Source organism: Heterodontus francisci, chromosome 11, assembly GCF_036365525.1.
Source record: "Heterodontus francisci isolate sHetFra1 chromosome 11, sHetFra1.hap1, whole genome shotgun sequence".
In the NCBI taxonomy this organism is placed as follows: Eukaryota; Metazoa; Chordata; class Chondrichthyes; order Heterodontiformes; family Heterodontidae; genus Heterodontus; species Heterodontus francisci.
The window spans coordinates 120524271-120668449 of NC_090381.1; positions in this window are offsets into that span (position 1 = coordinate 120524271).

Here is a 144179-nt window from a genome sequence, read left to right on the forward strand (position 1 = left end):
GTGTAACACGTTGTTTGGACGGAGCCAGTGTAACACGGTGTTTGGACTAAGCCAGTGTAACTCGGTGCTCAGACTGAGCCAGTGTAACACATTACTTGGACTGAGCCAGAGTAATACTTTGTTTGGACTGAGACAGTGTACCTCATTGTTTGGACTGAGCCAATGTAACATGTTGTTTGGACTGAGCCAGTGTAACTCTTTGTTTGGACTGAGCCAGTGTAACTCATTGTTTGGACTGAGCCAGTGTTACACATTGTTTGGACTGAGCCAGTGTAACACATTGTTTGGACTGAGCCAGTGTAATTCAGTGCTCGGTTTGAGCCAGTGTAACTCATTGTTTGGACGGAGCCAATGTAACACGTTGATTGGACTGAGCCAGTGTAACTCATTGTTCGGTTTGAGCCAGTGTAACTCGGTGCTCGGAATGATCCAGTGTAACTCAATGCTCGGACTGAGCCAGTGCAACACGTTGTTTGGACGGAGCCAGTGTAACACATTGTTTGGATTGAGCCAGTGTTATTCGGTGCTCAGACTGAGCCAGTGTAACTCGGTGCTCGGACCGAGCCAGTGTAACACATTGTTTGGACTAAGCCAGTGTAACTCGGTGCTCAGACTGAGCCAGTGTGACACATTGTTTGGACAGAGCCAGTGGAACACATTACTTGGACTCAGCCAGAGTAATACATTGTTTGGACTGAGCCAGTGTACCACATTGTTTGGACTGAGCCAGTGTAACACATTGATTGGACTCAGCCAGTGTAACACATTCTTTGGACTGAGCCAATGAAACACGTTGTTTGGACTGAGCCAGTGTAACTCTTTATTTGGACTGAGCCAGTGTAACTCATTGTTTGGACTGAGCCAGTGTTACACGTTGTTTGGACGGAGCCAGTGTAACACGTTGTTTGCACTGAGCTAGTGTAATCCATTGTTTGGACTGAGCCAGTGTAACACACAGTTTGGACTGAGCCAGTGTAACACGTTGTTTGGACTCAGCCAGTGCAACACATTGTTTGGACTGAGCCAATGTAATTCAGTGCTCGGTCTGAGCCAGTGTAACTCATTGTTTGGCCGGAGCCTGTGTAACAAGTTATTTGGACTGAGCCAGAGTAACTCATTATTTGGACTGAGCCAGTGTAACTCGGTGCTCAGAATGATCCAGTGAATCTCGGTGCCTGGACTGAGCCAGTGTAACTCAGTGGCTGGAGGGAGCCAGTGTAACTCAGTGGCTGGACTGAGCCATTGTAACTCAGATCCAGGACTGAGCCAGTGTAACTTAGTGCCTGGACTGAGCCAGTGAAACTCTGTGCCTGGACTGAGCCAGTGTAACTCATTGTTTCAACTGAGCCAGCGTAACTCATTGTTTGGACGGAGCCAGTGTAACTAATTGTTTGGACTGAGCCAGTGTAACTCGGTGCTCGGAATGATCCAGTGTAACTCAATGCTCGGACTGAGCCAGTGTAACACATTGTTTGGACTAAGCCAGTGTAACCCATTGTTTGGACGGAGCCAGTGTAACACGTTGTTTGGACTGAGCCAGTGTAACAGATTGTTTTGACTGAGCCAGTGTAACACATTGTTTGCACTGAGCCAGTGTAACACATTGTTTGGACTGAGCCAGTGTAATACATTGTTTGGACTGAGCCAGTGTAACAGATTGTTTGGACTGAGCCAGTGTAACACGTTGTTTGGACTGAGCAAGTGTAAGAGATTGTTTTGACTGAGCCAGTGTAACACATTATTTGCACTGAGCCAGTGTAACACATTGTTTGGACTGAGCCAGTGTAATTCATTGTTTGGACTGAGCCAGTGAAACACATTGTTTGGACTGCGCCAGTGTAACACATAGTTTGGACTGAGCCAGTGTGACACATTGTTTGGACTCAGGCAGTGTAACACGTTGTTTGGACTGAGCCAATGTAATTCAGTGCTTGGTCTGAGCCAGTGTAACTCATTGTTTGGACTGAGCCAGTGTAACACTTTGTTTGGACTGAGCCAGTGTAACTCATTGTTTGGACTGAGCCATTGAATCTCGGTGCCTGGACTGAGCCAGTGTAACTCAGTGGCTGAAGGGAACCAGTGTAACTCAGTGGCTGGACTGAGCCAGTGTAACTCAGTGCCTGGACTGAGCCAGTGTAACTCAGATCCTGGACTGAGCCAGTGTAACTTAGTGCCTGGACTGAGCCAGTGTAACGCAGTGCCTGGACTGAGCCAGTGTAACTCAGATCCTGGACTGAACCAGTGTAACCTAGTGCCTGGACTGAGCCAGTGAAGCTCAGTGGCTGGAGGGAGCCACTGTAACTCAGTGGCTGGACTGAGCCAGTGTAACTCAGATCCTGGACTGAGCCAGTGTAACTTAGTGCCTGGACTGAGCCAGTGAAACTCAGTGCCTGGACTGAGCCAGTGTAACTCATTGTTTCGACTGAGCCAGTGTAATTCATTGCTTGGACGGAGCCAGTGTAACACGTTGTTTGGACTGATCCAGTGTAACTAATTGTTTGGACTGAGGCAGTGCAACAAGGTGCTCGGAATGATCCAGTGTAACTCAATGCTCGGACTGAGCCAGTGTAACACGTTGTTTGGACGGAGCCAGTGTAACACGGTGTTTGGACTAAGCCAGTGTAACTCGGTGCTCAGACTGAGCCAGTGTGACACTTTGTTTGGACAGAGCCAGTGTAACACATTACTTGGACTGAGCCAGAGTAATACTTTGTTTGGACTGAGACAGTGTACCTCATTGTTTGGACTGAGCCAATGTAACATGTTGTTTGGACTGAGCCAGTGTAACTCTTTGTTTGGACTGAGCCAGTGTAACTCATTGTTTGGACTGAGCCAGTGTTACACATTGTTTGGACTGAGCCAGTGTAACACATTGAATGGACTGAGCCAGAGGGGCGGCACAGTGGCGCAGTGGTTAGCCCCGCAGCCTCACAGCTCCAGCGACCCGGGTTCAATTCTGGGCACTGCCTGTGTGGAGTTTGCAAGTTCTCCCTGTGTCTGCGTGGGTTTTCTCCGGCTGCTCCGGTTTCCTCCCGCAAGCCAAAAGACTTGCAGGTTGTTTGGACTGAGCCAGTGTACCACATTGTTTGGACTGAGCCAGTGCAACACGTTGATTGGACTGAGCCAGTGTAACACATTGCTTGGACTGAGCCAATGTAACACGTTGTTTGGACTGAGCCAGTGTAACTCTTTGTTTGGACAGAGCCAGTGTAACTCATTGTTTGGACTGAGCCAGTGTTACACGTTGTTTGGACTGAGCCAGTGTAACACATTGTTTGCACTGAGCCAGTGTAACACGTTGTGTGGACTGAGCCAGTGTAACAGATTGTTTGGACTGAGCCAGTGTAACACGTTGTTTGGACTGAGCCAGTGTAACACATTGTTTGCTTTGAGCCAGTGTAAAATATTGTTTGGACTGAGCCAGTGTAATACATTGTTTGGACTGAGCCAGTGTAACACATTGTTTGGACTGAGCCAGTGTAATTCAGTGCTCGGTTTGAGCCAGTGTAACTCATTGTTTGGACGGAGCCAATGTAACACGTTGATTGGACTAAGCCAGTGTAACTCATTGTTCGGATTGAGCCAGTGTAACTCGGTGCTCGGAATGATCCAGTGTAACTCAATGCTCGGACTGAGCCAGTGCAAAACGTTGTTTGGACGGAGCCAGTGTAACACATTGTTTGGATTGAGCCAGTGTTATTCGGTGCTCAGACTGAGACAGTGTAACTCGGTGCTCGGACCGAGCCAGTGTAACACATTGTTTGGACTAAGCCAGTGTAACTCGGTGCTCAGACTGAGCCAGTGTGACACATTGTTTGGACAGAGCCAGTGTACCACATTGTTTGGACTGAGCCAGTGTAACACATTGATTGGACTCAGCCAGTGTAACACATTCTTTGGACTGAGCCAATGTAACACGTTGTTTGGACTGAGCCAGTGTAACTCTTTATTTGGACTGAGCCAGTGTAACTCATTGTTTGGACTGAGCCAGTGTTACACGTTGTTTGGACTGAGCCAGTGTAACACATTGTTTGCACTGAGCCAGTGTAACACGTTGTTTGGACTGAGCCAGTGTAACAGATTGTTTGGACTGAGCCAGTGTAACAGATTGTTTTGACTGAGCCAGTGTAACACATTGTTTGCACTTAGCCAGTGTAAAATATTGTTTGGACTGAGCCAGTGTAATACATTTTTTGGACTGAGCCAGTGTAACACGTTGTTTGGACTCAGCCAGTGTAACACATTGTTTGGACTGAGCCAGTGTAACACATTGTTTGGACTGAGCCAGTGTAATTCAGTGCTCGGTTTGAGCCAGTGTAACTCATTGTTTGGACGGAGCCAATGTAACACGTTGATTGGACTGAGCCTGTGTAACTCATTGTTTGGATTGAGCCAGTGTAACTCGGTGCTCGGAATGATCCAGTGTAACTCAATGCTCGGACTGAGCCAGTGCAACACCTTGTTTGGACGGAGCCAGTGTAACACATTGTTTGGATTGAGCCAGTGTTATTCGGTGCTCAGACTGAGCCAGTGTAACTCGGTGCTCGGACCGAGCCAGTGTAACACATTGTTTGGACTAAGCCAGTGTAACTCGGTGCTCAGACTGAGCCAGTGTGACACATTGTTTGGACAGAGCCAGTGTAACACATTACTTGGACTGAGCCAGAGTAATACATTGTTTGGACTGAGCCAGTGTACCACATTGTTTGGACTGAGCCAGTGTAACACATTGATTGGACTCAGCCAGTGTAACACATTCTTTGGACTGAGCCAATGTAACACGTTGTTTGGACTGAGTCAGTGTAACTCTTTGTTTGGACTGAGCCAAGGTAACTCATTGTTTGGACTGAGCCAGTGTTACACGTTGTTTGGACTGAGCCAGTGTAACACATTGTTTGCACTGAGCCAGTGTAACACGTTGTTTGGACTGAGCCAGTGTAACAGATTGTTTGGACTGAGCCAGTGTAACACGTTGTTTGGACTGAGCCAGTGTAACAGATTGTTTTGACTGAGCCAGTGTAACACATTGTTTGCACTGAGCCAGTGTAAAATATTGTTTGGACTGAGCCAGTGTAATACATTGTTTGGACTGAGCCAGTGTAACACATTGTTTGGACTGAGCCAGTGTAACACATTGTTTGGACTGAGCCAGTGTAACACATTGTTTGGACTGAGCCAGTGTAATTCAGTGCTCGGTTTGAGCCAGTGTAACTCATTGTTTGGACGGAGCCAATGTAACACGTTGATTGGACTGAGCCAATGTAACTCATTGTTCGGATTGAGCCAGTGTAACTCGGTGCTCGGAATAATCCAGTGTATCTCAATGCTCGGACTGAGCCAGTGCAACACGTTGTTTGGACGGAGCCAGTGTTATTCGGTGCTCAGACTGAGCCAGTGTAACTCGGTGCTCGGACCGAGCCAGTGTAACACATTGTTTGGACTAAGCCAGTGTAACACGGTGCTCAGACTGAGCCAGTGTGACATATTGTTTGGACAGAGCCAGTGTAACACATTCTTGGACTGAGCCAGAGTAATACATTGTTTGGACTGAGCCAGTGTACCACATTGTTTGGAATGAGCCAGTGTAACACATTGATTGGACTCAGCCAGTGTAACACATTGTTTGGACTGAGCCAGTGTAATTCAGTGCTCGGTCTGAGCCAGTGTAACTCATTGTTTGGACGGAGCCAATGTAACACGTTGTCTGGACTGAGCCAGTGTAACTCATTGTTTGGACTGAGCCAGTGTAATTCGGTGCTCGGAGTGATCCAGTGAATCTCAGTGCCTGGACTGAGCCAGTGTAACTCAGTGGCCGGACTGAGCCAGTGTAACTCAGTGCCTGGTCTGAGCCAGTGTAACTCAGATCCTGGACTGAGCCAGTGTAACTTAGTGCCTGGACTGAGCCAGTGAAACTCGGTGTCTGGACTGAGTCGGTGAAACTCGGTGTCTGGACTGAGCCAGTGTAACGTGGGCTCGGACGCAGCCAGTGTAACTTGGTGCCTGGACTGAGCCAGTGTAACTCAGATCCTGGACTGAGCCAGTGTAACTTAGTGCCTGGACTGAGCCAGTGAAACTCTGTGCCTGGACTGAGCCAGTGAAACCCGGTGTCTGGACTGAGTCAGTGAAACTCGGTGCCTGGACTGAGCCAGTGTAACGCGGGCTCGGACTCAGCCAGTGAAACTCTGTGCCTGAACTGAGCCAGTGAAACTCGGTGTCTGGACTGAGTCAGTATAACTTGGTGCCTGGACTGAGCCAGTGTAACTCGGTGCTCGGACTCAGCCAGTGTAACTTGGTGCCTGGACTGAGCCAGTGTAACTCGGTGCTCGGACTCAGCCAGTATAACTTGGTGCCTGGACTGAGCCAGTGTAACTCGGTGCCTGGACTAAGCCAGTGTAACTTGGTGGCTGGACTGAGCCAGTGTAACCCATTGTTTGGACTGAGCCAATGTAACACGGTGTTTAGACGGTGCCAGTGTAAGTCAGTGCTGGACCAAGCCAGTGTAACGCATTGTTTGGACGGAGCCAGTGTAACTCGGTGCCTGGAGTGAGCCAATGCAACCCATTGTTTGGACTGAGCCCGTGTAATTCATTGTTTTGACTGAGCCAGTGTAACTTGGATCCAGGATTGAGCCAGTGTAACTCAGTGGCTGGACTGAGTCAGTGTAACTTGTTGCCTGGTCTGAGCAAGTTTAACTCGCTGTATGTACTGAGCCAGTGTAACCCGGTGCCTGGACTGAGATGGTGTAACTTGGTGCTGAGGCTGAACCAGTGTAACTCGGTGCCCAGACTAAGCCAATACAACCCATTGTTTGGACTGAGCCAGTGTAACTCATTGTTTTGACTGAGACAGTGTAACTTGGATCCAGGATTGAGCCAGTGTAATGCATTGTTTGGACTAAGCCAGTGTAACTCGGTGCCCGCACTGAGCCTGTGTCTGTGCCTGGACTGAGTCAGTGTAACTCACTGTTTGGACTGAGTCAGTGAAACTTGGTGCCTGGACTGAGTCAGTTGAACACATTGTTTGGACTGAGCCAGTGTAACACATTGAATGGACTGAGCCAGAGGGGCGGCACAGTGGCGCAGTGGTTAGCCCCGCAGCCTCACAGCTCCAGCGACCCGGGTTCAATTCTGGGCACTGACTGTGTGGATTTTGCAAGTTCTCCCTGTGTCTGCGTGGGTTTTCTCCGGGTGCTCCGGTTTCCTCCCACAAGCCAAAAGACTTGCAGGTTGTTTGGACTGAGCCAGTGTACCACATTGTTTGGACTGAGCCAGTGTAACACGTTGATTGGACTGAGCCAGTGTAACACATTGTTTGGACTGAGCCAATGTAACACGTTGTTTGGACTGAGCCAGTGTAACACATTGTTTGCACTGAGCCAGTGTAAAATATTGTTTGGACTGAGCCAGTGTAACACATTGTTTGGACTGAGCCAGTGTAACACATTGTTTGGACTGAGCCAGTGTAAAATATTGTTTGGACTGAGCCAGTGTAACACATTGTTTGGACTGAGCCAGTGTAACACATTGTTTGGACTGAGCCAGTGTAATTCAGTGCTCGGTTTGAGCCAGTGTAACTCATTGTTTGGACGGAGCCAATGTAACACGTTGATTGGACTGAGCCAGTGTAACTCATTGTTCGGATTGAGCCAGTGTAACTCGGTGCTCGGAATGATCCAGTGTAACTCAATGCTCGGACTGAGCCAGTGCAACACGTTGTTTGGACGGAGCCAGTGTAACACATTGTTTGGATTGAGCCAGTGTTATTCGGTGCTCAGACTGAGCCAGTGTAACACGGTGCTCGGACCGAGCCAGTGTAACACATTGTTTGGACTAAGCCAGTGTAACTCGGTGCTCAGACTGAGCCAGTGTGACACATTGTTTGGGCAGAGCCAGTGTAACACATTACTTGGACTGAGCCAGAGTAATACATTGTTTGGACTGAGCCAGTGTACCACATTGTTTGGACTGAGCCAATGTAACACATTGATTGGACTCAGCCAGTGTAACACATTGTTTGGACTGAGCCAATGTAACACGTTGTTTGGACTGAGCCAGTGTAACTCATTGTTTGGACTGAGCCAGTGTTACACGTTGTTTGGACGGAGCCAGTGTAACACATTGTTTGCACTGAGCCAGTGTAACACGTTGTTTGGACTGAGCCAGTGTAACAGATTGTTTGGACTGAGCCAGTGTAACTCATTGTTTGGACTGAGCCAGTGTTACACGTTGTTTGGACGGAGCCAGTGTAACACATTGTTTGCACTGAGCCAGTGTAACACGTTGTTTGGACTGAGCCAGTGTAATACATTGTTTGGACTGAGCCAGTGTAACACGTTGTTTGGACTCAGCCAGTGTAACACATTGTTTGGACTGAGCCAGTGTAACACATTGTTTGGACTGAGCCAGTGTAATTCAGTGCTCGGTCTGAGCCAGTGTAACTCATTGTTTGGACGGAGCCAATGTAACACGTTGTCTGGACTGAGCCAGTGTAACTCATTGTTTGGACTGAGCCAGTGTAATTCGGTGCTCGGAGTGATCCAGTGAATCTCAGTGCCTGGACTGAGCCAGTGTAACTCAGTGGCCGGACTGAGCCAGTGTAACTCAGTGCCTGGACTGAGCCAGTGAAACTCGGTGTCTGGACTGAGTCGGTGAAACTCGGTGTCTGGACTGAGCCAGTGTAACGTGGGCTCGGACGCAGCCAGTGTAACTTGGTGCCTGGACTGAGCCAGTGTAACTCAGATCCTGGACTGAGCCAGTGTAACTTAGTGCCTGGACTGAGCCAGTGAAACTCTGTGCCTGGACTGAGCCAGTGAAACCCGGTGTCTGGACTGAGTCAGTGAAACTCGGTGCCTGGACTGAGCCAGTGTAACGCGGGCTCGGACTCAGCCAGTGAAACTCTGTGCCTGAACTGAGCCAGTGAAACTCGGTGTCTGGACTGAGTCAGTATAACTTGGTGCCTGGACTGAGCCAGTGTAACTCGGTGCTCGGACTCAGCCAGTGTAACTTGGTGCCTGGACTGAGCCAGTGTAACTCGGTGCTCGGACTCAGCCAGTATAACTTGGTGCCTGGACTGAGCCAGTGTAACCCGGTGCCTGGACTAAGCCAGTGTAACTTGGTGGCTGGACTGAGCCAGTGTAACCCATTGTTTGGACTGAGCCAATGTAACACGGTGTTTAGACGGTGCCAGTGTAAGTCAGTGCTGGACCAAGCCAGTGTAACGCATTGTTTGGACGGAGCCAGTGTAACTCGGTGCCTGGAGTGAGCCAATGCAACCCATTGTTTGGACTGAGCCCGTGTAATTCATTGTTTTGACTGAGCCAGTGTAACTTGGATCCAGGATTGAGCCAGTGTAACTCAGTGGCTGGACTGAGTCAGTGTAACTTGTTGCCTGGTCTGAGCAAGTTTAACTCGCTGTATGTACTGAGCCAGTGTAACTCGGTGCCTGGACTGAGACGGTGTAACTTGGTGCTGAGGCTGAACCAGTGTAACTCGGTGCCCAGACTAAGCCAATACAACCCATTGTTTGGACTGAGCCAGTGTAACTCATTGTTTTGACTGAGACAGTGTAACTTGGATCCAGGATTGAGCCAGTGTAATGCATTGTTTGGACTAAGCCAGTGTAACTCGGTGCCCGCACTGAGCCTGTGTCTGTGCCTGGACTGAGTCAGTGTAACTCACTGTTTGGACTGAGTCAGTGAAACTTGGTGCCTGGACTGAGTCAGTTGAACACATTGTTTGGACTGAGCCAGTGTAACACATTGAATGGACTGAGCCAGAGGGGCGGCACAGTGGCGCAGTGGTTAGCCCCGCAGCCTCACAGCTCCAGCGACCCGGGTTCAATTCTGGGCACTGACTGTGTGGATTTTGCAAGTTCTCCCTGTGTCTGCGTGGGTTTTCTCCGGGTGCTCCGGTTTCCTCCCACAAGCCAAAAGACTTGCAGGTTGATTGGACTGAGCCAGTGTAACACATTGTTTGGACTGAGCCAATGTAACACGTTGTTTGGACTGAGCCAGTGTAACACATTGTTTGCACTGAGCCAGTGTAACACGTTGTTTGGACTGAGCCAGTGTAACAGATTGTTTTGACTGAGCCAGTGTAACACATTGTTTGCACTGAGCCAGTGTAAAATATTGTTTGGACTGAGCCAGTGTAACACATTGTTTGGACTGAGCCAGTGTAACACATTGTTTGGACTGAGCCAGTGTAACACATTGTTTGGACTGAGCCAGTGTAATTCAGTGCTCGGTTTGAGCCAGTGTAACTCATTGTTTGGACGGAGCCAATGTAACACGTTGATTGGACTGAGCCAGTGTAACTCATTGTTCGGATTGAGCCAGTGTAACTCGGTGCTCGGAATGATCCAGTGTAACTCAATGCTCGGACTGAGCCAGTGCAACACGTTGTTTGGACGGAGCCAGTGTAACACATTGTTTGGATTGAGCCAGTGTTATTCGGTGCTCAGACTGAGCCAGTGTAACACGGTGCTCGGACCGAGCCAGTGTAACACATTGTTTGGACTAAGCCAGTGTAACTCGGTGCTCAGACTGAGCCAGTGTGACACATTGTTTGGACAGAGCCAGTGTAACACATTACTTGGACTGAGCCAGAGTAATACATTGTTTGGACTGAGCCAGTGTACCACATTGTTTGGACTGAGCCAATGTAACACATTGATTGGACTCAGCCAGTGTAACACATTGTTTGGACTGAGCCAATGTAACACGTTGTTTGGACTGAGCCAGTGTAACTCATTGTTTGGACTGAGCCAGTGTTACACGTTGTTTGGACGGAGCCAGTGTAACACATTGTTTGCACTGAGCCAGTGTAACACGTTGTTTGGACTGAGCCAGTGTAACAGATTGTTTGGACTGAGCCAGTATTACTCATTGTTTGGACTGAGCCAGTGTTACACGTTGTTTGGACGGAGCCAGTGTAACACATTGTTTGGACTGAGCCAGTGTAATACATTGTTTGGACTGAGCCAGTGTAACACGTTGTTTGGACTCAGCCAGTGTAACACATTGTTTGGACTGAGCCAGTGTAACACATTGTTTGGACTGAGCCAGTGTAATTCAGTGCTCGGTTTGAGCCAGTGTAACTCATTGTTTGGACGGAGCCAATGTAACACGTTGATTGGACTGATCCAGTGTAACGCATTGTTCGGATTGAGCCAGTGTAACTCGGTGCTCGGAATGATCCAGTGTATCTCAATGCTCGGACTGAGCCAGTGCAACACGTTGTTTGGACGGAGCCAGTGTAACACATTGTTTGGATTGAGCCAGTGTTATTCGGTGCTCAGACTGAGCCAGTGTAACTCGGTGCTCGGACCGAGCCAGTGTAACACATTGTTTGGACTAAGCCAGTGTAACTCGGTGCTCAGACTGAGCCAGTGTGACACATTGTTTGGACAGAGCCAGTGTAACACATTACTTGGACTGAGCCAGTGTAATACATTGTTTGGACTGAGCCAGTGTACCACATTGTTTGGACTGAGCCAGTGCAACACATTGATTGGACTCAGCCAGTGTAACACATTGTTTGGACTGAGTCAGTGTAATTCAGTGCTCGGTCTGAGCCAGTGTAACTCATTGTTTGGACAGAGCCAATGTAACACGTTGTCTGGACTGAGCCAGTGTAACTCATTGTTTGGACTGAGCCAGTAACTCGGTGCTCGGAGTGATCCAGTGAATCTCGGTGCCTGGACTGAGCCAGGGTAACTCAGTGGCCGGACTGAGCCAGTGTAACTCAGTGCCTGGTCTGAGCCAGTGTAACTCAGATCCTGGACTGAGCCAGTGAAACTCGGTGTCTGGACTGAGTCGGTGAAACTCGGTGTCTGGACTGAGCCAGTGTAACGCGGGCTCGGACGCAGCCAGTGCAACTTGGTGCCTGGACTGAGCCAGTGTAACTCGGGCTCAGACTCAGCCAGTGTAACTTGGTGCCTGGACTGAGCCAGTGTAACTCGGTGCCTGGACTAAGCCAGTGTAACACAATGTTTGGACTGCGCTATTGTAACTTGGTGACTGGACTGAGCCAGTGTAACTTGGTGGTTCGAGTGAGACAGTGAAACTCGGTGCCCGGACCGAGGCAGTGTAACGCGATGTCCAGACTGAGCCAGTGTAACTCACTGTTTGGACAGTGCCAGTGTAACTCATTGTTTGGACTGTGCCAGTGTAACTCATTGTTTGGACTGACCCAGTGTAACTCGGTGACAGGACTGAGCCAGTGTAACTCGATGTCCGGACTGAGCCAGTGTAACTCACTGTTTGGGGTGAGCCAGTGTAACTCGGTGCCTGGACTGAGCCAGTGTAACTCGGTGCTCGTACTGAGCCAGTGTAACTCACTGTTTGGACAGTGCCAGTGTAACTCATTGTTTGGACTGACCCAGTGTAACTCGGTGACAGGACTGAGCCAGTGTAACTCGATGTCCGGACTGAGCCAGTGTAACTCACTGTTTGGGGTGAGCCAGTGTAACTCGGTGCCTGGACTGAGCCAGTGTAACTCGGTGCTCGGACTGAGCCAGTGTAACACAATGTTTGGACTGCGCTATTGTAACTTGGTGACTGGACTGAGCCAGTGTAACTTGGTGGTTCGAGTGAGACAGTGAAACTCGGTGCCCGGACCGAGGCAGTGTAACGCGATGTCCAGACTGAGCCAGTGTAACTCACTGTTTGGACAGTGCCAGTGTAACTCATTGTTTGGACTGTGCCACTGTAACTCATTGTTTGGACTGACCCAGTGTAACTCGGTGACAGGACTGAGCCAGTGTAACTCGATGTCCGGACTGAGCCAGTGTAACTCACTGTTTGGGGTGAGCCAGTGTAACTCGGTGCCTGGACTGAGCCAGTGTAACTCGGTGCTCGGACTGAGCCAGTGTAATTCAGTGCCTGGACTGAGCTAGTGTAACTCATTGCTTGGACTGAGCCAGTTTAACTCAGTGTCAGGACTGAGCCAGTGTAATTCAATGTTTCGACTGAGGCAGTGCAACTCGATGCCTGGACTGAGCCAGTGTAGCTCGGTGCCTGGACTAAGCCAGTGTAACACAATGTTTGGACTGCGCTATTGTAACTTGGTTACTGGACTGAGCCAGTGTAACTTGTTGTTCCGAGTGAGACAGTGAAACTCGGTGCCCGGACCGAGGCAGTGTAACTCGATGTCCGGACTGAGCCAGTGTAACTCACTGTTTGGACTGTGCCAGTGTAACTCATTGTTTGGACTGAGCCAGTGTAACTCGGTGACAGGACTGAGCCAGTGTATCTATGTGGCGGGACTGAGCCAGTGTAACTCGGTGCCCGGACTGAGCCAGAGTAATTCGTTGTCCGACTTGCCAATGTAACTCGGTGCCTGGATTGAGCCAGTGTAACTCACTGTTTGGACGGAACCACTGTAACTCATTATATGGACTGAGCCAGTGCAACTCACTGTTTGGATTGAACCAGTGGAACTCATTATTTGCAAAGAGCCAGTGTAACTCAGTGCCTGGACTGAGCCAGTGTAACATGGTGGTTAGAGTGAGCTCAGTGCAACTCATTGTTTGGACTGTGTCATAGTCCTGTAGTATTTCTTTTCAGAACATGCAGTTTGCCTTTAAGGCCTGCAAGGGATCAGTTTTGCTTTAAGAACCAGCAAGCCTCAGGAGTTATTGGAAGATGCATTTTCGTTGCCTTAGAAACAGCCATTTGGAGACTACGATTCAAAGGGTGCATTCTCGTTACCATAGACACAGCCACTGGGGGTGAGACTCACGCGTTACATTTGTTACAATTCAATTTTGAACTGGCTTTTAGTTTGAAGACAGTTTGTTCTAAGACACAGACAAAGGACACAGCTGTGATGACAGCACCTGGAAAAAGAGCTCTCAACCATTAAAACTGAAGGAAGAGGATTTTAGTATGTTTAATTATTATCTCTCAAAATTCTAAAAGAAAGTCATGCCACAACAGAGATCTCTAGTAATTTAAACAGAAGTCAGTTTAAACTAACTGAGTGAAGTTAGTTAGTTAGAGATACAGCACTGTAACAGGCCCTTCGGCCCACCGAGTCTGTGCCAACCATCAACCACCCATTTATACCAACCCTGCACTAATTCCATATTCCCTACCACATCCTCACGTCCCTATATTTCCCTACCACCTACCTATACTAGGGGCAATTTATAATGGCCAATTTACCTATCAACCTGCAAGTCTTTGGCATGTGGGAGGAAACCAGAGCACCCGGAGGAAACCCACGCAGACACAGGGAGAACTTGCAAACTCCACACAGGCAGTACCCAGAATTGAACCCGGATCGCTGGAGCTGTGAGACTGCGGTGCTAACCACTGCGCCACTGTGCCGCCCCAAAGTTCGGCTTTGACAATTTTTTATCCCTCAAAAACTTTAGAGTCAGATTGATTCTGTTGAAAGTGTTTGCAAGTCGTTAGTTGTTGAAATTCGCTGGAGAAGGAAAGCAACATTCTGTGAGGACTTCGGGCAATGTTCTGTGAGGACTTCAAGCACATTGGACTGTAAGTTTGCAAGGATTCTAATTTTTCTATTCTACATGTTGTTTATATCTTCATAGTGTTTAAGAATTTAGTTCTTCTAATTAAAGAGTTAATTTGTTGACTTAAAGACACCTGGTTAGGTTAGCCTCATTTGAGGGGTTAACAGATGGTACGATTTGGCTGGGTCTTTCTTTAACTTGGAAAGTTTTAAATGATATGTTAAACAATCTGTGGAGTGACAGGATTGAATTAACAGTTGGTTCCACCACAATCAGAATTATATATTTTGATTGGGGGCTTTGATAGGAGCGGTCGGTCGTAACATATTTTTTGGGGGCTCATCTGCGACTTGAATAACATATTAATTGGGGGCTCACTCAAGATTTGAATCACATATTAATTGGGTTTCTGGATTTTAATCATATCTTAATTGGGGGCTCGCTCACAGTTGAATCATGTTTAATTCGGTGGCTCGTGTCTGGGATCAGAATCAGACTAATCTGGAGGGCTCACATTTGGAATCATAGTAATTACTCGTCTCTGGGATAACATATTTAAATTGGGGTCTTGCATTTGGCATCAGATTAATTGCTCTTGAGTCTGGGATCTTATCAATTGCAAACTTGATTGTTGGGATTTAAATCTGAAACCAATTACAAAGAAATTAAAAGAACCAGGTCTCCTGTATAATAAGGTACAGTCTATACCATTGTTATGGCATTAGTGGTTGTAGCAGAGTTTTTGGGAAAGCAGAATGTCTCCCTGAGTGTCCTGATAACTTTAACTAAGAACAAATTAAAAGAATTGGCTACAAAATTGGGGTTGGAATTGAAAGCAGGTGCCAAAAAAGCAGATAATTGGATTGATAGCCGAACATCTGGAATTAGTAGAAGAAGATGTGATAATACAGATGAAGGGCAATCCGAGGGACATGAAGGTAATAGGTCCAAGACTGATGCAGTGGAATTGGCTAGGATTCAGTTAGAAATTAAAAAACTGGAGCTTCAGCAGGAAAAGAAATAAGAAAACTTGAACTTCAGAGAGAGAGCGAAAAAGAAGAGAGGGAATTTAGGCTAAAAGAGATGAAACTAAGACAAAGGGGTAGTCTTAAATCCAGGGAAAATTAGGGTCAGGAAGAATCTGAATTTAGATCAGGACCGAGCGAGAAGTGGTTTAAATTTATACAGGCTCTTCCTAAGTTCAAGGAAAGGGACATAGAAGCATTTTTCATATCTTGTGAAAAAATAGGCAAACAGATGAAATTGCTGAAAGAAAGCTGGACATTGCTCATGCAAAGCAGGTTGGTAGGCAGAGCTCATGAAGTTTATGCCGTACTTTCTGAAGAGGCTTCTGCAGATTATCAGATAGCAAAAAAGGCTATTCTCACTGCATGTGAGTTAGTCCCTGAAACTCAACGTCAGAAGTTGAGGAACTTACGGAGATTGGTTGGGCAGACATATTTAGAATTTGAGAGGGTGAAGCAAATTAATTTTGACCGTTGGATACATAGAACATAGAACAGTACAGCACAGTACAGGCCCTTCAGCCCACGATGTTGTGCCAACCCTTTAACCTACTCTAAGATCAAACTAACTACCTACCCTTCATTCTACTATCATCCATGAGCCTATCCAAGAGTCGCTTAAATGTCCCTAATGTATCTGCTTCTACTACCACCGCTGGCAGTGCATTCCACGCAGCCACCACTCTCTGTGTAAAGAACCTACCTCTGACATCTCCCCTAAACCTTCCTCCAATCACCTTAAAATTATGCCCCCTGGTGATAGCCCTTTCCACCCTGGGAAAAAGTCTCTGGCTATCCACTCTATCTATGCCTCTCATCATCTTGTACCCCTCTATCAAGTCACCTCTCATCCTTCTTTGCTCCAATGAGAAAAGCTCAAGCTCCCTCAACCTTTCTTCATAAGACATGCCCTCCAGTCCAGGCAGCATCCTGGTAAATCTCCTCTGCACCCTCTCTAAAGCTACCACATCCTTCCTATAATGAGACGACCAGAACTGAACACAATATTCCAAGTGTGGTCTAACCAGGGTCTTATAGAGCTGCAGCATAACCTCGCGGCTCTTAAACTCAATCCCCCTGTTAATGAAAGCCAACACACCATACGCCTTCTTAACAACCCTATCAACTTGGGTGGCAGCTTTGAGGGATCGATGGACGTGGACCCCAAGATCCCTCTGTTCCTCCACACTACCAAGAATCCTGTCTTTAAACCTGTATTCCGCATTCAAATTCGACCTTCCAAAATGAATCACTTCACACTTTTCCAGGTTGAACTCCATCTGCCACTTCTCAGCCCAGCTCTCCCGTTGCAACCTACAACAGCCCTCCACACGATCCACAACTCCAGCAACATTTGTGTCATCGGCAAACTTACTAACCCAGCCTTCCACTTCCTCATCCAAGTCATTTATAAATATCACAAAGAGCAGAGGTCCCAGAACAGATCCCTGCGGAACACCACTGGTCACCGAGCTCCAGGCTGAATACTTTCCATCTACTACCACTCTCTGTCTTCTATGGGCCAGCCAATTCTGTATCCAGACAGCCAAATTTCCCTGTATCCCATGCCTCCTTACTTTCTGAATGAGCCTACCATGGGGAACCTTATCAAACGCCTTGTTAAAATCCAAATACACCACATCCACTGCTCTTCCTTCATCAATGTGTTTTGTCACATCCTCAAAGAATTCAATCAGGCTTGTGAGGCATGACCTGCCCCTCACAAAGCCATGCTGACGATCTCTAATCAAACTATGCTTTTCCAAATAATCATAAATCCTGTCTCTCAGAATCCTCTTCAATAATTTGCCCACCACCGACATAAGACTGACTGGTGTGTAATTCCCAGGGTTATCCCTATTCCCTTTCTTGAACAAGGGAATAACATTTGTCACCCTCCAATCATCTGGTCCTACTCCAGTGGACAGTGAGGATGCAAAGATCATCGCCAAAGGCGCGGCAATCTCTTTCCTCGCTTCCCGTAATATCCTTGGGTATATCCCGTCTGGCCCCGGGGACTTATCTATCCTCATGTCTTTCAAAATTTCCAGCACATGCTCCTTCTTAACATCAACCTGTTCGAGCATATCAGCCTGTTTCACGCTGTCCTCACAAACGACAAGGTCCCTCTCACTAGTGAATACTGAAGCAAAGTATTCATTAAGGACCTCCCCTACCTCCTCGGACTCCAGGCACAAGTTCCCTCCACTATCCCTGATCGGCCCTACCCTCACTCTGGCCATCCTCTTGTTCCTCACATAAGTGTAGAACGTCTTGGGATTTTCCTTAATCCTACCTGCCAAGACTTTTTCATGTCCCCTTCTAGCTCTCCTCAGTCCATTCTTCAGTTCCTTCCTGGCTACCTGATAACCCTCTAGAGCCCTGTCTGATCCTTGCTTCCTCAACCTTAAGTAAGCTTCCTTCTTCCTCTTGACTAGCTGTTCCACATCTCTTGTCATCCAAGGTTCCTCCACCCTACCATCCCCTCCTTGCCTCATCGGGACAAACCTATCCAGCAGTCGCAGCAAGTGCTCCCTAAACAACCTCCACATTTCTGTCGTGCATTTCCCTGAGAACATCTGTTCCCAATTTAAGCTCCCCAGTTCCTGCCTAATAGCATTGTAATTTCCCCTCCCCCAATTAAATATTTTCCCATCCCGTCTGCTCCTGTCCCTCTCCATGACTATAGTAAAGGTCAGGGAGTTGTGATCACTATCACCGAAATGCTCTCCCACCGAGAGATCTGCCACCTGGCCTGGTTCGTTGCCAAGCACCAAATCCAACATAGCCTCCCCTCTAGTCGGCCTATCTACATATTGAGTCAGGAAACCTTCCTGCCACACCTGACAAAATCTGCTCCATCCAAACTATTTGCACTAAGGAGGTTCCAATCAATATTAGGGAAGTTGAAGTCACCCATGACAACAACCCTGTTACTTCTGCACCTTTCCAAAATCTGCCTCCCAATCTGTTCCTCCGTGTCTCTGTTGCTATTGGGGGGTCTATAGATAACTCCCAACAAAGTGACTGCTCCTTTCCTGTTTCTGACTTCCACCCATAATGATTCAGTAGACAAACCCTCCTCGACGACCTCCCTTTCTGCAGCTGTGATACTATCCCCGATTAACAATGCCACTCCCCCACCTCTTTTACCTCCCTCCCTATTCCTTTTGAAACATCTAAACCCCGGAACATCCAACATCCATTCCTACCCCTGTGATATCCACGTCTCCGTAATGGCCACAACATCGTAGCTCCAAGTACTGATCCATGCTCTAAGTTCATCACCCTTATTCCTGACACTTCTTGCTTTAAAATAGACACACTTCAACCCATCATACTGGCTGCAACTTTGCCCTGTCAACTGTCTAACCTTCCTCACAGACTCTCTGCACTCTGTATCTGCCTGTTCAACAGCTACCCCATCCACTGATCTGTAGCTCCGGTTCCCATCCCCCTGCCAAACTAGTTTAAATCCTCCCGAAGAGCTCTAGCAAACCTCCTGCCCAGGAAATTGGTGCCCCTCCAGGTCAGATGCAACCCGTCCATCTTGTACAGGTCCCACCTTCCCCAGAAGGTATCCCAATGATCCACATATCTGAAGCCCTCCCTCCTACACCAGCTCTGTAGACACGTGTTCAGCTGCACTCGCTCTCTGTTTCTAGCCTCACTAGCACGTGGCACCGGTATCAATCCTGAGATTACTACTCTGCTCGTCCTGCCTTTCAGCTTCCAACCTAGCTCCCTATATTCGCTTTTCAGGTCCTCATCCCTTTTCCTAGCTATGTCATTGGTACCGATGTGTACCACAACTTCTGGCTGCTCCCCCTCCCCCTTAAGAATCCCGTAGACTCGATCTGAGACATCCCTGACCCCGGCACCCGGGAGGCAACATACCATCCGGGAGTCTCGTTCACGACCACAGAATCTCCTGTCTGTTCCTCTAACCATTGAATCTCCTATCACTATCGATCTCCTATTCTTCCCCCTTTCCTTCTGAGCCACAGAGCCAGGCTCCCCCCAACCGTATCCAAAACGGTATACTTATTATTGAGGGGAACGGCCACAGGGGATCCCTGCACTGTGCGCCTATTCCCTTTCCCTCCCCTGACGATCACCCAGCTACCTTTATCCTGTAACTTCGATGTCACTACTTCCCTATAACTGCTCTCTATCACCCCCTCAGCCTCCTGAATGAACCGAAGTTCATCCAGCTCCAGCTCCAGTTCCCTAATGTGGTCTGTGAGGAGCTGCAGTTGGGTGCACTTCTCACAGGTGAAGTCAGCAGGGACACCAGTGGTGACCCTTACCTCCCACATCCTGCAAGAGGAGCATGCAACTGCCCTAGCTTCCATCCCCTCTGCTCTAAATTAACACAGAGATTAAGTAAAAATAAAGGAAAACCTTACCTGACCAAACCCTCCACACAAGAGTCCTTTTTTTTTTGGTTAGAGGAGGAGGATGGGTGGGAGACACTACACATGTAGTGTTTCAGGTTTAGCCACTGCCCGAATTTATAAGTTCACTTACCCAGCAGTCTCCGTGTCCGCGTCCGCCAAATCGCTAGGTAAGTACTTTATAGTGAAACTTACCCTCCCGGCTGCCCCCTGGCTCGCACTCTCACTGCTACCGCTGTTCAAATGGAAGAAAGAAATACCCACCAATCACAGCTCTCCTGTGATGTCACACTTCAATTTTTGCTGGTCAAGCAGGTCAGCAGAACAGAACAGAGCACAGCGCTCTCGCTGTTGCTTCTGTTCTCTGGCTTCGGCTCCTTTTATACGGGCATTAAAGATAGAAACCACATATGAGAACCTTCGAGAATTGATCCTCTTAGAAGAGTTTAAAAACTCCATTCCTTCAGTGATGAGAACTCATATAGATAACCTGAAAGTTCTGAAAGTTAGGCAAGCAGCAGAGATTGCTGATGATTTTGAGCTTGTGAATAAGCCAATCTATTTTGTCCGTCACCCCCATAAACCCGAGAAGGATAGAAAGTGGGAGAGTGAAAGGAAGGCAAGTAGTCGGGGACAAGAAGGAACAGCTGGGACAGCCCCAGGATCACCTCCTCAGGTCAGAAAGGAAGGTGCTGAGGGTAGAAGTGAGGTTTGCAAGCCAAAGAGTTATCATTGCAACTAAACAGGTCATCTTCATTCAGAGTGCTGGAAATTGCGAGGTAAACCCCATAGGACTTGTTGGGATACGCAAAGTTAGTGCAGAGGAAAAGACTCTGACTGAGAGTATAGCAGACCAGGCTATAGCTTTAATGACAGCTGTGAAACCAGATACTCAAACTAGGAGGAGTGTAGAGGTTAAGAATAAAATACCTGAGAGTTATAATGAATTTTTGTCAAAGGGGAGAGTAACTCCGTATCCTATAAGTGAGGCAGGAATACCGATCATTATACTCAGGGATACAGGAGCAACCCAAACACTCTTGCTGAGGAAAGATATGAGGTTTCCACCAGAGAGCACCTTGAATGCTAAAGTTTTAGTAAATGGAATTGGCGGGGTGTGTATCCCCGTACCTTTCTATAAAGTATGCCTAGAGAGTGACTTAATATCTAGGATAGTAACTTTTTGGTGTTGTCCACAGTTTACCAGTAAAGGGAATTGATCTACTCCTAGGAAATGATTTGTCAGGTTCAAAAATATCAGTTTCTCCTATCGTTACAGAGGAACCAAGTGAAATTAAGCAAACGGAGCAAATGCAGAAACAAGTTCCGGGAATATTTCCTGGGTGTGTAGTTACCCAAACAATGGCTAAACAGGTTCCATTGTTGGAGGTAAAAGGGGCACCAAAAACTAGATAATCAGGCATCTGAAACCTTATTTGGGGATTTAGATAATCCAAATGAGATGTTTAACAGATCACCTATCAATGCAGCACAGCAAGCTGATCCAGAGATCTACCAAATAGCACAGACAGATCTGTCAGAATCTGAGGTGAAAGGAGTTCCGGAAGGCTATTGGATGGCAAATGGGGTTTTGAGGAGAAAATGGAGACTGCCTCATAGACCTGCCGATGAAGACTGGACAGCTGTTGAACAGATAGTTGTACCAGGGATTATTAAGGTTAGCACACGACATTCCTTTTTCAGGACATAGGGGAATTCGGAAGACCAAATCACACATAAGCAAACATTATTACTGGCCAGGTCTTACAATGGATGTGAGACAATTTTGTAGGGCATGCCACACCTGTCAAACGGTGGGAAAACCACAACCTACCATAAAACCAGGGAATAAGGTATTAATGTTGTTACCGTCACAGGGAGAATCAGTGAAAGCACAGTTCAGTGACCCATATAGAGTGATCAATAGAGTGGGTAAGGTTCATTACTTGATTGACACCCCTGATCGCCAGAAGAAGAACCGGTTGTATCACGTTAATTTGCTCAAACCATATTACCGCAGGGAGGAGGATAAGCCAGTACAGGTATGTAAGGTAATCGGGACTGTGGAGAAGGAAAAGGACAGTGAGGATGAGGCAGAATTAGGACTACTAAATTCTCAGATTGAACCTCCAACTGTCTGATTAGCGAACACATAATGGCTAGGAAAATTAGACGATATGCTTTTACACTTAGAGGTAAAACAGCGAGAAGACCTAACCAGGCTTTTCACAATGTTCAAAAGAGTTTGTAGGGATGATGCAGGATGTACAACCTGAGCCACACATGATGTAGATATAGGGGGCACCGAGCTTGCTGCCGGGGGAGGTGGTGGAAGCAGGTACAATAGCGACTTTTGAGAGGCATCTTGACAAATACGTGAATAGGATGGGAATAGAGGGATACGGTCCCCGGAAGTGCAGAAGATTTTAGTTTAGGCAGGCATCAAGATCGGCGCAAGCTTGGAGGGCCGAATGGCCTGTTCCTGTGCTGTACTGTTCTTTGTTCTTTGTTCCTTTAAAACAACAGCCTTATTGCTTGAGTCTAGACAAACAGGCCTAAGTGAAAGCAGAGATCCAGTACGTGCTGGAAAACAATTTGATTGAACCTCGTCAGAGTAGCTGGAGTTCACCAGTAGTTCCAGTACCTAAACCTGACGGGTCAACCCGATTTTGTATAGATTATAGGAAAGTTAATGCTGCAACAAAGGCAGACTCCTACCCAATTCCACGTTTAGAAGACTGCATCGACAGAGTAGGCAGCGCTAAGTTCCTTACCAAGATTGACTTGTTAAAGAGATACTGGCAAGTTCCTTTGACTCCTCAAGCCAAAGAGATATCAGCTTTTGTAACGCCTGATGGACTTTAACAGTGCCGGGTGATGCCATTCGGGCTAAAAAATGCCCCAGCAACTTTTCAAAGATTAATGAATCAGGTGGGAGCAGTGCTCCCAACTGTGTAGTATATCTTGATGATGTACTAATATATACTAACACTTGGCAAAAACACTTAAACTAATTAAAACTTTTGTTTAAAAAGTTACGAGCTGCAGACTTAGTGGCAAATTTGGGAAAAAGTGAATTTGAAAAGGCAACAGCAACTTACCTTGGACACATAGTGGGGCAAGGTCAGGTATTACCAAAAATGGCAAAGGTGCAAGTCTTAATGGAGTTCCTTATCCCTAAATCTAAAAGCTAAAGGCAATCCTAATTAATGAACCAGTGTTGGCTGCTCCAAATTTCACTAAACCCTTTAAATTAGCGATCGATGCTAGTGACTTGGGGATTGGTGCAGTCCTACTGCAAAATGACGAATCCGGCATCGAGAAGCCAATAGTGTATTTTTCTAGAAAACGAAATTGTCATCAGAAAAAACATTCCACTGTGGAAAAAGAAACATTGGGACTCTTACTAGTTCTCCAACATTTTGAGGTATATGTCCGCCAGGATTATAAGCAGATATTAATATACAATGATCATAACACATTAACATTTGTGGAAACGTTCAAGAATGAAATGCTAGAATCTTTAGATGGAGTCTGTTGTTACAGCCTTATCATCTGAAGGTTGTACACATTTTGGGGAAAACTAATGTTATCGCCGTCACTTTGTCGCGGATTTAACTATGTGGATGATGATGAGAACGATGTAAATTATTAGTAGAGTATATCTGTAAATTCAGGGAAAGAAAATGTTAGCGTTTTTAATTTGTATTTTATTTTTACCAATTGTAACGAAACGCATTTCAGGAATGGCATTTCATTGCGCTAGGGGCGGAGGTGTCATGGTCCTATAGTTTTGTTTTCAGAATATGCGGTTTGCCTTTAAGGCTTGCAAGGGATCAGTATTGCTTTAAGAACAAGCAAGCCTCAGGAGTTATAGGAAGCTGCATTTTTTTTTGCCTTAGAAACAGCCATTTGGAGACTATGATTCAAAGGGTGCATTCTCATTACCATAGACAAAGCCACTGGGAGTGAGTCTCATGCAATACATTTGTTACAATTCAGTTTTGAACTGGCTTTTATTTGAAGACAGTTTGTTCCAACACACAGACAAAGGAAACAACTGTGATGTACATTCCAACTCAATGTAGGTCCCAGTCAATGTACATCCCACTCAATGTGTACAATCTCACTCAATGTGTAATCTCAGTCAACGTGCAGTCCCATTCAATGGACAGTCCCACTCAATGTGTAGTCTCAGTCAATGTACAATCAGACTCAATGTACGTCCCCACTCAATACACAGTCTCATTCAATGTATAGTCTCACTCAATGTGTAGTCTCACTCAAGGTACAGTCCCACTCAATGTACAGTCTCACTCAATGTACAATCCAACTCAATGTATAGACCCACTCAATAAACAATGTAGGGGTAGCACAGTGGTGCAGTGGTTAGCACCGCAGCCTCACAGCTCCAGCGACCTGGGTTCAGTTCAGGGTACTGCCTGTATGGAGTTTGCAAGTTCTCCCTGTGACCGTGTGGGTTTCTGCCTGGTGCTCTGGTTTCCTCCCACAGCCAAAGGCTTACAGGTTGATAGGTAAATTGGCCATTGTAAATTGCCCCTAGTGTAAGTAGGTGGTAGGAGAATTGAGGAAAAGTGGGGATGTGGTAGGGAATATGGGATTAATGTAGGATTAGTATAAATGGGTGGTTGTTGGTCAGCACAGACTCGGTGGGCTGAAGGGCCTGTTTCAGTGGTGCATCTCTCTATGAACTTACATTCCAACTCAATGTACATTCTCACTCCATGTACCGTCACACGCAGTACACAATATCACTCAATGTACTGTTCCACTCAAAGTACAGTCCTGCACAATGTACGTCTCAGTCAATGTGCAGTCCTACTCAAAGTGTAGTTTCAGTCAATGTATAGGCTCACTCAGTACACAATATCACTCAATGTACAGTCCCACTTTATATACAATCGCTCTCAATGTACGGTCTCACTCAATGAACATTCCAACTCAATGTAGGTGCCAGTCAATGTACAGTCCCACACAATATACAATCTCACCAATGTACAGTGCCACTCAATATATAATCTCACAGTGTACAGCCTAACTCAATGTACATTCTCACTCTATGCACAGTTCCGTTCAATCAATGTACAGTCCCACTCAAAGTATAGGCTCACTCCATGTACAGTCTAACGCAATACACTGTCTCACTTCTACAAAATCTCACTCAATGTATAGTCCCATTCAATATACAATCCAACTCAATGTACAGTCACACGCAATATACAGCCCAATAGATGTATAGTCTCACTCAATGTACATTCCAACTCAATGTAGGTCCCTGTCAATGTACATCCCACTCAATGTGTAGTCTAACTCAATGTACAGTCTCACTCTATATACAATCACTCTCAATGCACACTCTCAGTCAATGTACATTGCCACTCAATATACAATCTCACACAATGTATGGTTCCACTCAATGTACACTCTCTCTCAATGCACGTCCAACTCAATATACAAGTTCACACAATGTACAGTCCCACATAATTTGCAGTGTCACTCAATGCACTGTCCTACTCAATGTACAGTCCCACTCAATGCACAGTCCCACTCAACGTACAGTCTCACTCAATGTACAGTCTCACTGAATGCACACTCCCAATCAATATACAATCACACTCAATGTGTAGTCTCAGTCAACTTGCAGTCCCATTCAATGGATAGTCTCACTCAATGTATGTCCCCACTCACTGTACAGTCTCACTGAATGTACAGTCCCACTCAATATACAATCTCACTCAATGCAGAGTCTCACTCAATGTACATTCTATCTCAACTTAGTTCCCAGTCAATGTACAATCCCACACAATGTGTAGTCTCAGTCAATGTACAGTCCCACTCAAAGTACAGGCTTACTCAATGTACTGTGTCACTCAATGTGTAAACTCACTCAAGGTGCAATCCCACTCAAAATACAGACCCACTCAAAGTATGTCCCCACTCAATATAAAGGCTCATTCAATGTACAGTCTCACTCAATGTGCAGTCTCACACAAGGTGCAATCCCACTCAATGTACAGTCCCTCACAATATACAATCTCACTCAATGTACATCCCACACAATACAGTCTCACTCAATATAGAATCTCACTCAATGTACAGGCCCACTCAATGTGTAGTCTCACTCAAGGTACAGTCCCACTTAATGTACAGTCCCACTCAATGTACAGTCTCACTCAATGTACAGTCTCACTGAATGTACACTCCCACTCAATATACAATCTCACTCAATGTACGTCCCACTCAATGTAGTCTCACTCAATGTACATTCCATCTCAACGTAGTTCCCAGTCAATGTACATCCCACTCAATGTACAATCTCACACAATGTGTAGTCTCAGTCAACGTGCAGTCCCATTCAATGTACAGTCCCACTCAATGTACGTCCCCACTCAAAGTACGGGCTTACTAAATGTATTGTCTCACTCAATGTGTAGTCTCACGCAAGAAGCAATCCCACTCAATGTATGTCCCACTCAATGTACAGACCCACTCAATGTATGTCCCCACTCAATATACAGTCTCATTCAATGTACAGTCTCACTCAATGTACAGTCTCACTCAGTACACAATCTCACTCAATGTACAGACCGACACTATATACACTCACTCTCAGTGTACAGTCTCACTCAATGTACAGTCCCATTCAATGTACTGTCCCACTCAATATACAATCCCACCACTGTACAGTGCCAATCAACGTACAGTCCTGCAGAATGTACAGTCTCACTCAATGTACACTCTCAGTCAATGTACAGTTCCACTCAATATACAATTACACACAATGTACATCCCACTCAATGAACAGTCTCAGTCAATGTACTATCCCACTCGATGCATTGTTTCATTCAATGTACAGTCCCACTCAACATACAGTCTCACTCACTGTGCAGTCTCACTTAATGTACAGTATCATTTGATGCACCGTCCCACTTAATGTACAGTCTCACTCAAAGTACAGTCCCACTCAATTTACAATCTCATTCAAAGTACAATCCCACTCAATGTACAATCCCATTCACTGTGCAGTCACACTTAATGTACAGTCTCACTTAATGCACAGTCCCACTCAATGTACAGTCTCACTCAATGTAGAGCCCCACGCAATGTACAGTCCCACTCAATGTACAGTCCCATTCACTGTGCAGTCTCACTTAATGTACAGTCCCACACAATGTGCAGTCCCACTCAATATACAATCTCACTCAATGTATAGTCCCACTCAATGTACAATCTCACTCAATGTATCTCCCCCTCAATGTACAGTCTCACTCAATGTACAGTTTCACTCAAAGTATTGTCTTACTCAATGTACAGTCCCACTCAATATACAATCTCACTCATTGTACATCCCACTCAATGTAGAGTCTCACTCAATGCGCATTCCAGCTCAATGTAGGTCCTAGACAATGTACATCCCACTCAATGTACAATCTCACACAATGTGTAGTCTCAGTCAACGTGCAGTCCCATTCAATGGACAGTCCCACTCAATGTGTAGTCTCAATCAATGTTCAGTTCCACTCAATATATGTACCCACACAATGTACAGGCTAACTCAATGTACTGTCTCACTCAATGTCTAGTCTCACTCAAGGTGCAATCTCACTCAATGTATGTCCCACTCAATGTACAGACCCACTCAATGTATGTCCCACTCAATGTACCGACCCACTCAATTTATGTCTCCATTCAATATACAGTCTCATTCAAAGTACAGTCTCACTCAATGTGTAGTCTCACTCAAGGTGCAATCCCACTCAATGTATGTCCCACTCAATGTACAGTCTCACTCAATGTACATCTCACTCAATGTACATTCTCACTCCGTGTACCGTCTCACTCAATGTACTGTCTCACTCAATGTACTGTCTCACTCAGTACACAATATCACTCAATCTACTATCTCACTCAATGTACAGTCCCATTCAATGTACTGTCCCACTCAATATACAATCTCACCACTGTACAGTCCCACTCAACAGATAGTCCCACAGAATGTACAGTCTCACTTAATGTACACTCTCAGTCAATGTACAGTTCCACTCAATGTACATTCTCACTCAATGTACAGTCCCACTCAATGTACAGTCCCACTAAAATACGTCCCACTCAATGTGCAGCCTAACTCAATGTACAGCCTCATTCAATGTGTAGTCTCACTCAATGTACAATCCCACACAATGTACGTCCCACACAATGTACACATTCAATTTGCAGTCTCACTCAATGTACAATCCCTCTCAATGTACATCCCACTCAATGTACAGTCCCACTCAATATACAGTCTCACTCAATGTACAGTCCCACTCAATGTACAGTCCCACTCAATGTACAGCCTCACTCAATGTACACACTCACTCAATGTACAGTCCCACTCAATATACAGTCCCACACAATGTGCAGTCTCACTCATTGTACAGTCCAACTCAATGGACTGTTTCACTCAATGTACAGTCCTACTCAACGTACAGTCTCACTCACTGTGCAGTCTCACTTGATGATCAGTCCCACTCAATGTGCATTCTCACTCAAAATACAGCCCCACTCAATATATAATCGCGCTCAATGTACCATCCCACTCAGTGTGCATTCCCACTCAATATACGATCTCACTCAATGTACAGCCTCACTCAATGTGTAGTCTCACTCAATGTACAGTCCCAATCAAGGTACAGTCTCACTCACTGTAAAGTCTCACTTAATATACAGTGCAACTCAATGTACAGTCTCACTCAATGTGTAGTCTCACTCAATGTACAGTCCCAATCAAGGTACAGTCTCACTCAATGTATAGACCCACTCAATATACAATCTCACTCAAAGTAGAATCCCAGTCAATGTACAGTCCCACTCAATGTACAGTCTCACTCACTGTAAAGTCTCACTTAATATACAGTGCAACTCAATGTACAGTCTCACTCAATGTGTAGTCTCACTCAATGTACAGTCCCAATCAAGGTACAGTCTCACTCAATGTATAGACCCACTCAATATACTGTCTCACTCAGTACACAATATCACTCAATCTACTATCTCACTTAATATACAGTCCCTCTCAATGTACGTCCCACACAATATACACATTCAACGTGCAGTCTCACTCGATGTACAATCCCTCTCAATGTACGTCCTACTCAATGTACAGTCCCACTCAATATACATTCTCACTCCGTGTACCATCTCACTCAATGTACTGTCTCACTCAATGTACTGTCTCACTCAGTACACAATATCACTCAATCTACTATCTCACTTAATATACAGTCCCTCTCAATGTACGTCCCACACAATATACACATTCAACGTGCAGTCTCACTCGATGTACAATCCCTCTCAATGTACGTCCTACTCAATGTACAGTCCCACTCAATATACAGTCTCACTCAATGTACAGTCCCACTCAATGTACAGTCTCACTCAATGTACACTCTCACTGAATGTACAGTCCCACTCAATATACAGTCCCACACAATGTGCAGTCTCACTCATTGTACAGTCCTACTCAATGGACTGTTTCACTCAATGTACAGTCCTACTCAACGTACAGTCTCACTCACTGTGCAGTCTCACTTACTGTACAGTCCCACTCAATATATAATCTCGCTCAATGTACCGTCCCACTCAGTGTGCATTCTCACTCAATATACAATCCCAATCAAGGTACAGTCTCACTCAATGTATAGTCCCACTCAATATACAATCTCACTCAGAGTAGAATCCCAGTCAATGTGCAGTCCCACTCAATGTACAGTCCCACTCAATGTACAGACCCACTCAATGTACAATCCCACTCAATGTACAGTCCCACTCAATGTATAGTCCCACTCAATGTACAATCCCACTCAATGTACAGACCCACTCAATGTACAGTCTCACTCACTGTAAAGTCTCATTTAATATACAGTACAACTCAATGTACAGTCTCACTCAATGTGCAGTCTCACGTAATGTACAGTCCCACTCCATGTGCAGTCTCACTCAATGTACAGTCTCACTGAATTTTTTTTTAAATTTCATTCATGGGAATGGGCATCACTGGCCAGGCCAGCAGTTATTGACCATCCCTAATTGCCCTTGAGAATTTGTTAGTGATTTGCCTTCTTGAACCGCTGCAGTCCCTGCGGGGTAGGTGCACCCACAGTGCTGTTAGGAAGGGAGTTCCAGGATTTTGATCCAGCGACAGTGAAGGAACGGTGATATAGTTCCACATCAGGATGGTGTGTGATTTGGAGGGGAACTTGCAGCTGGTGGTGTTCCCATGCAACTGCTGCCCTTGTACTTCTAGGTGGTAAAGTCACATGTTTGGAAGATGCTGTCTAAGGAGCCTTGGTGCGTTGCTGCAGTGCATCTTGTAGATGGTATACACTTCTGACACTGTGTATACTCTTTATATACGTATAAAAAGCCTTGGGATTTTCCTTAATCCTGTTTGCCAATGACTTTTCATGACCCCTTTTAGCCCTCCTGACTCCTTGCTTAAATTCCTTCCTATTGTCTTTATATTCCTCAAGGGATTCGTCTGTTCCCAGCCTTCCAGCCCTTACGAATGCTTCCTTTTTCTTTTTGACTAGGCTCACAATATCCCGCGTTATCCAAGGTTCCCAAAACTTGCCAAACTTATCCTTCTTCCTCACAGGAACATGCCGGTCCTGGATTCTAATCAGCTGATGTTTGAAAGACTCCCACATGTCAGATGTTGATTTACCCTCAAACAACCGCCCCCAATCTAAATTCTTCAGTTCCTGCCTAATATTTTGTAATTAGCCTTCCCCCAATTTAGCACCTTCACCCGAGAACTACTCTTATCCTTATCCACAAGTACCTTAAAACTTATGGAATTATGATCACTGTTCCTGAAATGCTTCCCTACTGAAACTTCGACCACCTAGCCGGGCTCATTCCCCAATACCAGGTCCAGTACGGCCCCATCCCTAGTTGGACTATCTACATATTGTTTCAAGAAGCCCTCCTGGATGCTCCTTACAAATTCTGCCCCATCGAAGCCCATAGCACTAAGTGAGTCCCAGTCAATATAGGGGAAGTTAAAATCACCCACCACTACAACCCTGTTACCTTTACATCTTTCCAAAATCTGTCTACATATCTGCTCCTCTACCTCCCGCTGGCTGTTGGGAGGCCTGTCGTAAAACCCCAACATCGTGACTGCACCCTTCCTATTCCTGAGCTCCACCCATATTGCCTCGCTTCACGACCCCTCCGAGGTGTCCTCCCGCAGTACAGCTGTGATATTCTCCTTAACAAGTAATGCAACTCCCCCACCCCTTTTACATCCCCCTCGATCCTGCCTGAAGCTTCTAAATCCTGGAACATTTAGCTGCCAATCCTGTCCTTCCCTCAACCAAGTCTCTGTAATAGCATTGTGCAATCAGCAGCAAAGATCCCCACTTCTGACCTTATGATGGAGAGAAGGTCATTGTTGAAGCAGCTGAAGATGGTTGAGCCTAGGACACTACCCTGAGGAACTCCAACAGTGATGTCCTGGAGCTCAGATGATTGACCTTTAACAACCATAAACATCTTCCTTTGTGCTAGGTATGACTCCAACCAGTGGAGAGTTTCCCCCCTGATTCCCATTGACTCCAGTTTTGCTAGGGCTCCTTGATGCCATACTCAGTCAAATGCTGCCTTGATGTCAAGGGCAGTCACTCTCACCTCAGCTCTTGAGTTCAGCTTTTTTGTCCATGTTTGAACCAAGGCTGTAATGAGGTCAGGAGCTGATTGGCCCTGGCGGAACCCAAACTGAGCGTCAGTGAGCAGATTATTGCTAAGCAGGTGCCGTTTGATAGCACTGTCAACAACATATTCCATCACTTTACTGATGGTTGAGAGGAGACTGAAGGGGTGGTAATTGGCCGGGTTGGACTTGTCCTGCTTTTTGTATACAGGACATACCTGGACAACTTTCCACATTACTGGGTAGATGCCAGTGTTGTAGCTGTACTGGAACAGCTTGGCTAGGAGCACAGCAGGTTCTGGTGTACAGGTCTTCAGTACTATTGCCGGAATATTGTCAGGGCCCATAGACTTTGCAGTAACCAGTGCCTTCAGTCATTTCTTGATATCATGCTGAGTGAATCGAATTGGCTGAAGACTGGAATGTACCTTCTCACTTAATGTACAGTCTCACTCAATGTACAGTTCCACTCAATGCACAGTCTCACTCAATGTGCAGTCACACTCCATGTAGTCTCACTCAATGTACAGTCTCACTCATTGTACACTCCCACTCAATGTATAGTCTCAGTGTACAATCCCAGTCAATGTAGTCTCACTCAATGTACTATCTGACTCAACGTACAGTCACACTCAATGTAGTCTCACTCAATGTACACTCCCACTCAATGTAGTCTCCCTCCATGTACAGATCCACTCAATGTACCGTCCCACTCAATGTAGTCTCACTCAATGTACAGTCTCACTTAATGTACAGTCTCACTCAATGTGCAGTCTCACCTAATGAGCACTAATGTTGTGGAGAACAGGTTTCTGGAGCGTGTTAGGGATGGTTTTCTAGAACAATGATGTTGAGGAACCGACTAGAGAACAGGCTAATTTAGATCTAGTAATATGTAATGAGAAAGGACTAATTAATAATCTTCTTGTAAAAGAACCTTTAGGGATAAGTGATGATGATATGATAGAATTTTACATTATGCTTCAAGGTCAGGTAGTTCTATCTGAAGCCAGGGTGTTAAATTTGAACAAAGGAAATTATGATGGTATGAGGGGCAAATTGGCTGAGGTGGATTGGGAAAATACATTAAAAGGTATGACAGTGCATAGGCAATGGCTAGTCTTCAAAGAAATATTATATAGTTTACAGCAACTATACATTCCTTCGAGGCTCAAAACCCCCAAAGGTAAAGGCAGTCAACCGTGGATAACAAAGGAAGAATAAAAGAAAAGGCCTATAAAGTTGCCAGAAATAGTAGTTGTAATCTCTGGATTATTCCCGGTGCCACGTGCTAATGAGTATAGGAATAGGAGGATAGAGCAGATGAATACGTGGCTGAGGAGATGGTGCAGGAGGGAGGGCTTTAGTTTCCTGGATCACTGGGTCTGTTTCTGGCGAAGGTGGGACCTGTACAAGTTGGACAGGTTGCACCTGAACCGGAACGGGACCAACATCCTTGCTGGGAGGTTTGCCAGTACTGTTGGGGGGGGGGGGGTTTAAACTAATTTGGCAGGAGGATGGGATACAGAGTGGAGGTACAGTAGGGGGTGATGCACAGTCAAATATAGAAGAGAAACTGAGTCAGTCTGGAAGGCCGAGCAAATATAGACCTGTTAAGGCACAAGGGAAAAATGCAAGGCTGGATTGCATCTATTTTAAAGCAAGGAGTTTTACAAGTAAGGCAGATGAATTGAGGGCGTTGATTAACACATGGGATTATAATATTATTGCTATCACAGAGACATGGTTGAGGGAAGGACAGGACTGGCAGCTCAATATTCCAGGGTATAGAATCTTCAGGCGTGACAGGGGAGGGGATAAAAGAGGTGGCATTGCACTGTTGATCAAGGAGTCAATTACTGCAGTAAGGAGGGATGATATCTTTGAAGATTCCTCAAATAAGGCCATATGGGTAGAACTTACAAACAAAAAGGGGGCAATCATTTGGCTGGGAGGCCTCCAAACAGTCAGGGAGAGATAGAGGAGCAGATATGCAGGCAAATCTCTGAAAAGTATAAAAATAATAGGGTAATAATGGTAGGGGATTTCAACTTCCCCAATATTAACTGGGATAGTCTTAGTGCAAAAGGCTTAAAGGGGGCGGAATTCTTGAAGTGTAGAGAGGAGAGCTTTTTGAGCCAGTACGTAGAAAGTTCTACAAGAGAAGGGGCAGTACTGGACCTAATCCTAGGGAATGAAGCCGGACAAGTGGTAGAAGTGTCAGTGGGGGCGCATTTCGGGGACAGTGACCATAACTGTGTAGGATTTAAGGTAGTTATGGAAAAGGACAAAGATGGACTGGAAATAAAGGTACTAAATTGGGGGAAGGCCGATTTCAATATGATAAAACAGGATCTGGCCAAAGTGGACTGGGAGCAGCTACTTGTAGGAAAGTCTACATCAGACCAGTGGAGTCATTCAGAAAGGAAACAGCGAGAGTTCAGAGCCAACATGTACCCGTTAAGGTGAAGGGTTGGACCAATAAGTCCAGGGAACCCTGGATGTCAAGGGATATAGAGGATTGGATTAGGAAAAAAAAGGAGGCTTATGGCAGATTCAGAGCGCTGAAAACAGCAGAGGCATTAGAGGAGTATAGAAAGTGTAGGGGGGCTTACAAAAGTAATTAGGACAGCGAAGAGGGGACATGAAAAAACACCGGCGGGCAAGATAAAGGAAAATCCCAAGGCTTTTTACAAGTACATTAAGGGCAAGAGGATAACCAGGGAAAGAGTTGGGCCCATTAGGGACCAAAGTGGCAATCTGTGTGTGGAGCCGGAGGACATAGGTGAGGTTTTAAATGATTACTTTTCATTTGTGTTCACCATGGAGAAGGACGATATAGGAGTAGAGATCAGGGAGGGGGATTGTGATATACTTGAACAAATCAGCATTGAAAGAGAGGAAGAATTAGCTGTTTTAATGGGCTTAAAAGTGGATAAATCCCCAGGCCCAGATGAGATGTATCCCAGGCTGTTATGTGTGGCAAGGGAGGAGATAGCAGGGGCTCTGACACAAATTTTCAAATCCTCTCTGGCCACGGGAGAAGTACCAGAGGATTGGAGGACAGCGAATGTGGTACCATTATTCAAGAAGGGTAGTAGGGATAAACCAGGTAATTACAGGCCGGTGAGTCTAACATCAGTTGCAGAGAAACTATTGGAAAAAATTCTGAGGGACAGGATTAATCGCCACTTGGAGAGGCAGGGATTAATCAGGAACGGTCAGCATGGCTTTGTCAGGGGGAGATCGTGTCGAACTAACTTGATTGAATTTTTCGAGGCGGTGACGAGATGTGTAGATGAGGGTAAAGCAGTTGATGTGGTCTACATGGACATCAGCAAGGCTTTTGATAAGGTCCCACATGGGAGATTGGTTAAGAAGGTAAGAGCCCATGGGATCCAGGGCAATTTGGCAAATTGGATCCAAAATTGGCTTCTTGGCAGGAGACGGAGGGCGATGGTCAAAAGTTGTCTTTGTGAGTGGAAGCCTGTGACCAGTGGTGTACCACAGGGATCGGTGCTGGGACCCTTGCTGTTTGTAGTGTACATTAATAATTTAGACGCAAATATAGGAGGTATGATAAGTAAGTCCGCAGATGACCCGAAAATTGGTGGTGTCGTAAATAGTGAGGAGGAAAGCCTTAGATTACAGGACGATATGGATGGGCTGGGAAGATGGGCGGAGCAGTAGCAAATGGAATTTAATCTTGAGAAGTGTGAAGGATGCATTTTGGGAGGACTAACAAGGCAAGGGAATATACAATGGATGGTAGGACCCTAGGAAGTACAGAGGGTCAGAGGGACCTTGGTGTACTTGTCCATAGATCACTGAAGGCAGCAGCACAGGTAGATAAGGTAGTTAGGAAGGCATGTGGGATACTTGCCTTTATTAACCGAGGCATAGAATATAAGAGCAGGGAGGTTATGATGGAGCTGTACAAAACATTAGTTAGGCCACACCTGGAGTACTTTGTACAGTTTTGGGCACCACACTAGAACAAAGAACAAAGAACAGTACAGCACAGGAACAGGCCATTTGGCCCTCCAAGCCTGCGCCGATCTTGATGCCTGTCTAAACTAAAACCTTCTGCACTTCCGGGGTCCGTATTCCTCTATTCCCATCCTATTCATGTATTTGTCAAGATGTCTCTTAAACGTCATTATCGTACCTGCTTCCACCACCTCCCCCGGCAGCAAGTTCCAGGCACTCACCACCCTCTGTGTAAAGAACTTGCCTCACACATCCCCTCTAAACTTTGCCCCTCTCACCTTAAACCTATGTCCCCTAGTAACTGATTCTTTCACCCTGGGAAAAAGCTTCTGACTATCCACTCTGTCCATGCTGCTCATAACTTTGTAAACCTCTATCATGTCGCCCCTCCACCTCCGTTGTTCCAGTGAAAACAATCCGAGTTTATCCAACCTCTCCTCATAGCTAATGCCCTCCAGACCAGGCAAGATACTGGTAAACCTCCTCTGTACCCTCTCCAAAGCCACCACATCCTTCTGGTAGTGTGGCGACCAGAATTGCACGCAATATTCTAAGTGTGGCCGAACTAAAGTTCTGTACAGCTGCAGCATGACTTGCCAATTTTTATACTCTATGCCCCGACCGATGAAGGCAAGCATGCCGTATGCCTTCTTGACTACCTTATCCACCTGCGTTGCCACTTTCAGTGACCTGTGGACCTGTACACCCAGATCTCTCTGCCTGTCAATACTCCTAAGGGTTCTGCCATTTACTGTATACTTCCCACCTGCATTAGACCTTCCAAAATGCATTACCTCACATTTGTCCGGATTAAACTCCATCGGCCATTTCTCCACCCAAGTCTCCAACCGATCTATATCCTGCTGTATCCTCTGACAATCCTCATCGCTGTCCGCAACTCCACCAACTTTTGTGTCGTCCGCAAACTTACCAATCAGACCAGCTACATTTTCCTCCAAATCATTTATATATACTACAAACAGCAAAGGTCCCAGCACTGATCCCTGCGGAACACCACTAGTCACATCCCTCCATTCAGAAAAGCACCCTTCCACTGCTACCCTCTGTCTTCTATGACTGAGCCAGTTCTGTATCCATCTTGCCAGCTCACCTCTGATCCCATGTGACTTCACCTTTTGTACCAGTCTGCCATGAGGGACCTTGTCAAAGGCTTTATTGAAGTCCATATAGATAACATCCACTGCCCTTCCTTCATCAATCATCTTTGTCACTTCCTCAAAAAACTCAATCAAATTATTGAGACACGACCTCCCCTTCACAAAACCATGCTGCCTCTCGCTGATAAGTTTGTTTGTTTCCAAATGGGAGTAAATCCTGTCCTGAAGAATCCTCTCTGATAATTTCCCTACCACTGACGTAAGGCTCACTGGCCTATAATTTCCTGGATTATCCTTGCTACCCTTCTTAAACAAAGGAACAACATTGGCTATTCTCCAGTCATATGGGACCTCACCTGTAGCCAATGAGGATGCAAAGATTTCTGTCAAGGCCCCAGCAATTTCTTCCCTTGCCTCCCTCAGTATTCTGGGGTAGATCCCATCAGGCCCTGGGGACTTATCTACCTTAATGCTTTGCAAGACACCCAACACCTCCTCCTTTTTGATAATGAGATGACTGAGACTATCTACACTCCCTTCCCTAGGCTCATCATCCACCAAGTCCTTTTCTTTGGTGAATACTGATGCAAAGTACTCATTTAGTACCTTGCCCATTTCCTCTGGCTCCACACATAGATTCTCTTCTCTGTCCTTGAGCGGGCCAACCCTTTCCCTAGTTACCCTCTTGCTCTTTATATATGTACAAAAAGCCTTGGGATTTTCCTTAATCCTGTTTGCCAATGACTTTTCATGACCCCTTTCAGCCCTCCTAACTCCTTGCTTAAGTTCCTTCCTGCTGTCTTTATATTCCTCAAGGGATTTGTCTGTTCCTAGCCTTCCAGCCCTTACGAATGCTTGCTTTTTCTTTTTGACTAGGCTCACAATATCCCGCGTTATCCAAGGTTCCCGAAACTTGCCAAACTTATCCTTCTTCCTCACAGGAACATGCTGGTCCTGGATTCTAATCAACTGATTTTTGAAAGACTCCCACATAGGAAGGATGTGATTGCACTGGAGAGGGTGCAGAGGAGATTCACCGGGATGTTGCCTGGGCTGGAGCATTTCAGCTATGAAGAGAGACTGGATAGGCTAGGGTTGTTTTCCTTAGAGCAGAGAAGGCTGAGGGGTGACCTGATTGATACAAAATTCTGAGGGGCATTGATAAGATAGATAGGAAAAAACTTTTTCCCTTCGCGGAGGGGTCAAAAACCAGGGGGCATAGATTTAAGGTAAGGGGCAGGAGGTTTAGAGGGGATTTGTGGAAAAACGTTTTCACCCAGAGGGTGTTGGAATCTGCAACACACTGCCTGAAGGGGTGGTAGAGGCAGGAACCCTCAAAACATTTAAGAAGTATTTAGATAAGCACTTGAAATGTCATAGCATACAAGGCTACAGGCCAAATGCTGGAAAAATGGGATTAGAATAGATAGGTGCTTGATGGCCAGCACAGACACGATGGGCCGAAGGGCATGTTTCTGTGCTGTATAACTCTATGACTCTAAACCTGAGACAAAAACAGAAAGTGCTGGAAATACTCAGCAGGTCTGGCAGCATCTGTGGAGAAAGAAGCAAAGTTAACGTTTCAGGTCTGTGACCTTTCACGCCAAATCATTATACGTTTTCAAGAAGGAGTTAGATATAGCTCTTGGGATGAAAGGGATCAAAGGATATGGGGTGAAAGCAGGAACAGGTTACTGAATTGGATGATCAGCCATGATCATAATGAATGGCAGAGCAGGCTCGAAGGGCCGAATGGCCTACTCCTGATCGTATTTTCTATGTTTCTATGTTTCATCATTTTTAAACCTGAAGATTGGAAGGATTTTAGAATACAGCAAAGGAGGACGAAGAAACTGATAAAGAAAAGGAGAATAGAATATGAATATAGGCTGGCAAAAAATATGAAAATGGACTGTAAAAGCTTCTCTCGGTATGTAAAAAGGAAACGTTTGGCTAAGACAAATGTGTGTCCTTTACAGGCAGAGTCAGGAGAATTTATAATGGGGAATAGAGAAATGGTCGAGAAACTAAATAATTACTTTGTGTTGTCTTCACTGGGGAAGATACAAGAAATCTCCTAGAATTAGAGATCCAAGGGATTAGGGAGAATGAGAAATTGAAGGAAATTAGTATTAGTAAGGAGGTTGTATTAGAGAAATTAATGGGGCTGAAGGTTGATAAGTCCCCAGGACCTGATATTCTACATCCCAGAGTGTTGAAAGAGGTCGCTATGGAGATAGTGGATGCATTGGTGATCATCTTCCAAAATTCTATAGATTCTGGAGCAATTCCTGCAGATTGGAAGGTCGCAAATGTCACCCCATTATTTAAGAAGGGAGGGACAGAGAAAACAGGGAATTACAGACCTGTTAGCCTTACATCAGTCATTGGGAAAATGCTAGAATCTATTCTAAAGGATGTGATAAATGGACACTTAGATAATAATGACCTGACTGTACTTAGTCAACATGGATTTATGAATGGGAAATCATGTTTGACGAACTTGTTGGAGTTTTTTGAGGATGTTACTAACAGAATTGTTAAAGGGAGTCAGTGGACGAGGGATACATGGATTTTCAGAAGGTTTTTGATAAAGTCCCCCGCAGGAGGTTGGTTAGCAATATTAAAGCACATGGGATAGGAGGTAATATACTGGCATGGATTAAGGACTGGTTAACAGGCAGAAAACAGAGAGTAGGAATAAACGGTTCATTCTCATGTTGGTAGGCTGTCACTAGTGGGGTACCGCAGGGATCAGTGCTTGGGCCCCAGCTGTTCCCAATTTATATCAATGATTTGGATGTGGGGACCAAATATAATATTTCCAAGTTCGCGGATGACACAAAACTAGGTGGGAATGTATGTTGTAAGGAAGATGCAAAGTGGCTTCAAGGGGATTTGGACAGACTCAGTGAGTGGGCAAGAATGTGGCAGATGGAATATAATGTGGAAAAATGTGAGGTTATCCACTTTGGTAGGAGGAATAGATGTGCAGAGTATTTCTTAAATGGTAAGAGATTAGAAAGTGTAGACGTCCAAAGGGATCTGGGTGTCCTCATCAATAAGTCACTGAAAGCTAACATGCAGGTGCAAGCAATTAAGAAGACTAATGGTATGTTAGCCTTTATCGCAAGAGGATCTGAGTACAGGAATAGTGAAGTCTTGCTTCAATTGTATAGAACCTTGGTTAGACTGCACCTGGAGTACTGTGTGCAGTTTTGGTCCCCTTACCTTAGGAAGGATATTATTGTCATAGAGGGAGTGCAACAAAGGTTCACCAGACTTGTTCCCAGGATGGTGGGACTGTCCTATGAAGAGAGATTGGGGAAACTGAGTCTGTATTTTCTAAAGTTTTGAAGAATGAGAGGTGATCTCAGTGACACCTACAAAATACTTAAAGGGTTAGACAGGGTAGATGCAGGTCAGATGTTTTCCCTGGTTGGGGAGTCTAGAACCAGGTGACACAATTTCAAAATAAGGGGGAAGCCATTTAGGACAGAGATGAGGAGAAACTTCTTTACTCAGAGGGTTGTGAATCTTTGGAATTCTCTACCCCAGAGGGCTGTGGAAGCTCAGTCATTGAGTATGTTTAAAGCAGAGATTGACAGATTTCTAAATACAAAAGGGGCTATGAGGATAGTGTGGGAAAAAAGCATTGAAGTGGATGATCAGCCATGATCGTACTGAATGGCGGAGCAGCCTCGATTGACTGAATGGCCTACTCCTGCTCCTATGTCTCACTCAGTGCGCTGTCTCACTTAATGTACAATGCCACACAATGTACCATCCCACTCAATGTACAGTCCCACTCAATGTAGTCTCCCTCCATGTACAGTCCCACTCAGTATGCAGTTCCACTCAATGTAGTATCACTCAATATACAGCCTAACTTAATGTACAGTCTGACTCAATGTACACTGTACATGAGGCCAACCTGGAATTACACTGAGGGACCATGAGTTACAGGAAGGGACTGAGTTACATTGAGCAGACTGGAGGTACAGCGAGAAACTGGGAGATTAGAGTGAGTTACTAGGATTTCGATAGAGGGACAGTCTTGTCAGTTACAGCACATTCTCTAATGATCTTCCTGTTGTGAGGAGTCTTGGGGGTATTTCCTCAAATCAGTTTCTCAGCAATACTGGACTATTCTTGTATCTTTCCATTGCATCTTTCTGAAGAATTTTTAAATTCGACTTCTATTAGTACAGCTTTCAGCAGGCGAAGTGTCAGTGACAGAGATCCTGAATAAATCATCATTTCGGAGAATAATGCATTCGATCAAAATTAGGTAGATAACAATCCAGGAAAGAACTTGCTCTGAGCTGTACAGAATACAACAGCGGTCAAGGAAAAATATACTGGGGATAAATTCCATTAGTTCCTGCTCAGAGCAGCATTCCTCTCAATTACTGTCAGTCCTTGTCAGTGATGGTTTTCAATGTTACTTATCCTGGGTTCCACTGTATGACTCTCCTGAATCACAGACAGCTCTGACATAACCAGTGAACATTCAACAATTGCTACCTGTCACACAGAGCATCAGTCAACACCTGAACCAGCACAAGTGTCTTCTCAATTCTAACTGTACTTTGTGTTATTTCTTCTTGGGGTGTAGGTTTTGCTGGCAAGGCTACATTGCTTGCCCATCCCCCAATGGTGGAGAACCTTCTCCTGAATCTCGACAGTCTGTGTGCTGATGCTGCTTGTATAATGGAGTTAGACAGACAGCTCCAGCATTTTGAACCAGAGATAATGGAGGAATGGCAGTGATGCTCTTTGTACATCTGCACTAACTTCCTGCACTAACTCTCTCTATAAAGAGAATAACTGCGACAGATATATTCACCCAGCAATCTCTCTCTATATCCTCCCTGCAGTCTCGCTATATATATCTGTCTATATCCCTCTATATCTGCCATGCACAAACTCTCTTTGCATCTTCTGGTAGTAAGCTGCACAGTGCAGGTATTGAGGACAAGGAAGAAGTGATATCAGCAGCAAACAGCCACCAGTTTTGTGACACAACCAGATCGTTAGAGATGACAAGAAGCAAAGTGGAGGCGAGCTCCCTAGGTCCCAGTATAGGTCCTCATCATAACATATTTTCATCAGTTTTAGATGTGATGGAACAGCAAATGATTCATACCAGGAAAGGAGAATGAAGCAAGGAACTGTCTCTGCTCCCACCCACTGCCATCTGCACTGTTAGCAATGCTAATTAAGATGATTACTGCATTGCTAACAGTCAATAATAATCAGCAGTTGAATCATAACGACGTCAGCAGGGTAATAAATAATTTTCAAAATGCAGCATGCAACCAGGAGAAGTTGTGTACAAATAGGATCATAGAATTTTACAGCAAATAAGGAGGTTATTCAGTCCAGTAACACACCTTTGACCTTTCCATTAATTAAGTCTGTGCATTAGAAGCATGAATCGTGATTTCTTTATTAACATATATGTTAATGACCTCGGAAGATAGAAGGTCCCAGACTGCAAGAAAATCACCAGCACAACAAATAACCCTAACCCTACTGGAAACACTGACCCCAACCCTAATGCACAGCAACTAACCCTAAATCTAACACTAACCCTAAGTAATTAATATTAGTAGAGGAAAAGTACTGTAGAAACTAATGGGACTAAGACAGCCTGCATCCTGGAGTTGTAAAAGGGGTGGCTACAAAGATAGTGGATACATTGCTTGTGATCTTCCAAAATTTCCTAGATTCTGGAACAGATCCAGAGGATTGGAAAGTAGCAATGGTATCCCTACTTTTCAAGAAAGGAGGGAGAAAGAAAACAGGGAACTATAGGCCAGTTAGCCTGACATCAGACATTGGGAAAATGTAGGAAATATCTATTATTAAGGAGGTGCTAACAAGGCACTTAGAAAATCATAATATGATTGGACAGAGTCAACATGGTTTGAATAAAGGGAAGTCATAGAGTCATAGAGTTATACAGCACAGAAACAGGCCCTTTGGCCCATCATGTCTGTGCCAGCCATCCAGCACCCAACTATTCTAATCCCATATTCCTGCACTTGGTATGTAATTAACGGGGTAGATAAAGGGAAACCAGTAGATGCAGTATTTTTGGATTTCCAAAAAGCATTCGACAAGGTGTCATATGAAAAGTTGTCACACAAGATAAAGGCTCATGGATTTGGGTTAATAGATTAGCATGGATAGAGGTTTGGTTAAAGGACAGAAAGCAGAGAGTGGGGATAAAGGGGGACATTTTCAAGTTGGCGGCCGTAACAAGTGTTGCAAGGATCAGTTCTGGGGCATCAGCTATTTAAAATCTATGCTAATGTCTTAGATGAAGAGACTGAGAGTAATGTATCCAAGTTTGCTGATGAAACAAAGCTAGGTGGGGATGTAAGCTGTGAGGAAAACACAAAGAGGCTGCAAAGAGATATTTTTGTTTAAGAGATACAGCACTTAAACAGGCCCTTTGGCCCACAGAGTCTGTGCTGACCACCACCCATTTGTACTAATCCTACATTAACCCCATATTCCCTCCCACATCCCCACCACCTACCTACACTAGGGGCAATTTACAACGGCCAATTTATCTATCAACCTACAAATCTTTGGCTGTGGGAGGTAACAGGAACACCCAGCAGAAACCCACATGGTCACAGGGAGAACTTGCAAAGTCTGCACAGGCAGTATCCAAAACGGAACCCAGGTTGCTAGAACTGTGAAGCTACAGTGCTAACCACTGTGCCACACTATAGATATAGGCAGGCTAACTGAGTGAGCAATAGGTGGCAGATAGAGTACATGTGGGGAAGTGAGAGGTTATTCACTTTGGAAGAATAGAGAAGCAGAGCATTTTTAAATGATGAGAAACATTTAAATGTTGGTGTTCAGGCAGATGTGGGTATCCTCATACAAGAAAAACAACGAGTTAGCTTGCAGGTACAGCAAGGAATTAGGAAGGCCTTTATTAGAAGGAGGTTGGAATACTTGACTGAGAATATCTTGTTGCAATTATTCAGGGCTTTGGTGAGACCACACCTGGAGTACTGTGGACGGTTTTGGTCTCCTTATCTAAGGAAGGATATACTTGCCTTGGCGGAAGAACAGTGAAAATTCAATAGAATGATTCCTGGGAAGAATCATAGAAAGTTTAAAGCACAGAAAGAGGCCACTTGGCCCATCGTGTCTGTGCCGGACAAAAAACAATCCACCCATTCTAATCCCATCTTCCAGCATTTGGTCCGTAGCCCTGCAGATTACAGCACTTGAGGTGCATATCCAGAGTCCTTTTGAATGAGTTGAGGGTTTCTGCCTCAACTATCCTTTCAGGCAGTGAGTTCCAGACCCGCAGCACCCTCTGGGTGAAAAAGTTTTTCCTCATCTCCCCTCTAATTTGTCTACCAATCACTTTAAATATATGCACCTAGTCACTGACCTCTCTGCTAAGGTGAATATGCCCTTCACCTCCACTCTATCCAGGCCCCTCAAAATTTTGTACATTTCAATCTGATCTCCCCTCGGCCTTCTCTGTTCCAAGGAGAACAATCCCAGCCTATCCAATCTTTCCTCATAGCTGCATTTTTCCAGTCCTGGCAACATCCTCGTAAATCTCCTCTGTACCCTCTCTAGTGCAATTACATCCTTTCTGTAATGAGGTGACCAGAACTGCACACAGTACTCAAGTTGTGGCCTAACCAATGAGTTATACAGTTCCAGCATAACTTCCCTGCTCTTATATTCTATACTTCAGCTAATAAAGGAAAGGATTCCATATGCCTTCTTAACCACCTTATCGATCTGTGGACATTCACTCCAAGGCCCCTCATCTCCTTTATATTTCTCAGTATTTTCCCATTAATCATGTATTTCTTTGCCTTGTTTGACCTCCCGAAATGCATCTCCTCACACTTCTGTGGGTTGAATTCCATTTGCCACTTTTCTGCCCATCTGACCCAACCATCAATATCTTCCTGCAGCCTACAGCTATCCTCCTCGCTATCTACCACACGGCCAATCTTTGTGTCGTCCGCAAACTTCTTGATCATGTGCCCTACATTTATGTCCAAATCGTTAATATATACCACAAAAAGCAGGGGACCCAGTACTGAGCCCTGCGGAACACCACTGGAAACAGCCCTCCAGTCGCAAAAACAGCCTTCAACAATTGCCCTTCGTTTCCTGCCACTGAGCCAATTTTGTATCCACCTTGCTGCATTTCCCTGGATCCCATGGGATTTTTTTTTTGACCAGTCTGCCATGTGGGACCTTGTCAAAAGCCTTGCTTAAATCCATGTAGACCACATCAACTGCACTACCCTCATCTATCTTCCTTGTTACTTCTTCAAAAAATTCAATCAAGTTGATCAAACAAGATCTTCCATTAACAAATCCATGCTGACTATCCTTGATTAACCTGTGCCTTTCTAAGTGACAGTTTATCCTGTCTCTCAGAATAGATTCCAATCATTTTCCCACTACTGAGGTTAGACTGACTGGCCTGTAATTATTCGGTTTATCCTTCGCTCCCTTTTTAAACAGAGGTACAACATTAGTAATTCTCCAATCCTCCGGCACCACACCTGTATCCAGTGAGGACTGGAAAATGATGGTCAGACCCTCTGCTATTTCCTCTCTTGCTTCTTTTAACAGCCTGGGGTACATTCCATCTGGCCCTGGTGATCTATCAACTTTCAAGGATGCTAATCCCATTAATACTTCCTCTCTCCCTATGTTTATCACATCCAATACTTCACACTCTTCCCCCTTAACTACAATATCTGCATCATCCCCCTCTTTTGTGAAGACAGACACAAAGTATTCATTAAGAACCATATCAATATCTTCCGCCCCTACACATAGGTTACCTTTTTGATCTTTTATGGGCCTTACTCTCTCCTTTATAGCCACTCCAGGCGCTGCTTCACAAACCACTGACGACCTCCAGGCGCTTATCCATTGTCTCTCGAGACAAGGAGGCCAAAGAAGAAGAAGAAGCAGACTCTCTCCTTAGTTATCCTCTTACACTTAATGTATTGATAAAACATCCTTGGAGGGCTCTCCTATGATGAGGTTGAGTAGGTTGGGCCTATACTCTCTGGAGTGCAGAAGAATGGGCAATGATTGCGTTGAAGGTGATGGTGTAGTGGTAATGCCACTGGATTAATAATCCACAGATCAGGCTAATACTCTGGGGGCATGGGTTCAAATCCCACCACAGCAGATGGTGAAATTTGTGTTCAATTCATAAATCTGGAATTCTTAAAAAAAAATCTAGTCTAATGGTGATCATGAAACTATTGTTGATTGTTGTAAAAACCCATCTGGTTCACTAATGTTTTTTCGGGAAGGAAATTTGCTGTCCTTACCTGGTCTGGCCTACATGTGACTCCAGACCCACAGCAATGTGGTTGCCTCTGAATGGCCTAGCAAGCATTCAGTTCAAGGGCAATTAGGGTTGGGAAATAATTGCTGGCCTAGTCAGTGATTCCCATAAATGAAGAGAAACAAATATGGGGAGAAGGCAGGAAAGTTGAGTCGATCAGCCAAAAATCTTAATGAATGGTGGAGAAGACTTGCTCCTGCTCCCATTTCTTATGTTCTTACATTCTTAAGTTCTAATTCCAACCCAAACCTCACCATTAAATGTAACCCTAAACATACTTCTAGTCCCTAACTCTGTCCCTTACACTCACCCTAACTCTGATGCTAACCCTAATCCTAATTCTAACCGTAGCACGAACCCTAAACCTAACCTTAACCGAACCACTAACCCTAAGCTTACCACTAGCTCTAACCCTAACCTCAATCCAAACCTCTAATCCTACCCCTAACACTAATTTTAAGCCTTACCCTAACTTTAAACACATGCCTTGAATCCCAACTATAACCCCAGCTTGGGAAAGGCAATGGAAGGTAAAATTGGACAAAAGTAATGGAAACCATGAGCCAAAAAGTGGCAGATAGCAATGAAACAAAAGAACTCAAAAAATGAGAATATAAACACAAGAGGGGACAATCCCCCACTGCACACGCTATTCTAACCCTAACTTTAACCCTCTCCCTAACTCTAACCCTAACCCAGAAAGCACCCTGAAAAAGCCAATGTGCTTAAATTGCTCCCCCAAATTGCTACAAAAAGCATGGAAATTCAGGGCACCTTTATTTAGGAGAGCTAAAATGGTGTTTCAGTCTGTAATTACACCATATTTCCCTAAAGGTACAGTCATTTATTATATGTGGGGAGGATAAACAAACTTTGCAACACTTATAAGGTTGAGTGACTTGTCTGCACATTGGGAAGTGTCAAAGGTGCATTGTGATTGGCTCATATTTCTTGTTACAAGTACTGACATGAACTCTTTCAATTTTCTTCCCAGGAGAAGAACTTTTATTCTCACACGTCCCTTTCATCAGATAGAGTCTTAGCTCCTTCAGAAAGAAAAAACTGCTTTTCTATAGTGTCTTTCACAACCTCGGGATGTTCCAAAGGGCTTTGCAGCTAATTCACATCTTTTTGAAGTGTATTCACTGTTGTAAGGAAGCCAATTTACACACTGCAATCTCCCACAAACAGCAATGTGAGAATGGGCAGATAATCTGTTTCAGTGATACTGATTGAACAATATTAGCCATGACACCAGTGAGAACTGAGAGAGGGGAATATGCAACGAGACCTGGGTGTTCTCGTACACCAGTCGCTGAAGGTAAGCATGCAGGTGCAACAGGCGGTAATAAAGGCAAATGATATGTTAGCCTTCATAGCGAGAAGATTCGAGTACAGGAGCAGGGATGTCTTGCTGCAATTATACAGGACCTTGGTGAGGCCACACCTGGAATATTGTGTGCAGTTTTGGTCTCCTTATCTGAGGAAGGATGTTCTTGCTATAGAGGAAGTGCAGTGAAGGTTTACCAGACTGATTCCTGGGATGGTGGGACTGACGTATGAGGAGAGATTGAGTCGGTTAGGATTATATTTGCTGGAGTTCAGAAGAGTGAGGGGGGATCTCATAGAAACCTATAAAATTCTAACAGGACTTGACAGGGTAGATGCAGGAAGGATGTTCCCGATGGTGGGGGAGTCCAGAACCAGGGGTCATAGTCTAAGAATACGGGGCAAAACTTTCAGGACTGAGATGAGGAGAAATTTCTTCACCCAGAGAGCGGTGAGCCTGTGGAATTCGCTCCACAGAAAGCAGTTGAGGCCAAAAACATTGTATGTTTTCAAGAAGGAGTTAGATATAGCTCTTGGATCTAAAGGGATCAAAGGATATGGGAGGAAAGCAGGAACAGGCTACTGAGTTGGATGATCAGCCATGATCATAATGAATGATGGAGCAGGCTCGAAGGGCTGAATGGCCTACTCCATGGGCCAGCACTATTAATTCGTGGTTTACCTCAGCATCTCTTCCACTCTGTTCAGCTTTCATGCTGTCTGCCATGATGGACCTCAGACCTTCGCCTGGCTTTCGCAAAAGACAAATCCCTCACTGTGGCACTGAACCAAGGGTGTGAAATTGATCTTGAAGAGTGTGCAAAATAGGTGATAATAAATCAGAAATTCATTTTACACTCTGCTCATTTAAGTCATTTATATTATTGAAATCAATAGAAAAGTTATTGAAATGGGGTGCAAAATGTGCTGAAACAGGTATCCATTTCATCCTCATCCTCTTCCAAATCAGAAAACTCCTGAGACTGTGCTGAGCTAACATGTCAGTGAGACAGTGATGGTGTTGCTGCAATTAGCCTCAAGTAGGCCAGAGAAGGAAAAAGGATCAGTCAGGATTCTTGCTCCTGATCTCCAGTGACCTTACTGGAGAGTGTGCATGGTTGAACATCGGGGGTTACCATTGACCAGAAACTGAACTGGACCAGACACATAAGTGCTGTGGTGACAAGAGAAGGTCAGAGGCTGGGAATTCTGTGGCAAGTAACTCACCACCTGTCTCCTCTATCTACCATCTACAAGGCACAAATCAGGAGTGTGATGGAATACTCTCCACTTGTCTAGATGGGTGCAGCTCCAACAACACTCAAGAAGCTCGACACCATCCAGGACAAAGCAGCCCACTTGATTGGCACACCATCAACCAACTTCAACATTCACTTTCTCCACCACCGATGCACAGTGGCAGCAGTGTGTACCATCTACAAGATGCACTGCAGCAACTCACCAAGGCTCCTTAGACAGCACCTTCCAAACCCGTGACCTCTACCGCCTAGAAGGACAAGGGCAGCAGATGCATGGTAACATCACCACCTGCAAATTCTCTCCAAGCCACACACCATCCTGACTTGGAACTATATCGCTGTTCCTTCACTGTCGCTGGGTCAAAATCCTGGAACTCCCTTCCTGAAAGCACTGTGGGTATACCTACCCGAAATGGACTGCAGCGGTTCAAGAAAGGAGCTCACCACCACCTTCTCAAGGGCCATTCGAGATGGGTAATAAATGCTGGCCTAGCCACCGACACCCACATCCCATGAAAGAATTGAAAAATTGTTGTCAGGAATGTACTGCTGGGCTTTCAAATTGCCTCTCTGTTCCATTCAATGGACCCTTTTAATATGCAAATCAGGGTCATGTGATGTGTAAAGAATCTGATGTCATTTTAAGTTTGAACTGGATAGATCATGTGCCATGTGCAGTGTGTCGTGTACCTTGTGCCATATACCATGTGCTGTGTACCGTATGTTGTTTGCCGTACACCCGTCAGTTTGATTCATGGCCAATTATGGTTGAAAATGACCAGAAATGTTGAGCACCCCAAGTCCTTACTTTGAATTGACTCCACCCACTGCGCTCACAGCATAAGCAGGCATACAGCCACCCGATAGTTCAAACCTGCCTCAAAGTGTATTGGCATCACCATCCAATCCTACATTTTTGCTTTGAATTTATGAGGCAGTTTGTAGACAGAACAATTACATTGAATTGGCATTTAATCTCACTGCAAGTAGAAGCAGACCAGCAAAAAGAAAAAAACATGCATATCTAGAGCGCCTTTCATATCCCGTCAGCATGACCCAAAGCACTTTACAGCCAATGAAGTACTTTTGAAGTGTAGTGGTTCTTTCAATGTAGGAAATGCAGCAGCCAATTTGTGCAAAGCAAGATCCCACAAACAGCAATGTGACAATGACCAAATAATCTGTTTTTGAGATATTGATTGAGGGGATAAATCAGGACACTGGGGATAACGCCCCTGCTCTTCCAAAATATGCCATGGGATATTTCACATGCACCTATGGAAGCAGATGGTTTAATGTCTCATCTGAAAGACAACACCTCCAACAGTGCAGCACTCCCTCTGTACTGTAGTGGGAGTGTCAGCCGAGATTTCTTCTTCTCAAGTCTCTGGAGTGGGTCTTGCACCCACAACGTTCTAACTCAGAAACAAAAGTACTGCCCACTGAGCTACAGCTCACACAATAGCTAGACGTCATGAAGCGATTCCAAACAAAAGCACTCTGGGATCACTGATTTTCATCTCCTACATTGTTTGCAAATCTGGGACTATGTACGCAAATAGTAATCGTTATCCAGTGACCAGATTTAGGGCAAGGGATTGGTTGGGGAAAGGAATTGAGCATCACTATCCTAAATGGCCTGAAAACCCTTGGCCACTAGTCCCACGCCCCCACGTAATTTTTAATATCCCACCCAGTCTAATCCCACTCTCCTGTATACTCCCCGTACTCTTTAATATCCCACCCAGTCTAATCCCACTCCCACTATTCTCTCAAAATCATTAGCTATTTTCCAATCCTGGCAGTAAATTACAAATTAAACAGGATGATTCTTGATGGGTGAATTTGGGAGTTTAATCTCAGATGCAGAGTGCAACCTACGCACAGAGAATGTGGGTGTCCTCACTTCCGTTCCAACGATCTCTCTTTCCTCTTCAGTCGCTGACTTTACCCAATCAGGCGCCAGGCTGCCCAATGGTTCCCTCTAATTTGGGGAAGTTTGCATTCTCCTTCTCAAAATCTCCCACTTCCCAGTTTCGAAGGAACTGATTAAATTTTGAATTTATTGAGTGGACTATTTCTCATGATTAGCAAAGCACTTTACATTAGAGCACTGTCAGATATAAATTAGGAATGGCAGGCCAGCATCACTGGGTACAGAGACATGGAGGAAGGTGATAGCATCACAGGTGACCACTCCGCTCATCATACCTGTGCTAGCTCTTCAACAGGAGTAATCGGCAGGTAATCCTATCTCCCTGTTCTTTCTCTGTAACATTTTATATTCTTTCTTTTCACATACTTATCCAATTCCCCTTTTAAATGACATTACAGTCTTTGCCTCAATAACCCGCTATATAATACATCCGTTGAATTTTCCCCTCTCTCCTCCCAGTGAGAATTCTGAACCTGTGGCTCTTGTTACTGATTTACTGGCAATGTCTCACACTTTATGCTCTCAGATTGGTGAAGCCTCTATTCACTTCCTCTTTGTTAAACAGTGGGAGCTACTCCTCACATGCTTCTCTACAGAAGGAATTAGCTTCCATAATTGTTAAACAGATTGCCGTTCCTCGGGGAAGGGATATTCATTTTTAAAGTAAAGCCCAATCCCTGTAACTGTTATTAATATTTATATCCTTAATGAAGCCACCTCTTCTCTCTCATAAATCTTGGCAGTACAATATAGTGTGGCCCCTGCATTCTGCAGCTTCTTTACTCAGCCTGGTAAATACAGCTCAGTTCTGGATTAGGAGCTGGAATTGATTATGGCTCTGAGACTACTGAACCCAACTAAAGGAGATTTGTTTTAGAACTGCAGAATGATATAGAACAGAAGGTAGCCATTCGGCCCATTGTGTCTGTGCCAGCTTTTTGCTACAGCAATCCAATTAAGTTCCTCTACCCGACTATTTCCTCATAGCTTCACACGAATAGATGATATATTGACAGCTCCATGGTTTATAGAAATCTAATTAACAGATAGACACAAAAATTGGTTGTTGCACTAGTCTGTAACCTGTCGGTTAGATTTGAGATACTAAGAGCAAAATACTGTGGCTGCTGGGACTCTGAAGTGAGAACAGAAAGTGCTGGAAATACTCAGTAGGTCTGGCAGCATCTGTGGTGATTGAAAGAGAGTTAACTGCCAGAATTTCTCATTGGGCGGGAAGCCCAGCCCACACTGTGCCTGGGGAGACACTCCGGGATTTTTCGCTCCCCAGGCCTTTACTTGGTCTTGGGCATGACTGCCACCTCCCTGGGGCAGGAAGTCCCGCCTAATAGAGCGGTCGGCCAATCAGCGGGCTGACAGCTCTTAGTTTCAGCAGCGCCACAGGGAGCGGTGGCCACTGCTGGGACTGTACCCAGCCATTCAAGCTGAAGGACAGCCCCAGAAGACAGGTAAGTTTTTAGGGCCTCACCGGGGACAATCGGCCAGGCCTTGGCGAGGAAAGGGGGACTGGGGGAGTGTTGTGCATTGGGGGCGGTTGGGGCTTCAGGGATGGCCCTCTGTGGTGCACAGGGTGCCTGATCAGGAGGCTCTCCCCATCCACATCACCCCCACCCTCCCCACCCACACCAACCCCACCCTCCCCATCACCCTCCCCACACCACCCACACCCCCTACTTACACCCCCCCCCACTCCACACTCCACCCCACCCACTTGCTGTTTTTATTAACTCTGTTTCTCTCTCCACAGATACTGTCTGACCTGCTGAGTATTTCCAGCACTTGCTGTTTTTATTAACTCTGTTTCTCTCTCCACAGATACTGCCTGACCTGCTGAGTATTTCCAGCACTTGCTGTTTATATTAACTCTGTTTCTCTCTCCACAGATACTGCCTGACCTGCTGAGTATTTCCATCACTCTCTGTTTTTATTAACTCTGTTTCTCTCTCCACAGATGCTGCCTGACCTGCTGAGTATTTCCAGCACTTGCTGTTTTTATTAACTCTGTTTCTCTCTCCACAGATGCTGCCTGACCTGCTGAGTATTTCCAGCACTTGCTGTTTTTATTAACTCTGCTTCTCTCTCCACAGATACTGCCTGACCTGCTGAGTATTTCCAGCACTCTCTGTTTTTATTAACTCTGTTTCTCTCTCCACAGATACTGCCTGACCTGCTGAGTATTTCTAGCACTCTCTGTTTTTATTAACTCCGTTTCTCTCTCCACAGACACTGCCTGACCTGCTGAGTATTTCCAGCACTTGCTGTTTTTATTAACTCTGTTTCTCTCTCCACAGATACTGCCTGACCTGCTGAGTATTTCCAGCACTTGCTGTTTTTATTAACTCTGTTTCTCTCTCCACAGATACTGCCTGACCTGCTGAGTATTTCCAGCACTTGCTGTTTTTATTAACTCTGTTTCTCTCTCCACAGATACTGCCTGACCTGCTGAGTATTTCTAGCACTCTCTGTTTTTATTAACTCTGCTTCTCTCTCCACAGATACTGCCTGACCTGCTGAGTATTTCCAGCACTTGCTGTTTTTATTAACTCTGTTTCTCTCTCCACAGATACTGCCTGACCTGCTGAGTATTTCCAGCACTTGCTGTTTTTATTAACTCTGTTTCTCTCTCCACAGATACTGCCTGACCTGCTGAGTATTTCCAGCACTCTCTGTTTTTATTAACTCTGTTTCTCTCTCCACAGATACTGCCCGACCTGCTGAGTATTTCCAGCACTTGCTGTTTTTATTAACTCTGTTTCTCTCTCCACAGATACTGCCTGACCTGCTGAGTATTTCCAGCACTTGCTGTTTTTATTAACTCTGTTTCTCTCTCCACAGATACTGCCTGACCTGCTGAGTATTTCTAGCACTCTCTGTTTTTATTAACTCTGCTTCTCTCTCCACAGATACTGCCTGACCTGCTGAGTATTTCCAGCACTTGCTGTTTTTATTAACTCTGTTTCTCTCTCCACAGATACTGCCTGACCTGCTGAGTATTTCCAGCACTTGCTGTTTTTATTAACTCTGTTTCTCTCTCCACAGATACTGCCTGACCTGCTGAGTATTTCCAGCACTTGCTGTTTTTATTAACTCTGTTTCTCTCTCCACAGATACTGCCTGACCTGCTGAGTATTTCCAGCACTTGCTGTTTTTATTAACTCTGTTTCTCTCTCCACAGATACTGCCTGACCTGCTGAGTATTTCCAGCACTCGCTGTTTTTATTAACTCTGTTTCTCTCTCCACAGATACTGCCTGACCTGCTGAGTATTTCCAGCACTTGCTGTTTTTATTAACTCTGTTTCTCTCTCCACAGATACTGCCTGACCTGCTGAGTATTTCCAGCACTTGCTGTTTTTATTAACTCTGTTTCTCTCTCCACAGATACTGCCTGACCTGCTGAGTATTTCCAGCACTTGCTGTTTTTATTAACTCTGTTTCTCTCTCCACAGATACTGCCTGACCTGCTGAGTATTTCCAGCACTCTCTGTTTTTATTAACTCTGTTTCTCTCTCCACAGATACTGCCTGACCTGCTGAGTATTTCCAGCACTTGCTGTTTTTATTAACTCTGTTTCTCTCTCCACAGATACTGCCTGACCTGCTGAGTATTTCCAGCACTTGCTGTTTTTATTAACTCTGTTTCTCTCTCCACAGATGCTGCCTGACCTGCTGAGTATTTCCAGCACTTGCTGTTTTTATTAACTCTGTTTCTCTCTCCACAGATACTGCCTGACCTGCTGAGTATTTCCAGCACTTGCTGTTTTTATTAACTCTGTTTCTCTCTCCACAGATACTGCCTGACCTGCTGAGTATTTCCAGCACTTGCTGTTTTTATTAACTCTGTTTCTCTCTCCACAGATACTGCCTGACCTGCTGAGTATTTCCAGCACTTGCTGTTTTTATTAACTCTGTTTCTCTCTCCACAGATACTGCCTGACCTGCTGAGTATTTCCTGCACTTGCTGTTTTTATTAATTCTGTTTCTCTCTCCACAGACGCTGCCTGACCTGCTGAGTATTTCCTGCACTTGCTGTTTTTATTAATTCTGTTTCTCTCTCCACAGACGCTGCCTGACCTGCTGAGTATTTCCAGCACTTGCTGTTTTTATTAACTCTGTTTCTCTCTGCACAGATGCTGCCTGACCTGCTGAGTATTTCCAGCACTTGCTGTTTTTATTAACTCTGTTTCTCTCTCCACAGATGCTGCCTGACCTGCTGAGTATTTCCAGCACTCTCTGTTTTTATTAATTCTGTTTCTCTCTCCACAGATACTGCCTGACCTGCTGAGTATTTCCAGCACTTGCTGTTTTTATTAACTCTGTTTCTCTCTCCACAGATGCTGCCTGACCTGCTGAGTATTTCCAGCACTTGCTGTTTTTATTAACTCTGTTTCTCTCTCCACAGATACTGCCGGACCTGCTGAGTATTTCCAGCACTTGCTGTTTTTATTAATTCTGTTTCTCTCTCCACAGATGCTGCCCGACCTGCTGAGTATTTCCAGCACTTGCTGTTTTTATTAACTCTGTTTCTCTCTGCACAGATGCTGCCGGACCTGCTGAGTATTTCCAGCACTTGCTGTTTTTATTAACTCTGTTTCTCTCTGTACAGATACTGCCTGACCTGCTGAGTATTTCCAGCACTCTCTGTTTTTATTAACTCTGTTTCTCTCTCCACAGATACTGCCTGACCTGCTGAGTATTTCCAGCTCTCGCTGTTTTTATTAACTCTGTTTCTCTCTCCACAGATACTGCCTGACCTGCTGAGTATTTCCAGCTCTCGCTGTTTTTATTAACTCTGTTTCTCTCTCCACAGATACTGCCTGACCTGCTGAGTATTTCCAGCACTCGCTGTTATTATTAACTCTGTTTCTCTCTCTGTACAGATACTGCCTGACCTGCTGAGTATTTCCAGCACTCTCTGTTTTTATTAACTCTGTTTCTCTCTCCACAGATGCTGCCGGACCTGCTGAGTATTTCCAGCACTTGCTGTTTTTATTAACTCTGTTTCTCTCTGTACAGATACTGCCTGACCTGCTGAGTATTTCCAGCACTCTCTGTTTTTATTAACTCTGTTTCTCTCTCCACAGATGCTGCCTGACCTGCTGAGTATTTCCAGCACTCTCTGTTTTTATTAACTCTGTTTCTCTCTCCACAGATACTGCCTGACCTGCTGAGTATTTCCAGCTCTCGCTGTTTTTATTAACTCTGTTTCTCTCTCCACAGATACTGCCTGACCTGCTGAGTATTTCCATCACTCTCTGTTTTTATTAACTCTGTTTCTCTCTCCACAGATGCTGCCGGACCTGCTGAGTATTTCCAGCACTTGCTGTTTTTATTAACTCTGTTTCTCTCTCCACAGACGCTGCCTGACCTGCTGAGTATTTCCAGCACTCTCTGTTTTTATTAACTCTGTTTCTCTCTCCACAGATGCTGCCTGACCTGCTGAGTATTTCCATCACTCTCTGTTTTTATTAACTCTGTTTCTCTCTCCACAGATGCTGCCGGACCTGCTGAGTATTTCCAGCACTTGCTGTTTTTATTAACTCTGTTTCTCTCTCCACAGATGCTGCCTGACCTGCTGAGTATTTCCAGCACTCTCTGTTTTTATTAACTCTGTTTCTCTCTCCACAGACGCTGCCTGACCTGCTGAGTATTTCCAGCACTCTCTGTTTTTATTAACTCTGTTTCTCTCTCCACAGATGCTGCCTGACCTGCTGAGTATTTCCATCACTCTCTGTTTTTATTAACTCTGTTTCTCTCTCCACAGATGCTGCCTGACCTGCTGAGTATTTCCAGCACTTGCTGTTTTTATTAACTCTGTTTCTCTCTCCACAGATACTGCCTGACCTGCTGAGTATTTCCATCACTCTCTGTTTTTATTAACTCTGTTTCTCTCTCCACAGACGCTGCCTGACCTGCTGAGTATTTCCAGCACTTGCTGTTTTTATTAACTCTGTTTCTCTCTCCACAGACGCTGCCTGACCTGCTGAGTATTTCCAGCACTTGCTGTTTTTATTAACTCTGTTTCTCTCTCCACAGACGCTGCCTGACCTGCTGAGTATTTCCAGCACTTGCTGTTTTTATTAACTCTGTTTCTATCTCCACAGATGCTGCCTGACCTGCTGAGTATTTCCAGCACTTGCTGTTTTTATTAACTCTGTTTCTCTCTCCACAGATACTGCCTGACCTGCTGTGTATTTCCAGCACTCTCTGTTTTTATTAACACTGTTTCTCTCTCCACAGATGCTGCCTGACCTGCTGAGTATTTCCAGCACTCTCTGTTTTTATTAACTCTGTTTCACTCTCCACAGATACTGCCTGACCTGCTGAGTATTTCCAGCACTCTCTGTTTTTATTAACTCTGTTTCTCTCTCCACAGATACTGCCTGACCTGCTGAGTATTTCCAGCACTTGCTGTTTTTATTAACTCTGTTTCTCTCTCCACAGATACTGCCCGACCTGCTGAGTATTTCTAGCACTCTCTGTTTTTATTAACTCTGTTTCTCTCTCCACAGATACTGTCTGACCTGCTGAGTATTTCCTGCACTTGCTGTTTTTATTAATTCTGTTTCTCTCTCCACAGACGCTGCCTGACCTGCTGAGTATTTTCAGCACTTGCTGTTTTTATTAACTCTGTTTCTCTCTCCACAGACACTGCCTGACCTGCTGAGTATTTCCAGCACTTGCTGTTTTTATTAACTCTGTTTCTCTCTCCACAGATACTGCCGGACCTGCTGAGTATTTCCAGCACTTGCTGTTTTTATTAATTCTGTTTCTCTCTCCACAGATGCTGCCCGACCTGCTGCGTATTTCCAGCACTTGCTGTTTTTATTAACTCTGTTTCTCTCTGCACAGATGCTGCCGGACCTGCTGAGTATTTCCAGCACTTGCTGTTTTTATTAACTCTGTTTCTCTCTCCACAGATACTGCCTGACCTGCTGAGTATTTCCAGCACTTGCTGTTTTTATTAACTCTGTTTCTCTCTCCACAGATGCTGCCTGACCTGCTGAGTATTTCCAGCATTTGCTGTTTTTATTAACTCTGTTTCTCTCTCCACAGATGCTGCCTGACCTGCTGAGTATTTCCAGCACTTGCTGTTTTTATTAACTCTGTTTCTCTCTCCACAGATACTGCCTGACCTGCTGAGTATTTCCATCACTCTCTGTTTTTATTAACTCTGTTTCTCTCTCCACAGATGCTGCCGGACCTGCTGAGTATTTCCAGCACTTGCTGTTTTTATTAACTCTGTTTCTCTCTGTACAGATACTGCCTGACCTGCTGAGTATTTCCAGCACTCTCTGTTTTTATTAACTCTGTTTCTCTCTCCACAGATGCTGCCTGACCTGCTGAGTATTTCCAGCACTCTCTGTTTTTATTAACTCTGTTTCTCTCTCCACAGATACTGCCTGACCTGCTGAGTATTTCCAGCTCTCGCTGTTTTTATTAACTCTGTTTCTCTCTCCACAGATACTGCCTGACCTGCTGAGTATTTCCATCACTCTCTGTTTTTATTAACTCTGTTTCTCTCTCCACAGATGCTGCCGGACCTGCTGAGTATTTCCAGCACTTGCTGTTTTTATTAACTCTGTTTCTCTCTCCACAGACGCTGCCTGACCTGCTGAGTATTTCCAGCACTCTCTGTTTTTATTAACTCTGTTTCTCTCTCCACAGATGCTGCCTGACCTGCTGAGTATTTCCATCACTCTCTGTTTTTATTAACTCTGTTTCTCTCTCCACAGATGCTGCCGGACCTGCTGAGTATTTCCAGCACTTGCTGTTTTTATTAACTCTGTTTCTCTCTCCACAGATGCTGCCTGACCTGCTGAGTATTTCCAGCACTCTCTGTTTTTATTAACTCTGTTTCTCTCTCCACAGACGCTGCCTGACCTGCTGAGTATTTCCAGCACTCTCTGTTTTTATTAACTCTGTTTCTCTCTCCACAGATGCTGCCTGACCTGCTGAGTATTTCCATCACTCTCTGTTTTTATTAACTCTGTTTCTCTCTCCACAGATGCTGCCTGACCTGCTGAGTATTTCCAGCACTTGCTGTTTTTATTAACTCTGTTTCTCTCTCCACAGATACTGCCTGACCTGCTGAGTATTTCCATCACTCTCTGTTTTTATTAACTCTGTTTCTCTCTCCACAGACGCTGCCTGACCTGCTGAGTATTTCCAGCACTTGCTGTTTTTATTAACTCTGTTTCTCTCTCCACAGACGCTGCCTGACCTGCTGAGTATTTCCAGCACTTGCTGTTTTTATTAACTCTGTTTCTCTCTCCACAGACGCTGCCTGACCTGCTGAGTATTTCCAGCACTTGCTGTTTTTATTAACTCTGTTTCTATCTCCACAGATGCTGCCTGACCTGCTGAGTATTTCCAGCACTTGCTGTTTTTATTAACTCTGTTTCTCTCTCCACAGATACTGCCTGACCTGCTGTGTATTTCCAGCACTCTCTGTTTTTATTAACACTGTTTCTCTCTCCACAGATGCTGCCTGACCTGCTGAGTATTTCCAGCACTCTCTGTTTTTATTAACTCTGTTTCACTCTCCACAGATACTGCCTGACCTGCTGAGTATTTCCAGCACTCTCTGTTTTTATTAACTCTGTTTCTCTCTCCACAGATACTGCCTGACCTGCTGAGTATTTCCAGCACTTGCTGTTTTTATTAACTCTGTTTCTCTCTCCACAGATACTGCCCGACCTGCTGAGTATTTCTAGCACTCTCTGTTTTTATTAACTCTGTTTCTCTCTCCACAGATACTGTCTGACCTGCTGAGTATTTCCTGCACTTGCTGTTTTTATTAATTCTGTTTCTCTCTCCACAGACGCTGCCTGACCTGCTGAGTATTTTCAGCACTTGCTGTTTTTATTAACTCTGTTTCTCTCTCCACAGACACTGCCTGACCTGCTGAGTATTTCCAGCACTTGCTGTTTTTATTAACTCTGTTTCTCTCTCCACAGATACTGCCGGACCTGCTGAGTATTTCCAGCACTTGCTGTTTTTATTAATTCTGTTTCTCTCTCCACAGATGCTGCCCGACCTGCTGAGTATTTCCAGCACTTGCTGTTTTTATTAACTCTGTTTCTCTCTGCACAGATGCTGCCGGACCTGCTGAGTATTTCCAGCACTTGCTGTTTTTATTAACTCTGTTTCTCTCTCCACAGATACTGCCTGACCTGCTGAGTATTTCCAGCACTTGCTGTTTTTATTAACTCTGTTTCTCTCTCCACAGATGCTGCCTGACCTGCTGAGTATTTCCAGCATTTGCTGTTTTTATTAACTCTGTTTCTCTCTCCACAGATGCTGACTGACCTGCTGAGTATTTCCAGCACTTGCTGTTTTTATTAACTCTGTTTCTCTCTCCACAGATACTGCCTGACCTGCTGAGTATTTCCAGCACTTGCTGTTTTTATTAACTCTGTTTCTCTCTCCACAGATGCTGCCTGACCTGCTGAGTATTTCCAGCACTTGCTGTTTTTATTAACTCTGTTTCTCTCTCCACAGATACTGCCTGACCTGCTGAGTATTTCCATCACTCTCTGTTTTTATTAACTCTGTTTCTCTCTCCACAGATGCTGCCGGACCTGCTGAGTATTTCCAGCACTTGCTGTTTTTATTAACTCTGTTTCTCTCTCCACAGACGCTGCCTGACCTGCTGAGTATTTCCAGCACTTGCTGTTTTTATTAACTCTGTTTCTCTCTCCACAGACGCTGCCTGACCTGCTGAGTATTTCCAGCACTTGCTGTTTTTATTAACTCTGTTTCTCTCTCCACAGATGCTGCCTGACCTGCTGAGTATTTCCAGCACTTGCTGTTTTTATTAACTCTGTTTCTCTCTCCACAGATGCTGCCTGACCTGCTGAGTATTTCCAGCACTTGCTGTTTTTATTAACTCTGTTTCTCTCTCCACAGATGCTGCCTGACCTGCTGAGTATTTCCAGCACTCTCTGTTTTTATTAACTCTGTTTCTCTCTCCACAGATACTGCCTGACCTGCTGAGTATTTCCAGCACTTGCTGTTTTTATTAACTCTGTTTCTCTCTCCACAGACGCTGCCTGACCTGCTGAGTATTTCCAGCACTTGCTGTTTTTATTAACTCTGTTTCTCTCTCCACAGATGCTGCCTGACCTGCTGAGTATTTCCAGCACTCTCTGTTTTTATTAACACTGTTTCTCTCTCCACAGATGCTGCCTGACCTGCTGAGTATTTCCAGCACTCTCTGTTTTTATTAACTCTGTTTCTCTCTCCACAGATACTGCCTGACCTGCTGAGTATTTCCAGCACTTGCTGTTTTTATTAACTCTGTTTCTCTCTCCACAGATACTGCCCGACCTGCTGAGTATTTCTAGCACTCTCTGTTTTTATTAACTCTGTTTCTCTCTCCACAGATACTGTCTGACCTGCTGAGTATTTCCTGCACTTGCTGTTTTTATTAATTCTGTTTCTCTCTCCACAGACGCTGCCTGACCTGCTGAGTATTTTCAGCACTTGCTGTTTTTATTAACTCTGTTTCTCTCTCCACAGACACTGCCTGACCTGCTGAGTATTTCCAGCACTTGCTGTTTTTATTAACTCTGTTTCTCTCTCCACAGATACTGCCGGACCTGCTGAGTATTTCCAGCACTTGCTGTTTTTATTAATTCTGTTTCTCTCTCCACAGATGCTGCCCGACCTGCTGAGTATTTCCAGCACTTGCTGTTTTTATTAACTCTGTTTCTCTCTGCACAGATGCTGCCGGACCTGCTGAGTATTTCCAGCACTTGCTGTTTTTATTAACTCTGTTTCTCTCTCCACAGATACTGCCTGACCTGCTGAGTATTTCCAGCACTTGCTGTTTTTATTAACTCTGTTTCTCTCTCCACAGATACTGCCGGACCTGCTGAGTATTTCCAGCACTTGCTGTTTTTATTAATTCTGTTTCTCTCTCCACAGATGCTGCCCGACCTGCTGAGTATTTCCAGCACTTGCTGTTTTTATTAACTCTGTTTCTCTCTGCACAGATGCTGCCGGACCTGCTGAGTATTTCCAGCACTTGCTGTTTTTATTAACTCTGTTTCTCTCTCCACAGATACTGCCTGACCTGCTGAGTATTTCCAGCACTTGCTGTTTTTATTAACTCTGTTTCTCTCTCCACAGATACTGCCTGACCTGCTGAGTATTTCCAGCACTTGCTGTTTTTATTAACTCTGTTTCTCTCTCCACAGATACTGCCTGACCTGCTGAGTATTTCCAGCACTCTCTGTTTTTATTAACTCTGTTTCTCTCTCCACAGATACTGCCTGACCTGCTGAGTATTTCCAGCACTTGCTGTTTTTATTAACTCTGTTTCTCTCTCCACAGATGCTGCCTGACCTGCTGAGTATTTCCAGCATTTGCTGTTTTTATTAACTCTGTTTCTCTCTCCACAGATGCTGCCTGACCTGCTGAGTATTTCCAGCACTTGCTGTTTTTATTAACTCTGTTTCTCTCTCCACAGATACTGCCTGACCTGCTGAGTATTTCCAGCACTTGCTGTTTTTATTAACTCTGTTTCTCTCTCCACAGATGCTGCCGGACCTGCTGAGTATTTCCAGCACTTGCTGTTTTTATTAACTCTGTTTCTCTCTCCACAGACGCTGCCTGACCTGCTGAGTATTTCCAGCACTCTCTGTTTTTATTAACTCTGTTTCTCTCTCCACAGATGCTGCCTGACCTGCTGAGTATTTCCAGCACTTGCTGTTTTTATTAACTCTGTTTCTCTCTCCACAGATGCTGCCTGACCTGCTGAGTATTTCCAGCACTCTCTGTTTTTATTAACTCTGTTTCTCTCTCCACAGATGCTGCCTGACCTGCTGAGTATTTCCAGCACTTGCTGTTTTTATTAACTCTGTTTCTCTCTCCTCAGATGCTGCCCGACCTGCTGAGTATTTCCAGCACTCTCTGTTTTTATTAACTCTGTTTCTCTCTCCACAGATACTGCCCGACCTGCTGAGTATTTCCAGCACTCTCTGTTTTTATTAATTCTGTTTCTCTCTCCACAGACGCTGCCTGACCTGCTGAGTATTTCCAGCACTTGCTGTTTTTATTAACTCTGTTTCTCTCTCCACAGATGCTGCCGGACCTGCTGAGTATTTCCAGCACTTGCTGTTTTTATTAACTCTGTTTCTCTCTCCACAGATGCTGCCTGACCTGCTGAGTATTTCCAGCACTCTCTGTTTTTATTAATTCTGTTTCTCTCTCCACAGACGCTGCCTGACCTGCTGAGTATTTCCAGCACTCTCTGTTTTTATTAACTCTGCTTCTCTCTCCACAGATACTGCCTGACCTGCTGAGTATTTCCAGCACTTGCTGTTTTTATTAACTCTGTTTCTCTCTCCACAGATACTGCCTGACCTGCTGAGTATTTCCAGCACTCTCTGTTTTTATTAATTCTGTTTCTCTCTCCACAGATACTGCCTGACCTGCTGAGTATTTCCAGCACTTGCTGTTTTTATTAATTCTGTTTCTCTCTCCACAGATGCTGCCCGACCTGCTGAGTATTTCCAGCACTTGCTGTTTTTATTAACTCTGTTTCTCTCTCCACAGACGCTGCCTGACCTGCTGAGTATTTCCAGCACTTGCTGTTTTTATTAATTCTGTTTCTCTCTCCACAGATACTGCCTGACCTGCTGAGTATTTCCAGCACTCTCTGTTTTTATTAACTCTGCTTCTCTCTCCACAGACGCTGCCTGACCTGCTGAGTGTTTCCAGTATTTTCGGTTCTGAGATCCGATTTACTGTTCTCTATAGTTAGACGGTGCCTGTTTCTCTCCCACGCTTTAGGTCAATATCTGTCAAGCAGCTGCTGTTCCGCCTCCCAAACTTCGACAGAAACTTCCTTTACACAACTAAAGGCAGCTTCCACCTCATTTACGCTGGTGGAACTGGAGACTCCCTGAGTTTGGAGAGTTTGTCAGGAAGTTTTTCACGTTACGGAATATAAAGACAGTAGGAAGGAACTTAAGCAAGGAGTTAGGAGGGCTAAAAGGGGTCATGAAAAATCATTGGCAAACAGGATTAAGGAAAATCCCAAGGCTTTTTATACATATATAAAGAGCAAGAGGGTAACTAGGGAAAGGGTTGACCCACTCAAGGACAGAGAAGGGAATCTATGTGTGGAGCCAGAGGAAATGGGCGAGGTACTAAATGAGTACTTTGCATCAGTATTCACCAAGGAGAAGGACTTGGTGGATGATGAGCCTCGGGAAGGGAGTGTAGATAGTCTCAGTCATCTCATGATCAAAAAGGAGGAGGTGTTGCGTGTCTTGCAAAGCATTAAGGTAGATAAGTCCCCAGGGCCTGATGGGATCTACCCCAGAATACTGAGGGAAGCAAGGGAAGAAATTGCTAGGGCCTTGACAGAAATCTTTGCATCTTCATTGGCTACAGGTGATGTTCCAGATGACTGGAGAATAGCCAATGTTGTTCCTTTGTTTAAGAAGGGTGGTAAGGATAATCCAGGAAATTATAGGCCGGTGAGCCTTACGTCAGTGGTAGGGAAATTATTAGAGAGGATTCTTCGGGACAGGATTTACTCCCATTTGGAAACAAATGAACTTATTAGCGAGAGGCAGCATGGTTTTGTGAAGGGGAGGTCATGTCTTCCAAATTTGATTGAGTTTTTGAGGAAGTGACATAGATGATTGATGAGGGAAGGGCAGTGGATGTTATCTATATGGACTTTAGTAAAGCCTTTGACAAGGTTCCTCATGGCAGACTGGTGCAAAAAGTGAAATCACATGGGATCAGAGGTGAGCTGGCAAGATGGATACAGAACTGGCTCAGTCACAGAAGACAGAGGGTAGCAGTGGAAGGGTGCTTTTCTGAATGGAGGGATGTGACTAGTGGTGTTCCGCAGGGATCTGTGCTGGAACCTTAGCTGTTTGTAGTATATATAAATGATTTGGAGGAAAATGTAGCTGGTCTGATTAGTAAGTTTGTGGACGACACAAAGGTTGGTGGAGTTGCGGATAATGATGAGGATTGTCAGAGGATACAGCAGGATATCGATCGGTTGGAGGCTTGGGCGGAGAAATGGCAGATGGAGTTTAATCCAGACAAATGTGAGGTAAAGCATTTTGGACTGTCTAATGCAGGTGGGAGGTATACAGTAAATGGCAGAACCCTTAGGAGTATTGACAGGCAGAGGGATCTGGGCGTACAGGTCCACAGGTCACTGAAAGTGGCAACGCAGGTGGATAAGGTAGTCAAGAAGGCATACGGCATGCTTGCCTTCATCGGTCGGGGCATAGAGTATAAAAATTAGCAAGTCATGTTGCAGCTGTACAGAACCTTAGTTAGGCCACACTTAGAATATTGCGTGCAATTCTGGTCGCCACACTACCAGAAGGACGTGGAGGCTTTGGAGAGGGTACAGAAGAGGTTTACCAGTATCTTCCCTGGTCTGGAGGGCATTAGCTATGAGGAGAGGTTGGATAAACTCGGATTGTTTTCACTGGAACGACGGAGGTGGAGGGGCGACATGATAGAGGTTTACAAAGTTATGAGTGGCATTGACAGAGTGGATAGTCAGAAGCTTTTTCCCAGGGTGGAAGAATCAGTTACTAGGGGACATGGGTTTAAGGTGAGAGGGGCAAAGTTTAGAGGGGATGTGTGAGGCAAGTTCTTTACACAGAGGGTGGTGAGTGCCTGGAACTTGCTGCCGGGGGAGGTGGTGGAAGCAGGTACGATAATGACGTTTAAGAGACATCTTGACAAATACACGAATAGGATGGGAATAGAGGGATACGGACCCCGGAAGTGCAGAAGGTTTTAGTTTAGACAGGCATCAAGATCGGCGCAGGCTTGTAGGGCCGAATGGCCTGTTCCTGTGCTGTACTGTTCTTTGTTCTTTGTTTGTTCTTTTGTTAAGTGGAGGTTGCGCTCGGGCTCGGTCTCGGAGCTCAGTTTCTGTGGAGACAGAATCATTGCAGAAATCAGCTAATCAATGATTTAAACTACAGCAATTGACTGATCTGAGGGTGTTTCATCTGAACATGATTAATACAGTGAATAAAAACTCTGAGCATTTCTCCCCCTCTATGTCAGAAATATTGTGATATATTATAAACATAGAGAGATTAAAGTGTCTGCTCCGAAACGCAGAGCCCGAGGGAACCGAGACTTTCCCTTGAACTCAGGAACTGAGCAGCTGCGCTGTCCTGAACAAAGCCGCAGAAACTCGCCTAGTTCCTCGGCAGTTTCGGTCTAAAAGCAGAACACGCATAGCAACAAAACAAGAATATTTACTCTCCCGTTCCTTCTCCTTTCGCAAATCTACTGAACCAGCTGCAGCACAGACTGTAACAGCCCCCTCTCTGCAAACACAGTCAGACATTCGCTGAAGAAACCAGGCACTGAGTTACACTGGCTCCGTCCAAACAGTGCGTTCCACTGATTCAGTCCAGGCACCGACTTGACTCCAGGATGGTATGTTGCCTCCCTGGTGCTCGGGTCAAGGATGTCACGGAGAGGCTGCAGGACATTCTGAAGGGGGAGGGTGAACAGTCAGAGGTTGTGGTACACATTGGTACCAATGACACAGGTAGAAAAAGGGATGAGGTCCTGCAACAAGATTTTAGGGAGTTAGGTAACAGATTAAAAAGCAGGACCTCAAAGGTTGTAATCTCTGGATTACTCCCGGTGCCACATGCTAGTGAGTCTAGGAATAGGAGGATAGAGCAGATGAATACGTGGCTGAAGAGATGGTGCAGGAGGGAGGGTTTTAGTTTCCTAGATCACTGGGTCTGTTTCTGGCACAGGTGGGACCTGTACAAGTTGGACGGGTTGCACCTGAACTGGAACGGGACCAACATCCTTACTGGAAGGTTTGCTAGTACTGTTGGGGGAGGGTTTAAACTAATTTGGCAGGGGGATGGGATACAGAGTGGAGGTACTGTAGGGGGTGATATAGAACTGAAAGTGAGTCTGCCTGGAAAGCAGAGCAAATAAAGACCTGTTAAGGCACAAGGGAAAAATGCAAGGCTGGATTGCATCTATTTTAATGCAAGAAATCTTCCTCGTAAGGCAGATGAATTGAGGGCATTGATTACCACATGGGATTATGATATTATTGCTATCACAGAGACATGGTTGAGGGAAGGGCAGGACTGGCAACTCAATATTCCAGGGTATAGAATCTTCAGGCGTGACAGGGGAGGGGGTAAAAGAGGAGGTGGCATTGCACTGTTGATCAAGGAGTCAATTACTGCAGGAAGGAGGGATGATATCTTAGAAGGTTCTTCAAATGAGGCCATATGGGTAGAACTTAAGAACAAAAAGGGGGCAATCACTTGGCTGGGAGTGTACTACAGGCCTCCAAACAGTCAGGGATAGATAGAGGAGCAGATATGTAGGCAAATCTCAGAGAGGTGTAAAAATAATAGGGTAATAATAGTAGGGGATTTCAACTTCCCCAATATTAACTGGGATAGTCTTAGTGCAAAAGGCTTAAAGGGGGCGGAATTCTTAAAATGCATCCAGGAGAGCTTTTTGAGCCAGTACGTAGAAAGTCCAGCAAGAGAAGGAGCAGTACTGGACCTAATCCTAGGGAATGAATCTGGACAAGTGGTAGAAGTGTCAGTGGAGGAGCATTTCGGGGATAGTGACCATAACTCTGTAAGATTTAAGGTAGTTATGGAAAAGAACAAAGAGGGACCGGAAATAAAAGTACTAAATTGGGGGAAGGCCAATTTCAATATGATAAAACAGAATCTGGCCAAAGTGGACTGGGAGCAGCTACTTGTAGGAAAGTCGACATCAGACCGGTGAGAGTCATTCAAAAAGGAAATAGTAAGGATTCAGAGCCAACATGTAGCTGTTAAGGTGAAGGGTTGGACCAACAAGTCCAGGGAACCCTGGATGTCAATGGATATAGAGTATTGGATCAGGGGAAAAAAAGGAGGCTTATGGAAGATCCCAAGCGCTGAAAACAGCGGAGGCACTAGAGGAGTATAGAAAGTGCAGGGGGGTACTTTAAAAAGTAATTAGGAGAGCAAAGAGAGGTCATGAAAAAACACTGGCGGGAAAGATAAAGGAAAATCCTAAGGCGTTTTATAAGTATATTAAGGGTAAGAGGATAACCAGGGAAAGAGTGGGGCCCATTAGGGACCGACGTGACAATCTTTGTGTGGAGTCGGAGGACATAGGCGATGTTTTAAATGATTACTTTTCATCTGTGTTCACGATGGAGAAGGACGATGTAGGTGTAGAGATCAGGGTGATATACTTCAACATATTAGCATTGAAAGGGAGGAAATATTAGCTGTTTTATAGAGTCATAGAGTCGTACAGCATAGAAACAGGCCCTTCGGCCCACCGCGTCCATGCCAACCATAATGCCTATCTATACTAATCCCACCTGCCTGCATTAATTCCATATCCCTCTATGCCTTGCTCATTCAAGTACCTGTCCAGATGCCTCTTAAATGTTGCTACTGTTCCTGCCTCCACCATCTCCTCTGGCAGCTCATTCCAGATACCCACTATTCTTTGTGTGAAAATTTTACCCCTTTGATCCCCTTTAAACAAAGAACAAAGAACAAAGAACAGTACAGCACAGGAACAGGCCATTCGGCCCTCCAAGCCTGCGCCGATCTTGAAGCCTGCCTAAACTAAAACCTTCTGCACTTCCAGGGACTGTATCCCTCTATTCCCATCCTATTCATGTATTTGTCAAGATGCCTCTTAAACATCTCTATCGTATCTGCTTCCACCACCTCCCCCGGCAGCAAGTTCCAGGCACTCACCACCCTCTGTGTAAAGAACTTGCCTCGCACATCCCCTCTAAACTTTGCCCCTCGCACCTTAAACCTGTCTCCCCTAGTAACTAACTCTTCCACCCTGGGAAAAAGCTTCTGACTATCCACTCTGTCCATGACGCTCATAACTTTGTAAACCTCTATCATGTCGCCCCTCCACCTCCATCGTTCCAGTGAAAACAATCTGAGTTTTTCCAACCTCTCCTCATAGCTAATGCCCTCTAGACCAGGCAACATCCTGGTAAACCTCTTCTGTACCCTCTCCAAAGCCTCCACGTCCTTCTGGTAGTGTGGCAACCAGAATTGCACGCAATATTCTAAGTGTGGCCGAACTAAGGTTCTGTACAGCTGCAACATGACTTGCCAATTTTTATACTCAATGCCCCGACCGATGAAGGCAAGCATGCCGTATGCCTTCTTGACTACCTTATCCACCTGCGTTGCCACTTTCAGTGACCCGTGGACCTGTACGCCCAGATCTCTCTGCCTGTCAATACTCCTAAGGGTTCTGCCATTTACTGTATACCACCCACCTGCATTAGACCTTCCAAAACCTCCTCCCTCTCACCTTAAATTTATGCCCTCTAGTTTTAGTCACCCCTACCATGGGAAACAGACTCTGGCTATCTACGCCTCTCATAATTTTATATACCTCTATCATGTCCCCTCTCAGCCTCCTTCGCTCCAGGGAAAACAGACCCAGCCTATCCAATCTCTCTTTATAACTCAAGCCCTCCAAACCAGGCAACATCCTTGTGAATCTTTTCTGCACCCTCTCGAGCTGAATCACATCTTTCCTGTAGTGCAGCGACCAGAACTGCACACAGTACTCCAAATGCAGCCTAACCAACATTATGTACAACTGTAACATGACGTCCCAACTCTTGTACTCAATGCCTCGGCTGATGAAGGCAAGCATGCCATATGCCTTCTTCACCACCCTGTCTACCTGTGTTGCCACTTTCAGGGAACTATGTACTTGCACCCCAAGGTCTCTCTGCTCAACAACACTCCCCCAACACTGCCATCCACTGTATATGTCCTGCCCTGGTTTAACTTCACAAAATGCAGCACTTCACAATTGTCTGCGTTAAATTCTATTTGCCAATCCCTTGCCCACTTTCCCAGTTGATCTATATCCTGTTGTAACCTTAGACAACCTTCTTCACTGTCCACTATACCACCAATTTTGGTGTCGTCTGCAAACTTACTAATTATGCCCCCTACATTCACATCCAAGTCATTAATATATATGACAAACAACAGAGGGCCCAGCACCGATCCCTGCGACACACCACTGGTCACCAGCCTCCAATCTGAAAAACAACCCTCCACTACCACCCTCTGCCTCCTATCACCAAGCCAATTTTGTATCCAGTTGGCTAGCTCACCCTGGATCCCATGTGTTCTAACCTTCTGGACCAGCCTACATGTGGGACCTTGTCAAAGGCCTTGCTAAAGTCCAAGTAGACAACGTCCATCGCCCTGCTACGTCAATCCTCTTGGTCACCTCCTCGAAAAACTCAATCAAATTCGTGAGACATGGTTTCCCATGCACAAAGCCATGCTGACTATCCCTAATCAGACCTTGCCTTTCCAAATGCATATAAATCCTGATCTCAGAATCCCTTCCAATAACTTTCCCACTGCTGATGTAAGGCTCACCGGCCTGTAGTTCCCTGGCTTATCCCTGCTTCCCTTCTTAAATAAAGGCACAACATTAGCTATCCTCCAGTCTTCCGGTACCTCACCCGTGGCTAGCGATGATACAAAAATCTCTGCCAGGGCCCCAGCAATCTCCTCCCTTGCTTCCCATAGCATCCTAGGATACACCTGGTCAGGCCCTGGGGATTTATCCACCTTAATGCACTTCAAAACCTCCAACACCTCCTCCTTTGTAATGTTGATATGCTCCACGATATTGGTGTTCCCTCCCTTGAACTCACTAGCTTCCATGACCTTCTCCACGGTAAATACAGATGAGAAATATTCATTTAAGACCCCGCCCATTTCCCATGGCTCCACACATAGATTACCACACTGATCCTTAAGGGGACCTACTCTCTCCCTAGCTAACCTTATACTCTTAATATACTTATAGAATCTTTTAGGATCATCCTTTATCTTACCTGACAGGGAAATCTCATGGCCCCTTTTCGCCCTCATAATTTCCTTCTTAAGTGTAGTCCTACATCCCCTATACTCCTCGAGGGACTCGCTCGATTCTAGCTGCCTATACCCGACATATGCCTCCTTCTTTGTCCTGACCAGACCCTCAATATCCCTCGCCAACCAAGGTTCCCTAAACTTGCCAGCCTTGCCCTTCCATCTAACAGGAACATGCCGGCCCTGAACTCTTCCTATCTCACTTTTAAAAGCCTCCCACTTGCCAGACGCCCCTTTACCTGTAAACAGCCTCTCCCATTCAACTTTTGAGAGTTCCTGTCTGATGCCGTCGAAATTTGCCTTCCCCCAATTGAGGACTTCAACCTGAGGACCAGTCCTATCCTTTTCCACAACTATCTTGCAGCTAATAGAATTATGATCACTGGTCCCAAAGTGATCCCCCACTGACACATCAACCACCTGCCCATCCTCATTTCCTAAGAGGAGGTCGAGTGTAGCCCCTTCTCTAGTAGGGCCATCCACATACTGCTTCAGAAAACTATCCTGGACACACTTAACAAATTCTTCCCCATCTGATCCCTTAGCACTAAGGCAGTCCCAGTCAATATTAGGGAAGTTAAAATCACCTACTATTACAACCCTATAATTCCTACACCTATCTGTGATTTCCCTACATATATACTCCTCCACTTCCCTCTGACTATTGGGGGGCCTATAGTATAATCCCATCAAAGTGATCACCCCTTTCTTATTTCTAAGTTCTACCCATATGGCCTCGCTGGACATTCCCCCCGGGATATCCTCTCTAAGTACTGCCGTGATGTCCTCCCTAATCAATAGTGCAACTCCCCCTCCTCTCTTACCTCCACCTCTGTCACGCCGGAAAGATCGGTACCCCGGAACATTGATTAGATTAGATTAGATTAGATTAGAGATACAGCACTGAAACAGGCCCTTCGGCCCACCGAGTCTGTGCCGAACATCAACCACCCATTTATACTAATCCTACACTAATCCCATATTCCTACCAAACATCCCCACCTGTCCCTATATTTCCCTACCACCTACCTATACTAGTGACAATTTATAATGGCCAATTTACCTATCAACCTGCAAGTCTTTTGGCTTGTGGGAGGAAACCGGAGCACCCGGAGAAAACCCACGCAGACACAGGGAGAACTTGCAAACTCCACACAGGCAGTACCGGAATCGAACCCGGGTCCCTGGAGCTGTGAGGCTGCGGTGCTAACCACTGCGCCACTGTGCCGCCCTATTGAGCTGCCAGTCCTGCCCATCCCTCAACCACGTTTCCGTAATAGCTATAATATCACAATCCCATGTACCAATCCATGCTCTGAGTTCATCTGCCTTACCTGTAAGGCTTCTTGCATTAAAGTAAATGCAATTTAGCCTACCAGACCTTCCACGTTCCCTGTCCTGCTCCTGCCCGGCCTGCCTACTGGGCTAGCTTGCTTTAACCTCTACATTTGCCTCAACTACCTCATCGGAGAGACTATTATTTTGGGTCCCACCCCCCTACAAGACTAGTTTAAGCCCTCCCGAGTAGTACTAGCAAACCTCCCCACAAGGATAAAAGCAAAATACTGCGGATGCTGGAAATCTGAAACAAAAACAAGAAATGCTGGATTCACTCAGCAGGTCTGGCAGCATCTGTGGAAAGAGAAGCAGAGTTAACGTTTCGGGTCAGTGACCCTTCTTCGGAACTGACAAATATTAGAAAAGTCACAGATTATAAACAAGTGAGGTGGGGGTTGGGCAAGAGATAACAAAGGAGAAGGTGCAGATTGGACCAGGCCACATAGCTGACCAAAAGGTCACAGAGCAAAGGCAAACAATATGTTAATGGTGTTTTGAAAGACAAAGCATTAGTACAGATTAGGTGTGAATATACTGAATATAGAACATCAGCAAGTGCAAACCTGAAGAAAAACAACCTGAAAAAAACAGTGGGTAAGCAAACTGAACAAACTAAGATGAAATGAAATAAATGCAAAAAATGTAAAAAGGAATGCAAAAAAAAGGAAGAAAAAATAACTAAAAATGACTAAAAATGAAAGTAAAGTGGGGGGCTGTCATGCTCTGAAATTATTGAACTCAATGTTCAGTCCGGCAGGCTGTAGTGTGCCTAATCGGTAGATGAGATGCTGTTCCTCGAGCTTGCGTTGATGTTCACTGGAACACTGCAGCAATCCCAGGACAGAGATGTGAGCATGAGAGCAGGGGGGAGTGTTGAAATGGCAAGCAACCGGAAGCTCAGGGTCCTGCTTGCGGACTGAGCGGAGATGTTCCGCAAAGCGGTCACCCAGTCTGCGCTTGGTCTCCCCAATGTAGAGGAGACCACACTGTGAGCAGCGAATACAGTATACTACATTGAAAGAAGTACAAGTAAATCGCTGCTTCACCTGAAAGGAGTGTTTGGGGCCTGGGATAGTGAGGAGAGAGGAGGTAAATGGGCAGGTATTACACCTCCTGCGATTGCAAGGGAAGGTGCCCTGGGACGGGGACGAGGTGGTGGGGGTAATGGAGGAGTGGACCAGGGTGTCGCGGAGGGAACAATCCCTTCGGAATGCTGACAGGGGAAGGGAGGGGAAGATGCGACTGGTAGTGGCATCACGCTGGAGGTGGCGAAAATGGCGGAGGATGATCCTTTGGATATGGAGGCTGGTGGGATGAAAAGTGAGGACAAGGGGAACCCTGTCACGGTTCTGGGAGGGAGGGGAAGGGGTGAGGGTAGAGGTGCGGGGAATGGGTCGGACACGGTTGAGGGCCCTGTCAACCACAGTGGGGGGAAATCCTCGGTTGAGGAAAAGGAGGTCATATCAGAAGCACCGTCATGGAAGGTAGCATCATCAGAGCAGATGCGTCGGAGACGGAGAAACTGGGAGAATGGAATGGAGTCCTTACAGGAGGTAGGGTGTGAAGAAGTGTAGTCGAGGTAGCTGTGGGAGTCAGTGGGCTTATAATGGATATTGGTAGACAACCTATCCCCAGAGATGGAGACAGAGAAGTCGAGGAAGGGAAGGGAAGTGTCAGAGATGGACCATGTAAAGGTGAGAGAAGGGTGGAAATTGGAAGCAAAGTTGATAAAGTTTTCGAGTTCGGGGTGGGAGCAGGAAACGGCACCGATACAGTCATCAATGTACCGGAAAAAGAGTTGGGGGAGGGGGCCTGAGTAGGACTGGAACAAAGAATGCTCGACATATCCCACAAAAAGACAGGCATAACTAGGACCCATGCGGGTCCCCATAGCGACACCTTTTACTTGAAGGAAGTGCGTGGAGTTGAAGGAGAAGTTGTTCAATGTGAGAACAAGTTCAGCCAGGCGGAGGAGGGTGGTGGTGGATGGGGACTGGTTGGGCCTCTGTTCCAGGAAGAAGCGGAGAGCCCTCAAACCATCCTGGTGGGGGATGGAGGTGTAGAGCGATTGGACGTCCATAGTGAAGAGGAGGCGGTTGGGACCAGGAAACTGGAAATTGTCAAAATGACGTAGGGCGTCAGAAGAGTCACGGATGTAGGTGGGAAGAGACTGCACCAGCGGAGAAAAGATAGAGTCTAGATAGGAAGAAATAAGTTCAGTTGGGCAGGAGCAGGCTGACACAATGGGTCTGCTGGGACAGTCCCGTTTGTGGATTTTGGGAAGGAGATAGAAGCGGGCTGTCCGGGGTTGCGGGACTATGAGGTTGGAAGCTGTAGAGGGAAGATCTCCAGAGGAGATGAGGTCAGTGACAGTCCTTTGGACGGTGGCTTGATGTTCGGTGGTGGGGTCATGGTCCAGAGGGAGGTAGGAAGAGGTGTCTGTGAGTTGGCGTTGAGCTTCTGCAAGGTAGAGGTCGGTACGCCATACAACAACAGCACCACCCTTGTCTGCAGGTTTGATGACCATGTCGGGGTTAGACCTGAGAGAACGGAGTGCCTCAAGTTCAGAGGGGGACAGGTTAGAGTGAGTGAGGGGGGCAGAGAAATTGAGACGACCAATGTCTCGCCGACAGTTTTCAATGAAGAGATCAAGAGCGGGTAAGAGGCCAGGGTGAGGGGTCCAGGTAGAGGGAGAATACCACAAGGATATTGGTCCCCCTCCAGTTCAGATGCAACCCATCCTTCTTGTACAGGTCACCTCTGCACCAGAAGAGATCCCAATGATCCAAGTAGCTGAAGCCCTCCCGCCTACACCAGATGTTCAGCCACACATTCATTTGCCTACTCCTCCTATTCCTACCCTCACCAGCACGTGGCACAGGGAGTAATCCGGAGATTACAACCCTAGAGGTTCTGCTTTTTAACCTTCTGTCTAATTCCCTATATTCACTTTGCAGGACCTCACCTCTCTTCCTGCCTATGTCGTTAGTACCAATATGGACCACGACCTCTGGCTGCTCACCCTCCCCTTTCAGAATATCCTGCAGCTGCTCTGAGACATCCTTGACCCTCGCACCAGGGAGGCAACATACCATCCTGGAGTCTCGTTTGTGGCCAGAGAAACGCCTATCTGCACCCCTTACGATAGAATCCCCTATCACTATAGCTCTTCCACCCCTTTTTTCTCCCCTGCTGTGCAGCAGAGCCTCCATGGTGCCACGAACTTGGCTGTTGCTGCTTTCCCCTGGGAGATCAACCCTCCCCAACAGTATCCAAAGGTGTATATCTGTTAGAGAGGGGGATGGCCACAGGGGACTCCTGCACTACCTGCCTTCCTCTACTATGCCTGCTGGTCACCCATTCCCTTTCTGCCTTTGCAGCATTTGCCTGCGGTGTGACCATCTCACTAAACGTGCTATCCACTACAATCTCAGCATCGCGGATGCTCTGCAGTGAATCCACCCGCAGCTCCAGCTCCGTAATGTGGGTCGCAGACAGCTGCAGATGGATACACTTCCTGCACACATGGTTATCAGGGACACTGGAAGCGTCCCTGATTTCCCACATCGCACAGAAGGAGCATATCACAGGGCTGAGCTCTCCTGCCATGACATACCCTTAGGTTAATTAGTTACTCCCTTAATTAAAAAATACTAATTACACTAGGGGCCTTGTTCTACCCACTTCAATCTAAAGTCCTTAAAAAAAAACATTTTAGTAGTACTCACCTTATCACCAGAGGTTTGATTTTCAACAACAAAATATTCTAACAGCTGTTACTCACCAACCAAACACCTTGCAGCTCTACTCTGACGTCACTGTTTGCCTTTTTTTTCCAAAACTCCAGCGCGCTGGAAGAGCTCTGACTGCTCTCACACAGGTCTGCTCCACTCTGCTCCCGGAAGGTAACAGGTCTATTTAAACACCGCTGGTCTCACTCAGTCTCCTTCTTTCTCGCTGTCGCTGCACTTTTTAAACATCGCTGGTCTCACTCAGTCTCCTTCTTTCTCGCTGTCGCTGCTCTTTTTAAACACCGCTGGTCTCACTCAGTCTCCTTCTTTCTCGCTGTCGCTGCTCTTTTTAAACACCGCTGGTCTCACTCAGTCTCCTTCCTTCTCGCTGTCGCTGCTCTTTTTAAACACCGCTGGTCTAACTCAGTCTCCTTCTTTCTCGCTGTCGCTGCTCTTTTTAAACATCGCTGGTCTCACTCAGTCTCCTTCTTTCTCGCTGTCGCTGCTCTTTTTAAACACCGCTGGTCTCACTCAGTCTCCTTCTTTCTCGCTGTTGCTGCTCTTTTTAAACACGGCTGGTCTCACTCAGTCTCAGCGGGCTTAAAAGTGGATAAATTCCCAGGCCCAGATGAGATGTATCCCAGGCTGTTATGTGAGGCAAGGGAGGAGATAGCAGGGGCTCTGACACAAATTTTCAAATCCTCTCTGACCACAGGAGAGGTACCAGAGGATTGGAGGACAGCGAATGTGGTACCATTATTCAAGAAGGGTAGTCGGGATAAACCAGGTAATTACAGGCCAGTGAGTCTAACATCAGTGGAAGGGAAACCAGTGGAAAAAATTCTGAGGGACAGGATTAATCTCCACTTGGAGAGGCAGGGATTAATCAGGGATAGTCAGCATGGCTTTGTCAGTGGGAGATCGTGTCTAACTAACTTGATTGAATTTTTCGAGGAGGTGAGTAGATGTGTAGATGAGGGTAAAGCAGTAGATGTAGTATACATGGATTTCAGTAAGGCTTTTGATAAGGTCCCACATGGGAGATTGGTTAAGAAGGTAAGAGCCCATGGGCTCCCACGCAATTTGGCAAATTGGATCCAAAATTGGCTTAGTGGCAGGAGGCAGAGGGTGATGGTCGAGGGTTGTTTTTGCGATTGGAAGCCTGTGACCAGTGGTGTACCACAGGGATTGGTGCTGGGACCCTTGCTGTTTGTAATGTACATTAATAATTTAGACGTGAATATAGGAGGTATGATCAGTAAGTTCACAGATGACATGAAAATTGGTGATGTCGTAAATAGTGAGGAGGAAAGCCTTAGATTACAGGACAATAGAGATGGGCTGGTAAGATGGGCGGAGCAGTGGCAAATGGAATTTAATCCTGAAAAGTGTGAGGTGATGCATTTTGGGAGGACTAACAAGGCAAGGGAATATACAATGGATGGTAGGACCCTAAGAAGTACAGAGTGTCAGAGGGATCTTGGTGTACATGTCCATACATCACTGAAGGCAGCAGCACAGGTAGATAAGGTGGTTAGGAAGGCATATGGGATACTTGCCTTTATTAGCCGAGGCATCGAATATAAGAGCAGGGAGGTTATGATGGAGCTGTATAAAACGCTAGTTAGGCCACAGCTGGAGTACTGTGTACAGTTCTGGTCACCACACTATAGGAAGGATGTGATTGCACTGGAGAAGGTGCAGAGGAGATTCACCAGGATGTTGCCTGGGCTGGAGCATTTCAGCTATGAAGAGAGAATGAAAAGGCTAGGGTTGTTTTCCTTCGAGCAGAGAAGGCTGAAGGGGGGACATGATTGAGGTATACAAAATTATGAGGGGCATAGATAGGTTAGCTGGAAGAAACTTTTTCCCTTAGCAGAGGGGTCAAGAACCGGGGGCATAGATTTAAGGTAAGGGGCAGGAGGTTTAGAGGGGATTTGAGGGAAAGAATTTTCATCCAGAGGGTGGTTGGAATCAGGAACGCAGTGCCTGAAGAGGTGGTAGAGGCAGGAACCGTCACAACATTTAAGAAGTATTTAGATGAGCACTTGAAATGCCATAGCATACAAGGCTACAGGCCAAGTGCTGGAAAATGGGGTTAGAATAGTTGGGTGCTTGATGGCCGGCACAGACACGATGGGCCGAAGGCCCTGTTTCTGATCTGTATAACGCTATGACTCTATGATTTATGCTGGGTCGGTCCAGGCACCGAGTTACACTGGGTCAGTCCAAACAATCAGTTACACTGGCACAGTCCAGGCAACGAGTTACACCGGCTCAGTCCAACAATTAGTTACACTGGCACAGTCGAGACACAGAGTTACACTGGCTCAGTCCTGGCGCAGAGTTACAATGGCTTAGTCTCGGCACCAAGTTACACTGGCTCAGTCCCGGCACAGAGTTACACTGGCTTAGTCTCAGCACCAAGTTACACTGGCTCAGTCCAAACAATGCGTTACACTGGGTTAGTGCAAACAATGAGTTACACTGGCTCAGTCCAGGCACCGAGTTACACTGGCTCAATCCCAACACCGTGTTACACTGGCTCCATCCAAACAATGAGTTACACTGGCACATTCCAGGCAACGCCTTATACTGGCTCAGTCCAGGCAATGACTTACACTGGGTGAGTCCAGGAACTGAGATGCACCTGCTCAGTCTTACCACGGAATTACTCTGGCTTAGACCCTGCACCGAGTTGCACTGGCACAGTCCAAACAATGAGTTACACTGGCTTAGTCCAGGCACCAAGTTACACTGGCTCAGGCCAAACAGTGAGGTACACCGGCTCAATCCTGGCACCAGGTTAAACTGGCTCCATCCAAACAATGAGTTACACTGGTTCAGTCCAGGCAGCTTGTTACTCCAGCTGAGTCCAAACAATGAGGTACACTGGCTTAATCGTGGAACCAGGTTACACTAGCTCAATTCAAACAATGAGTTACAATGGCTCCATCCCAGCACCATGTTACACTGGCTCAGTTGTTTTGACCGACTGCTCCTATCAAATCCCCCAATCAAAATATACAATTCTGATTGTGGTGGGACCAACTGTTAATTCAATCCTGTCTCTCCCCAGATCGGCTAACATATCATTTAAAACTTTACAAATTAAAGAAAGACCCAGCCAAGTTGTACTATCTATTAACCAGCCCCCACCCACACCCCCCCCCCCCCGAATGAGGCTAACCAAACCAGGTGTCTTTAAATCAACAAATTAACTCTTTAATTAGAAGAAGTAAATTTACTTCTTAAACGCTATGAAGATATAAACAACATTTAAAATGGAAAAATTAGAGTCATTGCAAATTTACAGTCCAATGTTGCTTGAATTCCTCACAGACTTTTGCCTGAGGTCCTCACAGAATGTTGCTTTCCTTCTCCAGCGAATTTCAAAAATGAATGACTTGCAAACACTTTCAACAGAATCAATCTGGTTCTTGAGGGATAAAAAATTGTCACAGTCTAACTTCAGTTTAAATTACCAGAGATCTCTGTTTTGGCTTGACATTCTTTTAGAATTTTGAGAGAAAATAACTGAACAGAGTAAAATCCTCTTCCTTCAGTTTAAATGGTTGAAAGCTCTTTTTCCAGGTGCTGTCGTTGAGTGAGATTCTACATTGAGTGGGACTGTACATTGAGTGAGACTGTAAATTGAGGGGAACATACATTGAGTAAGACTGTACATTGAGTGAGATTGTACATTGAGTGAGATTGTACATTGAGTGGGAGAGTACATTGAGTGGGAGTGTACATTGAGTGGGACTGTGCATTGAGTGGGACTGCACATTGCGTGGGACTGTACATTGAGTGGGTTCTACATTGAGTGAGACTGTACTTTGAGTGAGACTGTACATTGAGTGGGACAGTGCATTGAGTGGGACTGTACATTGAGTGGGACTGTACATTGAATGGTATGTACATTGAGTGAGATTGTATATTGAGTGGGACTGTATATTGAATGAGGTTGTTGACAGAAAGGGACTGTAAATTGAATGACACTGTACATTGAGTGGGACTGTCTATTGAATGAGACTGTGCATTGAATGTGATGTACATTGAGTGAGATTGTATATTGAGTGGGACTGTACATTGAGTGGGACTGTACATTGAATGGTATGTACATTGAGTGGGACTGTACTTTGAGTGGGACTGTACATTGAGTGTGACTGTACATTGAGTGGGACTGTACATTGAATGGTATGTACATTGAGTGAGATTGTATATTGAGTGGGACTGTATATTGAATGAGATGGCTGACAGAGAGGGGCTGTAAATTGAGTGGGACTGTACATTGAGTGAGACTGTACATTGAGTGGGACTGCTCATTCAGTGGGACTGTACATTGAGTGACACTGTACATTGAGTGCGACTGTACATTCAGTGAGACTGTACATTGAGTGACACTGTACATTGAGTGTGACTGTACATTGACTGAGACTGTACATTGAGTGAGACTGTACATTCTGTGGGACTGTACATTGAATGAGACTGTACATTGAGTGGGATGTAATTTGGTGAGATTGTATATTGAGTGGGACTGTACATTGAATGGGACTGTACAATGAGTGAGATAGTACATTGTGTGAGATTGTATACTGAGTGACACTGAACATTGAGTGAGACTGTACATGGAATGAGACTGTACATGGAATGAGACTGTACATTGAGTGGGACTGTACATTGAATGGTATGTACATTGAGTGGGACTGCACATTGAGTGATACTGTACATTGAGTGGGTTCTACATTGAGTGAGACTGTACTTTGAGTGGAACTGTACATTGAGTGGGAAAGTACATTGAGTGGGACTGTACATTGAGTGGGACTGTATATTGAATGAGATTGTACATGGAGTGAGACGGTACACTGAGTGGGTCATACATTGAGTGAGCCAATACTTTGATTGGGACTGTGCATTGACTGGGACCTACAATGAGTTGGAATGTACATTGAGTGAGATTGTATATTGAGTTGGACTGTATATTGAGTGGGATTGCACCTTGAGTGAGACTACACATTGAGTGAGATTGTACATTGAGTGGGACGTACATTGAATGAGACTGTACATTGAGTGGGACGTGCATTGAGTGTGATTGTATATTGAGAGGGACTGGGCATTGAGTGCAACTGTACATTGAGTGAGATTGTATATTGAGGGGACAGTACCTTGAGTGGGACTGTACAGTGAGTGAGACTGAACATTGAGTAGGACGTACATTGAGTCGGATTGCACCTAGAGTTACAGTACACACTTAGTGAGATTGTATATTGAGTGGGACTGAACATTGAGTACAACTGTACATTGAGTGAGATTGTATATTGAGTGAGACAATGCATTGAGTGGGACGTACATTGAGTGGGACTGTACATTGCGTGTATCTATTCTTTGACTGGGGCTGTACATTGAGTGAGATTGCATAAAGAGGGGGTCTGTAAATTGAGTGAGACTGTACATTGAGTGAGACTGTACATTGGGTGGGTCTGTACATTGAGTGAGACTTTACATTGAATGGGAATGTACATTGAGTGAGACTACACATTGAGTGAGACTGTACATTGAGTTGGACTGTGCATTGAGTGAAACTGTGGATTGAATGGGATGTACATTGAGTGAGATTGTATTTGAGTGGAACTGTACATTGAGTGACACAGTACATTGACTGACACTGTATATTGAGTGATGCTGTACTTTCTGTGGGACTGTACAATGAAAGAGACTGTATATTGATTGGAACTTAATTTGGTGAGATTGTATATTGAGTGGGACTGTACATTGAATGGGACTGTACAATGAGTGAGGCTGTACATTGAGAGTCATTGTATGCAGAGTGGAACTGTACATTGAGTGAGACTGTACATTGAGTGATATGGTACTTTTAGTGAGATTGTATACTGAGTGGGACTGTACATTGAGCGAGATCGCAGAAGGAGTGGGGCTGTAAATTGAGTGAGACTGCACATTGAGTGGGACGGTACATTGAGTGGGACTGTACATTGAGTGAGTCTGTACATTGAGTGGAACTGTACATTGAGTGAGACTGTACATTGAGTGATATGGTACTTTTAGTGAGATTGTATACTGAGTGGGACTGTACATTGAGCGATATTGCAGAAGGAGTGGGGCTGTAAATTGGTGGGCTGTAAATTGAGTGGGGCTGTAAATTGAGTGAGACTGTACATTGAGTGAGTCTGTACATTGAGTGAGGCTGTACATTGAGTGAGACTGAACATTGAATGGTATGTACATTGAGTGAGATTGTATAATGAATGGGACTGTACATTGAGTGGGACTGTACATTGAGTGAGACTGCACATTGAGTGGGACTGTCCAATGTGTGGGAATGCATATTGAGTGAGACTACACATTGAGTGAGACTGTACATTGAGTTGGACTGTGCATTGTGTGAAACTGCGGATTGAATGGGATGTACGTTGAGTGACACTGTACATTGAGTGTGACTGTACATTGACTGAGACTGTACATTGAGTGAGACTGTACATTCTGTGGTACTGTACAATGAATGAGACTGTACATTGAGTGGGACGTAATTTGGTGAGATTGTATATTGAGTGGGACTGTACATTGAATGGGACTGTACAATGAGTGAGATGGTACATTGTGTGAGATTGTATACTGAGTGACACTGAACATTGAGTGAGACTGTACATGGAATGAGACTGTACATGGAGTGAGACGGTACACTGAGTGGGGCATACATTGAGTGAGCCAATACTTTGATTGGGTCTGTACATTGAGTGGGACATACATTGAGTGTTCATTAAGTGGACGTACATTGAGTGAGATTATACATTGAGTGAGAGTGTACATTGAGTGAGATTGTACACTGAGTGGCGCTGTACATTGTGTGGGACTGCACCTTGTGTGAGACTACACATTGACTGAGAATGTACATTGAGTGGGACGTACATTGAGTGGGACTGTTCATTGAGTAAGTCTGTACATTGAGTGGGGAAGTACATTGAGTGCGACTGTACATTGAGTGAGACTTCACAATGAGTGGGAATTTCCGTTGAATGGGACTGCATGTTGACTGAGATTACACATTGAGTGGGACGAGCATTGACCGGGACCGACAATGAGTTGGAATGTACATTGAGTGAGGCTCCACATTGAGTGGGACTGTACATTGAGTGGGACTGTACATTGAATGGTATGTACATTGAGTGGGACTGTACATTGAGTGGGACTGTACATTGAATGGTATGTACATTGAGCGAGATTGTTTATTGAGTGGGACTGTATATTGAATGAGATTGTACATGGAGTGAGATGGTACACTGAGTGGGTCATACATTGAGTGAGCCAATACTTTGATTGGGACTGTGCATTGACTGGGACCTACAATGAGTTGGAATGTACATTGAGTGAGGCTCCACATTGAGTGGGAGATACATTGAGTGAGATTGTACATTGAGTGGGACTGTACATTCAGCAAGACCATACATTCAGTGACACTACTTTGAGTGAGACTGTACATTGTGTGAGACTGTACATGAGTGAGATTGCAGAAAGAGTGGGACTGTAAATTGAGTGAGAATGCACATTGAGTGGGATTGTACATTGAGTAAGAATGTACATTGAGTGGAACTATACATTGACTGAGAGTGTACATTGAGTGAGACTGTACATTGAGTGGGACTGTACATTGAGTGAGACTGCGGATTGAATGGGATGTACATTGAATGAGATTGTATTTTTGAGTGGGACTGTACATTCAGTTGGACTGTACATTGACTGAGACTGTACATTAAGTGGGACTGCACATTGAGTGGGACAGTACATTGAGTGGGACGGTGTATTGCGTGGGACTGTATATTGAGTGAGACTTTACATTGAGTGGGACAGTACATTGAGTGAGACTACACATTAAGTGAGATTGCACAGTGAGTGAGACTATACATTGAGTTGGACTGTACATTGTCTGGGATTGTTCATTGAGTGGATCTGTACGTTGAGTTGGATTGTACTTTGAATGAGATTGTATATTGAGTGGGATGGTACATTCACTGGGACTGTGCATTGAGAAAGCATGTATATTGAGTTGAACTGTACATTGAGTGGGACTGTACATTGTGTGTGACTGTACATTGAGTGGGACGTACATTGAGAGGGATTGTACATTGAGTAAGACTGCACAATGAGTGAGACTGTACATTGAGTGAGACTGTACAATGTGTTAGGCTGCACATTGAGTGGGACGTATATTTAGTAGGACTGTACATTGAGTGCAACAGTACATTGAGTTGGACGTACATTGTGTGAGATTGTATATTGAGTGGCACTGTACATTGAGTGAGAATGTACATTCAGTGGAACTGTACATTGACTGAGACTGTATATTGAGTGAAACTGCACATTCTGTGGGATGGTACATTCACAAGGACTGTACATTGAGAGAGCATGTATATTGAGTGGAACTGTACATTGAGTGGGACTGTACATTGTGTGAGACTGTACACTGTGTGGGACGTTCATTGAGAGGGATTGTACATTGAGTAAGACTGCACAATGAGTGAGACTGTACATTGAGTGAGACTGCACAATGAGTTAGGCTGCACATTGAGTGGGACGTATATTTAGTGCGACTGTACATTGAGTGCAACAGTACATTGAGTTGGACGTACATTGTGTGAGATTGTATATTGAGTGGCAATGTACATTGAGTGAGACTGTACATTGAGTGGAACTGTACATTGACTGAGACTGTACATTGAGTGAGACTCTACATTCTGTGGGACTGTACGTTGAGTGGACTGTACATTGGTGAGAGTGTATATTCAGTGACACTGTACATTGAATGGGACTTTACATTGAGTGAGACTGTACATTGAGAGTGATAGAATATAGAGTGAGATTGTACATTGAGTGATATTGTGTACCAAGTGAGACAATACATTGTGTAAGACTGTCCATGGAGTGAGAATGTACATTGAGTAGGACAGTACACTGAGTGGGGCGTACAATGAGTGAGACTATACATTGAGTTAGGCTGTACATTGAGTGGGACTGTACATTGAGTGGAAAAGTACATTGAGTGGGACTGTACATTGAGTGGGACTGTACATTGAATGGTATGTACATTGAGTGAGATTGTTTATTGAGTGGGACTGTATATTGAATGAGATTGTACATGGAGTGAGATGGTACACTGAGTGGGTCATACATTGAGTGAGCCAATACTTTGATTGGGACTGTGCATTGACTGGGACCTACAATGAGTTGGAATGTACATTGAGTGAGGCTCCACATTGAGTGGGAGATACATTGAGTGAGATTGTACATTGAGTGGGACTGTACATTCAGCAAGACCATACATTCCGTGACACTACTTTGAGTGAGACTGTACATTGTGTGAGACTGTACATTGAGTGGGACTGAACATTGAGTGGGACTGTACTTGAGCGAGATTGCAGAAAGAGTGGGACTGTAAATTGAGTGAGAATGCACATTGAGTGGGATTGTACATTGAGTGAGACGGTACACTGAGTGGGTCATACATTGAGTGAGCCAATACTTTGATTGGGACTGTGCATTGACTGGGACCTACAATGAGTTGGAATGTACATTGAGTGAGGCTCCACATTGAGTGGGAGATACATTGAGTGAGATTGTACATTGAGTGGGACTGTACATTCAGCAAGACCATACATTCAGTGACACTACTTTGAGTGAGACTGTACATTGTGTGAGACTGTACTTGAGTGAGATTGCTGAAAGAGTGGGACTGTAAATTGAGTGAGAATGCACATTGAGTGGGATTGTACATTGAGTAAGAATGTACATTGAGTGGAACTGTACATTGAGTGAGACTGCGGATTGAATGGGATGTACATTGAATGAGATTGTATTTTTGAGTGGGACTGTACATTCAGTTGGACTGTACATTGACTGAGACTGTACATTAAGTGGGACTGCACATTGAGTGGGACAGTACATTGAGTGGGACGGTGTATTGCGTGGGACTGTATATTGAGTGAGACTTTACATTGAGTGGGACAGTACATTGAGTGAGGCTACACATTAAGTGAGATTGCACAGTGAGTGAGACTATACATTGAGTTGGACTGTACATTGTCTGGGATTGTTCATTGAGTGGATCTGTACGTTGAGTTGGATTGTACTTTGAATGAGATTGTATATTGAGTGGGACTATACATTGAGTTGGACTGTACATTGAGTGACACTGTACATTGAGTGGGATGGTACATTCACTGGGACTGTGCATTGAGAAAGCATGTATATTGAGTTGAACTGTACATTGAGTGGGACTGTACATTGTGTGTGACTGTACATTGAGTGGGACGTACATTGAGAGGGATTGTACATTGAGTAAGACTGCACAATGAGTGAGACTGTACATTGAGTGAGACTGTACAATGTGTTAGGCTGCACATTGAGTGGGACGTATATTTAGTAGGACTGTACATTGAGTGCAACAGTACATTGAGTTGGACGTACATTGTGTGAGATTGTATATTGAGTGGCACTGTACATTGAGTGAGAATGTACATTCAGTGGAACTGTACATTGACTGAGACTGTATATTGAGTGAAACTGCACATTCTGTGGGATGGTACATTCACAAGGACTGTACATTGAGAGAGCATGTATATTGAGTGGAACTGTACATTGAGTGGGACTGTACATTGTGTGAGACTGTACACTGTGTGGGACGTACATTGAGAGGGATTGTACATTGAATAAGACTGCACAATGAGTGAGACTGTACATTGAGTGAGACTGTACAATGAGTTAGGCTGCACATTGAGTGGGACGTATATTTAGTGCGACTGTACATTGAGTGCAACAGTACATTGAGTTGGACGTACATTGTGTGAGATTGTATATTGAGTGGCAATGTACATTGAGTGAGACTGTACATTGAGTGGAACTGTACATTGACTGAGACTGTACATTGAGTGAGACTCTACATTCTGTGGGACTGTACGTTGAGTGGACTGTACATTGGTGAGAGTGTATATTCAGTGACACTGTACATTGAATGGGACTTTACATTGAGTGAGACTGTACATTGAGAGTGATAGAATATAGAGTGCGATTGTACATTGAGTGATATTGTGTACCAAGTGAGACAATACATTGTGTAAGACTGTCCATGGAGTGAGAATGTACATTGAGTAGGACAGTACACTGAGTGGGGCGTACAATGAGTGAGACTATACATTGAGTTAGGCTGTCCATTGAGTGGGACTGTACATTGAGTGGAAAAGTACATTGAGTGGGACTGTACATTGAGTGGGACTGTACATTGAATGGTATGTACATTGAGTGAGATTGTTTATTGAGTGGGACTGTATATTGAATGAGATTGTACATGGAGTGAGATGGTACACTGAGTGGGTCATACATTGAGTGAGCCAATACTTTGATTGGAACTGTGCATTGACTGGGACCTACAATGAGTTGGAATGTACATTGAGTGAGGCTCCACATTGAGTGGGAGATACATTGAGTGAGATTGTACATTGAGTGGGACTGTACATTCAGCAAGACCATACATTCAGTGACACTACTTTGAGTGAGACTGTACATTGTGTGAGACTGTACATTGAGTGGGACTGAACATTGAGTGGGACTGTACTTGAGCGAGATTGCAGAAAGAGTGGGACTGTAAATTGAGTGAGAATGCACATTGAGTGGGATTGTACATTGAGTAAGAATGTACATTGAGTGGAACTATGCATTGACTGAGAGTGTACATTGAGTGAGACTGTACATTGAGTGGGACTGTACATTGAGTGAGACTGCGGATTGAATGGGATGTACATTGAATGAGATTGTATTTTGAGTGGGACTGTACATTCAGTGGACTGTACATTGATTGAGACTGTACATTAAGTGGGACTGCACATTGAGTGGGACAGTACATTGAGTGGGACGGTATATTGCGTGGGACTGTATATTGAGTGAGACTTTACATTGAGTGGGACAGTACATTGAGTGAGACTACACATTAAGTGAAATTGCACAGTGAGTGAGACTATACATTGAGTTGGACTGTACATTGTCTGGGATTGTTCATTGAGTGGATCTGTACGTTGAGTTGGATTGTACTTTGAATGAGATTGTATATTGAGTGGGACTATACATTGAGTTGGACTGTACATTGAGTGACACTGTACATTGAGTGGGATGGTACATTTACTGGGACTGTGCATTGAGAGAGCATGTATATTGAGTTGAACTGTACATTGAGTGGGACTGTACATTGAGTGAGACTGTACACTGTGTGGGACTGTACATTGAGTGAGACTACATTAATTGGTACTGTACATTGTGTGAGACTGCACATTGAGTGGTACTGTACATTGAGTGAGCTTGTATATTGAGTGGGACAGTACATTGAGTGGGACTGTATATTGAGTTAGACTACATTGAGTGGGATGTACATTGAGTGAGACAGTACATTGAGAGTGATTGTATATAGAGTGGAACTACATATTGAGTGAGACTGTACATTGAGTGAGACTGTACACTGTGTGGGACTGTACACTGAGTGAGACTGTACATTAATTGGGACTGTACATTGTGTGAGACTGCACATTGAGTGGGACTGTACATTGAGTGAGCTTGTATATTGAGTGGGACAGTACATTGAGTGCGACTGTATATTGAGTCAGACTGTACATTGAGTGAGACAGTACATTGAGAGTGATTGTATATAGAGTGAAACTGCTCATTGAGTAGGACTATACATTGAGTGTGATTGCACCTTGAGTGAGACTACACATTGAGTGTACTGTACATTGAGTAAGCCTGTACATTTATTTGTACTTACATTGAGTGAGACTGTACATTGATTGAGACTACACATTGAATGGTAATGTCCATTTAGTGGGACTGCTCATTGAGTGAGATTGTATATTGACTTCAGCGGTACATTGAGTGAGACTGGACATTCGGTGGGACTGTACATTGAGTGAGAATATACATTCAGTGAGACTGTGGATTGAGTGGGTCATAATTGAATGAGACTGTACATTGAGTGAGATTGTTTATTGAGAGCGACTCTACATTGAGTGAGACTGTACATTGAATGGGACCCGCATTGAGTGGGACTGTAGATTGAGTGAGACTGTATATTGAGTGGCACATACATTGAGTGACATTGGACATTGTATGGGACTGTATATTGATTGGGACTGTGCATTGAGTGGGACAGTTCATTGAATGGGACTGTACATTGAGTGAGACTACGCATTGAATGGGACTGTACTTTGAGTGAGACTGTACATTGAGTGGAAGTGTACATTGAGTGTGACTGTACATTGAGTGGGACTGTACATTGCATGGCACTGACATTGAGTGAGACTGTACATTGAGTGAGAATATACATTCAGTGAGACTGTAGATTGAATGGGTCATACATTGAATGAAACTGTACATTGAATGAGATTGTATCTTGAGTGAGACTGTACATTGAGTGGGACCTACATTGGGTGGGACTGTACTTTTAGTGAGACTGTACATTGAGTGGGACATACATTGAGTGAGACTGTACATTTAGTGGGACTGTTCACTTAGTGACATTGTGCATTGAGTGGTACTGTACATTGTGTGGGACTGTACATTGAGTGGGACTGACATTGAGTGAGACTGTACATTGAGTGAGCTTTTATATTGAGTGGTTCTGTACATTGAGTGGGACTGTACATTGTGTGAGGTTTCATAAAGAGTGGGACTGTAAATTGAGTGGGACTCCACATTGAGTGGTACTGTGCATTGTGTGGGAATGTACATTGAGTAAGACTACACATTGAGTGGGACTGTACTTTGTGTGGGGCTGTATATTGAGTCAGACTATACATTGACTGAGACTGTACATTGAGTGAGACTGTACATTCTGTGGGACCGTACATTGAATGAAAGTGTACTTTGAGTGGGATGTAATTTTGTGAGATTGTATATTGAGTGGGAATGTGCATTGAATGGGACTGTACATTGAGTGAGACTATGCATTGAGTGGGACTGTGCAGTGAGTAACACTGCACATTGAGTGGGACTGTATATTGAGTGGGACTGTACATTGAGTGGGACTGTATATTGAGTGGGACTGTACATTGATTGGGACGTACATTGAGTGAGACTGTATATTGAGAGTGATTGTATATATAGTGGGACTATACATTGAGTGAGACTGTGCATTGATTGAGATGGTACATTGAGTGAGTTTTTGTACTGAGTGCTGATTTGGGTTGCATTAGAGTGCTAAAGTGGAAGTTTTGTGACTGAGGGTAATTAAGGGTTAATTTTATCTTAAGTCTAGTCTGTCTTTTATTTAGCAAATTAACTTAACAGTTGCTGTTTGGGTTGGAGAAGTTGAGTTTTAGACCAGCTTTAAACAGAGTTCACTCAGGCTCAGCTTGCAGCTGCACCTTTGTGTTAGAGAATTGGCTTAAACCAGTTTTCAGGGGCTAGAGTCAGACAGTCTAAAAGTGGGCCATCTTACAGTGCTGACCTTGTTTGTACTGGAGTGCTGACTTGGGTTGCATTAGAGTGCTAAAGTGGAAGTTTTGTGACTGAGGAAGTTTGGTGAGGAGGGAGCGAGGATCTCCCTCCTCACCGAGGTGGTCTGATCAGCAAGTTTGCAGACGACACTAAGATTGGTGGAGTAGCAGATAGTGAAGGGGACGGTCAGAGAATACAGCAGAATATAGATAGATTGGAGAGTTGGGCAGAGAAATGGCAGATGGAGTTCAATCAGGGTAAATGTGAGGTGATGCATTTTGGAAGATCCAATTCAAGAGTGAACTATACAGTAAATGGAAAAGTCCTGGGGAAAATTGATGTACAGAGAGATTTGGGTGTTCAGGTCCATTGTTCCCTGAGGGTGGCAACGCAGGTAAATAGAGTGGTCAAGAAGGCATACGGCATGCTTTCCTTCATCGGACGGGGTATTGAGTACAAGAGTTGGCAGGTCATGTTACAGTTGTATAGGACTTTGGTTCAGCCACATTTGGAATACTGCGTGCAGTTCTGGTCGCCACATTACCAAAAGGATGTGGATGCTTTGGAGAGGGTGCAGAGGAGGTTCACCAGGATGTTGCCTGGTATGGAGGGTGCTAGCTATGAAGAGAGGTTGAGTAGATTAGGATTATTTTCATTAGAAAGGCGGAGGTTGAGGTGGGACCTGATTGTGGTGTACAAAATCATGAGAGGTATAGACAGGTTGGATAGCAAGAAGCTTTTTCCCGGAGTGGGGGATTCAATTACTAGGGGTCACGAGTTCAAAGTGAGAGGGGAAAAGTTTAGGGGGGATATGCGTGGAAAGTTCTTTACGCAGAGGGTGGTGGGTGCCTGGAGGTGGTAGACGCGGGCACGATAGCGTCTTTTAAGATGTATCTAGACAGATACATGAATGGGCAGGAAGCAAAGAGATACAGACCCTGAGAAAATAGGCGACATGTTTAGATAGAGGATCTGGATCGGCGCAGGCTTGGAGGGCCGAAGGGCCTGTTCCTGCGCTGTAATTTTCTTTGTTCTTTGTTCTTTGTTCCTACCTGTCCCCGCAGAGCATGAGGGAAGCCAAGAGTTTCCAAAGAGCACAGCTGACTGGTGAGTAAGTCCTGGTGGGTATTTTTAAAACTGGATTGAATTGTAAGTCATTGTTTTAGCAAGACTTAGTTTTTTTAAATTATAATAATCTTCTAAAGTTTTAAATTTAAAGGGAGGGTTTAGTCATGGCAGGAGAGCTTAAAGCTGTGGTTTGCTCCTCTTGCTTAGGTTACAGGAAGATATAGACAGGATGGTCAAATGGGCAGAAAAGTGGCAGATGGAATTTAATGCTGAAAAGTGTGAGGTGATACACTTTGGAAGGAAAAATGTGACACGGAAGTATTCAATGAATGGCCTGACACTGGGAGGTTCTGAGGAACAAAGGGACCTTGGTGTGTTTGTCCATCGATCTCTGAAGGCAGAAGGGCAGGTTAATAGGGTGGTGAAAAAGGCATATTGGACACTTGCCTTTATCAATCGAGGCATAGATTACAAAATCAGGGAGGTCATGTTGGAGTTGTACAGAACTTTGGTAAGGCCACAGCTGGAGTACCGTGTGCAATTCTGGTCACCACATTATAGGAAGGATGTGATTGCATTGGAGGGGGTGCAGAGGCAATTCACCAGGATGTTGCCTGGGATGGAACATTTAAACTATGAAGAGAGGTTGGATAGGCTTGGGTTGTTTTCGCTGGAGCAGAGAAGACTGAGGGGTGACCTGATCGAGGTGTACAAGATTGAGGGACATGGACAGGGTGGATAGGGAGCAGCTGTTCCCCTTAGTTGAAGGGTCAGTTATGAGGGGTCACAAGTTTAAGGTGAGGGGCGGGAGATTTAAGGGGGATTTGAGGAAGAGCTTTTTTACCCAGAGGGTGGTGACGGTCTGGAATGCACTGCCTGGGAGGGTGGTAGAGGTGGGTTGCCTCACATCCTTCAAAAAGTACCTGGATGAGCACTTGGCACGTCATAACATTCAAGGCTATGGGCCAAGTGCTGGCAAATGGGATTAGGTAGGCAGGTCAGGTGTCTTTAATGCATCGGTGCAAACTCGATGGGCCGAAGGGCCTCTTCTGTGCATTGAGTGATTCTGTGCGTTGAGTGATTCTGTGCGTTGAGTGATTCTGTGCGTTGAGTAAACTGGTTGGACTCTCAGACTGGACCTGATGTTAGTTTTGATGTGCTGGAGTTAAGCACGATGATGAAATATCCGAAAGTTGAGAATGTTTTAAGGGCAAATAAAACATTGAAAAAACTAAATCTGGAGAAATATGTACTGAAGTTCCCATTCTTAGGTGACCCAAAGAACATGAAGAAAATAATTTTTAGTGATGCTTCACATGTTAATCTCGCTGATGGGTATTTGAGTGCAGCTGTTTCATTATATTTCTGATGGGTGAAAATGGGAAATGTTGTCCTTTAGCTTGAGAGGCTAAGAAAATAAAACGGGTTATTAAAAGCATATTAGCTGTGGAAACACTGGGTTTTGTGGAGGCAGTGGACTTGGGTTCTAATTGTCAAATATTGTGGGTGAAATTCTGAACAAGGGGCATTGAATGTTATGTGGATAATCGTTCTTTGTGGGACAATGTACACTCTACGTAGTCTTTTCTCACTCACACTTTTTGTATTGACCTCGCTTGTTTGAAAAAATACTGGAAAGAAAGGAAATCTCCAAACTTAAATGGGTCATCAACTATCCGATTGTTTCATGAAGAGAAATGCAAGTGCAAAGATTATTGGAGATGCTGGATGAGGCATGTCTCACAATGTAAAAACGTTGTACCCAATATGGAATGTAATTTTGATTTATTTTGAAATGTACTTTGAGCATTTTAATCTAAGTTGTTTTGTAAAAGAAAGAAGGGAATCTGTTAATTGTGTGATTATATGCAGGTGAAGGGAGTTAACTGAGGATTTAGTTGAGCAATTAAAAGCAGACACTCACTGGGACTGGGAGGGGGATTTGTGTGAGGAGCTACAAGTTTGTAATCTTTTTACTCTGCACAATAAATGTGAAACTGAGTAAATACAGGCTCCAGCTTTATCCTTCTATAACAGGCTTTCTGGAGTTTAACATACAATCCCATCACACTCCCATCACAAACCCATCATTAGGGGATACGGTGGTATATCAGGGAAGACAGTTGCATAATGTTAATGTCACTGGGCTAGTAACCAAAAGGCCCAGGCTAATGGCCTGGGAATATGGGTTTAACTCCCACCCAGGTAGCTGGTGAACTTAAATTCAGTTAATTAATAAATTCAAATAATTCATAAAAACATCTGGAATTGAAAGCTCGTCTCAGTGATGGTGCCCTGAAACTATATTTGATTGTGGTAAAAAAAAACATCTGGTTCACTAATGCCCTTTAGAGAAGGAACTCTGCTGGTCTACATGTGACTTCAGACCCACAGCAATGTGCTTGACTGTTAACTGCCCTCTGAACTGGTCTCGTGTTACCAACAGGCAGTTAATTTTTTTTCTTCTGTACAAATTTCCCTGTTTTTCCAACCACCTGTCCGTCAATAAATTAGTGATTGAATTTCTTTCCCTCCCTTAATCCCTAATAATAAATGACTGCTTCAACAACACCGATTTTAAAGTTAAAACAAAGAAGTAGGGTTTATTAGCATACTCTTAAACTCGGGAAGGAGTTTAACTTTGCCATGCACGCTTACAAACATTCAGGGAAAGGTTAAAGGCATAACAAAAGGCAAGGACATTTATTAAATAGAAACTTATTTTAACTACTAGCTAATATGGATTTCAGTTAAAAGTAGAGTCTTTTTAAAAAAATATAAAACAAAAGTCCAAAGATTGGAGATAATCAATTAGAAATGCTCAATAGGGGAGGAGCTGTTGGATATATCTCTTCTCTTGCAAATTTATTTTTCTTTGCACTTTCAAAGGTAATAATGGAGACAGCTAAATTGCTGAAGTCACCTTTTCTTGGACAGAGAGGAAATTGGTAGAAATCAGACTTTTCTGTTATTTGCAGCCTGCCTTGTTGATTTTACTTGCTGGATTTGTCAAAGTGTGGCTTCTCTTTAATTTTTTCTTGTTGAAAAGCCTTTAGAGAAAGAAGTCTATGCAACTTGAAGACAGTTCTGCTTTTAGCAGAGAGCTCTCAGGGAAAAGTCTCCAGCTGATCATTACCCAGTGACTCCGGGCTATTGTGGGGGATTAAGCCCAGATTGCTGCTTCTGATCATTACGCAGTGACTCTGGGCAATTAAAAAAAAAGGAGGGTAGCTAATGTAACCTCACTATTTAAAAAGGGAGGTAGAGAGAAGCAGGGAATCATAGACCAGTCAGCCTGACATCAATAGTGGGGAAAATTCTGGAGTCCATTATCAAAGATTTTATAGCAGAGCACTTAGAGAACAGTGGTAAAATCGGGCAGAGTCAGCATGGATTTACGAAAGGGAAATCATGCTTGACAAATCTACTGGAATCCTTCGAGGATGTAACTAGTAGAGTTGATGAGAGGGAGCCAGTGGATGTGGTTTATTTGGACTTTCAGAAGGCTTTCGACAAAGTCCAGAGATTAGCATGTAAAATTAAAGCACATGGGATTGGGGGTAGGGTATTGCGATGGATAGAAAATTGGTTGGCAGACAGGAAATAAAGAGTAGGAATAAACGGGTCTTTTTCCGAATGGCAGGCAGTGACTAGTGGGGTACCGCAGGGATCGGTGCTAGGACCCCAGCTAGTCACAATATATATTAATGATTTAGATGAGGGAACTAAACGTAATATCTCCAAATTTGCAGATGACACAAAACTGGGTGGGAGGGTGAGTTGTGAAGAGGATGCAGAGAGGCTTCAGGGTGATTTGGACAAGTTGAGTGAGTGGGCAAATGCATGGCAGATGCAGTATAATGTGGATAAATGTGAGGTTATCAACTTTGGTAGCAAAAACAGGAAGGCAGATTATTATCTGAACGGCTATAAACTGAGAGAGGGGAATATGCAACAAGACCTGGGTGTTCTCGTACACCAGTCACTGAAGGTAAGCATGCTGGTGCAACAGGCGGTAAAAAGGCAAATGGTATGTTGGCCTTCATAGCGAGAAGATTCGAGTACAGGGGCAGGGATGTCTTGCTGCAATTATGCAGGGCCTTGGTGAGGCCACACCTGGAATATTGTGTGCAGTTTTGGTCTCCTTATCTGAGGAAGGATGTTCTTGCTATAGAGGGAGTGCAGCGAAGGTTTACCAGACTGATTCCTGGGATAGTGGGACTGATGTATGAGGAGAGATTGAGTCGGTTAGGGTTATATTTGCTGGAGTTCAGAAGAGTGAGGGGGATCTCATAGAAACCTATAAAATTCTAACAGGACTTGACAGAGTAGATGCAGGAAGGATGTTCCGGATGGTGGGGGAGTCCAGAACCAGGAGTTATAGTCTAAGGATATGGGGTAAACCTTTCAGGACTGAGATGAGGAGAAATTTCTTCACCCAGAGAGTGGTGAGCCTGTGGAATTCGCTGCCACAGAAAGCAGTTGAGGCCAAAACATTGTATGTTTTCAAGAAGGAGTTAGATATAGCTCCTGGGTCTAATGGGATCAAAGGGTATGGGGAGAAAGCCAGAACAGGCTACTGAGTTGGATGATCAGCCATGATCCTAATGAATGGCAGAACAGGTTTGAAGGGCCGAATGGCCTACTCCTGCTCCTATTTTCTATGTTTCTAAGTAGCACACGGCAGCTGTGTAAGATTATACAGGCCCTACCTTAAACTGTGACAATGTCAAGTCCAGGCAGGTTGAATAAGGGATCTCCTGGGCCTTAAAGATAGACTCTTTTCAACTGGCTGCCCCACCTGTCCTCTCTCCTCCATTTTGACGATTGGAACACAGAAGTACAAATTTAAAACATGCTGTATGAAATGGCAGTTGACATTAATACTCAAATGCACAACATAATTCACAAGGGGGTTCGCGTCCATTTGTGACACTTTTAACCCTCAGGGAAAAAAATGAATTCTATTTCATTTGTTTCTTTACATGATTGTCATTGAAAAGAAATAAAGACGTAAAGTGGTTTTCATTCAATCGCTCATTCATACTTAAATGTTTGCTAAAGTCTGGGGGAGCTAATACGGGCTCATTCACAAAGATGGCTTTTAATTTTTTTAAACACCTTCTGACACGCCTCTGTCCATATCACCTTTGCTTTCTGTGTCGGCGCCTCGATTAGAGGGGTGGCTAGCGTGCTAAAGTTTGGGACCAACTTTTGGTTCTCAATATGGCACCGTATGATTCCCCAAGTTGCAGAACATTAGTGTCTAATATAGTGGAATGATTTCTGGAAGGCAGGTTGTCAGTAGACCTTCCTGGTTTCAGCATTTCTTCCCAAATCGTTACAGGTACAGGGACAAAACAAGCAGGAAAAGAGAAAATCCCATTGCTCCCTTGGTTCAGTGTCTTCAATTTTTGTTCTGATTGCTTGATACTATTCTGATAAATTTCAGGTAGGTCTGTGCCCTTTCTGTGGCTGTATGTACAAGCAGATTCACCAAGCCGGATGAACTCATTGATGGATTCAGATCCATTTCCATCCCAGGTAGGAATAGATGATGATCAGGCTTTTGATGAATGTGCTCCTGCTGCTGATACTCTCTCTTTGTCTGAGTCCTCTCAGTCCTCTTGAAGCACACCTCTAATTACAGATATGGTTTCACTGGATAGCAAGTCAGGGTCACCTGGAGAAAGCCTTGATAGTGTTATCTTTGTAGGAGTGTTTTCAAATGTCTCTGGTAAATTATGGACAATGGATGCTGGTTACACTTTCTGACTGACCATTAATGTTGAGTTCGCTGTCTGAGCACTAGTCTGATAATTGGGCAGATGCACACCTTGGACTGTAGGCCCGTGCTCTGCAGGGTGGTGAGGAGACTGCAGAGGAATAGCAGGCTGTATGGGTCCATTCGGCTCCAGGACCCGTGCAATAGGGGAATTTCAACTACTTTGGGTAGGCTCAACTACATCACCATCCAGCATGTAATAAAAGGAAAATACTGTCGATGCTGGAAATCTGAAATTAAAACCAAGTGCTGGAAATACTCAGTAGGTCAGGCAGCGTCTGTGGTGAGAGAAACAGAGTTAATGTTTCAGGTCTGTGACCCTTCATCAGAACGGGCAAAAGTTAGAAAAGAATTAGGTTTTAAGCAAGTGAAGGGGAGGGGGTGAGGAAGAGAACAAAGGGGAAGGTGTGTGATAGGCAGAGCACAGGAGAAATTAAATTAACAAAGCTGTCCTGGGACAAAGGCAAAGAGTGTGTTAATGCTTGTGGTAAAAGGCAAAGCATTATACCAGAGAGAGTGTTGATAGCGGAATAATGAGTAGTTCTGTCTCCATGAAAAATAGGCACATGGTTAAAAAATAAAACTAAAATAAAAATAAAAAATTATAAAAATATAAAAACAAAAGGCCAGTCATGCTCTGAAGTTATTGAACTCAATGTTCAGTCTGCAAGGCTGGAGAGTGCCTAATAGAAAGATCAGGTGCTGCTCCTCGAGCTTGTGTTGATGTTCACTGGAACACTGGAGCAGGCTAAAGACAGAAATGTGGGCGTGAGAGCAGGGGGGAGCATTGAAATGGGAAGCAACCGGAAGCTCGGGGTCACGCTTTCAGACTGAGCAGAGGTGTTCGGTCTCCCGAACATAGAGGTGACCACATTGTGAGCAGCGAATACAGTGATGGAGGAGTGGACTAGGGTGTCGCGGAGGGAACGATCCCTTCGGAATGCTGACAGGGGAGGGGAGGGGAGGGGAGGGGAAAATGTGTTTGGTGGTGGCATCATGCTGGAGGTGGCGAAAATGGCGGAGGATGATTCTTTGGATGTGGAGGCTGGTGGGGTGGAAGGTGAAGGCAAGGGGAACCCTGTTGTGGTTCTGGGAGGGAGGGGAAGGAGTGAGGGTAGAGGTGCGGGAAATGGACTGGACACGGTTGAGGGCCCTGTCAACCACAGTGGGGAGGAATCCTCGTTTGAGGAAAATGGAAGACATGTCAGAAGTGCTGTTGTGGAAGGTAGCATCATCAGAGCAGATGCAGCGGAGACAGAAAAACTGGGAGAATGGCATGGAGTCCTTACAGGAGGCAGGGTGTGAAAAAGTGTAGTCGAGGTAGTTGTGAGAGTCGGTGGGCTTATAATGAATCTTAGTAGACAGCCTTTCCCCAGAGATGGAGACAGAGAAGTTGAGGAAGGGAAGGGAAGTGTTGGAGATGGACCATGTAAAGGTGAGAGAAGGGTGGAAATTGGAAGCAAAGTTGGTGAAGTTTTTCAGTTCGAGGCGGGAGCAGGAAACGGCACCGATACAGTCATCAATGTATCGGAAAAAGTTGAGGGAGGGGCCCTGAGTAGGACTGGAACAAGGAATGTTCGACATATCCCACAAAAAGACAGGCATAACTTGGACCTATGCGGGTACCCATAGCAACACCTTTTACTTGAAGGAAGTGAGTGGAGTTGAAGGAGAAGTTGTTCAATGTGAGAACAAGTTTAGCCAGGCGGAGGAGGGTGGTGGTGGATGGGGACTGGTTGGGCCTCTGTTCCAGGAAGAAGCGGAGAGCCCTCAAACCGTCCTGGTGGGGGATGGAGGTGTAGAGAGATTGGACGTCCATAGTGAAGAGGAGGCGGTTGGGGCCAGGAAACTGGAAATTGTCAAAATGACATAGGACATCAGAAGAGTCACAGATGTAGGTGGGAAGAGACCGGACCAGGGGATAAATAAGTTCAGTGGGACAGGAACAGGCTGAAATGATGGGTCTGCCGGGACAGTCCTGTTTGTGGATTTTTGGACAGAGGTCGAAGCAGGCTGTCCGGGGTTGCGGGACTATGAGGTTGGAAGCTGTAGACCATCCAGTATGTACTAGACTTCCTGTCTAACCTGAGCTAGCCTGTCGGGGCTCAGCTGGCAGGGGTCCTGCCTGACTAGTGGTGTGTCTCCCACATCCATACCCTGAACCACTAGGGTGGTACGTCCTGGCTGATCTATACAGATCGCTTTGAATTTTTTTAGCAGGGTGGACACATCCTCCAGCTGCTCTTGTATTAGGTGTGTTAGCTGGGTGGTTATGTCTTTTAAGACTTCCGCATTTGCCAGTCTGGTAGCTGGTTTTCAACCGGGGTCTGCTCCTCCTCGACTGGCTCCTCCTGGCTGCCCTCAGGTATTTCTAGCCTCTGGCAAACACTCACCAGTTGACTGGGCTTGGTTTTGGGTAATGGTCCCACACAATGTATCAAAATTTGGTCAAAGGGTTCGCCAAATGCTGAAATGGGTTTGAGGCGGGGGGGGCAGTTTAATTGTGGCCTGGGGTTTACCTGCAACCTGGCAACCTCGTAGAGCAAGTTTTACAATATTTGGTCACATTGGACTGGAGGAGAGGCCAGAAAAAGCGTTTACTTACTCCGGCTAAAGTTTTCCAAGTATCCACATGTCCAGCCATCAGGATAGCATGGGCTATCCTTAAAATCTTTTGCTGGTATTTTGGGGGCACTACAATTTGGTGGAGCACTGTCCATTCCTCCTCTGCAGGTCTGCCGGGAAGTCTCCACATTTGCATTACTACCCCATCTCATAAGTAGTAACACTCAGGGATTGGGGTGGCCTCTGCCTCAGAACAAGCAGTCGGTGCTAAGCGTTTTATTTCAGGATCTATCTGCTGGCGTCAATCAGGAAGGTTCAGCTGAGCACCTCCTCCCCTTCAGACAGGTCTTTAAAGAAAGTTTCAGCTAACCAGACCTCCGGCTCATCCAGTTGGGGTACTGGTTCCCTTTCAACTAATCTGTTCTGCCTGGCTTGAGACCGAGTAAGTACACAATTGGGGAAGTTCCCTGGTACTTCCTCCTGTAGTTGTTTGGTTTCCCTGCTTTCGCTGGGCTGGTCTGAGATTATAGGGGTTTGCTATTATCTTGCTACCAGCCAAATCATTTCCCAGTAGGAAGTCTATCCCTGATACCAGTAACTCTTGGACAATTCCTACTGTTATGGGGCCTGAAATTAGGTTGCACTGTAGGTGTATCCGATGGAGGGGAACAGACAGGTAACCTCCTCTCACTCCACTGATCAGGGCCTTGACTTTCATGGAGGTTTCAGGGAGAAGGCTTAGGCTGCTCTCCAACATTAAGGACTGAGTCACCCCTGTATCCTTGAGCAGTACAATGGACTTGCTCATCTCCGGGGAAGGTTAGGGGGACACAGTTCCTTCAAGGATAAAACTCCAGTAACTCTCGGGGAATTTGTCCGGTAAAGCAACGCATAGGTTAATAATCTCAGAGGGTCTAGACTCTACCATGAGGGTCTCTGCCGGTCCTGGTACACTCTTTACTCGGGTATCCCCCTTGGGACTGCCCTTTCAGAGACCTATTAGACCCAACGGCTTTCCCTTTAGCCTCCAGCATTCTGGCTTCTTTGTTGCAGTGGGAGAAGGCTGGTCTCTGGAGTTTCTCTTTGTGAGACCTGGTTTGTATTCTCCTTTCCAGGTGTGGCTCCATTTTTACCCCACTCTCCCTCCTATTCTCCCACTGTTTTTTGGGGTGGCTTTGGAAGGATCTGCCTGAGTTGCCAGGCCTATGTGAGAGGTCATAGCTATCGGCAGCGACTGCTGCCTCTCTAGCTGTGCGGACTCTCTCCTCCTCCAAGTGCATTCTCAGATTGGAGGGCAGGCAATTTTTAAACTCCTCTAGCAATATTAACTTGCGTAATTCCTCATAGGTGCGCTGTATTTTCACAGATTGGACCCACCAGTTGAAAGCGATTTGCTGTCACCTTTCAAATTCCAGATAGCTCTGCATGGGTTTCTGTCGAGCATTCCTAAATTGCTGGCGATATGCCTCTGGGACCAATTCATATGCACTAAGGATGGCAGCTTTGGTCAGCTTGTAACTAGTAGACATTTCAGGGGTCAGCATAGAATAGACTTCTTGAGCCTTCTCTGTTAACTGACCCTGAATTATGAGGGTCCACATTTCTGGTGACCATCATAGCTGTCCCGCTGCCTTCTCAAAAGGATTCCACCTCACTCTCTTCAAATTTTGGTACAAACTTAGCATACCTCAGAGCCACAAAGCCTGATTCTGCGTTAGGAAGACTTGGACAGTTACCGGGTGAAGTGAGATTTTCCCTCGCAGCCTCCAACTGTCTTGCCTCTCTCTGTTTGAGGCTTCAGCTCCATTTCCAATTTTTGCAGCTGGAAAACCCTTTGTCTCTCCTCTCTCTTTCCTTTTCTCGCTCCTCTCTCTCTCTTTGCTTTTCTCTTTCCTCTCACTCTCTGTCCTTTTCTCTCTCCTCTCTTTTTCCTTTTCTCTTTCCTCTCTCTCTCTTTCTCTCTGTTTTTCTCTTTCCTGAAACTCCAGTTACATCCTGAGTTTTGCCAGTTCCATTCTGGCCATGAGATGGGTCAGATTCAGGCGTTAATCCCTTGTCGACCTGTTCCAGAATGGAACTGTCCTAAGTGCCAGCCAGCACTTTTAGGACCTCAGTTCATTTCACCTGTTCACCAATTTCACTTGTATCTCTCCAGCTGCAGCTTTTAACTGGTCCGTACCTGGACAATATCCAGGCTTGGGCTGATAAGTGGCAAGTAACATTCGCGCCACACAAGAGCCAGGCAATGACCATCTCCAACAAGAGAGAATCTAACCATCTCCCCTTGACATTCAATGGCATTACCATCGCAGAATCCCCCACTATCAACATCCTAGGGACTAGCATTGACCAGAAACTGAACTGGAGTAGCCATATAAATACCTTGACTACAAGAGCAGGTCAGAGGCTAGGAATCCTGAGGCGAGTAACTCACCTCCTGACTCCCCAAAGCCTGTCCACCATCTACAAGGCACAAGTCAGGAGTGTGATGGAATACTCTCCACTTGCCTGGATGGGTGCAGCTCAAACAACACTCAAAAAGCTCGACACCCTCCAGGACAAAGCAGTCTGTTTGATTGGCACCCCATCCACAAACATTCACTCCCTCCACCACCGACGCACAGTGGCAGCAGTGTGTACCATCTACAAGACGTACTGCAGCAACGCACCAAGGCTCCTTAGACAGCACCGTCCAAACCCGCAACCTCTACCAACTAGAAGGACAAGGGCAGCAAATACATGGGAACACCACCACCTGCAAATTCCCATCCAAGTCACACACCATTCTGACTTGGAACTATATCGCCGTTCCTTCACTGTCACTGGGTCAAAATCCTGGAACTCCCTTCCTAACAGCACTGTGGGTGTACCTACCTCACATGGACTGCAGCGGTTCAAGAAGGCAGCTCACCACCACCTTCTCAAGGGCAATTCGGGATGGGCAATAAATGCTGGCCTGGCCAGTGATGCCCACATTCCATGAATGAATAAAAAAAAATAAAAAAAATCTTTGATTCAAAATGTGCCATTTTCTAATGTTAGAGTAAGAGGGTGTTTTTTTTTGCTGCAGTCATTCATTTGTCTCAACGATCTTTTTGGTTACCAGATCTTCCCCTTTTGGCTTCCAATCACTTTATTTTAATTTCTGAAATAAAAACAAAAGATGCTGGAAATACTCAGCAGGTCAGGCAGTATCTGTGGAGAGAGAAACAGAGTTAATAAAAACAGCAAGTGCTGGAAATACTCAGCAGGTCAGGCAGCGTCTGTGGAGAGAGAAACAGAGTTAATAAAAACAGAGTGTGCTGGAAATACTCAGCAGGTCAGGCAGTATCTGTGGAGAGAGAAACAGAGTTAATAAAAACAGCAAGTGCTGGAAATACTCAGCAGGTCAGGCAGTATCTGTGGAGAGAGAAACAGAGTTAATAAAAACAGCGAGTGCTGGAAATACTCAGCAGGTCAGGCAGTATCTGTGGAGAGAGAAACAGAGTTAATAAAAACAGCAAGTGCTGGAAATACTCAGCAGGTCAGGCAGTATCTGTGGAGAGAGAAACAGAGTTAATAAAAACAGCGAGTGCTGGAAATACTCAGCAGGTCAGGCAGTATCTGTGGAGAGAGAAACAGAGTTAATAAAAACAGCAAGTGCTGGAAATACTCAGCAGGTCAGGCAGCGTCTGTGGAGAGAGAAGCAGAGTTAATAAAAACAGAGAGTGCTGGAAATACTCAGCAGGTCAGGCAGTATCTGTGGAGAGAGAAACAGAGTTAATAAAAACAGCAAGTGCTGGAAATACTCAGCAGGTCAGGCAGCGTCTGTGGAGAGAGAAGCAGAGTTAATAAAAACAGAGAGTGCTGGAAATACTCAGCAGGTCAGGCAGTATCTGTGGAGAGAGAAACAGAGTTAATAAAAACAGCAAGTGCTGGAAATACTCAGCAGGTCAGGCAGCATCTGTGGAGAGAGAAACAGAGTTAATAAAAACAGCGAGTGCTGGAAATACTCAGCAGGTCAGGCAGTATCTGTGGAGAGAGAAACAGAGTTAATAAAAACAGCAAGTGCTGGAAATACTCAGCAGGTCAGGCAGCGTCTGTGGAGAGAGAAGCAGAGTTAATAAAAACAGCAAGTGCTGGAAATACTCAGCAGGTCAGGCAGTATCTGTGGAGAGAGAAACAGAGTTAATAAAAACAGAAAGTGCTGGAAATACTCAGCAGGTCAGGCAACGTCTGTGGAGAGAGAAACAGAATTAATAACAACAGCAGTGCTGGAAATACTCAGCAGGTCAGGCAGCATCTGTGGAGAGAGAAACAGAGTTAATGTTTCAGGTCAGTGACCCTTCATCAGAACTGGCAAAGGTTGGAAATGTAAGCAAAGTTTTAAGCAAATAAAGTGGGGGTGGGGGGAAAGAGAACAAAAAGGAAGGTGTTGATAGGACAGAGGGTCAGAGAGATTAACTGACAAGGAGGTCATAGGGCAAAGGCAAAGAGAGTGCTAATAGTGTGGTGAAAGACAAAGCATTAGTGCAGAGAGAGTGTTAATGACAGAATAATGAACAGCCCTAGCCAAACATGAAAAAACAAAGGGCAGCCACATGGTAAAAACAATGAATGAAACAAACTGAAATAAAATAAAAATATAAAAAAGGGCCAGTTTTATTTTTATTTTTATTATTTTTATTTTTATTTTTATTTATAATTTTTATTTTATTTCAGTTTGTTTCGTCATTCATTTTTTTTTACCATGTGGCTAGACTCTCCAAGTGCTGTCCCACCTGACCTCTCTCCTCCATTTTGACCATCGGAACACAGAAATGGAAACTTAAAATATGCTGTACAAAATGTCAATTGACATTAATACTCAAATACACAAGATAATTCACAAGGGGGTTTGCATCCATTCATGACACTAGCAACATAGAAAGGGGCCACTTGGCCCCTGTGCCGGCTGAAAAACAACACACCTAGTCTAATCCCGCCTTCCAGCAATTGGTCCATAGCCCCGCAAGTTACTACACTTGAGGTGCCTCTCCAGACAGCTTGTTAAATGAGTTGAGGATTTCTGCCTCAACTACCCTTTCGGGCAGTGAATTCCAGACCCCCACCACCCTCTGGGTGAAAAAATATTTCCTCAGCTCCCCTCTAATCTTTCTACCAATCACTTTAAATCTATGCCCCCTAGAGAATGACCTCTCTGCTAAGGTAAATAGGCCATTCACCTCCACTCACAATTTTGTACCTGTCAATCAAATCTCCCCTCAGCCTCCTCTGTTCCAAGGAGAACAACCCCAGCCTATCCAATCTTTCCTCATAGCTGCATTTTTCCAGTCCTGGCAACATCCTCATAAATTTCCTCTGGATCCTCTCTAGTGCATTTACATCCTTTCTGTAATGAGGTGACCAGAACAGTTCACAGTACTCAAGTTGTGGTCTAACCAATGATTTATACAGTTCCAGCATAACCTCCCTGCTCTTATATTCTACACCTCAGCTAATAAAGGTGTAAACCGTGGCGCGGAGTCAAATCCCCCTTGTCCCCATTATTCCCTTCACCCACTTGATCCTGGCCGTCACGTGGGACTAAGTCCTCTTAATTCAGGCTCAGGCTGGGTGTTTGGGATATCAGGTTACAGGAGAGCCACCCTCCACCTAATCCACTGGCTACAGTTAATGGCTTAGCACAAAGAGGAGGAAACTCAGTCCTTTCTTTAACTATCAATTTACTTTATTCACGTTGTTGTACAATGTAAGAATAAGGCATATACACTTGGTTAAACAAAAGCATGCAACTCTAACTGGGTTATACAGTTAATAACAAAGCTAGCTAGAATCAATAAGCACACCCACTAGGTTCCTCTGACCTTTCCCTGACCTAGTCACAGAAAACAGGATAATACCCGAAAAAGGGGAGAGCTGACGCTGGCCAGGTGTTCCATTCCCTCTCTCTTTACGTCGTCACCACGTTACTCACGCAGGATATTCCACTTCCGCGATGGTTGGTCTCCGGAGTTTCTTGCTGGCTCTATGCCTGAGATTCTCCATCCTTATTCTCTTTCTTATCTCTTCAAAACTGTGCTGTTTCTTTCCGGTTGGTTTAGGCCTGCTCACCTCGTTCGTATCTTCTCCTTATTGGCCCAGGCCCAAAGACCCCGGTATCACACCGTGTCCAAATAAGGCTCTATTCCTGTGATCTCTCTCCTTGTCTTGTCACATAAATTAATTAGTTCAAACTGGTTTTTACCAGCACAGGCCAGTGTCTGAGCTCCGGTTACTCTAGTTCATGAACTATCCAGCAGTTTGTAACAGACTCTATACTTCTTGCAGCCCCTGGCCAACAAAGGAAAGGATTCCATATACCTTCTTAACCACCTTATTGACCTGTCCTGCTACTTTCGGGGATCTGTGGACATGCACACCAAAGTCCCTCACTTCCTCTACACCTCTCAGTATTTTCCAATTGACTGTGTACTCCTTTTCCTTGTTTGACCTCCCCAAGTGCAACACCTCACACATCTCCAGGTTGAATTCCATTTGCCACCTTTCTGCCCACCTGACCAGTCCATCAATATCTTCCTGCCATCTACAGCTATCCTCTTCGCTATCTACCACGTGGACAATTTTTGCATCGTCTACAAACTTCTTGATCATGCCCCTTACATTTACGTCCAAATCATTAATATACACCACAAAAAGCAGGGGACCCAGTACTGAGCCCTGTGGAATGCCGCTGGAAACAGCCTTCCAATCGCAAAAACACTCGTCAACAATTACCCTTTGTTTCCTGCTACTGAGCCAAATTTTGTATCCACCTTGCTGCATTTCCTTGGATCCCATGGGATTTTATTTTTTTAACCAGTCTGCTATGTGGGACCTTGTCAAAAGCCTTGCTAAAATCCCTGTAGACCACATCAACTGAACTACCCTCTTCAATCCTCCTTGTTACTTATTCAAAAAATTCAGTCAGGTTAGTCAGACAAGATCTTCCCTTAACAAATCCGTGCTGACTATACTTGATTAATCTGTGCCCTTCCAAGTGACAGTTTATCCTGTCTCTCAGAATGGATTCCAATAATTTGCCCACTACCGAGGTTAGACTGACTGGACTGTATGTGGTCTAACTCTTGCTCCCGTTTTAAACAGAGGTACAACGTTAGCAGTTCTCCAATCCTCCAGCACCACACCTGTATCCAGTGAGGACTGGGAAATGATGGACAGACCTTCTGCTATTTCCTCCCTGGCTTCTTTTAACAGTCTGGGGTACATTTAATCTGGCCCTGGTGATTTATCCACTTTCAAGGGTGCTAATCCCATTAATACTTCCTCTCTCCCTATGTTTATCACATCCAATACTTCACACTCCTCTTCCTTAACTACAATATCTGCATCTTCCCCCTCTTTTGTGAAGACAGATGCAAAGTATTCATTAAGAACAATACCAATATCTTCCACCCCTACACATAGGTTACCATTTTGGTCATTTATGGGCCCTACTCTTTCCTTAGTTACTTAGAATTTTATACACCACAAGAGTCGCTTCTGACCCTACTTCATCTCACCCTTTAGGCATAAGCTTCTATTCCTTTCTACCGCGGGTACTTAACTAGCTTGCCCTTAAATGCATCTACGTAAGTTATCCTTATTACAACCGAGGCGGGAGGACTGCACTGTTTTTCTAGTTCCACGTCTCCGGAGGTCACGTCATATCTTTAAATTTTTACCTAGTTACTGATACAGTCAATCATAGACTCTATTTTTATCCCAGAATAAAACACACTAACTAGGTTTCTTTAATAAAGAACAAAATTATCAGTTTATTATAAAACATGTCTTAAGCAGTAACGAAGCAAAGCATAAACACACAGATTGAAATATGAAAGTTCCTTTTTACCTTAGCCCCACACACACACACACACAACGGTTAACCGAAAAAAATAGAGATTTTCTCTTTAGAGCTGTATTACAAAAGAAAAACACAGAAAATTAATACTTTGGCCAAATACTTTCTAATTCTTGAAGAAAAAAGAAAATATGGAAAGATATCAGATGTCCTTTGTTTTGGTTTGGCATCCCAAATATGCGTAGACGGCTGTCACTGGTTTCTTCCGAGAACAGTTCTTGTCTGGCGATGTTGAAGATCAGTTTGGGCAGGCTTTCCAGGAGAAATGCAGCAACAATTTCTCTATTTCTAATTCCCGCTTCTAAGAGCTTCTCAAAAAAGATGGAAAAACTGGCAGACTTTTCGAAGAGATGGAACAGGCTGATTTTGGGTTTGTCCTTTTAAGTTCGATTCTTTAATTCCTTTTCAGAACGCTGCCAGTCCAAAGCAAAACCAAAAATATCTCAGGAGTCAAACCTCCTCACCTTTATAAATCTTGACCTGTCACTTCTCTACAAACAGATTTCCCAAGTCAAAAAAGCCCCATACTGGGTATTTATCTGAAAACAGGTACCTTCCAGTAACTGTTGTTTGCAAGCCAAGTCCAAAAGATCTTCTGATGACCTCTTTTTGAAAAAACCCACAAAATCCAGCAACTATGGAATCTTTTTCAGTTTTAAATCACAAATCTTCATAATTTAACAAAAAAAATGGAAGCACTCGTAACATCCTCTTACTCTTAGTGTATTGATAAAACATCTTTGGGTTCACCTTGATTTTGCCAATATTCTTTCATGACCTCTCTTTGCTTTCCTAATTTTCATTTTGATTTCACCCTTCCACTTTCTATACTCCTCTCAGCTTTTTGTAGTATTGAGTTCTCGGTGTCGGACATAAGCTTTCCTTTTCTGCCTTATCTTACCCTGTAAGCTCCTTGACATCCATGGGGCTCTAGGTTTGGCTGTCTCACCCTTTTTCTTTGTGGGAACATGTTTACTCTGAACCCCTTGAATCTCCCCTTTGAATGCCCCCCACTGTTCTGACACTGATTTACCTTCAAGTAGCTGTTTCCAGTCCACTTTCAGTAAATCACTCCTCAGTTTAGTAAAATTGGCCTTGCCCCATTGAGAACTCTAACTCCTGTTCTATCTCTGTCCTTTTCCACAATTATGTTAAAACTGACTAAAGTATGATCACTATCACCAAAATGCTCTCCCACTGCCACTCCTTCCACCTGCCCATCTTCATTTTCTAAAACCAAGTCTAAAACTGCACCCTCTCTTGTTGGACTTGTTACATACTGGGCAAAAATGTTCTCCTGACTGCAACCCTTGAGCACTGCCAAACTCTTCTTTTTTTTTTCTAATCCTTGTTTCCAAACTCATCCACTAATTTTCTGCCTTCCATTTTCATTTCTGATTTTGTCCCAACTGAGTCTACCCTCAGGTCCCCATCCCCCTGCCAAACTCATTTAAACCCTTTAAATTAGGGATGGGCAACAATTGCTGGCCTTGCCATCCCTCACATCCCATGAAAGAATAAAGAAAAGATTCCCATCACAACCCCATCAGGACTCATGCCTAACATTTAAATGCTCCACCTCACTCACACACACTTATCAATTCTTCTAGCCTCAGTTCCATCTCTTGCAGATTCCACATTCCTCCAGTTTTTCAGCTCTGAGAGGCACATCACCCAACCTCACTGCAACACATTCACTGACATTCTTCCCTCCCTCTTGCAGGACTAGGTATTCCATTCCCACAGGGGACAGGGGTCTGTATTTCCTAAGCCCTTTGGAGGATACAGTGTCTGCATTATATGGCTGCTATTACTTAGGCCATTGAATCTAGCATCCACAATGACAGCATGTTCCTTCCTTATGCACCTTCTCAAATCCCAGTTCATCCTCATCCTACTGTCTGGCATGAAGTGCAAGCTATGACCATGGATCTCTTGCTTTCGACCTCGACCCCACTTCCCTCACCCCAAACCTCCCCATCTGCATTTTTGCTTTCCGATACCCCAGAACCTGTGCCTGACCAGACAATGCAGCCTCACCCTGGAGGGTGTGAACAGCAATGAAGAAGCACATTCACTTGATCTGACAGTTGCATCCGTCAGCTCAGATACTGGCATTGCGCAAACTTTAGAGCGTAGTATCAATTTGGAATCAGCACGTGGTGAGTCACTGGGCATAAGTGGGCTGCAGCCTGGCTAGGGGGAAAGACTAGTGCATATGCCAGCTCACTGGATGGAAGTTCACACATGAGTTTTTCTGCAGGGGACTTAGATGAGGACTTTGATGGGGCAGCCTAGAGATGAATGCTGATGGGCATTCACACACATGCTTGGTGCATTGGCAGGCCTGCCAGACAGCCTCCTGTCACTGTCAAAGAGCATGGAGGAGTTTGGCTCCAATCTGGCCCAGGGCTTCGCATAGAGCTTGGAACCCATGCTTTCCAGTGTGGAAGTCTCACTAACTCCATGAGAATACTTGTGGACCCAGCTGTGATGCATTGTCTGGTGGCCTCTATTGCAGCACACCCAGGGCTGAATTTTATGGGTTCAGAGGAGGGGGTGGAGGGTGCCTATAGAATTGCGATGGGATGCAGGGATGGGGGGGATGGGGCGGTGTGGGGGCCCGTCTCCTTTCTGTCTGGCCACAATTTAGTCAGGGGCAGGATAGGCCAATGATGGCCTTCCCACCCAGAGACCAACTAAGGCCCTTAAGAGGCCTATTAACAACCACTTAAGGTTGCTGCTGGTATTAAGCCAGTGGCAGGGTGGAGGAGTGGGGCCTTCTTCCACATGGGGAGGTCACCTAATAAACAAGGCAACTGGCTTAGGAGTGTAGGCCTTCCTCCATGAACAATCTGTGGTCCATGGAGGGCCCCCACCAGCAAACAACTCACCTCCCTGGACCCCTTCTCCCTGAACTCAATACCCACCCTCCCCACCCCACTTTGATGGCACCTTCTGGATTGGCCCTGACAGCCCTGCCTCACTTGCCTCAGATCCAGGGCTCTCACGCTGGGCCTGGAGCCCAGGCTTCCTGCAGTATCAGCAGTGGCCACCATTGCCGATACGACTAAGTTGCCGGCCCTTTGACTGGCTGACAGCTTTTGGAGGCAGGATCTCCATTTTTAAAGGGACGAGAATCCCGGTGCCATAGAATCACACAGTGGGAGCTTCAAATGGCCGAGGTGGGATTCGCCCTGCCTTTTCGGCCCGGCACCAGGAGCCCCGCCATCGCCACTAAATTCAGCCCCAAACCTCTGAGTGCTGCAGTGGAAGCTGAGACTGAGGTGATGAAATCTCAGACTGCTGCCATCCTAGCTGCAGATACCAGTGTTCAAAGGGGCTTCCAGACTCTCAGAGCAGTCCAGCAATCTGTCCTCCAGTAGATTACAAAGATCGCTGAGGTGCTGCCATGGGGGAGTGCCAGTGGCTCCGTGGTGCACAAACCTAACTGAAATACTGAGTGACTCATGCGAAAACAAAATGTCAGCCAGGACAGGAATGAGTGCACAGCTACAGCCCATAACGAATTGGGAAGCTGATGATGTCATCGAGGCATTTGCGAAGTTTAAACAAAAATGCAGATTGACATTCAGTAGTTTCCTAAACAGCACTATTGAAGAGGAGAGGGTCAGCTATATCCTTCTGTGGGCAGGAAATAAAGGATTAAATTTATTTAACATCTGGGACCTAAGTAAAGAGGACAGCAGAAACCCAGACAAAACTTTTGAAAGATTCAGCGCCCACCACCAGCCAAAATCAAATCATCAGATATACCGACATGAATTTCAAGGCCTCAGACAGGAACTAGGTGAGGCTATTGACAATTTTGTAGCAAGATTGAAAAATGCAGCCTGAAAATGTAAATTTAAGGACACAGATGAACGGCTGATAGATCAGCTCATTTGGGGTTCTGCACATCCTGAAGTACAGAAAGCCCTAATCGGACAGGACAAGCTCACAATATCGCAGGCTGTAGACACTGCTAGAGCACATGAAGTCACAAGCAGACAGATGAAGACACTGACCACCTAAATGGCTAGCCTTCAGTTAAGCCAAGAGAAAGGCAGCAGGGTTGATGCAGTGAAACAGCAACAGAAGAATGTACACAAAACAGAAAGAAAGACATGCAGGAACTGTGGACGACGCTATGAATTCACAGACGGAAGGGAATGTCCTGTATATGGATCAATTTGCAGAGCTTGCAGAAAGACCAATTTTTTTTTATTCGCTCATGGAATGTGGGCGTCGCTGGCCATCCCTAATTGCCCTTGAGAAGGTGGTGGTGAGTTGCCTTCCTGAACCACTGCAGTCCATGTGGGGTAGGTGCACCCACAGTGCTGTTTTGAAGGGAGTTCCAGGATTATGATCCAGTGACAGTGAAGGAACAGCGATATAGTTCCAAGTCAGGATGGTGTGTGGCTTGGAGGGAACTTGCAGGTGGTGGTGCTCCCATGCATCTGCTGCTCTTGTCCTTCGAGGTGGTAGAGGTCGCGGATTTGGAAGGTGCTGTCTAAGGAGCCTTTTGTGCGTTGCTGCAGTGCATCAAGTGGTGGAGGGAGTGAATGTTTGTAGATGGGGTGCCAAGCAAGCGGGCTGCTTTGTTCTGGATGGCGTCGAGCTTCTTGAGTGTTGTTGGAGCTGCACCCATCCAGGCAAGTGCAGAGTATTCCATCACACTCCTGACTTGTGCCTTGTAGATGGTGGACAGGCTGTTTGGAGTCAGAAGGTGTGTTACTCGCCACAGGATTCATAGCCTCTGACCTGCTCTTGTAGCCACAGTATTTATATGGCTACTCCAGTTCAGATTCTGGTCAATGGTAACCCCCAGGATGTTGATAGTGGAGGATTCAGCGATGGTAATGCCATTGAATGTCAAGCGGAGATGGTTAGATTCTCTCTTGTTGGAGATGGTCATTGCCTGGCACTTGTGTGGTGCGAATGTTATTGGCCACTTATCAGCCCAAGCCTGGATATTGTCTAGGTCTTGCTGCATTTCTGCATGGACTGCTTCAGTATCACTAGGAAAAGACGTTCAGAACATGGCAAGTAGGTGGTGGAAGAGTCACCAGAGCCAGAGTAACAGGGCGAATGAGTAGTGAAAGAAACCAAAACATCTATACCCTGGAAAATGATGATAGGTTTGAGAACACAGTGGTTAGCACCGCAGTCTCACAGCTCCAGTGACCCGGGTTCAGTTCTGGGTACTGCCTGTGTGGAGTTTGCAAGTTCTCCCTGTGACCGCATGGGTTTCTGCTGGGTGCTCCGGTTTCCTCCCACAGCCAAAGACGTGCAGGTTGATAGGTTAATTGGCCATTGTAAATTGCCCCTAGTGTAGGTAGGTGATAGGAGAATTGAGGAAAGGTGGGGATGCGGTAGTGAATAAGGGATTAATGTAGGATTAGTATAAATGGGTGGTCGTTGGTTGGCACAGACTGGGTGGGCCGAAGGGCCTGTTTCAGTGCTGTATCTCTCTCCTTCTCTATAACACGATAGACATAAGAACCATACAACTGCATGAAATGTCTGGATGTGACAGTTCCCAGAGAAAAGAAATTCACGCAACCATTTAAATCAGGAAGACAGCGAGAAATAAGCCCACAACAATAAATCTGAAGGTGAAGATTTGCACTGGAGCACAGAATAACATCATCCCGTTCAGACTATACCAGAAGCTCTTTCCTGAAAATTTGGAAGAAAATGGTTATCCCAGGAAAGGTGCTCTGAAACCAAACGACATCATGCTAACAGCATACGGGGGAACTGAGATCCAACAGCTCGGAACAACCCAAATCAGAGGGACACACAAAGGAAAGATGTTAACTGTATGTTCTACATCACAGAAACAGATGGTCCAGCTATCCTGGGGTTGAGCAGTTGTGAAGAGCTGCAGAGTATCTCAGTAAACCATGAGGTGAAGGAGACGAGACTGAGGGTTGAAGACAGTACACCCATTGTAAAGTGCCCTCCGATCAGAAACAAAGAAGATCTGGTACAAATGTACCCAGAGTGTTTTGATGAGATGGTTGGATCCTTTGAATATTTTGAGTATGACATCACTATTGACCCAGCAATGAAACCAGTGATTCATCCCCCATGTAAAGTACCAGCAGAACTAAATGGAAAGCTTGAAAGAGAGCTCCAAGAAATGGAAGAAAAGAAGGTGATCGCCAGAGTCACAGAGCCTACAGATTGGGTAAATTCCATCGTGGTTAGAGCAAAGCCAAATGGACAGCAAAGAATTTGCCCAGATCCCAAAGATCTTAGCCAAGCAATAAAGAGGGATCACTACCTTATTCCCACACTCAAAGAAATCATACCAGCACTGGCAGGGGAAAAGTTTTCAGCAAGCTTGATGCCAGAAATGGCTACTGGAATGTGAAGCTAGACACAGAACCTTCACTGTTAACAACATTCAACACACCCTTTGGACGGTACAAATTCCTGTGTCTACCTTTTGACCTCAAAGTGAGCCAGGATGTGTTCCAACGAGGAGTTACAGATGCTATCTCAATAAGTGATCCAGGGATGGCCTGATAGGATGCAGCACACACAGCCAGCAATACAGCAGTGTTGGACTATCAGAGATGACATCTCACCAGAAGATGGTGTTCTGTTAGCCGGAGTAGACGAGACATACAGGGGATGCAAAGGAGCAGTCGGCATAGCTGATGATATTCAGATATATGGTGTAGATGGAAAAGATCATGAGAACCATCTACATGAAGCTATGGAGAGAACCAGGAAAGCTGGGATTAAACTAACCGCAGACAAATGCATTGTGAAAGTGACAGAATGCCAGTTCTTTGGAATGAGGTACATAATTGACAGTCAAGCCGAGTCCTGAAAGAATCTCTGCCATCTCTGGGATGGAAGCCACAAGAGATAAGGGAGAGTTGAGAAGTTTCCCTGGTTTGATCCAATACATGAGCTCCTTTATTCTGCACATGTAGAACACACAGCAAACCTGTGGGAGCAGATGAAAGAAGATGTAGAGTACCAGTGGTCAGAGTCACATGGCAGGAATTTCAACAAACTCAAAAAGGTAGTATGCTGGCAGTCAAGTCTGTCATACTACGACAGAAAGAAACCTGTCACTCTGCAAGTAGATGCTTCCACCAAAGGACTGGGAGCAGCCCTGGTACAAGAGGGAAAGCCAATAGCATTTACATCCAAAGCTCTAACATCAGCTGAGACAACATAGAAAGAGAGCTTTTGGCAGTCGTGTATGGATGTGAGAAGTTCCACACATATCTCTATGGGAGAAAGTTCATAGTGGAGAGTGATCATTATCCACTGGAGAAGATCTACAAGAAAAATCTATGTAAAGCACCAGCAAGACTGCAGAGGTTACATTTGAGGCTCCAGAGTTACTATTTTACTCTGAAATATAAGCCAGGAAGAGAAATGGTGCTGGCAGACACCCTATCTCGGTTGTCACCACAGGAGAAACATGAGCTTGAAGATCTAGGTATAAAGATTCATCACCTAGTGAATGTAACACCACCGAAACTGAGTCAAATTAGAGATGAGACCAGCAAAGACAAGGAGTTACAGACGCTATCTCAGCAAGTGATCCAGGGATGGCCTGATAGGATACAGCACACACAGCCAGCAATACGGCAGTACTGGTCTATCAGAGATGACATCTCACTAGAAGATGGTGTTCTGCTGGCTGGATCCAGAATAATCAAACCCAAAACAATGCAGGAAGAACTTCTCCAAAAGATACACAAAGGCCACATGGGAATGAAGAAGTGTAAGCTCAGAGCCACATCAGCTGTGTACTCGATAGACACATACAAAGATATTGAAAATATAGTGTCTACATGCAATGTATGCCAGAAGTACAGAAACACACAGTGAAAAGAGGAGATGATAGTTACTGAAATACCACCCAGACCACGGCAGACTGTAGGAGACGATTTATTCACACATAATCAAGAGTGGTATCTCATAGTCGCAGACTACTACTCAAAGTTCCCTTTTATCCAGAAGGTGAAAGACTTGAGAGCCACAACAATCATCTCAGCAGTACGAGTTCTGTTCGTTGAGCAAGAGATTCCTGAAAGGTTAATAACAAAGAACAAAGAACAGTACAGCACAGGAACAGGCCATTCGGCCCTCCAAGCCTGCACCGATCTTGATGCCTGCCTAAACTAAAACCTTCTGCACTTCCGGGGACCGTATCCCTCTATTCCCATCCTATTCATGTATTTGTCAAGATGCCTCTTACACGTCACTATGGTACCTGCTTCCACCACCTCCCCCGGCAGCAAGTTCCAGGCACTCACCACCCTCTGTGTAAAGAACTTGCCTCGCACATCCCCTCTAAACTTTGCCCCTCTCACCTTAAACCTATGTCCCCTAGTAACTGACTCTTCCACCCTGGGAAAAAGCTTCTGACTATCCACTCTGTCCATGCTGCTTATAACTTTGTAAACCTCTATCATGTCCGCCCCTCCACCTCCGTCGTTCCAGTGAAAACAATCCGAGTTTATCCAACCTCTCCTCATTGCTAATGCCCTCCAGACCAGGCAACATCCTGGTAAACCTCTTCTGTACCCTCTCTAAAGCCTCCATGTCCTTCTGGTAGTGTGGCGACCAGAATTGCATGCAATATTCTAAGTGTGGCCTAACTAAAGTTCTGTACAGCTGCAGCATGACTTGCCAATTTTTATACTCTATGCCCCGACCGATGAAGGCAAGCATGCCGTATGCCTTCTTGACTACCTTATCCACCTGCGTTGCCACTTTCAGTGACCTGTGGACCTGTATGCCCAGATCTCTCTGCCTGTCAATACTCCTAAGGGTTCTGCCATTTACTGTATACGTCCCACCTGCATTAGACCTTCCAAAATGCATTATCTCACATTTGTCCGGATTAAACTCCATCTGCCATTTCTCCGCCCAAGTCTCCAACCGATCTATATCCTGCTGTATCCTCTGACAATCGTCAACACTATCCGCAACTCTACCAACCTTTGTGTCGTCCGCAAACTTACTAATCAGACCAGCTACATTTTCCTCCAAATCATTTATATATACTACAAACAGCAAAGGTCCCAGCACTGATCCCTGCGGAACACCACTAGTCACATCCCTCCATTCAGAAAATTATAAGCATAAATTTGTGACAGTGCCACCCGATTTACATCCAGAGAATTTAAGGAATTCGCTGACCAGCATGGGTTCAACACCATCACCTCATCACCACACTACCCATGGGGACACGGATTTATAGAAAGACACGTCCAGACGGTCAAAAGAACACTTGTGAAATGCCAAGAGACAAAGGAAGACCCAAACCTGGCCTTATTGTCACTCCGATCCACACCTCTCAAGGCTGACATGAAATCACTTGCAGAGATGTTAAATGGAAGAAAATTTAAGACAACTCTGTCAAGCAAAATACATCCTTCAAGTGACCAGGAGGAAGTGAGACAACAACTCACTGAAGCACAGGTAAGAGGAGAGCAACACTTCAAGTATGCTAAATCCCTACCTGAGCTGTTGAAAGGACAAACTGTACATGTGCAGGATCCAATCATGAAAACCCTGAGCCCAGCAAAAGTTGTTGTTGAAGCTGAGACTCCAAGGTCATATATCATTGAGACCGAAACCAGATACCAAATGAGAAGGAACATAATCCATATTCCACCTACACCTGAGCTGGAACAACAGAAAAGACCATCAACAACACCGGAAACATCACTATCCAGCGAGACAACATTAACAACATCAACAACAAGTGACACAACATCACCTGTACAGTGTGACAACTCAACACTGAGAGCAACAAATGACAAAAATACAAGATGGAGGCACAACATCTTACCACCCAATGATACTGCGAATAATATTTTTGGAAAAGAATACACACTGTGAAAGACTCCAAAAAGGGGCTCAGATTATTTCCAAAAGTCAGTTAATAAGCTTCTTTAGCTTACTGGAACAGTTATATCAACATAGAGGCATTATGTTTTAAAGAAAGTGGGATGTTATATATTGTTATACTATCTGTAAAGTGCTAGGAACTAATTGTTATGTGTAAATGTTCCAGTGGGGCCACTGGAAAGAAGGATCATGTTGGATTCTATCCGGAGGCTCCTGGTTTCAGGGAACTTGCAGCAGTCTTTGAAGAAGCTCAGATGTGATGACCATTTAGATGCGAGGTGTGAGTTAACCTACAAGGGAACAATTTTATGAAAACTTTTTAATGATAAATTAGTTTTAGACTACAATGCTTTGAGAATAAAGGCTTTAATAACTTGATAACAGATAGCAGATGTAAGCAGAGACTGCGGGCAGTAACTGTTGCACTGCAGTGAGACTAATGCTCCATGGACTTGTTATTTATCACCACAGATATTTAATTGTTTGAAAGAAAATACAGAACAGATTGATGCACTGTTAACAAAATCATTAAAAAAAATACTGTTATGAATTAATAATCTGTAATAACAGCCAACCCAGTAACTTCCACAGGACTTTCTGTAGCTTTATTAATGAGGCATAGCATCACTGATGGCAAATTCATAACTAGGACTGAATTGATTAAAAGTGCATTCCATCAAATGCAGAAACAAACTGAAGCACCTTAAACAAAATCACAGCAAAGAGAGGCCTTAGTGTCAATGACATCAGTATCACTCAGATATATTTCTCATTGTCAGTATTCAGCCAAGCTCCTGTCTTGCACTGGATTGCAGCAAGGCCATGAACAAATATGATAGCTGTGTGCCATTTAGAAACCTCATTGCTGAAAAATTTACTAAACATAATGGTCAGAAGACAGCTTCTGGCAGAAATGCTAGAATGTTTGTTAAAGTCTTCAGTTTCTCTATAGTCTGATTATTGAATGGTCTGGGGGGAGACTTCTTCATTATGTAAAATATTACATTTTACAGAAAAGAAACAAAGAGTATCAACACAAATTAAGTCAGGAAAGTAGAATCACAGAACCACAGAATTGTTACAGCTCAGGAGGAGGCCATTCAGCCCATCGTGTCTACACTGGCTCTCCGAATGAGCCAATTCACCTAGCTTCATTCCCCTGCCTTATCCCCATAATCCAGCTCATTCTTCCTTCTCATATAACTGTCTAATTCCCTTTTGAATGCTTCAACTGAGCCTGCCTCCACCACACTCTCAGTCAGTGCATTCCAGACCTTAATCACTTGCTGCATGAAGAGGTTTTTCCTCATGTCACTTTTGCTTCTTTTACTTCTTTTACCAAATACTTTAAATCTGTGCCATCTCATTCTCAATTCTTTCATTAGTGGGAACAGTTTCTCTCTATCTACTCTGCCCAGACCCCTCATGATTTTGAATACCTCTATCAAATCACTTCTCAGACTTCTTTTCTCTGAGGAAAACAGTCCCAACTTCTCCAATCGATCTTCATAACTGAAATTCCTCATCCCTGGAACCATTCTCGTGAATCTTTTCTGCACCCTCTCTAACACCTTCACATCCTTCCTTAAATGCGATGCCCAGAACGGGACGCAATACTCCAGCTGAGGCCAAACTCTTCTACAAGTTTAACATAACTTCCTTGCTCTTGTACTCAATGCCCCTATTAATAAAGCCCAGGATACTGTATACTTTATTAACCACTCTCTCAACTTGTCCTGCCACCTTTAATGACTTATACACATATACATCCAAATCCTTCTGCTCCAAATCATTGCTAGATGGATAAAGAACTGGCTGGGCAACAGGAGACAGAGAGTAGCAGTAGAAGGGAGTTTCTCAAAATGGAGACGTGTGACCAGTGGTGTTCCACAGGGATCCGTGCTGGGACCACTGTTGTTTGTGATATACATAAATGATTTGGAGGAAAGTATAGGTGGTCTGATTAGCAAGTTTGCAGACGACACTAAGATTGGTGGAGTAGCAGATAGTGAAGGGGACTGTCAGAGAATACAGCAGAATATAGATAGATTGGAGAGTTGGGCAGAGAAATGGCAGATGGAGTTCAATCAGGGCAAATGCGAGGTGATGCATTTTGGAAGATCCAATTCAAGAGTGAACTATACAGTAAATGGAAAAGTCCTGGGGAAAATTGATGTACAGAGAGATTTGGGTGTTCAGGTCCATTGTTCCCTGAAGGTGGCAACGCAGGTCAATAGAGTGGTCAAGAAGGCATACGGCATGCTTTCCTTCATCGGACGGGGTATTGAGTACAAGAATGGCAGGTCATGTTACAGTTGTATAAGACTTTGGTTCGGCCACATTTGGAATACTGCGTGCAGTTCTGGTCGCCACATTACCAAAAGGATGTAGATGCTTTGGAGAGGGTGCAGAGGAGGTTCACCAGGATGTTGCCTGGTACGGAGGGCGCTAGCTATGAAGAGAGGTTGAGCAGATTAGGATTATTTTCATTAGAAAGACGGAGGTTGAGGGGGGACCTGATTGTGGTGTACAAAATCATGAGAGGTATAGACAGGTTGGATAGCAAGAAGATTTTTCCCCAGAGTGGGGGATTCAATTACTAGGGGTCACGAGTTCAAAATGAGAGGGGAAAAGTTTAGGGGGGATATGCGTGGAAAGTTCTTTACACAGAGGGTGGTGGGTGCCTGGAACGCGTTGCCAGTGGAGGTGGTAGACGCGGACACGATAGCGTCTTTTAAGATGTATCTAGACAGATACATGAATGGGCAGAAAGCAAAGAGATACAGACCCTTAGAAAATAGGCGACACGTTTAGATAGAAGATCTGGATCGGCGCAGGCTTGGAGGACCGAAGGGCCTGTTCCTGTGCTGTAATTTTCTTTGTTCTTTGTTCTTCCTGAACCCCCTTTAGAATTGTAAAGTAGGATCAGAGAGGTTAAATGGAAATAGCAAAGTGTCTACCATCTACAAGATGCACTGCAGAAACTTGCCAAGGCTTCTTCGACAACATTCCGCCCCCCTAAACACCCTATTCTGCCGAGAAGGACATGGAAACACTACCATCTGCAAGTTTCCCTCCAAGTGGCAAGTAACATTCGCGCCACACAAGTGCCAGGCAATGACTGTCTCCAACAAGAGAGAATCTAACCATCTCCCCTTGATATTCAATGGCATTACCATCGCTGAATCCCCCACGATCAACATCTTGGGGGAGTCAGAATATAAAGAACGGCAAAGAATGACTAAAAGATTGATAAAGAGGGAAAAATTTGAGCAGGAGAGAAAGATAGCTAGAAATATAAAAACAGATAGTAAGAGTTTCTATAGATATTTTAAAAAGAAAATAATTAAGAAAGTGAGCGTTGATCCTACAGAAAGTGAGTCTGGGAAATTAATAATGGAAAATAAGGAGCTGGCAGATGAATTGAACAGGTATTTTGCACCTGTCTTCACTATAGAGGATATAAGTAACATCCCAGAAATCAGCAAATGGAAGGGAGGGAGGAACTCAAGAAAATTGCAATCACCAGGGAAGTGGTGCTGAGCAAATTGTTGGAGCTGCAGGCTGACAAATCCCCAGGTCCTGAAGAACTTCATCCTAGGGTCCTAAAAGAAGTGGCTTGTGAGATAGTTGGTTTTAATTTTCCAAAATTCCTAGATTTGGGGAAGGTTCCATTAGATTGGAAAATAGTGAATGCAACTCCTTTATTTAAAAAGGGAAGGAGACAGAAAGCAGGAAACTACATGCCAGTTAACTTAACATCTGTCATAAGGAAAATGTTAGAAGTTATTATTAAAGACATTATAGCAGGGCATTTAGAAAAATTCAAGGTAATCAGGCAGAGTCAACATGGTTTTGTTAAAAGGAAATCATGTTTAACCAATTTATTGAAGTTCTTTGAGGGAGTTACATGTGCTGTGGATAAAAGAGAACCAGTGGATGTATTGTACTTAGATTTCCAGAGGCATTTGATAAGGTGCCACATCGAAGGTTATTGCAGAAAATAAAAGCTCATGGTGTGAGGGGTAACATATTGGCATGGATAGAAGTTTGGCTAGCTCACAGGAAACAGAGAGTCGGCATAAATGGATCATTTTCTGATTGGCAAGATGTAACGAGTGGTGTGCCACAGGGATCTGTGCTGGGACCTCAACTCTTTACAAATTATATAAATGACTTGGATGAAGGGACCGAAGGTATGGTTGCTAAATTTGCTGATGAAACAAAGATAAGTAGGAAAGTAAGTTGTGAAGAGGGCATAAGGGGGGCTACAAAGGGATATGGAAATGGACAATTTCAAATTTTTTCACATTATGCTCCATTTGCAAGATCTTTGTCCATTCACTTAACCTATCCATATCCCTTTGTAGCCCCCTTTATGCCCTCTTCACAACTTACTTTCCTACCTATCTTTGTGTCATTTGGGCAGGAAGAAGCATATTATTTAAATGGTGAGAGATTGCAAAGCTCTGAGATGCAGAGGGATCTGGGTGTCCTAGTGCATGAATTGCACAAGGTTAGTATGCAGGTACAGCAAGTAATTAGGAAAGCTAATACAATATTATCATTTATTGCGAGGGGAATTGAATACAAAAGTAGGGAGGCTATGCTTCAGCTATACAGGGCATTGGTGAGACCACATCTGGAGTACTGTGTACAGTTCTGGCCTCCTTATTTAAGGAAGGATGTAAATGCGTTGGAAGCAGTTCAGAGAAGGTTTACTCGAATAATACCTGGAATGGGTGGGTTGTCTTATGAGGAAAGGTTGGACAGGCTAGGCATGTATCCACTGGAGTTTAGGACACTTGATTGAAACATATAAGATCCTGAGGGGTCTTGACAGGGTGGATGTGAAAAGGATGTTTCCCCTTGTGGGAGAATCTAGAACTAGGGGTCACTGTTTAAAAATAAGGGGTCACCCATTTAAGAGAAATTTTTTCACTGAGGGTTGTGAGTCTTTGGAACTCTCTTCTTCAAAAGGCTGTAGAAGCAGAGTCTTTGAATATTTTTAAGGCAAAGGGAGATAGATTCTTGATTAGCAAGGGGTGGAAGATTATCGGGGGTAGGCGGGAATGTGGAGTCTCGGTTACAATCAGATCAGCCATGATCTTATTGAATGGCAGTGCAGGCTCGAGGGGCCGAATGGCCTACTCCTGCTTCGAATTCGTATGTTTGTGTGTTCGTATGTTCATATGTTGGGGATTACCATTTACCAGAAACTGAACTGGACCTGTCATATAAATACTGTAGCTACAAGAGCAGGTCAGAAGCTGGGAATTCTGCAGTGAGTAACTCACCTCCTGACTCCCCAAAGCCTGTCCACCATCTACAAAGAACAAGTCAGGAGTGTGATGGAATACTCTCCACTTGCCTGGATGGATACAGCTCCAACAATACTCAGGAAGCTTGACACCATCCAGATCAAGGCTGCCCACTGGACCGGTGCCCCATCCACCACCTTAAATATTCCCACCCTCCACCACAACGCACAGTGGCAGCAGTGTGTACCATCTACAAGATGCACTGCAGCAACTCAGCAAGCCTCCTTCGTTAGCAACTTCCAAACCCATGACTGCTTCCACCTAGAAGGACAAGGGCAGCAAATGCATGGGAACACCACCACCTGCAAGTTCCCCTCCAAGTCACACACCATCCTGACTTGGAACTATATTGCCGTTCCTTCACTGTCACTGGATCAAAATCCTGGAACTCCCTTCCAGCAGCACTGTGGGTGTAGCTGCACCAGATAGTCTGCAGCGGTTCAAAGAGACAGCTCACCTTCTCAAGTGTAATAAATAGAGCCCTACCAAATTCATGGCCGTATAAATGCGTCAAAGATTGTGAAATCTTGGGTCATCCTTCAAATCAGCCATTTTACAAACTTTGCACATTTATTTCTTATACTCGTCTCACCTGGCTGATTGCTGGATATGTTGTGAACTTTGCACATTTTATTGATTGACACAAGGCTCAACTCGCTGATTGGTAGATGAGGGAGGGATTCTGGTGCCGTTTTGAGAGAAGCAGTCTCAAGTATCAGCAGCCAAGCGACAATGTCAAAATGAGCAAATGAAAAACGACCACAACCATGACTGCAGCACATCGAGTGAAAGAATTTGGAAGCCAAATCCGGCATGCCGATGGTGGAATACTGTTTTGTACAAGCTGCAATGTTTCATTAGATCGCATAAGGTGGGCAACGGTTCAGCGCCTCTTACAGTCTGAAAGCTATTGCAGCAGGAAGAGAGAATCCAACACCGCACTGCGGGAAAACGAACACACAAAAACAAGCAATGATTTCATGAAATAAAAACAGAAAATGCAGGAAGTACTCAGCAGGTCTAGCAGCATCTGTGGCGAGAGAAACAACAAAATGTTTCAGCTCTGTGACCTCGCATCTTCTTCTTTGGCCTCCGTGCCTCGGGAGACAATGGGTAAGCGTCTGGAGGTGATCAGTGGTGTGTGAAGCAGCACCTGGAGTGGCTATAAAGGCCAATACTAGAGTGACAGACTCTTCCACAGGTGCTGCAGAAAAAATTGGTTGTCGGGGCTGTTACACAGTTGGCTCTCTCCTTGCACTTCTGTCTTTTTTTCCTGCCAACTGCTAAGTCTCTTCGAGTCAGAACTGGCAAAAGTTAGAAACATAATAGGCTTTGAGCAAGTGAAAGTGGGGAGGGAGGAAGAAGAACAAAAGGGAAGGTGTGTGATAGGACAGAGGGCAGGAGAGATTAACTGACAGAGATGTCACGGAATAAAAGGACAGTTAGTTGTAGTAAAGGACAAAGTATTTGTCCAGAGAGAGTATTAATGGCAGAATAATGAACAGCTCTGTCTGAAAGCAAAAACATGAAAAACAAGTTTAAGACAAGCCCATGGTTAAAAAATAAAATAAAAGAAATTTTTTAAAAAGCACTCTTGCTCTGAAATTGTTGAACTCAATGTTGAGTCCAGAAGGCTGTAGTGTGACTAATTGGAAGACGAGATGCTGTTCCTCGAGCTTGTGTTGATGTTCATTGGAACACTGCAGTAGGTCAAGGACAGGAATGTCAGCTTGAGAGCATGGTGGTGAATTAAATGGCAAGCAACAGGAAGCTCGGGTCATGCTTGCGGACTGAGCGGAGGTGTTCCACAAAGTAGTCACCCAATCTGCATTTGGTCTCCCCAATGTATTGGCGACCACATTGTGAGCAGCAAATACAGTGTACTAAATTGAAAGACGAACAACTAAATCGCTTCTTCACCTGGAAGGAGAGTTTGGGGCCTTGGATGTTAAGAACGGAGGAGGTAAAAGGGCAGGTATTACATCTCCTGTGATGGCATGGGAAGGTGCCATGGAAGGGGATGAGGTATCGGGGGTGATGGAGGAGTGGAGCAGGGTGTTGCGGAGAGAACGATCCCTTCGGAATACTGATGGAGGAGGGGAAGGGAAGATGTGTTTTGTGGTAGCATCACGCTGGATGTGGCGGAAATGGCGGAGGATGATCTTTTGGATGGGGAGGCTGGTGGGGTGGAAAGTGAGGACAAGGGGAACCCTGTCACGGTTCTGGGAGGGAGGGAAAGGGGTGAGGGCAGAAGTGCGGGAAATGGGTCAGACACAGTTGAGGGCCCTGTCAACCACAGTGGGGGGAATTCTCAGTTGAGGAAAATGGAAGACATATCAGAAGCGTTGTTGTGGAAGGTAGCATCATCAGAGCAGATGCGTTAGAGACCAAGAAACTGGGAGAATGGAATGGAGTACCTACAGGAAGTAGGTTGTGAGGAAGTGCAGTCAAGGCGGTGGATGGGGACTGGTTGGACCTCTGTTCAAGGAAGAAGCAAAGAGCCCTCAAACCATCCTGGTGAGTTCAATAATTTCAGAGCATGACTGTCTCGTTTTATTTGATTTGATTTTTGATCCATGTGCCTACAGGCCCAGTTTTCCCAATCTCTCTTCATAGGACAGTCCCGCCATCCCAAGAACAAGTCTGGTGAACCTTTGTTGCACTCCCTCTATGGCAATAATATCCTTCCTAAGGTAAGGGGACCAAAACTGCACACAGTACTCCAGGTGCAGTCTAACCAAGGTTCTATACAATTGAAGCAGACTCCGCTCCTCCTGTATTCAAATCCTCTTGCGGTAAAGGCAAACATACCATTAGCCTTCTTCGCCTGCTGTACCTGCATGTTAGCTTTCAGTGACTTATTGACAAGAACACCCAGATCCCTTTGTACATCTACACTTTCTAATCCCTCAGCATTTAAGAAATACTCTGCACATCTATTCCTCCTACTAAAGTGGATAACCTCACATTTTTCCACATTATATTCCATCTGCCACCTTCTTGCCCACTCACTAAGTCTGTCCAAATCCTCTTGAAGCTGTTTTGCATCTTCTTCACAACACACATTCCCACCTAGTTTTGTGTCATCCGTGAACAGCTGGGGACCAAGCACTGATCCCTGAGGTACCCCTCGAGTCACAGCCTGCCAACGCAAGAATGACCCATTTATTCCTACTCTCTGTTTTCTGCCTGTTAACCAATCCTTAATCCATGCCAGTATATTACTTTCTATCCCATGTGCTTTAATTTTGCTAACCAACCTCCTGTGGGGGACTTTATCAAAGGCCTTTTGAAAATCCAAGTATACCACATCCACCGACTCCCCTTTTTCAATTCTGTTAGTAACATCCTCAAAAAACTCCAACAGGTTTGTCAAACATGATTTCCCATTCATAAATCCATGTTGACTATGCCCAATCAGATCAATATTATCCAAGTGTCCATTTATCACATCCTTTAGAATAGATTCTAGCATTTTCCTGACTACTGATGTAAGGCTAACAGGTCTGTAATTCCCTGTTTTTTCTCTCTGTCTTCTTAAATAGTGGGGTGACATTTGCGACCTTCCAATCTGCAGGAACTGCTCATGAATCTATAGAATTTTGGAAGATGATCACCAATGTATCCATTATCTCCATAGCCACCTCTTTCAACACTTTGGGATGTAGACTATCAGGTCCTGGGAACTTATCAACCTTCAGCCCCATTAATTTCTCCAATACAACCTTCTTACTAATACAATTCTCATTCTCCCTAATCCCTTGGATCTCTAATTCTGGGAGATTTCTTGTATCTTCCCCAGTGAAGACAGACACAAAGTAATCATTTAGCTTCTCTGCCATTTCTCTATTCCCCATTATAAATTCTCCTGACTCTGCTTGTAATGGACCCACATTTATCTTAGCCAATCATTTCCTTTTTACATACCTATAGAAGCTTTTACAGTCCGTTTTTATATTTTTTGCTAGTTTACACTCATATTCTATTCTCCCTTTCTTTATTATTCTGCCGTGAACACTCTCTCTGGACTAATGCTTTGTCTTTTACTTCAACTATTAGCACCCTGGGATCCAGGGTGAGCTAGCAAATTGAATACAAAATTGGCTTGGCGATTGGAGGCAGAGGGTGGTAGTGGAGGGTTGTTTTTCAGATTGGAGGCCGGTGACCAGTGGTGTGTCGCAGGGATCAGTGCTGGGTCCTCTGTTGTTTGTCATGTATATTAATGACTTGGATGTGAATGTAAGGGGCATGATAAATAACTTTGCAGATGACACCAAAATTGGGGGCATAGTGGACAGTGAAGAAGGTTGTCTAAGGTTACAACAGGATATAGATCAACTGGGAAAGTGGGCAAGGGATTGGCAAATGGAATTCAACGCAGACAAGTGTGAAGTGATGCATTTTGGGAAGTTAAACCAGGGCAGGTTTTGGTTTTCAGTAGATTTGTTGGGAATTTAGAATAGTGGGAATGGAGGTTAAGGCAGTTGAATGTTCCTCCTGCAGGATGTGGGAGGTAGGGGTCGCCAAGAGTGTCCCTGCTGACTGCATCTGCAGGAAGTGCACCCAACTCCAGCTCCTCGAGAACCGCGTTAGGGAACTGAAGCTGGAGCTGGATGAACTTCGGATCATTCGGGAGGCGGAGGGGGTTATTGAGAGGAGTTATAGGGAGGTAGTCACACCTCAGGTAAAAGAAGTAGGTAGATGGGTTACCGTCAGGGGAAGGAGAGGGAACCAGCAGGCAGTGCAGGGATCCCCTGTGGCCGTTTCCCTCAATGTTGCGGGGGAAGACTTACCAGGAGTAAGCAATGGGGTACAGGTCTCTGGCACAGAGTCTGTCCCTGTTGCTCAGAATGGAAGGGGAAAGAGGAGCAGAGCATTAGTCATTGGGGACTCCATAGTTAGGGGAACAGACAGGAGGTTCTGTGGGAACGAGAGAGACTCACGGTTGGTGTGCTGCCTCCCAGGTGCCAGGGTTCGTGATGTCTCGGATCGTGTTTTTGGGATCCTTAAGGGGGAGGGGGAGCAGCCCCAAGTCGTGGTCCACATAGGCACCAACGACATAGGTAGGAAGAGAGATGGGGATTTAAGGCAGAAATTCAGGGAGCTAGGGTGGAAGCTTAGAGCGAGAACAAACAGAGTTGTTATCTCTGGGTTGTTGCCCGTGCCACGTGCTAGCGAAGCGAGGAATAGGGAGAGAGAGGAGTTGAACACGTGGCTGCAGGGATGGTGTAGGAGGGAGGGTTTTGGTTTCCTGGATAATTGGGGCTCTTTCTGGGGTAGATGGGACCTCTACAAACAGGATGGTCTTCACCTGGACCAGAGGGGTACCAATATCCTGGGGGGGGAGATTTGCTAGTGCTCTTCGGGGGGGTTTAAACTAATTCAGCAGGGGGATGGGAACCTAAATTGTAGTTCCAGTGTACAGGATGTTGAGAGTAGTGAGGTCAGGGATATGGTTACAAGGACGCAAGAGGGCACTGGCAAGCAAGAACCTGGTTTAAAGTGTGTCTACTTCAACGCCAGGAGCATCCGGAATAAGGTGGGTGAGCTTGCAGCATGGGTTGGTACCTGGGATCTCGATGTAGTGGCCATTTCAGAGACATGGGTAGAGCAGGGACAGGAATGGATGTTGCGGGTTCCGGGATTTAGATGTTTCAGTAAGAACAGAGTAGATGGTAAAAGAGGGGGGGGTGTGGCATTGTTAATCAAGGAGAGTATTACAGCGGCAGAAAGGACGTTTGAGGACTCGTCTACTGAGGTAGTATGGGTCGAGGTTAGAAACAGGAGAGGAGAGGTCACCCTGTTGGGAGTTTTCTATAGACCTCCGAATAGTTCCAGAGATGTAGAGGAAAGGATAGCGAAGATGATTCTCGACAGGAGCGAGAGTAACAGGGTAGTTGTTATGGGGGACTTTAACTTTCCAAATATCGACTGGAAATACTATAGTTCGAGTACTTTAGATGGGTCAGTTTTTGTCCAGTGTGTGCAGGAGGGTTTTCTGACACAGTATGTAGACAGGCCAACCAGGGGCGATGCCACATTGGATTTGGTACTGGGTAATAAACACGGCCAGGTGTTAGATTTAGATGTAGGTGAGCACTTTGGTGATAGTGATCACAATTCGGTTAGGTTGACCTTAGCGATGGGCAGGGACAGGTATATACCGCAGGGCAAGAATTATAGCTGGGGGAAAGGAAATTATGATGCGATTAGGCAAGATTTAGGATGCGTAGGATGGGGAAGGAAACTGCAGGGGATGGGCACAATCGAAATGTGGAGCTTATTCAAGGAGCAGCTGATGCGTGTCCTTTATCAGTATGTCCCTGTCAGGCAGGGAGGAAGTTGTCGAGCGAGGGAGCCATGGTTTACTAAAGAAGTTGAAGTGCTTGTCAAGAGGAAGAAGAAGGCTTATGTTAGGATGAGACGTGAAGGCTCAGTTAGGGCGCTTGAGAGTTACAAGCTAGCCAGGAAGGAACTAAAGGGAGAGCTAAGAAGAGCAAGGAGAGGACACGAGAAGTCACTGGCGGATATGATCAGGGAAAACCCTAAGGCTTTCTATAGGTATATCAGGAATAAAAGAATGACTAGAGTTAGATTAGGGCCAATCAAGGATAGTAGTGGGAAGTTGTGTGTGGAATCAGAGGAGATAGGGGAAGCGTTAAATGAATATTTTTCGTCAGTATTTACAGTAGAGAAAGAAAATGTTGTCGAGGAGAATACTGAGATTCAGGCTACTAGGCTAGATGGGATTGAGGTTCACAAGGAGGAGGTGTTAGCAATTTTGGAAAGTGTGAAAATAGATAAGTCCCCTGGGCCAGATGGGATTTACCCTAGGATTCTCTGGGAAGCCAGGGAGGAGATTGCAGAGCCTTTGTCCTTGATCTTTATGTCGTCATTGTCGACAGGAATAGTGCCGGAAGACTGGAGGATAGCAAATGTTGTCCCCTTGTTCAAGAAGGGGAGTAGAGACAGCCCTGGTAATTATAGACCTGTGAGCCTTACTTCGGTTGTGGATAAAATGTTGGGAAAGGTTATAAGAGATAGGATTTATAATTATCTTGAAAAGAATAAGTTCATTAGAGATAGTCAGCACGGTTTTGTGAAGGGTAGGTCGTGCCTCACAAACCTTATTGAGTTTTTCGAGAAGGTGACCAAACAGGTGGATGAGGGTAAAGCAGTGGATGTGGTGTATATGGATTTCAGTAAGGCGTTTGATAAGGTTCCCCACGGTAGGCTATTGCAGAAAATACGGAAGTATGGGGTTGAAGGTGATTTAGAGCTTTGGATCAGAAATTGGCTAGCTGAAAGAAGACAGAGGGTGGTGGTTGATGGCAAATGTTCATCCTGGAGTTTAGTTACTAGTGGTGTACCGCAAGGATCTGTTTTGGGGCCACTGCTGTTTGTCATTTTTATAAATGACCTGGATGAGGGTGTAGAAGGGTGGGTTAGTAAATTTGCGGATGACCGTGAAAACACAATGAGAGAAAATCCAAGTCTCTAATAAAAAGGTTTTAATGAGACACATTGCTGAGCCAGAAATACAGAAAGCCAGAAGCCAGGAGGCTGAGAGAGATCTATTCCAGCAAAGACGAAGCCCCAGCCCAAATACTGTCTTAAAACTACCTCAAGGCAGAGAGAGAAGGTGACCTTGAAAACTCCCTATTTGAGAGACTGTAACAGGAATTTTCATCATCGGACTGTGACTGAGATTTAACCAAAGAAGTCTACAATAAAGCATCTGTCTACCTGAAACTTTCCAAGTTTGACTTTAGTGAACCAGGAAAAGACAAACCAGGCCTGCACGGTTTAAATTGTGCTCCTGGGAAAACAAACAAGACTTCACAATGAACTCTTTTTTAAAATATCAGACCTAAATACATGCTATCTTTTAATCCCTATCTTGTCTTGTGTGTGTGCATGTGTGTGCATGTGTTTGCGTGTGTAAGTGGGTGAAGTTGCAAAATTTCGGGTTTTGCTTAGTAAACATTTATCTTTCTTTAAGCCTACGAGAAAACCTGTTGCTTGTCTGTTTATTTGACCATTAAAATGCTCAAAGGTTAAACACAATTCTATTGAAAACACTGTCTGTGGTCAGTTGAGACGTGAAATAGGAGAACCATCCCCATTGCCTCCTACCTGTCATTAACATGGATGCTTTGCAAGAGCCAAGAAACGATTGGAAAAACTTGATCAACTACAGCTGCTGTAGTCATGTGCAAAATGGTGGTTGCTTGCCAAGTGCAAATAAACTACAACAGGACTACCTATTGAAAGTTTTTGCTACACATTGTGAGGAGATGAATTAACACATATGAGTCTGTTGCAATTATTCGTGATGGGTACAAGATGATGAGAGGCATAGATAGATTGGATAGCCAGAGACATTTTCCCAGGGCAGAAAGGGCTATCACCAGGGGGCATAATTTTAAGATGATTGGAGGAAGGTTTTGGGGAGATGTCAGAGGTAGGTTCTTTGCACAGAGAGTGGTGGGTGCGTGGAACGCACTGCCAGCGGCGGTAGTAGAAGCAGATACATTCGGGACATTTAAGCGACTCTTGGATAGCTACATGGATGATAGTAGAATGAATGGTGTGTAGGTAGTTTGATCGTAGAGTAGGTTAAAGGTTCGGCACTACATCGTGGGCCGAAGGGCCTGTACTGTGCTGTACTGTTCTATGTTCTATGTTTCTATGTTCTATGATTCCACCAATGAGCAAGACAACTATGTGCTGCATGTTGTGTTTGATTTTGTGTCTGGTTAGGCTGAAGATGTACAGTCTGGAAAGCTAACAACAGTGCTCACAGACTGCGTCCACTTAGAAGCTGTTAATTACGCCACAGTTTTTCAAGTGATAATCAAAACCATTTCAAAATACGGTGCAGATTTCAGCAAAGTGACTGCTTTCATTAGTGACTGTGTAACTTAGATGACAAAATCTTTCAAATCTGTGCTCCAAGGTGTAATGCCTAATGCTGTCCATATTACGTGTAATGCACATATAATTTCCCTTGTCAGTGAGCTGTGGAAAAGTGAATTTGGTAAAGTTGGCAAACTGGTCAGCGATATTAAAAAGATCTTCAAACACTGCCCTAGCCATAATCCTCGATACAGGCAACACATTACAAATGCGGCTGAAATGGCTGAAACTGGGTAACAAAACATCACCCTTCCTTCAGAGCCAGTAATTACGTGTTGGAATTATTGATTTTGGGCACTAGAATATCATGCAGCTCACCTGAAATACTACTCAGACTTTGACTCAAAAGAGCTCACGCTGTTTCTGAAAGCACAGGTTATAACAGACATTCCTGGGATGGTGGGACTGACGTATGAAGAGAGACTGAGTCGCTTAGGATTATATTTGATGGAGTTCAGAAGAGTGAGGGGGGATCTCATAGAAACCTAAAAAATTCTGACAGGACTTGACAAGGTAGATGCAGGAAGGATGTTCCCGATGGTGGGGATGTCCAGAACCAGGGGTCATAGTCTAAGGATACGGGGTAAACATTTCAGGACTGAGATGAGGAGAAATTTCTTCACCCAGAGAGTGGTGAGCCTGTGAAATTCACTACCACAGAAAGCTGTTGAGGCCAAAACATTGCATGTTTTCAAGAAGGAGTTAGATATAGCTCTTGGGTCTAAAGGGATCAAAGGGTATGGGGCGAAAGCGGGAACAGGTTACTGAGTTTGGATGATCAGCCATAATCATAATGAATGGGGGAGCAGGCTCGAAGGGCCGAATGGCCTACTCCTGCTCCTATTTTCTATGTTCTATGTTTCTACATTTTAACCCTTCTAAACTATATTCAGCTTAATGAGGAGGTTCAGTTTGTTGCCAAGAATGCTACACTTATGATGGATTTAATCACTTGATTTGAATCTCAACACATCACAATCCACAAAGCTTACAATAAAGTAATGGATGTACTGTTCTAGCCTGAAACACAGTCAAATGAACAACACTCTGATGACGCTGAATTAAATACCTGTGCTCAAAAGGTGTTTTCTTCCATAGCAAAGAAGCTTAAACAATATTACTGAGGGCAGGGAAGAGTCAAGCGGTGAAGAAAAAGCTGCTCAGAGGTTTCAACAACCTTCTGTGGTATTCCTGAAAACTGTACGTACCTTTGACCTTGCACAAATGCATCTGTTCTTGGTGGATTTAAACTCGTTTGATGCAATTCCTGGCTTTGACAAATAGGCTTGAGATTCCTGCTTATAAAAGAAGCAGTTTTGGAACTCTCTGAAATGCAGAATCCCCCACCTTGCAAGGCTAGCACGGCGCTGTCTGACAATTCCAATAAACTCTGTGGATACAGAGAGAGCTGTATCTAAACACAGACAGATGTTCACAGCACAGAGACAGGGAATGAAGAAAGAGACAGTTACAGGTTGCTCCATGTTCACATTCAACCATTGACTAAAGAATGTGACCTGTTTATAGTCCGATTTTTTATAATAGTTTTTGAATATACAATAAATGCCATTTGAAACCAGAAACCTCCCTTGTCTTTTTTTTTGTTTTAAATAGATCATTTTCATGGTTTGTTGTGATACCATAAAATTTACGATTTAAATGCGTGAAATCATGAAATTCACGATTCTTAAAATGCTGTGACTGTGAAATTTGTAAAATGTGACTGAATTTGGTAGAGCCCTAGCAATAAGGGATGGCCAATAAATGTTGGCCTTGCCAGTGGCACTCACTTCCAAGGAATGAATTTAAAAAATGTGACAGAGACTGGAAAATGTTTTCTTGCAGAACACATGTCTTTGTCAGTATGTGAGGAAGCTGCTAACCAAGAGAAAGTGACATTGACACCATCCCTGGGCACATCTTTTATTTATATACTTGTTCCATTTTTACCTTTTGTCATTTAATCACTCCTGCCCTATCAAAGACCTCCCTCTTTTGTTCTCTTCCTGTCCCTTTTCCCCTGGCTCTGTATTTCTTTAAAGTTGTTCATCTCTAACATCTTCCAGTTCTGATGAAAAGCCACTGACCTGAAATGTTAACTGTTTCTCTCTCCACAGGTGCGGCCAGACCTGCTGAGTGTTTCCAGCATTTCTTTTTTTTACTTAAGAATCAGCTATGTTGGTGTGGATCTGGAGTTACATGTAGACCAAACAGAGTAAGCATGGTAACTTTCCTTCCTCGAGGAGCATTAGTGAACCAGTTGGGTTTGAGTGTTGAGTGAGTGACAATCTTCTGTTCACAAAGGAGTTCACTGCCTCTCATTAAGTCCAGTGCAGCACAACAATAAAATACTGGCTATCCCTTTGAGGGTTCGTAGGATTTTTTAGAAAGTTGTTAGGTGGAGTTACTGAGACCTCAGGCCTTTTCCTTATTTCTACATGCCCCTTCATTACATTATCCTTCAACACCTGCACGAGGAGTTATTTGAAACTGATCAGTGCTTCCATTAAACTAGCAGACAGAGGAATTAATACTTTAATAAAATAATACTTTAATAAAATAATAGTGTGTTCGCCTGCCAAAGTCACCACTCAAAACTGTAGTAGTAGAATCAATCCAGAGCTGTGAGCTATCACCTAGAAGGACAAGAGTAACAGCACTATAGGTGGACCCGCATCACCTTCTGAGGGCAACTTGGGATGGGCAATAAATGCCAGCGATGCCCACATCACAAAATGCCCATGATTACTTCAAAAAATTTGTTGGAGAATCTTTGTGATCGATAGTTACCAATCGATAACCAGCTCTCAGACATTGTTTCACTGATCTCTCTCCCACAATAAGGCTAATGACTTTAAAGATACAACTTGAGAAACTTCTCACAAACATCTAAAATTCATGAGCTTCACAGTGATCCCATCAAACACCTGCTGGGTCTCCGTATACCAAGCAGACACCCTCCTGTGTAGCAGATTGGAAATATCACACTACAATTGACTGCAGTCATAATAAAGCATTTAATGCTCTGCTTGCACTAAATGTGCTCTGCATTCCCTCATTACAAAGCAGTGAAAGTCAGGAATATATTCATAATGGGCCAATTATTATTGGTTCTGTAGATCACTGACAGCTCATTGAATTTAATTCAGTTAATATTTTTTTATTCATTCATATGATGTGAGCGTCGCTGGCCAGGCCAGCATTTATTGCCCATCCCTAAATGCCCTTGAGAAGGTGGTGGTGAGCTGCCTTCTTGAACCGCTGCAGTCCATGTGGGGTAGGTACACCCACAGTGCTGTTAGGAAGGGAGTTTTTCATTCCTTTTTATTGACTTCGTAGCAGTTAGATACAACTGAGGACATGTAACCACATTGCTGTGGGACTGGAGCCACATGTAGGCCCGACCAGATAAGGACAGATGTGGGGGATTCAATGATGTTAATAGGTTGATAAGGTGGTTAAGAAGGCATACGGACTCTCCTTTATTAGGCGAGGTATAGAATACAAGAGCAGGGAGGTTATGCTGGAACTGTATAACTCATTGGTTTGGCCACAACCTGAATACTGTGTGCAGTTCTGGTCACCTCATTACAGAAAGGATGTAATTGCACTAGGGAGGGTACAGAGGAGATTTACGAGGATGTTGCCAGGACTGGAAAAATGCAGCTCTGAGGAAAGATTGGATAGGCTGGGGTTGTTCTCCTGGGAACAGAGAAGGCCGAGGGGAGATCAGATTGAAATGCACAAAATCTTGAGGGGCCTGGATAGAGTGGAGGTGAAGGGTCTATTCATCTTAGCAGAGAGGTCAGTGACTAGGTGCATATATTTAAAGTGATTGGTAGACAAATTAGAGGGGAGATGAGGAAAAACTTTTTCACCCAGAGGATGGTTGGGGTCTGGAACTCACTGCCTGAAAGGGTAGTTGAGGCAGAAACCCTCAACTCATTTAAAAGGAGTCTGAATAGGCACCTCAAGTGCTGTAATCTGCAGGGCTATGGATCAAATGCTAGAAGATGGGATTAGACTGGGTGGATTGTTTTTCGCTCAGCACAGACACAATGGGCCAAATGGCCTCTTTCTGTGCCACAAACTTTCTATGTTTGCTGTGGATCTGGAGTCACATGTAGGCCAGACCAGGTAAGGACAGCAGATTTCCTTCCCTCAAGTGATTAGATGGGTTTTTACAACAATCCAGTAATTTCATGGTAACCATTGCTGTGACTAGCTTTTTATTCCAGATTTATTAATTAATTGACTTGAAATAATACATTATTTAATTGCCATTGATAGAATTTGTGTCGCCTCTGGATTACTTGTCCAGTAACAGGACCATTACGCTACGGTGGAGTGAAAGGGTGAGGAGATGATGAAAGGAGGGGGAAGGGGATGAGGGGAGTTTTGGACTGAATTCCATGCGGCTGATTACAAGCGAATGTAACTAAAGGTCTAAAAATCGGTTGTGAAACACTTTGAGCGCCTTCCTGACATTCCATGAAATCCATTTGAAACCGATAACACAGAGCAACGGGTGAAGTTAATTATTCAGCGAAAACAAGGCAGAAAGAAGGAAATGAAAATTCTGCTGTGCCGGATCCCATGCACAAATTGGGAACGCAGGTCGCAAAATTCCGCACCCACGCCTCTCGCAATCTTCTGTCCAGTCGCTAAAAGGAGATTGCAATCTTATAACTTGTGCTCTGAATAACAGAGAGCTCTCTCTCTCTCTCTCTCTAGGGAACAGAATGAAGGAGACTACAAATTCCGCACCAACAAATGACAATACATAATGCAACTGGCGTTTACAGCAACTGCGAGACAAGCGAGTGAAAAGAGAGAATGACAGCACTGAGTGAGTGATTTACACAATTCCTCTGCACTAACATACCCCGAGTGTAACCTGACAGATTGGTTTAGATAACGGGGCAGATCATGTGCTCTTGTGACAATTAATCAACAAACACAACAACCTGATGTTTCACTGAAAAGGTAAGAGATTATTTCTTAATGGCATAACCTGGAGCCTACTTAAAACTAATTAAAGGACACACTAATTCCATATCATACAAAAACTAATCAGGATGAGAGAAATATTCAGTATTTCTGTCCTCTGTAAATAACACCTACTGGGAGCTCTGTATCAGCAATATTTCTACAAATCATTGCCAAGACTCACACGAATCTTTACAAACAGGAAAAGGCCATTGAGCCCAACAACCCACCTACCCTTCCTCCCCGGTCCCTCAACCACCTACTCACCTTCCCCATATCCCACAACCCCACCCACGCACCTTCCCCCACATTCCTCAACCCCACCTACCCCCATATCCCTCAATCTCCACCTACCCACCTTCCCCCATATCCCTCAATCTCCACCTACCCACCTTCTCCCCATATCCCTCAATCCCCACCTACCCCCATATCCTTCAACCCCACCTTCTCCCCATATCCCTCAATCTCTGCCTACCACCTTCCCCCATATCCCTCAACCCCACCTACCCATCTTCCCCCATATCCCTCAACCCCACCTACCCACCTTCTCCCATATCCCCAAAGACCTGGCAAATGGAGTATAATGTGGGAAAGTGGCAGGAAGAATAAAAAAGAAGCATATTATCTAAATGGTGAGAGATTGCAAAGCTCTGAGATGCAGAGGGATCTGGGTGTCCCAGTGCATGAATTGCAAAAGGTTAGTATGCAGGCACAGCAAGTAATCAGGAAAGCTAATAGAATGTTATCATTTATCGCGAGGGGAATTGAATACTAAAGTAGGGAGGTTATGCTTCAGTTTTACAGGGCATTGGTGAGACCACATCTGGAGTACTGTGTACAGTACTGGTCTCCTTATTTAAGGAAGGATGGAAACGCGTTGAAGGTTTACTGGACTAATACCTGGAATGGGCGGGTTGTCTTATGAGGAAAGATTGGGCAGGTTAGTCTTGTATCTGCTGGAATTTAGAAGAGTAAGAGGTGACTTGATTGAAACATATCAGATCCTGAGGGATCTTGACAGGGTGGATGTGGAAAGGATGTTTCCCCTTGTGGGAGAATCTCGAACTAGGGGTCATTGTTTAAAAATAAGGGGTCACCCATTTAAGACGAAGATGAGGAGAAATTTTTTCTCTCAGAAGGTCGTGAGTCTTTGGAATTCTCTTCCTCAAAAGGTGGTGGAAGCAGAGTCTTTGAATATTTTTAAGGCAGAGGTAGATAGATTCTTGATAAGCAAGAAGGTGAAAGGTTATCGGGGGTAGGTGGAAATGTGGAGTAATCAGTTCAGCCATGAACCTATTGAATGGCGGAGCAGGCTCGAGGGGTCAAGTGGCCTACTCCTGTTCCTAATTCATATGTTTGTACGTAATCGCACCTACCCACCTTCCTCCCCATATCTCTCAGCCCCACCTACCCTTTCTCCCCCTCCCTCAACCCACCTTCCCCCACAATGCTGTTAGGAAGGGAGTTCCAGGATTTTGACCCAGTGACAGTGAAGGAACGGCGATATAGTTCCAAGTCAGGATGGTGTGTGACTTGGAGGGGAACTTGCAGGTGGTGGTGTTCCCATGCATCTGCTACCCTTGTCCTTCGAGGTGATAGAGGTTGCGGGTTTGCTGTCTAAGGAGCCTTGGTGCATTGCTGCAGTGCATCCTGTAGATGGTACACACTGCTGCCACTGTGCGTCGGTGATGGAGAGAGTGAATGTTTGTAGATGGGGTTGCAATCATGCGGCTGCTTTGTCCTGGATGGTGTCGAGCTTCTTGAGTGTTGTTGGAGCTGCACCCATCCAGGCAAGTGGAGAGTTTCCATCACTGTCATGATTTGTGCCTTGTCGATGGTGGACAGGCTTTGGGGAGTCAGGAAATGAGTTACTCACTGCAGAATTCCCAGACTCTGACCTATTCTTGTAGCCACAGTATTTATGTGGCTGGGCCAGTTAGGATTCTGATCAGGAGTAACCCCCAGGATGTTGATGGGGGATTCAGTGATAGTAATGTCATTGAATGTCAAAGGGAGATGGTTCGATTTTCTCTTGTTGGAGATGGTCATTGCCTGGCACTTGTGTGGCGCGAATGTTTCTTGCCACTTATCAGCCCAAGCCTGAATGTTTTCTCGGTCTTTCTGCATGCCGACATGGACAGCAACAGTATCACCAAGGCTCGTTCGACAGCACCTTCCAAACCTGAGACCTCTTCTACCCAGAAGAACAAGGGCAGCAGATGCATGAGAACACCACCACCTGCAAGTTCCCCTTCAAGCCACACACCATCCTGACTTGAAACTATATTGCCGTTCCTTCACTGTCGCTGGGTCAAAATCCTGGTTAAGGTTAATGCACTGCCTGAGAGTTTGGTGGAGGCAGGTTCAATTGAAGCATTCAAAAGGGAATTAGACTGTTATATGAAAAGGAAGAATGTGCAGGGTTACAGGGAGAAGGCAGGGGAGTGGAACTAGATGAAATGCTTGTTCGGAGAGCTGGTGCAAACATGATGGGCTGAATAGCCTCCTTCTGGGCTCTAATAATTCTGTGATTTTGTGAGGATTGGAGAATATTAGTTGTGGGATCGTTTTGCTCATTCTAGAACTGATCTGTACCACTACTAGCGTCATAGAGTCATAGACTTATACAGCACAGAAACAGGCCTTCGGCCGATTGTGCCTGTGCCGGCCATCAAGTACCTGTCTATTCCAATCACATTTTCAAGCACTTGGCCCACAGCCTTGTATGCTATGGTGTTTCAAGTGCTCATCTAAATACTTCTTAAATGTTCTGAGGGTTCCTGCCTCTACCACCTCTTCAGGTAGTGTGTTCCAGATTCCAACCACCCTCTGGGTGAAAGGTTTTTTCCTCATATCCCCTCTAAACTTCCTGCCCCAAAATCTGTAGACAGATTTTGGAAAGATGTAAAGTTAACCGGGTTGTAGTGGTGGGTGATTTTAACTTCCCCTATATTGACTGGGACTCACTTAGTGCCAGGGGCTTGGATGGGGCAGAATTTGTAAGGAGCATCCAGGAGGGCTTCTTGAAACAATATGTAGATAGTCCAACTAGGGATGGGGCCGTACTGGACCTGGTATTGGGGAATTAGCCCGGCCAGGTGGTCGAAGTTTCAGCAGGGGTGCATTTCGGGAACAGTGACCATAATTCCGTAAGTTTGAAGGTACTTGTGGATAAGAGTAGTCCTCGGGTGAAGGTGCTAAATTGGGGGAAGGCTAATTATAACAATATTAGGCAGAAACTGAAGAATTTAGATTGGGGGCGGCTGTTTGAGGGTAAATCAACATCTGACGTGTGGGAGTCTTTCAAACGTCAGTTGATTAGAATCTAGGACCAGCATGTTCCTGTGAGGAAGAAGGATAAGTTTGGCAAGTTTCGGGAACCTTGGATAACGAGGGATATTGTGAGCCTAGTCAAAAAGAAAAAGGAAGCATTCGTAAGGGCTGGAAGGCTAGGAACAGACGAATCCCTTGAGGAATATAAAGACAGTAGGAAGAAACTTAAGCAAGGAGTCAGGAGGGCTAAAAGGGGTCATGAAAAGTCATTGGCAAACAGGATTAAGGAAAATCCCAAGGCTTTTTATACGTATATAAAGAGCAAGAGGGTAACCAGGGAAAGGGTTGGCCCACTCAAGGACAGAGAAGGGAGCCAGAGGAAATGGGCAAGGTACTAAATGAGTACTTTGCATCAGTATTCACCAAGGAGAAAGACTTGGTGGATGATGAGCCGAGGGAAGGGAGTGTAGATAGTCTCAGTCATCTCATTATCAAAAAGGAGGAGGTGTTGGGTGTCTTGCAAAGCATTAAGGTAGATAAGTCCCCAGGGCCTGATGGGATCTACCCCAGAATACTGAGGGAGGCAAGGGAAGAAATTGCTGGGGCCTTGACAGAGATCTTTACATCCTCATTGGCTGCAGGTGAGGTCCCAGAGGACTGGAGAATAGCCAATGTTGTTCCTTTGTTTAAGAAGGGTAGCAAGGATAATCCAGGAAATTATAGGCTGGTGAGCCTTACGTCAGTGGTAGGGAAATTATTAGAGAGGATACTTCGGGACAGGATTTACTCCCATTTGGAAACAAATGGACTTATTAGCGAGAGGCAGCATGGTTTTGTGAAGGGGAGGTCGTGTCTCACTAATTTGATTGAGTTTTTTGAGGAAGTGACAAAGATGACAGATGAAGGTAGGGCAGTGGATGTTATCTATATGGACTTCAGTAAAGCCTTTGACAAGGTCCCTCATGGCAGACTGATCCAAAAGGTGAAGTCACATGGGATCAGAGGTGAGCTGGCAAGATGGATACAGAACTGGCACAGTCATAGAAGACAGAGGGTAGCAGTGGAAGGGTGTTTTTCTGAATGGAGGGATGTGACTAGTGGTGTTCCGCAGGGATCAGTGCTGGGACCTTTGTTGTTTGTAGTATATATAAATGATTTGGAGGAAAATGCAGCTGGTCTGATTAGTAAGTTTGCGGACGACACAAAGGTTGGTGGAGTTGCGGACAGTGATGAGGATTGTCAGAGGATACAGCAGGATATAGATCGGTCGGAGACTTGGGCGGACAAATTGCAGATGGAGTTTAATTCGGACAAACGTGAGTTAATGCATTTTGGAAGGTCTAATGCAGGTGAGAGGTATACAGTAAATGGCAGAACCCTTAGGAGTATTGACAGGCAGAGAGATCTGGACATACAGGTCCACAGGTCACTGAAAGTGGCAACGCAGGTGGATAAGGTAGTCAAGAAGGCATACGGCATGCTTGCCTTCATCGGTCGGGGCAAAGAGTATAAAAATAGACAAGTCATGCTGCAGCTGTACAGAACTTTAGTTAGGCCACACTTAGAATATTGCGTGCAATTCTGGTCGCCACACTACCAGAAGGACGTGGAGGCTTTGGAGAGGGTACAGAAGAGGTTTATCAGGATGTTGCCTGGTCTGGAGGGCATTAGCTATGAGGAGAGGTTGGATAAACTCGGATTGTTTTCACTGGAACGACGGAGGTGGAAGGGCGACATGATAGAGATTTACAAAGTTATAAGCGGCATGGACAGAGTGGATAGTCAGAAGCTTTTTCCCAGGGTGGAAGAGTCAGTTACTGGGGGACATAGGTTTAAGGTGCGAGGGGCAAAGTTTAGAGGGGATGTGCGAGGCAAGTTCTTTACACAGAGGGTGGTGAGTGCCTGGAACTTGCTGCCGGGGGAGGTGGTGGAAGCAGGTACGATAGAGATGTTTAAGAGGCATCTTGACAAATACATGAATAGGATGGGAATAGAGGGATACAGTCCCCGGAAGTGCAGAAGGTTTTAGTTTAGGCAGGCATCAAGATCAGCGCAGGCTTGGAGGGCCGAATGGCCTGTTCCTGTGCTGTACTGTTCTTTGTTTGTTGTTGTTAAATCTATGCCCTTGGTTATTGACCCCTCCGCTAAGGGAAAAAGTTTCTTCCTATCTCTCCTATCAATGCCCCTCATAATTTTGTATACCTCAATCAGGTCTCCCCTCAGTCTTCTCTGCTCCAAGGAAAACAACCCTAGCCTATCCAGTCTCTCTTCATAGCTGAAATACTCCAGCCCAGGCAACATCCTGATGAATCTCCTCTGCACCCTCTCCAGTGCAATCACATCCTTCCTATAATGTGGTGACCAGAACTGTACACAGTACTCCAGCTGTGACCTCACTAGTGTTTTATACAGCTCCATCATAACCTCCCTGCTCTTATATTCTATGCCTCGGCTAATAAAGGCAAGTATCCCATATGCCTTTCTAACCATCTTATCTACCTGTACTGCTGCCTTCAGTGATCTTTAGAAACATATGCCAAGGTCCCTCTGACACTCTGTACTTCCTAGGGTCCTACCATCCATTGTATATTCCCTTGCCTTGTTAGTCCTCCCAAAATGCATCACCTCACACTTCTCAGGATTAAATTCCGTTTGCCACTGCTCCGCCCATCTTACCAGCCCATCTATATCGTCCTGTGATCTGAAGCTTTCCTCCTCACTATTTACGACACCACCAATTTTCATGTCATCTGCGAAATTACTGATCATACCTCCTATATTCACGCCTAAATCATTAATGTACACTACAAACAGCAAGGGTCCCAGCACCAATCCCTGTGGTACACCACTGGTCACAGGCTTCCACTCGCAAAAACAACCCTCAACCATCACCCTCTCCCTCCTGCCACTACGCCAATTTTGGATCCAATTTGCCAAATTGCCCTGGATCCCATGGGCTCTTACCTTCTTAACCAATCTCCAGTGCGGGACCTTATCAAAAGCCTTACTGAAGTCCATGTAGACTACATCAACTGCTTTACCCTCATCTACACATCTAGTCACCTCCTCGAAAAATTCAATCAAGTTTGTTCGGCATGATCTCCACCTGACAAAGCTGTGCTGACTATCCCTGATTAATCCCTGCCTCTCCAAGTGGAGATTAATCCTGTCCCTCAAAATTTTTTCCAATCATTTCCCTACCACTGATGTTAGACCCACCGGCCTGTAATTACCTGGTTTATCCTGACTACCCTTCTTGAATAATGGTACCACATTCGCTGTCCTCCAGTCCTCTGGTACCTCTCCTGTGGTCAAAGAGGATTTGAAAATTTGTGTCAGAGCCCCTGCTATCTCCTCCCTTGCCTCACATAACAACCTGGGATACATCTCATCTGGGCCTGGGGAATTATCTACTTTTAAGCCCGCTAAAACAGCCAATACTTCCTCCCTTTCAATACTAATATGTTCAAGTATATCACAATCCCCCTCCCTGATCTCTACACCTACATTGTCCTTCTCCATAGTGAAGACAGATGAAAAGTAATCATTTAAAACCTCACCTATGTCCTTCGGCTCCACACACAGATTGCCACTTTGGTCCCTAATGGGCCCAACTCTTTCCCTGGTTATCCTCTTGCCCTTAATATACTTATAAAATGCCTTAGGATTTTCCTTTATCTTGCCTGCCAGTGTTTTTTCATGTCCCTTCTTCGCTTTCCTAATTACTTTTTTAAGTGCCCCCCTACACTTTCTGTGTTCCTCTCGGGCCTCTGCTGTTTTCAGTGCTCTGAATCTGCCATCAAAGAACAAAGAACAAAGAAAATTACAGCACAGGAACAGGCCCTTCGGCCCTCCAAGCCTGCGCCGATCCAGATCCTCTATCTAAACATGTCGCCTATTTTCTAAGGGTCTGTATCTCTTTGCTTCCTGCCCATTCATGTATCTGTCTGGATACATCTTGAAAGACGCTATCGTGCCCGTGTCTACCACCTCCGCTGGCAACGCGTTCCAGGCACCCACCACCCTCTGCGTAAAGAACTTTCCACGCATATCCCCCCTAAACTTTTCCCCTCTCACTTTGAACTCGTGACCCCTCGTAATTGAATCCCCCACTCTGGCAAAATGCTTCTTGCTATCCACCCTGTCTATACTTCTCATGATTTTGTACACCTCAATCAGGTGCCCCCTCAACCTCCGTCTTTCTAATGAAAATAATCCTAATCTACTCAACCTCTCTTCATAGCTAGCGCCCTCCATACCAGGCAACATCCTGGTGAACCTCCTCTGCACCCGCTCCAAAGCATCTACATCCTTTTGGTAATGTGGCGACCAG